At 44.3% G+C, this 144,179-nt stretch overlaps 1 protein-coding gene across 1 annotated transcript; it reads right to left on the reverse strand.

The window, feature by feature from the left end:
* Positions 1–5,236: 5,236 nt before the first annotated feature.
* On the reverse strand, positions 5,237–102,654 carry LOC137431638 (integrin beta-3). Its single transcript, XM_068123182.2, has 15 exons — positions 102,368–102,654; positions 94,000–94,088; positions 83,483–83,675; positions 78,648–78,897; positions 77,422–77,590; positions 68,952–69,113; positions 66,695–66,790; positions 63,479–63,568; positions 58,391–58,525; positions 53,263–53,707; positions 37,937–38,159; positions 33,148–33,248; positions 5,943–6,065; positions 5,620–5,786; positions 5,237–5,496 (listed from the first exon to the last, which is right to left on the reverse strand). The coding sequence occupies exons 1-15, from the start codon at positions 102,432–102,434 to the stop codon at positions 5,422–5,424; spliced, it is 2,385 nt and encodes a 794-aa protein (XP_067979283.2). The 5' UTR covers positions 102,435–102,654; the 3' UTR covers positions 5,237–5,421.
* Positions 102,655–144,179: the final 41,525 nt, after the last annotated feature.

Consider the following 144,179-nt stretch of genomic DNA (forward strand, 5'->3'; position numbering starts at 1 on the left):
TCATTTTAAAACTGACTAACCCAGTAAAGGAGGAATCGGGGGTCTTCTGTATGCGAACCTGGGCCAGTTCAGCGACTCCCCTATCCTTGGTCCACCTTCACCCCGCTGTAGGGTTGGTGGAGATTCAGCTTCACTTCTTATATCATACCGTGAGGTATCATTTGCTGAACTCCCTCTACTCGTTGAATGTACTTGTCGGATATTGCACTGCTGCTGTCTCTGAAGCAACTTCAAAGCTTGCCTATCCTCGCTAACACATTGACGAGAAGACAGCTTGCTTGTTCCTCCACTCTTCTTCTTCAAGTAACACTTTGTCCTTTACGGATTGGAGTTCCCGTCCACATCTCTCACACAACTTGACCTGTGGACTTGGGTTCTTCTCCATACTTCGGTGATACAAGGCTTTCACCTTCTGAAGACTCTTAAGACGTGACTTGCCTGTCGGCTTCATCCTATGCACACTCTTTGGAATAGATATTTTGGAATGTGCTCACCACCAACCCTTCACCCATTATAACCCGCTGTGGTTTACTGTACAAATTGCTTGTTTGAGCTAAGTCGCCATATTATAGTCGTACTACGTCCGTTTGCCATATTGTGATTCGTGCGTTAACTTACAACTGCATTGTTGTCTGTGACGTTTGTATTTATTTAATTTGGGGATTCTAGGGGAAGTCATTAAGTGTTACATTCAATTAGTATTGTTGTGTTTAAGGTAGACAATATGGATTTAAAAAAGTTATCCTTCTGTCCCTTGTCGTATGTAGGTTTCGTCCAAAAAACAACACCAAGGGCACAATAGTGTCTTTAATTATAGATTTTCTGCCGTGACATCCTCCGGGTTACCGTTACACTGGCTGTGGTGCTTCGAGGTGGACGTGGAACACCTGTTTACTTTTGAAAATAAAAATGGAAAAATATATACATGTCCAGTGGTGCTTTATCACGTGGTTCTTTATAATTTGGTGTGCTGCACATGGCTATGGGTTTGCATAATTGTTGGGAGGATTGTTCTGCTGTGCATGCAGTGAGTGCTCTTCTAGGTTAGAACAATAATTCTGGAATTCGGTCAGGATATCTATCTATAATTCCAGTAATCTCTGTGTGTTTGTTTGTTTGTACGTTTGTACGTTTGTCTGTGACCGCTGTTTCTCGACAACCACGGGTCCGATATACTTTAAACTTGCCAGGTATATTGCTGGGGACCCGAGGATGTGCCTTTTCAAGGTTTCATATTAATCGGACAATTACTTACCGAGCTATGTCCAAAAAACGATTCAACCAATCAGAGAGCAGCGAGCTATCGTGTGTGCCAAACGTGGCGGACACACTCTGCCTCGGATGGCACATTTGAGAGCGTATTCATTTATTTCACGTTTGCAAACTATGTTGGCGCTATGTTGGCGTTAAACTATGTTTTAAAACTAATAAAAACCCCGGGGGGATTGTCACTGTACTCGCAAGCCGTTCGCCGTTCGCTTTGGCGTTGCGAATGGACCAAAACATTTCATGCACCAAACCATTTCATGTAAAGCGTTCGCCGTTCGCTTTGGCGTTGCGAATGAACCAAAACATTTCATGGACCAAACCATTTCATGTAAATAGAGGGGGGGATATAATTTTAGATATAGATATAGTACGGGCATGCCCTAGTATATATAATTTGCCTAGTCTTCAAGAAAGACAATGTAGGAAGTTTAACACCTACAAATCTGTGCTGACAGGTCAGTCCTCCTTTAGATTACACACACACACACACACACACACACACACACACACACACACACACACACACACGTAGTGAGTGTGCACCTTCCTCTCCTCCTCTAGTTGAGGAAGACCATTAATTGGACGAAAGCTGGTCCAAATATAGATCTTCCTCAAGCTACGTCCATAACTCATTTAATTTCGTCTGATTTTTCACATTTTGTTGTGTTACAGCCTGAATTTTAAATGGATTAAATAGAGATTTTTGTAACTGATATACACAAAATACCAAATAATGTCAAAGTGCAATACTTTTTTTTAGAAATCTTTACAAAATAATTAAAAATGAAATCCAGAAATATCTAATTTCCATAAATATTCAACCCCCTGAGTCAATTCTTCGTGGAACTGCATTTGGCAGCGATTACAGCTTCAAGTCTTCTTGGGTATGTTTGCATCAGTTTTTTACATCTGGATTTGGGGAGTTTCTCCCATTCTTCCTTCCAGATTGCTCAAGCTCTGTCAAGTTGGATGGGTAGCGTTGATGAACAGCAATCTCCAAGTCTTTCCACAGATTCTCAATGGGATTCAAGTCTGGGCTTTGGCTGGACCATTCAAGGACTTTCACGTTCTGGAGCCATTCCAATGTTGCTTTGGCTGTATACTGGGGGTCATTGTCCTGTTGGAACGAAAATCTTTGTCACAGTCCAAGGTCTTTTGCACTTTGAAGCAGGTTCTACTGAACGCACAGTCCATCAGAACGCACGGTAATCAAGCATTACATTGTGTAAATTACTTTTAAAAATAGCGTTATGTAATTTTGGAATGGCCCAGTGACGTCCGCTGATGACGTCATTGCAGAACCGACGTTAGTTGGTAGCTAACAGCGTTTAATGTTACGGTTTAATAAATATAGTGCTCAGACACACGCATACACCCACAGGTTAATGAGTTGTGGACGCACGCACAGTTAACGAGTTAATTGTTCAGCTCGTGTGAAGAGCGGAAGGAGTTTCTAAAAACGGAAGTGGACGCAGCAGAAGCGTGGTGCATGCGATTGTTTTCAACTCCTTTCGGCTGCGATTTCGAGGACCCATGGTGTTTCCCGGATCTTAATGAATGGAGCTGTAGCAAAGTCCTCCAAGCCGTCGAAGCTTCGCAGCTTAGAACGTGCGGTGTTGATAAAGGAACAAACGACCTGTTTCTTGTCTGCTCTGGAAATAAAAGCTTCTGTATTCAACCCATGATCCGTCATCCTCTTTCGTCGAAACCTGCGAAAATCCCCACAGTGGCATATGCCTAGCTGCGGTCACAGGCCCCATACAGGGGTTATGCAATCCGTGACTGTGTGACAAATTAGCTCATTCTGATATAACCGTGGGGAGGGTGACATGGATAAGAGGTTTTGAGTTAATCTTTGAATAGCTCATTAAATATGTGTGTCCCAATCGTGCTGTTCATCTTTTACGATGCTTTAAGTGTGCTTTTCCCAATCGGCCCATTACCGGATTCACAATACGGTCATTCTTGTTTTCTCTAGACTGCAAAGGGTAAGGTGTTCTATGAACTCTCTAGTTTCAAATGCAGACAACTCTATCATACCGAGGCCATATTTATTCTAATCCTCATCTTAAAATTGTAGTCCAGACTCGCTGCTAAACCAATACCTCAAAACCTCCCTTTTTCTCTAATGAGGTGAAATAATATCTTTCAATGTATTTGATTGACTCCTATATCTATCTATAATTCCATTAATCTCTGTGTGTATGTGTGTATGTGTGTTTGTATGTGTGTATGTGTGTATGTGTGTATGTTTGTCTGTGACCGCTGTTTCTCGACAACTACCGGTCCGATATACTTGAAACTTGCCAGGTATATTGCTGGGGACCCGAGGATGTGCCTTTTCAAGGTTTGAAATTAATCGGACAAGTAGTTACCGAGCTATGGCGATTTCTTTACCAAACACCGCAAGCCGTTCGCTTTGGACCAAACCATTTCATGTAAATAGAGGGGGGGGTTCTGTGGTCGTTGCGAATGGACCAAACCATTCATGTAAATAGAGGGGGGGGGGTTCTGTGGTCGTTACTGCCACGTGGTTTCAAAGTTTTTTTTTGTTGTTGTTTGCACGCATGTTTTTTTGCACCCACGTACGGGCACGCCCTAGGATGTTTACACACACACACCCCTACACAAATTTTTTTTTTTTTTTTTTTTTGGCAAGGAACGGGCACCCACGTACGGGCACGTCCTAGCTTATATATAGTACGGGCATGCCCTAGTCCTTTCAAAAGAAGACACAAGCATTTTCAGTAATCCTTTTAGACTATAATCAGAGCCAAGAGGAGCAAACCTTAAAACAGTCAGGTTACTCTTTCTTAAACTCTTGTCAATACTTAATACTTATGTGTGTTTCCTGTAATATGATTCGTACACTTGCCTGATTTAAAACATTATTGATGATTCATATTTAACCATAAAGTTATCTTCTCTCTCGTGGATTAAAAAGTTGTATTTTTTTTTTTGTGGCAATGTGGAAAATTGCAACATTTTCAGAAGTGCTGTTACAATTTCTCCTTGTATTGTTTTCGAGAACATCAATAATAAACAACTGCTATGTTACATTGTAATAAATTCTAGAAAAGATTACAAAAACACCCAGATATAGTGGATTTAATTGACAATTGTCATAAAGTGTGTGTGTGTGTGTGTGTGTGTGTGTGTGTGTGGTTTTATTCAATGTATGAATATGTATACATTATACTGTTGTGTGTATGCAAGGAAAATGAATAAGACAATCAATATTCTTATCAAGTACATACTACATACACTACATGACCAAAAAAGTATGTGGACACCTGAACATCACACATCTCATTCCAAAATCATGGGCATTAACATGGAGTTGGTACCCCCCCCCCCCCGCCCCCCATTTCTGCTATAACAGCCTCCACTCTTCTGGGAAGGCTTTCCACGAGATGTTGGAAAATTGCTGTGGGGATTTGCTTACATTCAGCAACAAGAGCATTAGTGAGATTTTTGGTCATGTAGTGCTGGTCCAGACTAGTTGCTCGTGGGTAGGCAAGAGGGGAAGGAGATGGTGAACCCAAGTCGGGTGAGAGAGGGGAGTCCCCAGATGGAGGGGAGAGGGAGGGTGATGGGGCAGTCAAATTTGAGGAGGGGAGTTTCGTTTCTTTGGTGTAACGACATTGTTTTGAATCAACAAGTAAGCCGTCCTTTGCAGTGCATGTTAACCTGGCAGACTTATCTGCTCACATTACCTTGTGGAGGTAAAAAAAAAATCCCAGGGTACTTTTCCTAAAATTAGGCAATTGTGTGTCAATTTCCTGGTCAAATTCGATATTCCACCTGTGGTCGAGGGCTATTTCAGTAGCACCTTGCCATGGAGTCAGGAGTGACCTGTGCAGGGGTAAATTCTCAGCTATAAAAACAGTCACAGTTACTTTGACACTCTCAGGAGGGATAATGGAGCAACAATGACAACACATGTAAAAACACAAGTTCATACCTCTTTCAGGATGAAACATTCCATTTAATGGTACACACGAGTTGGCAAACTTACAAAATATCTAATATACAAACTGGTCCAAAAATATCTCACCAAAAAATATTTAGATATAGATCTCTCAGTGGCTTTCAAACGTTTTTGGCAACCTTGGACATCTGTGCTCTGATATCATCGCCAGTCCTTGAGGGTTACTCTGTACTCCCTGACTTGTAGGTTACGTTCTTAAATGTTGACACAGTCTGTTTGTAGAGTGGATTCATGCCCTGCATATGAAAAATAATAAAATAATGATGTGATGTTTGCCAAACTGGGAAAAAAACCCACAAGGTCAAAAAATAAGGAATGATATTTTCAAGTGAAGAAAATGCCCGAGTGAGCATACACACCGATTCCCAGTGCGGACGAGAACACTCTTCGGTGAAGCGGGCATACTCGCGTCGGTCATGCGTGCACACGAGTATCTTCCACACGAGGAGCAGCCCTAAGCCCACGAGGAGGATTCCACCCACTACGCTGAGGACAACTGCGAGGATGTCCGGTCCCTCGGGGCATTCTGAAGAGGCAGTCGAGGCTATTACCACTCGATGAATGCAAAATTTCTCACTTTTCATTTTAAACACAATGATTTGACGGCAGAGAAGATGCTTCTCAATAAGGTCATTATGTACAAGGATGGGTACCACTTCCAAAAGTGATGTGATTGCTTTACCTGGCTTTTTGAGTGCAGCCATAGTGGCAGATCCAAACGCATCTTCCTTGTAAGTAAATCGCATCACACAGTCATTTTCATCTTTGTATGTACACACCTGTACCATGTCATTGATGGGTTCCTCTGTAAGACATGAAAGCACCAGATAATAATAATAATAATAATACTGCTAATAATGATGGTAATAGCCTGTACCATACTGCCATTCCTGCAAAATATTACAACACTATCGGTGGTAGTCTTGATACTCACACATTTCAGTTAAATAATTGAAAATGTCAAAAGGCGTTGTGGAATATCGAGATTCGTCAGCTCGTCCCAGAGGTACACACACTCGCCTCAAGCTGTCTAGCCTGGGGTCTCTCATCATGTCTCTCACGTGTTTTGCAGCTGTAGGGGAACGCAGTAGAGTTTGAAATAGCAAAAAGGGCTTACCTTGTGTAGCTTTTCACGATTGCTTCTCGTAGCTTTGCGAGAAGACCATAGGAGGAGTCCATTTATTTATAGGCCGAGCCACCTGAGGTAATTAATTATGTGAGAGCCGATTGGTTATTCCCTCCAATTACAGGTGAGAGATGTTATTGGGTCTTGTTTTCATATACATGTTAACTGCTATCGCCATTGGGTATGGTACATTGGTACATGCTTGGGTGTCTTGGCCGGTGGTGCACGTTTCTCTATACAATGTCGCTGTATACTCGCCACAAGGCGATGAAACAAGTCCGGCGGCTGGTCCGGCAGTCTAGCATTGTGATTCTCATGTATGTACTACTTGTGAATGTTTTGCAGCTGCAGAGGAACTCTGGTAGAGTTTGAAACAGCAAAGGGGTTACCTTGAATATATATTGTTACGTTTGAATTATAGGGCTTAAAGATTAATTCCCCAGTGTGTAATTTGCCTCCTGTGGTCTTCCTTTCGGTTTTATTACATTCGACCCGCCAGGAAATTGAGGGATCAGTAAAACCACGACAGCGATGTAATGGGCTCATTCGCTCACCATGCCACCAGGTACGACAGAAACAGCATTTGCCGATCGGCAAGGGAATGACGTCATTTTAACATTCCCAAACAGAGATTAGACTCCTCCCCCCGAAGACTCGTAATGAAAAGGCCACGCCCCGACCTTCGTGATTGGTGGAGGCATGATGGATGATGAAATAGTGCTCAGTGATTGGACAGAGTGTGACATCAGCAGTCAAACATTTGAGAGCTGAAGGAAAAAGGAGCTGTCTCTCCATTTTGATCTTTCGTCTATTTTTGTGCTGGCTCTCAACGAGGATGGCTGCGTGCCTTTTGCTTCTTTTCTTTTCTTTTCTTCTCTTCTCTTCTCTTCTCTTCTCTTCTCTTCTCTTCTCTTTCTCTCTTTCTCTTTCTCTTTCTCTTTCTCTTTCTGTGTGTGTGTTTGTGCTGGCGGTTGTTGGAGGCGGTCGAATTCCTTCGTGTGGTCCTGGCATTTGTTGGAGGCAGTCACATTTTCTCTTTGTTCGGGCATGGTCGCGGGCAGTGGCGCATCTTTGGCTTGTGCGCTTGTGGAAAGAGACTGAACAAGAGAGGTTCGGGGTAGTCGGCATCGCGAGAAGCACCTCACGTTGGGACGTCGAGGAGCGTGACTCCACGCCATTTTGTGCACTTCCCGTGCGGTGGTTTGGAGGCGACAAACGACCAGCAAGCCTTACCAGCCATTTGCGGACGCAAAGCTGAGTGCCGAACGCTTACCAAATCATTTTATTTCTCCCTGTATCTGTAATTGAGTCCGTATGGAGGGTCCCTCACCTTAGCATATTACTATTAGTTTTTACCTCAACTTTTTTTATTGTGCTTGCATTATTTTCATTGAATAATTAGTTGTTGAATTTCAATTTATTGTCTTCTTTTGTCTCTTTGTTTGTGGATTCGGATTAACCCAGTGTCGGCTGTCCGATCAGGCAAGACTTCGAACCTTCCCGCGCAAGTGAAAAGATAATCCCGCCAAGTTTGAAGAACCCCTTGGAGTTAAAGCTCGTTTTGGTCATTCGTCCTCTTGGGGTGTTAACCCCGAGGACGCGACAAAATAAATATATAAGTATATACCGTGGGACCTCGCTATTCTAGTCCGGTTCACTATGTTCAGAGTTTGGCAGTCGTTCAGTTTTTTTTGGAGATTTTCAAACCTATATATTTTTGGAAGCGACAGAGCCGAACCAACAAAAAAAACAATGTTTCCATTTTCTCGGAAGTATATATGGCGGCCATCTTGGATTTTGAAAAATGACCTCCCGCAAAGGCAATTTTCTCAATCTTTCAGCTTCTAAACCACCCAGGGTCTTCATTTGAACGGCTAAACATACTGTTGCGGAGATGAGGACTGTATATTTTTTGATTGTGTGCTGTATTATTATTATTATTATTGTTTATTCTGCGCCCCCCTACCTCCGGAGCTGTGTAAAGGTGAAAGGGCATCCCATAATTAGTCCACAAGCATACACGTCAGCCAAATAATAGAATACCCCTGTTGATAGTTATCTCTTATTCTGTGTTTTAGAGTAAGGCTGTGTCTCCCATTAATTGAAGTACTCCATTGCACCAGTGAAAGAGAATAGATCCCCTTTCCTTCCCATCCCCAAAATCTCCATTTCCTTTTACATCCCCTTCCGTCATTGCCGAGCCTCGATTGCCCATATTACATCCCCTCCAAAACCACCATTGACCATGTGCTCGAGTCGGGGAAGAAAGGCGTGTCTCCACCTCGTCATAGAGGGGAAGAGGGGCGTGCCCGCCCGTCGTCATCAAGGGCGGAGCCAGAGGGTCGCGCGACCAACCGGGGCCGAGGTGAGCACCCCGATAGGCGTGTCCAAAAGGCCGGCGGCTTAATCACCGGAGGCGTTATAAAGGCGCGCACGCAGGAAGCAAGTGAGTTGGTCGCCAAGAGAGTCGTGAGGAGTCAGGCAGTGGAGTCGGTGGTCAGTTGGTTGTGTTGGTTGCGGTGAGGAGTCGGTGGTGGTGGTCAGTTGGTTGCGGTGAGGAGTCGGTGGTAAAGAGTGAGTGGACCAAGAACGAGTGGAGGGTTTGGACCAGACGCGTCCGACGAGGCCTGGCAAAGCACGCGACGTCCACAGCAGCCAAAACAGCAGCGTGGGGCCTGAACGGCGGCTGCTAAACACGCCGGTTGTGCTGCGGGACCCCCTTGGACCTCCCTCTCCCTCCAGCCATCCACCTCCTGCCTTTCCACCCTTCTTGTGGACGTGAGTTTGTTCTGTTTGTTCTGTCCTGGGAATAAGTTAAGTCTGTAGATAAGCTAGTATTTGCACTGTGTCACCTGCGTCTTATGTGTTGTAAATAAACCTTGATTGCTCCTTTTTGCTTGTGTAAATAATAAATCCCATTACTCGTCTGTACGTCTTCTCGTTTTATTCCTTCTTCTTCTTCACATCCGTGTCGCCTTTGTCTTTTCCCTATTGACTAGCTGCGGTGCGATCCGGCCAACGTTTGGGTGAAATCGGGTTCTAAGCGGGGAGTAACTGTTCGGACGCGGTAATACCAAACCGCTCGGTAAAATAACATCTAAAACCGCGTCTGCAACAATTGGTTGTCAGGAGTTGGATTCGGACCTGGGACTAAATTTGTTAGGCCCAAATTTTGGAACACCAATTGTGTTATATCTGCAACAATTGGTGTCTGGGAGTGAGATTCGGGGCCCGAACCAAATTTTTAAAACATCTAGAAAAAATTTGGTCAAAATTTGGAGCGGCCGAAATTTGTTTTGTTTTATAAAACCCGAATTTTGAAATCGCGCCATGGCTGGTCAAGGCGATCGAATGCCGGTGGGTGAGCTAGAAGAGGGGTTAGGAATAACCCAGGATCAAATGGAGGGGAGCAATGAGGAGGCGGTTGAGGGGGTATCAGGCGCACATAATGGCGCCCTCGCGCACGAGGTTACGGGCGCGCAAAATGGCGCCTCGCACATGGCCACGACGCCCGCGACCGTAGCAGCGCCGCTGGTGGATTCGAACATTTTTTTCCTGCAAATGAGGGCCCTTATGGGACAAATGGGAGACCAAATTGGAGGTTTGAAAAACAGTATAGAAGCTCAGAGTGAGCAAATGGGGGCAATGAGGGACGAAAGGAGGGCTAACAGTGAGCGATTGTTAAACAAAATTGAAGCAACAACGAACGGAATGAGGGCCGATAGAGAGGCAAGGGAGCAGAGGGACAGAGACCGCAAGTTGGGCGAAAGGGTCCCAGGGGTGCACGATGAGGTAACGCGGGTCGAAAAGCGCTGGTTGAGCGAAGCGGAGGAAAGCGCGGGTACAATGACGGGGGTAGAAAGCGCGACACGGGGTTTGAAAAAGCCGGCGACCGATGAGGTAGAGGGAATTTTATTAAAGCCAACGGTCGTCGAGGTGAGTAAAGAAAAAGCGGAAGTGGGCATTGAAATTGAAGAGATGACGGAGGTAGCCCGGGAATTGCAGGGAGAAATGGAATATGTGCAAAGTCCCTGCTCACATCACGATGCTGTGCTTAACCCGAATGGAAGTTTGCAGGTTTTGGTGCAGGGAGGAAGAAGAACCCCGAAGGTGAGACGTGCTGTTGTGTATTGTGCGGGGAGATTTTGTAAGAGGATGTTTAGCGACAAAAGAATTTTCGCGCGCTTGGGATCGAGGAAGCATCCGGGCGTTGGTGAAGGGTCCCGTGTGAGTGGAAATGGCACGCGTGGGAGGAAAAAGTGTGCGTCGGCGAGTGGGTGTGTTATAAAGTGTGGGAGTGAAACCGAGTGCGAGCGAGAATGCACGTCGGGGTGTACGGAGTGTGACACGAATAGTGAGTTGGTGATGGCGCAGGTGCGAGAGGGCACATCGGAGCGCGAGTGTGAAACCGAGTGCGAGCGAGAATGCACGTCGGGGTGTACGAAGTGTGACACGGAGAGTAAGGTGGTGGTGGAACGTGTGCGAGAAAGCACACCTGAATTGGTCATGGCGCGAGTGTGGGAGAGCCCATCCGAGCGCGTTAGTGGGTGGATGCAAGAGTGCACGCCCATGGTGAGTGTTACGGAGGACGTAACGGAGGAGAGGTGTGGACCAAAGTGTGCGCAAGAGTGTGCGCGAGAAGTGTGGTGTGTAACAGGGAGAGCGTTGGTGGAATGTACGGACGGCGTTGGAACGCCAGGTTTTGTGAGGGTGAAAGGGGTAGCGTATGCTTGTAAGCATGCAAGTGAAGCATCGACGGTAACCGGGTTAGCGGTTAGGGCGACGGATAGCCGATGCGAGCACTCGGTGCGAGGGGTGCTTTGTTGGGTGCGAGGCCCGGCGCGGGTCGATGCTGCGTCGCTTCTCTTCGAAGCGTCGTTGCCGATTCGGGCTTGGCCCCGCCCCGCACGGTCGAGTCCGGGCTTTGTCGGGCGAGGCAACCAGTCCGGTTCAAGGGCGAGTGGGAGGAGGCGGAACGGTGCCCCCTCATGGGGATGGGGTTCCGACCGGGGGAGATTGAGCCATCGGGCCCGGGACCGCAAGGTGCCGCGCCGAGATGGTGCGTGGAGCCTCGGTCCAACCAAACCACCTCCCTTGAACCGAAAGCCGGACGGATTCAACCTGCAGGCGACCAAACCACCCGAATTCATTGCTCGGCTTTACGAACCGAGTTTAATGATGTCACGACGCACCGAGGCTAGGATATAGTGGACTGTGATGATGATAGTAGTGATTTGATACGAAATTTATAATAGTGGGTAGAATTGGCAGTAAATGGAAAATTTTTGATTTGTGGAATTTGGATGTGCAAAATTGATAGTGGGACCTCCCCGATGTGGAGGGATGGCGAATCCACCATCCCTCACAGTAAGGTGGGGCAAATGCGCTATAGCTTATGGGGTTGATGGCAGTGAAAACTAGCCCGGGTGGGTTAGGTTATATCGTGTGTAGGGATCTAGCGAAGATGACATTAGGTAACGTTAAGTTTAGTTAGTGACTGATACCTGTAGTGGGGACGCAGGTAGTTTAGTGTGGATGATAATGACGTGGGAGCGCAATAGTTTAAAGGGACGACTGGGAAGCGCAAGTTTCAGAGGGGAGTAGTTAGCTGAGATGATGCCGTGTGTTTGAGGATTGAACAGGTGTGATTGCACAGGTGTGCAACTGAACAGGTGTGTGGAGCAGTGTATGAGTGAGTAATGGTGAGGTGTGTTGTGTTGACCAAATGGTCCAGGAAGAGGAGGAGGGTGCAGGTGGCACCAGGTGTGATTGCACAGGTGTGCAACAACAGGTGAATGGAGAATGGTTGTGTGAAATAAATGGTTGTATGGAATAAATGGTATGGAGTATTGGAATGGATGGTCGTGGAGTGAGTATGGTGGAAATTGTGGAGTGGAGTGGATGGTGCGAAGGTGTGAATGGGGGAAGAGTGGACCCCCATCACGGATACCCGGGGCGGGTAGTGTAAGTGTTAGGTAGAGGGTACAGGTAAATTGTGGTTGGATATTGGCATCTGTGGTGCGAGTGAAAGAATGGTCTGTGGATGGGTGCATTAGTGTTGTGGAAATGGCTGGGCGTGTAGCCTGTTAGTGTGTGTAGTTGGTTGGGCGCTCCACCACTGTGAGGATGTCGGCCAGGTGAGGCCGCAGGTGGGCTCTGGGAGCCGGTAGTAGTTGTTGTGGATGGGGCCCGAGGATCCGGAGGACGGACCCGGGTAGCCCAGTGCCAGAGGGCACCAAGGGGTGACAGAGCCAGGAGAGGGCCTTCCCCAGTTAGTTAGGTTAGGGTGAGGAGCTAGGTAAGCTCGGGTGGCAACTGCAGTGGTGGAGGTGTGCAGGTGGGTAGACCTGCTGGGAGAGCTACACGTCGCAGCCCAGAAATTGTGCGAGGGCACCGGGAGATGAATCGGGGGCGTGAGACCCCAAATTGAGAAGCACCACAGTTTGGTCAATGGGAATTGGTTTTTAGAACCCATAGTGTAAGTTGGCCAATGGATTGGCAGGGAGAGACCCCGGGTAGTGTAAAGTGTGTTAAAGTCATTTAGAGGATAGTTAGGAAGAAGGATCTCCTCGCACCATCTGCATCCACTCACCTGAGGTGACAGGTACTCCGCACCATGCCATGTTTTGTTATTTTTATGATGCAAATGTTTGGATTGTGAGACGCATCATGACGTGGGTGTGACATTGTGCTTTGATGTTCCATCTCTTCCTCCTTATGAGGATTGATGATGAATTTGGTGATGGCAAATTTTGAAGTAGAGGGATTGTGGAGACGAATTTGGTATAGGGGAAATATGGGGAAGAAGTGACAGTAGTGACGAATTTGTAAATGTGTAGATTTTTGTACATATGGGGTAAGGGCAAGGGTAGGGTAGGTGACAGGGGGGTGACGTACGGTAGGGACGAGCTTTCTCACTTCGCCCTCCATACGCATTTCGCCTTGCATTGCCTTATTGATGTGTACCCTTGTGACCTTACCCCTCGCTCAATTGTCTTTCCCCTTTTGTCTCCCACATGACCTGTGCGCCACTGGGTGCCGAGGGGAGCGTGCGTGGGTCGGCCATTGTGCGCCCGAAATTCCCAGAACCAGCTGTCTGCATCGATGCACCACATTATGGACCACATGTCTGTGGCCGAGCACCACTTATGGACCCCATGGGTTGGGGCATGGCCCCTCTGCTGGAACCGGCCATGAGGGCCCGAAATCTTGCTGGCGGACCTTGGCCACAGGGCACCGATGCCCCACAGGTGAACCACACTAGTCGGCCCTGTGGGCTATAAATAAAATCAAATAAAAAGGACACATTGGGTGCATTTTTCAGTTCAAATAGGCCGCCAGTAAGAAAATGAAGGAAAAGACAACTGGAAGAAATAATAATAACCAGCAGAGGGAGCCGAAGAGCAAGAGATCACCTGCAGGGTTAGGGGTTGTTGATTTTATTTTGATTGAACACTGATGAACTATGGTGACTGCACCGATTGGTGCTTGAGGGTGCTTGTATTGGTGCGTTTTTGGGTGCTTTCATGGTGCGTCGATGCAGAGCAGACTGTCTCCTACCCCCCCCCCCCCCCCCCCAGAAAGAACAATTACAGGTCCTGGGTTAGTTTTGTAAATAAAAATAGCGTCATTGTAAATAATGCTTCCCACCGTCAGTGTATAGTTTGAAGACCATTCCGCAATTCGGTTAACTGTGGGCGTAAGTCTGTTAGGCAGGGTGCAATGGAGCAGCGGGACACATTTATTTATGTTTTAAAAAAAAACTGTCGCACTCAGGGTCAGGTTAAAAGTAGAGGGAACTACACCTACGTGTCACACTAAAAATAAAAGTTGTAGGCCCGGGACGTGCCTAAGAGGAGGAGGGTGCAGTGTTGCGGAGATGAGGACTGTATATTTTTTGATTGTGTGCTGTATTATTATTATTATTGTTTATTCTGCGCCCCCCTACCTCCGGAGCTGTGTAAAGGTGAAAGGGCATCCCATAATTAGTCCACAAGCATACACGTCAGCCAAATAATAGAATACCCCTGTTGATAGTTATCTCTTATTCTGTGTTTTAGAGTAAGGCTGTGTCTCCCATTAATTGAAGTACTCCATTGCACCAGTGAAAGAGAATAGATCCCCTTTCCTTCCCATCCCCAAAATCTCCATTTCCTTTTACATCCCCTTCCGTCATTGCCGAGCCTCGATTGCCCATATTACATCCCCTCCAAAACCACCATTGACCATGTGCTCGAGTCGGGGAAGAAAGGCGTGTCTCCACCTCGTCATAGAGGGGAAGAGGGGCGTGCCCGCCCGTCGTCATCAAGGGTGGAGCCAGAGGGTCGCGCGACCAACCGGGGCCGAGGTGAGCACCCCGATAGGCGTGTCCAAAAGGCCGGCGGCTTAATCGCCGGAGGCGTTATAAAGGCGCGCACGCAGGAAGCAAGTGAGTTGGTCGCCAAGAGAGTCGTGAGGAGTCAGGCAGTGGAGTCGGTGGTCAGTTGGTTGTGTTGGTTGCGGTGAGGAGTCGGTGGTGGTGGTCAGTTGGTTGCATTGGTTGCGGTGAGGAGTCAGTGGTAAAGAGTGAGTGGACCAAGAACGAGTGGAGGGTTTGGACCAGACGCGTCCGACGAGGCCTGGCAAAGCACGCGACGTCCACAGCAGCCAAAACAGCAGCGTGGGGCCTGAACGACGGCTGCTAAACGCGCCGGTTGTGCTGCGGGACCCCCTTGGACCTCCCTCTCCCTCCAGCCATCCACCTCCTGCCTTTCCACCCTTCTTGTGGATGTGAGTTTGTTCTGTTTGTTCTGTCCTGGGAATACGTTAAGTCTGTAGATAAGCTAGTATTTGCACTGTGTCACCTGCGTCTTATGTGTTGTAAATAAACCTTGATTGCTCCTTTTTGCTTGTGTAAATAATAAATCCCATTACTCGTCTGTACGTCTTCTCGTTTTATTCCTTCTTCTTCTTCACATCCGTGTCGCCTTTGTCTTTTCCCTATTGACTAGCTGCGGTGCGATCCGGCCAACGTTTGGGTGAAATCGGGTTCTAAGCGGGGAGTAACTGTTCCTTTGTCAAGCTATTTTCCGCTGCATTTTATGGGATTAATGTGTACAACACATACTGACATGTGTCAATATGTGAACTGTGTCAATACTGTGATGGTGGTGGCTGTGTTTATAGGTGGTGGTTTCATTTGCTGTATTTGCAGATTCCAGTAGGTATATATCATGAGTGAGATACCTAGCCTTTGTCAAGGGACGCATCAAACCCAGGAATCCACGAACTGGAAGCTGTGTGTGCTGTGCCAATCTGATGATGCGAAGAAAGGCTCACTTGTACAACAACCCAGAATCGACTCCTATCAAAATCTGTTGGCAACTGTTGAAGAGAGAGCCAGTTTGTTTGATGGCAACTATGTAAAAGTTCAAAATCGACTGCAAGACTGCACGAAAGAACAACTCTCCATAGAGAACGCTATATGGCACCGGACTTGCTACTCCAATGCAACTAGCAAGGACCAGATACAGCGTGCCAGAGAACGCAGAACCCATGCATTATGAACAACATCCTACACTGCAAAAAAAACGTGGACAGAAGAGTGGAAGCACCAAAAGAGATGATTCTGGTCCATCTACCACTTCATCTTCACTGCCGTTCACATGGTCGTGTACAGTGCCACTGAACAAGGATCGGTGTTTCTTCTGCCAGAAGGATGATGACCAGCAGTTGTACACAGTCAGGACAGAAAACGCTGGTAAAGATCTCAGACGCTGTAGAGATGTCACATGATGCCTCATTCAACACGAGATTGAGCACATGTATATCACCGGGTGACGCACACGCAATTGATGTTAGGTACCACAAACTGTGTTGGACTAAACACGTGTTCCATGTTTTGCGAGACAGAAGCAGTAGAGGTGCACACAAAGAGAATATGCTACAAAGGGCCTGTCTGATTGAACGGATCAACCTCATTGATGTGCAAACTAAGAACCAAGCTTACCTCTCAATAGATGACATCAAAACCACATATGTCAACATGCTCGGTGCATGTGGCTTGAAAAACCATTCACCTGCATTCAGTAGACAGTGGCTGAAAGACAGGATCCTCACTGAGATACCAAGTGTTTCGTCTGTTCTACAAAAGAACCGAAGGAAACCAGCTGGCCTCTACTCTCCAGCTGCATGTGAGGAAGACCTGGTGCATTCTGCTATCACAAGTGAGGGTGATGACATGACCAACACGAAGGCCATCTACAAAGTAGCACTGGTGATACATAAATGCATTGCTGATTTCACCAAAGAGAATCCCGCCAATTCTATACACGTGTCTAGCAGCATTGACGAAGTTCCGGCTGAACTGTTCACCCTGATTCGCTGGATCATGATAGGGCCTGTGGACGAGTTAGAAACCGAAAAAAGGACCAGTGTTGTCAACAGGACAGCCCTCACGGTGAGCCAAAACATCATGTTTGGATTTAAGTCCAACAGACAGGTGAAGTACTGTAAGGTATCTCGACAAACTACGATTGATTGCAGCACACGTTTATACAGGCCCGATTACCTGCAGCGCCATCCGAGCTGGGGCGTATGGATACAATGCGGTCACGGTGTAGGGATACAACGGTGAATATTTCCTGCTTCATACATGACATCCACCTCTTTAAGACCAAAATTACCAAGAGCAATACGTGCTAGATTTCCAGAATTGACATTTCAAAAGCAATATTTCCAAAACATGTGAAAATATGTGTGCAAACGATTATGAGAATAATGAAAATACGTGAAAATAGAACATGTGTGAACGTGAAAATAGGACGTGTGTCATCGTGAAAATAGGACGTGTGTCATCGTGAAAATAGAACATGTGTCAACGTGAAAATAGAACGTGTGTCAACGTGAAAATAGAACATGTGTCATCGTGAAAATAGAACATGTGTCAACGTGAAAATAGAACATGTGTCAACGTGAAAATAGGACGTGTGTCATCGTGAAAATAGGACGTGTGTCATCGTGAAAATAGGACGTGTGTCATCGTGAAAATAGAACATGTGTCAACGTGAAAATAAAACATGTGTCAACGTGAAAATAGGATGTGTGTCAACGTGAAAATAGGACGTGTGTCATCGTGAAAATAGGACGTGTGTCAACGTGAAAATAGGACGTGTGTCATCGTGAAAATAGGACGTGTGTCATCGTGAAAATAGGACGTGTGTCATCGTGAAAATAGAACATGTGTCAACGTGAAAATAGAACGTGTGTCAACGTGAAAATAGGACGTGTGTCATCGTGAAAATAGGACGTGTGTCATCGTGAAAATAGAACATGTGTCAATGTTAAAATAGAACATGTGTCAACGTGAAAATAGAACATGTGTCAACGTGAAAATAGAACGTGTGTCAACGTGAAAATAGGACGTGTGTCAACGTGAAAATAGGACGTGTGTCATCGTGAAAATAGGACGTGTGTCATCGTGAAAATAGAACATGTGTCAATGTTAAAATAGAACATGTGTCAACGTGAAAATAGAACATGTGTCAACGTGAAAATAGAACATGTGTCAACGTGAAAATAGAACATGTGTCAATGTTAAAATAGAACATGTGTCAACGTGAAAATAGGGCGTGTGTCATCGTGAAAATAGGACGTGTGTCATCGTGAAAATAGAACATGTGTCAATGTTAAAATAGAACATGTGTCAACGTGAAAATAGAACATGTGTCAACGTGAAAATAGGACGTGTGTCATCGTGAAAATAGGACGTGTGTCAACGTGAAAATAGAACATGTGTCAACGTAAAAATAGAACATGTGTCAACGTGAAAATAGAACATGTGTCAACGTGAAAATAGGACGTGTGTCAACGTGAAAATAGAACATGTGTCAACGTGAAAATAGGACGTGTGTCATCGTGAAAATAGGATGTGTGTCAACGAGAAAATAGAACATGTGTCAACGTGAAAATAGAACATGTGTCAACGTGAAAATAGAACATGTGTCAACGTGAAAATAGGACGTGTGTCATCGTGAAAATAGGACGTGTGTCAACGTGAAAATAGAACATGTGTCAACATGAAAATAGAACATGTGTCAATGTTAAAATAGAACATGTGGCAACGTGAAAATAGAACATGTGTCAATGTTAAAATATAACATGTGTCAACGTGAAAATAAAACATGTGTCAACGTGAAAATAGAACATGTGTCAATGTTAAAATAGAACATGTGTCAACGTGAAAATAGAACATGTGTCAACGTGAAAATAGAACATGTGTCAACGTGAAAATAGAACATGTGTCAACGTGAAAATAGAACATGTGTCAACGTGAAAATAGAACATGTGTCAACGTGAAAAAAAAAACATCTTCAAAGATTCAACCGGTCGGGTGCTTTTCTCTCACGCATTGAGCATCGCGGTGTACCAGTGGATACAGAGTCCGAGGCGATTCCTTTGGGTGGCAGTGTACCAGTGGATACAGAGTCCGAGGTGATCCCGTCGGGTGGCGGTGCACCAGTGGATACAGAGTCTGAGGTGATTCCTTTGGTCTCCACGAAGGGTGTAGCGTTCGCAGAGGTTTTCGGGGCATCCGAGCCGGCTGGAGCGGCAACGACGATCTCCGGCAGTGGCGGGTCGAACTGTTGTTTTGACTGTGACGATGCTGCAGGCTCTATCGACTCACAGTGACGGTAGGTTATGTGGTCTTGATGTCGACGAATTTCGCGGCCGTCCTGCAGGCGAATCACGCAGGACAGTGGACCTGGCTTCTCGATGATGTCCCCCGGTAGCCACGTCGCACCTGCACCAAAATTTCGGGCAAACACTGGATCTCGTGCCACTGGATCTCCAATGTTGATACAGCGACTGGTGGACGTCTTATCGTGCACCAACTTTTGATTAAGCTGGCTCTGATAAACGTTTGATGATATGTCTGGTTTGAGATTGTCAAGTGTCGATCTCAGGTGTCGTTTCATCAATAACTCAGACGGAGCTGCACCGGTTGTTGATTGTGGCGTGATGCGGTATTTGAACAGGAGACGAGACAGCTTTGTTTCCAGGGTTCCCTCCTGAAGTTTCTGCAATCCGGATTTGATGATTCCCACGGATCGTTCGGCCAAGCCATTTGAAGCCTGGTGATGTGGGCTGACAAACTTATGTTTGATGCCGTTCCGACGTGTGAACTCGGCAAACTCGGGACTGGAAAAACACGAACCGTTATCACTCACGATCATCCTGGGGAGACCATGAGTGGCGAAACAGCGTCTGAGTCTTTCGATGACAATGGCTGACGTAGTACCACGCGTCACATAGACATCAATCCATTTTGTGTGCGCGTCCGTAATTATTAGAATCATGCTGCCGTTAATAAGCCCGGCATAATCGAGATGTAGGCGATGCCACGGTTCGCTGGGCCATTCCCAGGGATGCAGTGGCGCTTTCGCAGGTGTATTCCGGGTGCTCTGGCAGGGGTAACAATGTCGAACATGATGTTCGATATCAGCATCAAGATTCGGCTACAACACATAGTTTCTAGCGAGTGACTTCATCTTCACAATCCCGGGATGACAGTCATGGATTTCATCCATGACCCTGGAACGCAGATTTTCCGAGATCACGACACGACATCCCCAGAGTAGGCAACCATTTTCCACGCTGAGTTCGTTTTTACGTGCTTTAAAAGCCGCAAAATCTGGGTCACCCTCAGGCAGCAAATGCCATCCAAGCTGTACAGCCTGGACAGTTCTGGACAGAACGGGGTCTCGTCAAGTATGAGTGCGGATCTGGCCGGAATCGACAGCACAATCTTCCAGATGATCCATCAGTGCGATAATGGATCCTGGTGTAGGCGAATCATCAATGGATTCTGGAAGAGGTAACCGACTCATGGCATCTGCATTTGTGATAGACGAATCGGGCTTATAACGTATGGTGTAGTCATAAGCAGCGCGAAACAGGGACCAGCGGGTGACCCTGGGCGGTAGTGTGTCAGATGTCGCCTTAGTTGGACCAAACAGACTGATCAGCGGCTTGTGATCAGTGTGAATCGTGAAATGATGTCCAAGAATATACTGGCGAAATTTGCTGATGCCGAAAACGATTCCCAATCCTTCCTTGTCAAGTTGGGAATAGTTGCCTCCCCGGCCGGGGAGGCAACGTTCTGGATGCAAATGCAACAGGTCTTTCCGTACCATCAGGCATCACGTGTGGTAATACACTCCCCACTCCATACCGACAGGCATCGCATGTCAGTACAAGATCCTTCTCTGGATCAAAATGAACGAGAACATTGGACGATTTGAGCAGATCCTTAGAGGTCTGGAATGCTGATTGTTCAGTAGACCCCCAGCTCCAGGAGACTCCTTTCCTCAAAAGCCGATAAAGGGGGCCCAAAACGTCGGTCACATTCGGGATGTAACGATAATAGAACTGAAGCAAACCGAGGTATGACTTCAATTCGGTCACGTCTCGTGGAGAAGGAGCATCCTTGATAGCTCGGACTTTCTCATCTGTCGGGTGTCGACCCTCGGCATCAATCGTATGACCCAGGTACCTGACTGATGGCACCATAAACTTGCACTTGTCTCGACACAAACGTAGGCTGGAGTCCGAAATCTTCTTCAGAACTCTATCCAGGTTTTGTAGATGTTCAGCATCCGTATGACCAGTAACCAGAATATCATCCTGGTAACAAACGATGTTGCGTTCGGCGGCAAACAAACTGTCCATGACACGCTGATAAATTCCAGGTGCAGATTTCACTCCAAAACTGAGTCGGTGGTACCTGTACAACCTACGATGAGTGTTGATGGTAAGATACTGTTTCGAATTCTCGTCCAAGCGGAGCTGTAGATAGGCGGATTTGAGATCAAGTTTCGTAAAAGTCTTGCCTCCCGTGAGACGAGCATAGAGGTCTTCGATCCTCGGGATTGGATATTTATCCAATGAAGAACACTTGTTCACGGTCATTTTATAATCTCCACATATGCGGATGGACTGGTCTGATTTTATGACCGGAACGATGGGCGCCGCCCATTCGGCATACTGGATTTGCTCGATGATGCCCAGATTTTCAAGATGATCCAGTTCCTTGTCAATCCGCTCCCGCAGGGCGAAAGGGACTGGGCGAGCTCTGCAAAATATAGGATTGGCATCCCGGTCAACACTGAGTTTAACCGTATGTCCTTTCAAGGTTCCAAGCTCATCCTTGAAGACATCCGGGTACTTATCCAGCACATTTTTGAGTGTGTATGCTGCGATAGGAGAAACGTTGGCTGCCCGGAGTTGATGAATGTTTTTCCACTTCAGTCGAATTATGCTCAACCAGTCCCTGCCGAGTAAGGAAGGGCCCTTTCCAGGAATGACGATCAGGGGTCGGTGAAACTCACGGTTATCGTAGCCCACCATGACGTCACATGTACCGCAGGGAACAATAAAATCACCTGTATAGGTGGAGAGTCCATAGGTAGTAGGTTTCAGATTGGGTCGGTCAGCATCACTCCACAGGTTTGTGAAAACAGCATGGCTGATGAGTGAGACGGCCGCACCAGTGTCGACCTCCATTTGCAATGGTCGATTGTTGACGACAACAGTGGCACGAAGAGGGTCCCGCTTATGGTGAGAATCAATAAGAAGCAGGTCATACGATTCTGAGTTGTCAGAAACACAGCTCACCTGGTCAAACTAGGGGTTCCTCCGAACCGATAAACTGATGAATCTTCTTGTCAGCAGCTTTCCCTTTTCCCGATTTGCGAGTGATGCAAGCTGGAGTAATATGGCCAGTTTTCGAACAGAAATGGCAGGTTGCATCTTTGAACCGAACCGTCTCCGGAGGGTGCTTTCCGTTGCACCGAAAACATTTGTTGTGTGTTTGAGACTGCACTGGCTTCTGACGAGGAGACTTGTTCCGACGTTTTGGCTGAACATGACCCAACCGATTCAGAGCAGGGCTGGTACCAGACGAGTGAGTGGCACCGATGCTTGTAGCGTTGCGTTCAGCACTTTCCATGGAAATGGCGGTGTCTCTGGCATTTTGGAACGTCAGTCTTCTCTCAGCAAGCAGGCATCTAAGAGTGCGGTCATCGGACATGCCAACCACCAGCAAATCACGGAGCATGTCATCAATCGTGTCCCCAAACTCACACAGATCTGACAGTTTTTTGAGGTGTGCAATGAAGTCTGCGATCGACTGACCTTGCTGCTGTCTGCACATGTAAAAATTAAACCGACACAGGATGACTGAAGGAGATGGATTACAATGTTCCTTCAAAGCGGCCTTGAGCTCTGCATATGTGAGCTCCTGGATTGTTCGAGCCTGAATCAGGTTTTTAACGAGTGTGAACATCTCCCCCCTGCAAACGGACAGGAAGACGGCCTTCATCCGGGCTTCGGTCGTGATGCCGTTCGCCTCGAAGTAGAAAGACAACCGCTCAGAATATGTGTCAAAATCTCCCTCAGGAGGGTCGAATTCATCCATATGGCCGAAAGAAGTCATGGTCGAGATGTTTATCCTCGTCGCCATGTAAGGTATCTCGACAAACTACGATTGATTGCAGCACACGTTTATTGACTCTGCCGATACAGGCCCGATTAACTGCAGCACCATCCGAGCTGGGGCGTAGGGATACAATGCGGTCATGGTGTAGGGATACAACAACAACAACATGCATTTTAAGGCCATTTTCCCTGCTAGAGCGGGGGTTAGCTTTGCGGTCCCCATGACAATCTTCTCCATTTTGCCCTATTTTCTGCATCTCTCCTTGTTAACCCCCTTGCCCGCATTTCTTCTTCCACCATCTTTAGCCAAGTCTTTTTCGGTCTTCCCCGTCCTCTACTTCCTTCTACATTCATTTCCATCACTCTTCTCAACCAGTCACTTTCATCCTTCCTCAACGCATGACCAAACCATCTCAACCTGTTCCTCTTCACAGCATCAATCACAGGCTCTAATCCCATCATCTTTCGCAATTCATCATTTGTCTTTCTCTCTCTCAACGACACTCCGCACATCCACTGAACCATTCGCATTTCCACCCTTTCCAGCCTTCGTTGCAGCTCTACATTCATGACCCATGTCTCGCTCCCATAAATCATAACACTTCTCACACATGCAGCATACACCTTTCCCTTCAGCTTCAACGACACTCCCCTCCTCATCAGCACAACACTCAGTTCCCGAAACTTCTTCCATGCACATCTCACTCTCGCAACCGTTGCCGAGTCTGATCCACCTTCTCCATTCAGCATGTCTCCGAGGTAGCAAAATGTTTTCACACCTTCCAGCTTCATGCCGTCTCCAAGATCCAACTCAACATTTCCTCCATCTGCAGCTCCCTCTGTGCACACCTTACATTTGAATGTAGCTGCCACACTGGTTAATGACCCTCTCAGACCACTACATTTTTGATGAACCCACTCAGCGCACATTGTACATTGAATGGAGTTCACTCCGACACCCTTCCTGCACACAGCACATGGCCACTTCCCAGTGCTTGCCACCTCACCACATGCTTTTCCACTTGCCATCACCATCGTCTTTCCTATATTCACCTTCAGACCTTTTGTCTCCATACATTCCTTCCACTTGTTCATCTTTTCCTTCAGTCCATCCATACTTTCCGCAATCAACACCAGATCATCTGCATACAACAACTCCCACGGTAAACCCTCCTTTACGGTGTGAGCCAGCACCTCCATCACAGCTACAAATAGTAGTGGACTTAGTACCGACCCCTGATGCACTCCCACCTTCACCTCAAACTCACCACTGTTCCCGTCCTAAGTCCATACAGCTGTGCGCGCTCTTTTGTACATTGCCATCACTACTCTGATCAACCATTCCTCCACTTCTAACTTCCTCAATGCCCATGTCAATACTTCGCGTGGAACCCTATCGAATGCTTTCTCCAGATCAACAAACCCAAGAAACAACTTCTTCCTCTTCTTCATGTACTTCTCCTGCAACTGCCTCACAATAAAGACCGCGTCTGTCGTTCCTCTTCCTGGCATAAATCCAAACTGCATTTCGTCGATCTTCACCTTCTTCCTTATCCTCCACTCCAACACCCTTTCCAATACCTTCATTCCATGCTCCAATAACTTTATCGCTCGGTAGGAGCCACACTCCAGAGGGTCACCTTTTCCCTTGTATAGCGGGAAGAGGGTACTCAGTTCCCAATCCACTGGAATGCGACCTTCTTTCACCACCAGATTACAGATCTCTGCGATTCTCTTCACACCCCAACTTCCTGCTGCCTTCAACATATCTCCCACAACTCCCGTCGGCCCTCCTGCTTTTCTCCTCTTCTTTGCTTTTATCACTTCCTCAACTTCCTTCTCAGTTATCTTCTCTGCCGGTCCTAAAACTGGGTTACTCTCTATGTTGCCATCCCATGCATTCTCTGTATTCAACAGCATTTCCATATATCTTTTCCATCTTCCTTTAATTCCATCTGGGTCCACAATGATTTGTCCCACTTCATCCTTCAAGCAATTCACCCCCATCACATCACACCTCTCTTTCGCTATCTGCTTTGCAATCCTGAATACCGCTCTCTGACCCTCTTCCGAATCCAAGTGTTCTCCGAACATTTTCCTACATGTCTCCTGCGCCTTTGCTACCTCTTTCTTTGCAGCCTTCGTGGCTGCCTTATAACTTTCATGCTCTGCTTTTTCTGCTCCCGTACCCTTCGCCTTCTGCCACTCCTTGAACTTCTTCCTCTTCTCGTCAATCCTCTTTCCAACTTCATCATCCCACCACCATGTTTCCGAGTGCCTCGGTGGTCCTTTTGTCCATCCACATACCTCACCAATGGCTCCCAACAGACTATCTTTCATTGACATCCAACCACGTTCAAGCTCAACCACATCATCCTCTACCCTACTCAGCCTCTCTTTTAATGCCTCCCTTACTGTCACCTTTTTCAACCTCCACACCTTCATTCTCGGTTGGTACTTCACCCGCCGAGCTCTCCTCGCACCTTTCACCCTTATGTCGCAGACAACCAAGTGGTGCTGTGAAGCAGCCTCCTCCCCCGGGATCACCTTTGTGTCCCGGAGGTGCCCCCTATCTCGCCTATGCACCATCAGGTAGTCAACAGTTGTCATCGACCCACCTGACGTGTATGTAAAAAGCTTATTATCCCCTTTCTGGAACTGAGTATTACAAAACAACAAATCAGCTCCATCAGCAAACTCCAAAATCCTTTCACCTTCTCCATTTCTCACACCATATCCATAACCCTCATGAACTCCCTCAAAACCGTCCATACTCCTTCCCACATGTCCATTTAGGTCTCCTCCTACCACAGCAACTTCCTCATCTTTCACGTTTTCCATCAGCTTCTCTATCGCACGCCATAACTTGTCCTTCTCTTCATCGCTCCGACCAACCTGCGGAGCATATCCTGGGATGACGTTCACCAAGAGCTTTCCAATCATCATTTTCACCATCATCAACCTTTCACTCACTCTAGTCACACTCACCACACTGTCTACAAACTCCTCAGAAAACAGGACACCAACACCATTCACGCCCTCCGGGCACCCTTGCCACACAAACTTGTATTTCTGTCCGTGCCTACCCTTCACCATTCTCACACCACTTCCCTTCCATCTCGTCTCTTGCACACAACATATGTCCACTCTTCTTCTGATCAATACTTCCACCACTTCTCCTGATCTCCCTGTCATTGTCCCTACATTCCATGTCCCAAACCTCAGAAACCGATCTCCACTTCGGGCTGTACCCTGCCCATATGTAGTTGTGATTGTCATGGTTCTCTTTTTGAGGCAATGTTTTTATGGCTGGATGCCCTTCCTGACGCCAACCCTCTTAGTCGCCTCTTACGACACGCAGGGATACGGTGTACCTATTCTAACCAGGGTACACACCGTACACACCGTAGGGATACAACGGTGAATATTTGCAGCTTCATACATGACAAGTACAAACCTAGCAGCGATTCAGCAACCTTTAGGCAACACCGTGCAAGAGAAAAGCCTCAAGTCCTGGGACTGGCTCTAGCTGTTCATCATGACACAAGAAACAACAGGCTTATGAGTCTTCTCAATGCTCAGGGTTACTGTGTCTCACATACCCGCACCCTGCTACTAGAAACAGGCCTTGCCAATGCTGTCGTTGAAAACACCAGACTGTTCCAAGGTCTCTATGTGCCACCCTTCCTAAAGAGGGCAGTTACGTGTTCTTTGCTTCAGACAACACAGACTTTGCCGAAGACACTGCTGATGGTAAAGGAAAAACTAATGGTACAATCACTGCAGTGTACCAGAAAGCTGATGCTCCTAGAGAACCGATTGCACCACCTCTTACAATAGGTGATGCACAAAGCCTATCGGTCAGTTCATACCATGTAGATGTGCTGCACTGTGACAAGCCCAAACCAAAACCAGTGAACAGAACAGAACAGTTTGTCGTCAACAAAACGGGAGTCTCAGAATCATATCAGCTGTCACAGCTTGGATGGGTTGTCACTTCTGCTCAATCCAGAATGATAGGAGATTCCAGCACAATTCCAGGTTGGGCAGGTTACAACTCACTGTTGTCTGCAAGCCAGTCTGTCACTCAAGTTGGAGCCTTACCACTACTCCCAGAGGTGGCACATGAGTGGTCGACCCTCCTGACAGTCATAAATCAAGCAAGCCAGCTGAGGCAGTTGGCAGTTGGCGAAGATCAGCCAACTGTCATTTCCTTTGACATGGCCCTCTACGAGAAAGTGGTGCAACTCATAGAAGCCCGACCTGATATGAAACGCACTGTTGTCCCCAGGCTAGGCGAGCTACATGTTGTCATGATTGCTTTAAGAGCTCTTGGTACCTCAATTGAAAACTCGGGCAAAGACGATGCCTGGATTGAAGCTGATGTGTACGGTCCTGCCACGACGAGGCAAATCCTGAAATGTACACACTACAAACGCTCTCTCCGTGCCGACATCTATTCATATGCAGCATTTTATGAAATGGCTCTCGAGGAATTCTTCAAGGACAACGCCCAGCTTAAAGACGTTTGCTTGGAGGCAACCCAGGGAGTTGAAGCTGCCTGCTCAGAGGGAAAAAAGAGTGCAAAGGCTGAATCTGTGAAACAAGCCAACACCTCCCGACTTCAAACCTTGACTACTGCTGACTTTCTGAAGAAATTCCAAGAATGGGAGACAGAGAGATCCAAGAATGCCATGTTCAAATCAATGATGAACTACCTACACCGTGTGGAGGCAGGCCTATTCTTTGTGGCAGCATCTCGAAATGCTGATCTGATGCTCCATCTTACAGCTGGAGAAGCACTGGGCAAGCTGTTCTTTGCAATGGACTGGATCAAGTACAAGTGACTCTGGCCCCGATATATCAGCGATATGTATGACCTGAGAACCAACCACCCTGAGACCTGGAGTGAACTTGGAGCAGGCAACATATCAGTCACCAAGAATGACATTCCTTTTGTATCTATTGGTGCAGACCATGCATGCGAACATCTGAACAGGTTAATGAAGGTTCACTCTGGGCTCGTTGGCATCTCCAACAACGCCAATGCCAGACAGAGATTCTTCATGGCCACACCGGAGCTCTCAAGCTTGTCTAGAGAGTTTAAGAGTCATTTCGGCAGTGTAGATGGCAAGATCACAGAGCATCATGACCTTGGATCAAGTACAGTCAAGAGGGAGCATGACACAGTTGATAAAATTAAGACAGCCATACTTTGATGATGATGATGATTGATTTTTCACAGTAAACGATTTTGCCTAATATTGTGTTCTGTTATGCAATGATATTGAAGCTGATTGTCTTTCCTTTAAGGCCATTTAGATGTAGTTATTCATAAATGTTGCCTAAGTATTATCCCAAACTTAGGCGTTCAGCTAATCAGTTACATGACCTAAATTAACTTAACAATTGGCATAATAATTTGCTCTGTGGTCACGGGGAATATTGCACTTGGGTTCCTTTGGATTCATTGACCTTAAAATAGAGGTTTGGCTGTTATAACCAGGACCCCATGTGGCTTAGAAGCTGAAATATTGACAAAAATGCCTGCGTGGGTGGTCATTTTTGAAAATCCAAGATGGCCGCCATACACACTTCCGAGAAAATGGAAACATTAGTTTTCTGGTTGCTTATACTCTGTAGTTTCCAAATATGTATAGGTTTGCAAATCACCAAAAAAATCTGAACGAAATTACACAACCTGGATTATTCGCGGGAGTTACGTTCCTGGAAAATCCCGCGTATATAAATTATACATATCACAGAGTGATCAGCTCGGTGTTGCCATTCGGTATCCCAATCCATAGTGGAATTCACCTTTTGGGTGAATCTTGTATATATATACTGGGTTACTCTCTATGTTGCCATCCCATGCATTCTCTGTATTCAACAGCATTTCCATATATCTTTTCCATCTTCCTTTAATTCCATCTGGGTCCACAATGATTTGTCCCACTTCATCCTTCAAGCAATTCACCCCCATCACATCACACCTCTCTTTCGCTATCTGCTTTGCAATCCTGAATACCGCTCTGACCCTCTTCCGAATCCAAGCGTTCTCCGAACATTTTCCTACATGTCTCCTGCGCCTTTGCTACCTCTTCTTTGCAGCCTTCGTGGCGTGTGGGGGTGCCCGGGGGAAGAAGGGCCCCTCCCCCCTCCCCCTTCCCTCCCCCTCCCCCCCTTCACCTCTCCCTCCCCCCCTTCCCCCTCTTCCCCCTCCCCCCTCCCCCTCCTCCCCCCCTTCCCCCTCCTCCCCGTTCCCCTCCCCTCCTCTTCCCCCTCCCCTCCTCCTCCCCCTTAACACCAGGGGGGTTGACTCAGCTTGTCCATCCTACCGAGGTCGGCACAATTGAGTACCAGTTCACTGGTAATTCCCTGTGTGCCGCAAGAGGCGCCTAACAGGGTTGGCGCACGAACCCGGAAGTCGGAACTCATTGTCGTCAAATAAATGTAGCATGTATGTTTCACTCTCTGTCACATGCCGTTGGTCCCATGTCAATCGGATGAAGTTGAAAAATTAACATTACGAAGTTTCTCTGGGACGTACTGATTCCGAATAATGAAGTTGAAAAACTAACGTTCCGAAATACGCTAATTACGCTAAGAGAAGCGCTGGCACTGCGAAGCGCTAGAGGGAGCGCTGCGCTCCCTCCCTTCGATTCCCTCCCTCTTCTGCCAGCGCTTCTGCGCTAATACGCTAATTTTAAAACCCGAAGTTTTTTAAAATTTAAGGTGTGCTGTAGTTGCTCTGAGACGTACTGATTCCGAATATGCCTTTGGTTTTTCTCTGCGATGAGTAGTTCTCGAGTTATAAGAGGACAAACAAACAAACATACTTTACTGCTTCTATATATATAAAGTAGAGTTGGCCTCTGTGTCTGTATCCTGATCTATCTACGATCTCTAAGATCTCGAGAACCCGTGGACGGATTTGCGAGCGGAAAGTACTGTTCGACTCGGGATGGTCCCAGGAATGTCACGGAGACATAAACATTTAAAAAATTTCGGGTTTTAAAATTAGCGTATTATTAGCACTAGCAGAAGAGAGAGGGATTCGAAGGGAGGGAGCGCAGCGCTTCTAGCGCTTCTGACTACAGCACACCTTAAAATTAAAAAAACTTCGGGTTTTAAAATTAGTGTGTTACGCGTAATTAGCGCTAGCAGAAGAGGGAGGGAATCTAAGGGAGGGAGCGCAGTGCTCCCTCCAGCGCTTCTGTTAGCGTAATTAGCGTATTTCGGAACGTTAATTTTTCAACTTCATTATTCGGAATCAGTACGTCCCAGAGAACCTTCGTAACGTTAATTTTTCAACTTCATCCGATTGACATGGGACCAACGGCATGTGACAAAGAGTGAAACATACAGGCTACATTTATTTGACGACAATGAGTTCCGACTTCCGACCTCGGTGGGATGACAGGCTGAGTCAACCCCCCTGGTGTGAAGGGGGAGGAGGAGGGGAGGGGGAAGAGAAGGGGAGGGGAACGAGGGGGAAGGGGATGGGAGGGGGGAGGGGGAGGGGGAAGGGGGAGGGGGAGGGGGAAGGGGGAGGGGAGGGGGGGAGGGGAAAGGGGGGGAGGGGGAGGGGAGGGGCCCTTCTTCCCCTGGGCACCCCCGCACCCTTCCCTCCCCCCTTCCCCTCCCCCCTCCCCCCCCTTCCCCCTCCCCCCCCATTCCCCTCCCCTCCTCTTCCCCCTCCCCTCCTCCTCCCCCGCTTCCCCCTCCCCCCTCCCCCCCGTTCCCCTCCCCTCCTCTTCCCCCTCCCCTCCTCCTCCCACTCCCGTGCAAAGCCGGGTACCTCTGCTAGTTATATATATAGATAGATATTATATTATATATATATAATTTTTATATACTGTTATGGATTCGTCACTTCCGTCTTTGTGGTTGTCATCCACTTGAAGCATTTTTAGTTTCATGTACTATTATTGTTTACAGTTTGAGTGTGAAATGGAGATAACTGTCTTCAAAGGTAAAAATAATGTCTCAGAAGGAAAACGAGATAGGTGAGGGCAAAACTGGAAGAAGAAGAAGCGGCGGTGAGCGGATAGAGTGAGATCGGGAAAGGAAGGCCTATCTGCTTCGAGAGGTCGAGCGGACGCTGGTGGACATTGGTCACGAGCAAATATTGGTTTCCCCCGGAAAGGGATTCATTCCTGTGACAGTGTCGTTATTGCTGTGGCAGATAAACCTGCGTGACGGGTTTTGCTTTTGGTTCCGAAAGTGAATCATCGCTGGAGAGCAAGTACGCCTCCATTACCGACCCGTCCGCCATTTCACCTCGCACCAGACGTTAGCCTGGTTCTCGTGTGTGTCGTGGATTTCGCTTGGGAATTCGCGGTTCTCCGCTTGGAAGCCACTGATCGTTCATGTCAGCGTCATTGTCTGGTGAACCGAAGGTGTGAATTCCCATTCACCTTTTGGGTGAACTTTTACCGGACGGACGTCGGCCCGACACCTCACCAAGTGGCTCTTCTGCAACGTCGACTGTTAGCCGTTCTGAGTTCAGGTCTCAGTACGACCTTTTCTTGTGATCGCGAGAGCCAAGGGGATCGACTTTGGCCTGGTATCGTGGCACAGTGACTTTGGGGGATGTTACTGATTGCTCACGTGGGAATACCGTGAGTTATTGATTCAGGAAATTGGTGGTACCATCATAGAAATTATATGGTGTTTGCTTGGCAAGTGAGGTTTTCTTGTACGTGCGTTACTTCTTATTATTGTGTGGTTTTAATACAATACATGGTTTTTGTAACAACTGATTGGTGTGGTTTCACCATTGGTCATTGACACACATAATAGCACATGTTTCTGCCGTGACTCCTTTCAGGGCTCGGAGGTACACCGTGGCCGGGGTTTGGGGAGGAGCATGTAATAATACGTATATATGTATATATACATATACATATACATATATATGGGATGTTTGGCGTCACTTTTTCACATTTTGTTATGTTGCAGCCTTATGCTGAAATCGTTTAAATTCATTTTTCCCCTCATCAATCTACACTCAATACCCCAAAATGACAAAGAGAAAACAGGAATTTAGAAAGTTTTGCAAATTTATTAAAAATAAAAAACTGAAATATCACATTGACATTAGTATTCATACCCTTTGCTATGACACTTGAAATTTAGCCCAGGTGCCTCCCATTTCTCTTGATCATCTTTGAGATGTTTCTCCACCTTGATTGGAGTCCACCTGCGGTAAATTCAATTGATTGGACATGATTTGGAAAGGCACACACCTGTCTATATAAGGTCTCACAGCTGACAATGCATATCAGAGCAAAAACCAAGCCATGAGGTCGAAGGAACTGACTGCAGAGCTCAGACAGGATTGTGTCGAGGCACAGATCTGGGGAAGCCTACAAAAAAATTTCTGCTGCATTGAACGTTCCCAAGAGCACAGAGGCCTCCATAATTCTTAAATGGAAGAAGTTTGGAACAACCAGGACTCTTCCTAGAGCTGGCCGCCCGACCAAACTGAGCAATCGGGGGAGAAGGGCCATGGTGAGAGAGCTGACCAAGAACCCGATGGTCACTCTGGCTGAGCTCCAGAGATTCTGTGTGGAGATGGGAGAAACTTCCAGAAGGACAACCATCACTGCAACACTCCACCGATCTGGGCTTTATGGCAGAGTGGCCAGACGGAAGCCTCTCCTCAGTGAAAGACACATGAAAACCCACAGAATCTTGTTTCTCACAGTCTGAGAGTCTTTGAGGTGCTTTTTTGCAAACTCCAAGGGGGCTTCCGTCTGGCCACCCAAGCCCTCTCCCTCCCACAGATCTCCCGATGTCCCTGCTCTCAAATGTTGTGCTTGTGTGATTCCCTCTCTCTCCCCATCTTGTCTCCCGCTCTCTTTATCATATGTTTTATGTGTCAGTTTGTCTTTTTGTGATTAATGTTAGCTCTTACACGAGCCTCGATCTAAGGAAAAAAATAAAAATAGAGAACGGCTTATTTCTAAAAATAATTGTATGCAAGTATTCACGAGTGCAAGTTAAAGATCCCACAAAGGTCTTCAAAAACAGTTCCCCATCGTGCTGAAACCCTATCCAAATGCCTACCCGTAGATACACCGTCTCAGTGGTGCCAGCGGGTCGAATTCCCGATTCAATCAGTTCAAAATATGCATTCGCTCAATCACTTTATAAGGGAGTTCAATATGAAGCCAACGTGATGACATCCGAATGCTCTTTATCTCCCTCTTTGGGAGAACCTGCTTCAATGTTGCCCTGACACATTGGGATACGATCATGCTGAGAACAACACACTCACCAATGGAATCCACACGCTCAATTAGGTCCTTGCAATATCTTGAGCAAAGTGATTCGTTGGAAAGCCTCCCGGTGTGGAAGAGCTGGCACTCTACGCAGTCCCTGCAAAGCATGGCAAGGCGTTTTGAAGGATTTGCATCAATTGCATCGCCATGAGAACATTTCTAGGTAGTATATAGTCATTCGATTGTTCCGTGTGCCCGGTACCCCTTTGCCATTCTGTTGCTGCATTGCAAACATTAATGGCACTTAGCATTCTATCCCAATCCATAGTGGAATGCACATAAAGCTTGTTATCACATCTGCCGATAATTTTGATCGGGAATAATTAAAGCGGCAACAACGTTGGTTACAAAATGTGAACCAGGTGGGAGCGTCGGTTCCGTAATCTAGATGTCTTGGTGTTGTCCGAGCGAACTTCTTTATTCGAGTTGTTGTCCAGCAATGAGTAGCAGGTTCGGACAAGTGCTCTTGCATTTAAAGCAGCCAATCTGGACCTTGCTGATTGGCTGGTTGGTAATGACGTAAAACCATGAATGGGTTTTCGTCCCAATTGTTTCTTCTTCTTCTTCTTCCTCATCTTTTTCTTCTTCTTCTTCCCTACGCAGCACGTGGCTGTTGGGATAATCATTGTTCGAGGGCATGGCTGCGTTGCTGCTGCAGTGCCCCCTGTAGGTTACAGCATGAATTTGTAATATTTTCAGGGTGCTGGTGATAACTCTCACGTACTCTTCGCTAAAGACACCATGGGATGTTTAACGTTCACCAACTGAAGCTGGCACATGGGGCACGCCGTTTAGCGTCCATTCAACCCAGGTATCCAGGTATCAAGCCAACCTTCCGGCCCAGGTATCCCGACTGCTTACCTTGAGGCACACCTCTTCACATACTTCTCTCAATGTAATTAAATGTTCTGTTCTATGACACACCTTGTAGGTTTGCATGAATAATACAAACTTGTTTGATGTTGCCTTTTTCACACGTTTTCCCCAAGACATTGCTGTAGATCCCGATTAAACGAGTCTGCAAAGACCGGCACCTGGCCAAGGCCGTTTAAGGTCTTTAGCGCTCTTTTCGTAATGCTGCGGCTGTTGGTGGAGCGGCGACTGCTCGGCCTATGACATGCGGGTGCATCATGTATGACTTGCCTGAACAAATCCCAAAACTAACTTCCTCAATGTGAATTGCTTTTGACATCTTTTGTGCAAAGGTTATTTATTGTAGTGTTTGTGCAACATGTAAATTCCATCGAGCGGAGAGCTCATTAGCGGAGAAATCTTTCAAAATCCAAGGTGTAATTGAGTATTGATAGCTGAAAACCACAGAGTATTACACTAATAAGGGTTGGAATGCTGAAGTACAGTGGTCCAAATGACGGGAGATTTTGCACCGAATACTCAAGTTATTGGAGAAGTTTTGTGTTGAGTTGTTGACGAGCCAATAACACACTGAGAGAAAAACAGGCCATTTGATTCATCACCAATCACAAATTTGTCTCATTACGGCCATTTACGTACAAAAGCATCGTGTGTCACTGACAACACAAACACCATGCCAGGGGTAACACACAAACACCATGCCAGGGGTAACACACAAACACCATGCCAGGGGTAACACACAAACACCATGCCAGGGGTAACACACAAACAGCATGCCAGGGGTAACACACAAACACCATGCCAGGGGTAACACACAAACACCATGCCAGGGGTAACACACAAACACCATGCCAGGGGTAACACACAAACACCATGCCAGGGGTAACACACAAACACCATGCCAGGGGTAACACACAAACACCATGCCAGGGGTAACACACAAACACCATGCCAGGGGTAACACACAAACACCATGCCAGGGGTAACACACAAACACCATGCCAGGGGTAACACACAAACACCATGCCAGGGGTAACACACAAACACCATGCCAGGGGTAACACACAAACACCATGCCAGGGGTAACACACAAACACCATGCCAGGGGTAACACACAAACAGCATGCCAGGGGTAACACACAAACACCATGCCAGGGGTAACACACAAACACCATGCCAGGGGTAAAACACAAACACCATGCCAGTGGTAACACACAAACACCATGCCAGGGGTAACACACAAACACCATGCCAGGGGTAACACACAAACAGCATGCCACTGGTCACACACAAACAGCATGCCAGGGGTAACACACAAACCCCATGCCAGGGGTAACACACAAACACCATGCCAGGGGTAACACACAAACAGCATGCCAGTGATAACACACAAACACCATGCCAGGGGTAACACACAAACACCATGCCAGTGGTAACACACAAACACCATGCCAGGGGTAACACACAAACAGCATGCCAGGGGTAACACACAAACACCATGCCACTGGTCACACACAAACAGCATGCCAGGGGTAACACACAAACCCCATGCCAGGGGTAACACACAAACACCATGCCAGGGGTAACACACAAACAGCATGCCAGTGATAACACACAAACACCATGCCAGGGGTAACACACAAACACCATGCCAGGGGTAACAAACAAACACCATGCCAGGGGTAACACACAAACACCATGCCAGGGGTAACAAACAAACACCATGCCAGGGGTAACACACAAACACCATGCCAGGGGTAACACACAAACACCATGCCAGGGGTAACACACAAACACCATGCCAGGGGTAACACACAAACACCATGCCAGGGGTAACACACAAACAGCATGCCAGGGGTAACACACAAACAGCATGCCAGGGGTAACACACAAACACCATGCCAGGGGTAACACACAAACACCATGCCAGGGGTAAAACACAAACACCATGCCAGTGGTAACACACAAACACCATGCCAGGGGTAACACACAAACACCATGCGAGGGGTAACACACAAACAGCATGCCACTGGTCACACACAAACAGCATGCCAGGGGTAACACACAAACCCCATGCCAGGGGTAACACACAAACACCATGCCAGGGGTAACACACAAACAGCATGCCACTGGTCACACACAAACAGCATGCCAGGGGTAACACACAAACCCCATGCCAGGGGTAACACACAAACACCATGCCAGGGGTAACACACAAACAGCATGCCAGTGATAACACACAAACACCATGCCAGGGGTAACACACAAACACCATGCCAGTGGTAACACAAACACCATGCCAGGGGTAACAAACAAACACCATGCCAGGGGTAACACACAAACAGCATGCCAGTGGTAGCACACAAATAGCATGCCAGGGGTAACACACAAACAGCATGCCAGGGGTAACACACAAACACCATGCCAGGGGTAACACACAAACACCATGCCAGGGGTAACACACAAACACTATGCCAGGGGTAACACACAAACAGCATGCTAGTGGTAACACACAAACCCCATGCCAGGGGTAACACACAAACCCCATGCCAGGGGTAACACACAAACCCCATGCCAGGGGTAACACACAAACAGCATGCTAGTGGTAACACACAAACAGCATGCTAGTGGTAACACACAAACAGCATGCTAGTGGTAACACACAAACAGCATGCTAGTGGTAACACACAAACAGCATGCTAGTGGTAACACACAAACAGCATGCTAGTGGTAACACACAAACAGCATGCTAGTGGTAACACACAAACAGCATGCTAGTGGTAACACACAAACAGCATGCTAGTGGTAACACACAAACAGCATGCTAGTGGTAACACACAAACAGCATGCTAGTGGTAACACACAAACCCCATGCCAGTGGTAACACACAAACAGCATGCCAGGGGTAACACACAAACCCCATGCCAGGGGTAACACACAAACAGCATGCTAGTGGTATCACACAAACCCCATGCCAGGGGTAACACACAAACCCCATGCCAGGGGTAACACACAAACCCCATGCCAGGGGTAACACACAAACAGCATGCTAGTGGTAACACACAAACAGCATGCTAGTGGTAACACACAAACCTCATGCCAGGGGTAACACACAAACCCCATGCCAGGGGTAACACACAAACCCCATGCCAGGGGTAACACACAAACAGCATGCTAGTGGTAACACACAAACCCCATGCCAGGGGTAACACACAAACCCCATGCCAGGGGTAACACACAAACCCCATGCCAGGGGTAACACACAAACCCCATGCCAGGGGTAACACACAAACAGCATGCCAGGGGTAACACACAAACAGCATGCCAGGGGTAACACACAAACAGCATGCCAGGGGTAACACACAAACACCATGCCAAGGGGTAACACACAAACAGCATGCCAGGGGTAACACACAAACACCATGCCAAGGGGTAACACACAAACAGCATGCCAGGGGTAACACACAACCAGCATGCCAGTTAGCAGGGGAGGAACATGTCAGAATCGCGCACTTTGTGACACCTTTTAAAAATTTGGCACGATGTTTGGGCCGGGCACGGGATTTTCAAAAACCACTGGCTACAAGTTGGCGCACCCCCCTGGTGGCCGGTAGCTGCAAACTTCAAAATGGCCGCCAATAGGTATGAAACGGACACTATCTCAGCTTCTACTGATCGTATTATCTAAGTGTATAATTTTATTCTACGGTACTAATTTTACCCCAATAACATGCTGCTGGAGAGATCGAAAGAAGCCTTTGCTCCCACATTTTAAATGACTCATGGGGTCCAGATGCAAGAAAACAGTTTGAAACCTCAAGGGTGTCCATTCTGCGCATGCGCAGGCATAAACACCATCCATGAAATAACAGCACGACGTTCATGTTGGAGTCCAGCAGTGTGAGTAAATACCTGCGTGCCATGCAGAAGTCAGAGCAGGTTGGACAGCGTTCACACGTTTTCCCTGAACTTCCAGGTGTAGTACATTCGCATTGTCCGCACACACATTGTCCTCGGTCACTGCACATGCGTCCATCCGGGGATTCACATGCGTACGTCTGCATCGTGCAGTTACACACATCTCCGGCCCAGCCATTGTGGCAGCGGCATATTCCACAATGGCAATCCCCATGTCCTGTGAGAGGAATTATGAAACTGAATGAGGTAACTTTTCCGAGACTATTAAAAAAAAAACCTACATTTTTTTTTAGTTGTACGAGTGGGTGAACTATGGTGCGTTGTGATATGGGTTCCATTACACATTATCCGCCAGCACTTGCTGGTCGATGGACCTTAAATATCCTATGGTATGGTTCGTGAAAAGTAGGTGAGATGCTCCGGCACACTGACCCAAACTGCAAATTCCTGCCCCTTTCCGTCGAGCATCTGCAACCAGAGTGGTGGCCTATTCCAAATTTGAACTAGTCCTAAAACCTCTCGCGTCTTGTCCTAATCATTCCCAAGCTCCGTCAACGGTATCGGTATGGCCCTCAATCATTATTAGTCGTATAATAATTTATCGTCAAATTATACATCAATTCAGAATTTAACTACCAGATCAAATACACAAGCAACACTTCTGCAACTGGGTAAGATCACGGTTTGGGAGGCATAACATACCTGCCAGGTAACAGGACGAGCTGTTAGGTGGAAACCGGTTAAAAATCCACAACCAAATTTATTAAATCTGGGATGTTATTGGACCCAATAACACCCCTCCTGGCATATCCTTCCCCCCCTCTCCAAAAACAACCTCCTGTAAAATGAGGTAATATACAGACTTGGCATTTAATATGGAATATTTTTTTGTGGGGGTGAACTTACTTTTCAAGATGTCTTAGAACCAAATGTTCATTGGAATTATGTTGAAATTATTCTAGATTTTGTTAATGTGACCTTTAAAAGAAACAAAAACCACATTTGACATTTCGAAACAAAAAAATTGATCCTTGAAAGTGATGTAAACTGATATCGAACTCAATTCACGGACAGTACTGTGTTAAACTTCTGTACGTTTTCCAGAAGTATCTCTTTATTTTGCACATTAGCCAAAAAATTTTTATAACAAAAACAAAAGTTAAATTACGACTGGGATTACGGACAGTAAAATTACAGTTCAGTACTTCATGTAACCCCCACGAGCATTCAGGAGAGCACGTACACGTCAAGGCATGCTGTTCACGAGATTTGCCAAGGTTTGGACAGGAATCGCTTGCCATGCAGTGACAATAGCCTGCTGCAATTCACACACAGAGGTCGGCTGCTGGTCCAAGTGGTCGATTTGACGCGTTAATTCTGCCCACAAGTTCTCTATCGGATTCATATCCGGGGACATGGCAGGCCACTCCATATGCTCTACACCACGGTCAGCAAGAAAGTGTTGGATCATGCGAGCACGATGAGGCCGTGCATTGTCATCTTGGAAGACAAAGTTTCCTCGAAAGGCTGCACGAGCAAATGGAAGCAATGTTTCTTCCAGAATGGCCCTGTGCTTGAACTGGTTCAGGTTTGCATTCAGAACAACCAGGTCAGTTTTGCCCCCTGCATGAAAAGCAGCCCAAACGGTCACCCCACCACCTCCAGCTTAGACTCTTGGCACTATACAATCTTTGTTGTAGGCTTCATGCACTTGTCTGCACACTCGGACGCGACCATCTTGACGACAGACCAGAAATCTAGACTCGTCACTGAAGATCACGTGATTCCAGTGTCCTAGCTGCCATTGACGGTGCTCTCTGGCCCACTGCAATCGGCGCTGGCGGTGTTGTCTGGTCAGGCGTGGCTTTCTCAGGGGACGCCTGGCACGATAGCCTGCTTGAACCAGTCGTTGGTTGACTAGCCTTCTGGATACAGGCACATTTGTCAGTTGCTGCCACTCAGCCCTAAGCCGATAAGCTGACTTGGTACGGCCATTGCGGACTAACCGGTGCAGCTGGCGATCATCCCTCCTTGTGGTTTTGCGGAGACGTCCTGGCCTCGGTATTGGAGTAGGGACACCCCTCTGAGCATTTCGTTTCAGGATCTTTGACACCTGACCTTGAGTGATGCCATACTGCCGAGCAATAGCACGCTCTTTCATGCCGTAATTTCGTAAAGCCACCACTCCATGACAAACAGCATTGTCGAGTTGACGGACCATCTCCAGAGGAAGCGGCAATAACTTTTGGAGACGTGCAGCAGTTGTTTTCCACTAATACAGAACGCAACAACCCTTGTATACCCGACTGTGAAGCCAATCATCAAATGCACCTGTCCGTACACTTTGCCACGCCACCTGTGATATAATCCTGTTGTTGACATCTTGCTGCGACAGACAATCAGTGACATGGTTCTTTTAACAAATAAATCACCAAAGTGTAAAATAAACTCACCAGATTGATATACTGAGTTAAGAAAGTAAACCTAAGTCAAGAAAAAAAAAATTCCATATTAAATGCTAAGTCTGTATAATACTAGCAGGGACTACTGTGGTGAAATATGTTGTTATGTCTCGAACTGAGTGAAAAGACGACCTTGAGGGAGCTTATATAAAGTGTGTCCATTCAGTGCGCAAGGGGTGGCATACTGTGTCCCAGCGCCGTAGACTACTGATATTAACAGGTGTGTAATTACTTGCTTGCAGGAAACTATAAAGAGATGTATGCTTTGATTGCCTTATATGGAACTAATAATCTGTATTCTTGTGTTGTAGGAATGGTATGAGAAATAGTTCAATAAAGCCTCATTTCTTACAAGAGGTCTGAGTTTGATTCCACAACAACTACCTTGAGGGGGCAACATCCGGCTGTGGCAACTTTCCCTGGCGGTGATTTCAGGATATAGTGGACATTCAAAAGATTGTGGTGGACATTAAAAAGATGGAGTTATCGGCCTCATGGTGGTTATACCTTTTGCGGGTGGCAGCACTGCCTGACCCCACATCTGCAACACTTTATAGCGGTCTTTGGTGGCCTAAAACGAACACCAATGCCAACATGTGGTTGCTTGAGATCGTGCCCAAATTCTGAAGTACATACACCCAAATTTGGGGCCTCTAGTTGCTACGGTTCGGCCTTGAAAGAATAACGCACAAACACAAATACCTGAAAATATTTATAAGATTTGCTGCATTTATGTATGCCGTACTTCAAAGCGCAAACCAACATATCATTATTACATTCAACAATTGTTTTTGCATTTGAATAGGATTTGTTGTCAATTGACATTCTGCCAAAGGTCAAGCTAGGTATCATGCGGAGATGAAAAATGGTAAGGGAGTGGAATATGTAAAATGGGTGAAATGGAAGAATCCAAACCATGTGATATTTTTACCCCCCAAAAATCATCATTTATATGTCATTATCGATCGATAATGTCTATTTATCGATCTATCGTATATCGATCGATCGATATACGATCTATCGATATACGATCTATCGATAATATCGATCTATCGTCATTTATAAGGCATGACGTTACAAATCGCCATGGCAACAAGACAATGAAATTGATCCAGGTTACCCATTGTGTGATGTACCCCGCATCACCAGGTGAGGCAGAAAGTGTAAGCTAAAGAAAAGGTGCAATTTTTATTCTGAAAAAGGCATATTGTTCATATTTTAACAAAATATTGATTTTCTAATACAGAAGGTCCTTATATTCACAGAAACAAAAGCATAATGTGGAGAACCCTATCGCCTGCTCAATCAGGTCCTGTATTACATCACATGAGTGAACTAGAACGGCACTCAGTAGAGAGCATACCTCCACCTGGTTGGCCATATCAATCAATGGTGAAGAATCACTTAAAAAAAAAAATTCTCATATCCGAATCCATATTCAGATCTTCACCAAAATTGAATCGATTCTTCCTTGTCACACACACACAACCTCTCCACCAAGTTTCGGCCACATCCATCCATAACTTTTTGAGCTATCATACTATATGTTTGTTATATCCCTATCACTCAATGGTGAAGAATCACTTAAAAAAATTAAATAATTCTCATGTCCGAATCCATATTCAGATCTTCACCAAAATTGAATGGATTCGTCCTTGTCACACACACAACCTGTCCACCAAGTTTCGTCCAAATCCATCCATAACTGTTTGAGTTATCATACTATATGTTTGTTATATCCCTACACTCAATGGTGAAGAATCACTTGAAAAAAATTAAATAATTCTCATATCCGAATCCATATTCAGATCTTCACCAAAATTGAATCGATTCTTCCTTGTCACACACACAACCTGTCCAATAACCTTCGTCCAAATTCATCCACAACTTTTTGAGATATCCTGCTATGTATCGTTTTTGGCCCTATCTCTCAATGGTGAAGAATCACTTAGAAAATAAAATAATTCTCATTTCCGAATCCATATTCAGATCTTCACCAAAATCGAATCGATTCGTCCTTGTCAAACACACAATCTGTCCACCAAGTTTCATCCAAATCCGTCCACAACTTTTTGAGATATCCTGCTATGTATCGTTTTCACCTGATCTCCCAATGGTGAAGAATCACTTAAAAAATTAAATAACTCCAGTATCCGAATTCAAATATTCAGATCTTCACCAAAATAAGGTGGTGGCAGAGGTAATAACACTGCCATCCTGGGTGTTTCACATGCAGATCATGAAGGTGTGCAAGGTTCATCAGAAGGAAGTTCAGTTGGAGGACATGTGCTAGCATTAGTTGGTGGACGTTAAAGATCCCACAATGTCTTTCACAAAGCGTGGTTGAGTTATCTCCGGCATCCTGAACAAATTACAAATTCCTGCCATGACTAACTGCTTGGAAGGCAATGGCAAACCACCCAGCATAACCCCTACCAGGAGACTGCTTGGGCAGCACCAACGCTCTGGAGAGTGAATCGCACATGCATGATGATGATGATGATGATGATGATGATGATTCATTCATTATGCAGCATGTGGCTGCTGGTTGCATCATTGCTGTGGGCGTGGCTGTGTCATTGATGGAATGCCCTCTGTAGGTTAGGGCATGAATTTGGAACTTGTTTAGGGTGCCAGCAATAGGTCACCTTATCTTTGCGAAGGACACCGTGGGGTCTTCAACGTCCACCAACAGACGAGACACCCAATTTAACAGTTGATACCTAGGTCGGGATTCAAACCCAGGCTAGACATCTTAGAAGCGTGTGTGCATACCTCTAGGGCCTAGGCAATCCTGCCAGGGAAATGTTAATGGTTAATACACGCAATTCACCTGACTACTGTGACGTGCACCTCCCCGACCCCCTGGTCACGGTGTACCTCCGAGCCCCGAGAGGAGTCACGGCAGAAAAATGTGTTATCCTGTATGTCAAAGATCAATGGTGAAGCCACACCAATTGTTACTCACAAACCAAAATTGTATTAAGATCACACAAGAATAACAGTACAACAACAACATGAATCAAAAGTACAATCAATATCCTATGATGGTACCACCAGTTTTGTAATATATAACTCACTGCGCTCCAAGTGTGTGATCCAAGAACATTCCCAATGTCTCTTATTCCCGGCTTCAAGCCCAAAGTTGCTTCGCTCCAGCGATCGCCAGAACGAGGTCCAATCAGACCAGAATCCCATGCGGATGGCACGTACAGGCACACAGCCGAAGCTGTACAAAGGCGCCCTCAAGGCGACTGGGAAATCCAAAGGCGCTCTACAGGCGACTGAGAGATCACACCCTCGGGTATGGACGAAGTAACCTTCAAAAAGCCATGTCACACACATGCCCCAGATCGACGTCTGAATGCGGAGAATATGGTCGAAAAGAGACGAAACCGTGAGCGAAGCACAAGTCCTGCGCGAGTCAAAATGGCCGACGGCCCGGTCTCGTGGCGCAACAGCACGGCGATGATTCTCTCCTGAATCGATAGCAAAACCTGACACGCAGGTTGATCGGTCACAGTGATGACAAATTTGTCATAGGAATCCCTTTCCCGGAAACCCGAAAGTTCGCTAGTGACTCTTGCTCGCCAACGTTCGCTCCAGACCAAGAAGCAGCTATGCTTTTTGTCCGACTCCACTTGCTCCGCTCTTCTTCCTCCTCGTCCTCCGGTTCCCAATCCGGTTTCCTGTTTCTTTTAACATTAACTTTTTTACCTTTTGAAAACAGCCCATGGACAATAAACCTTTTGGAAGCAATAATAGTATATGGAAACAGAAATATTTACAGTGGATGCAAACCACCACAACAGAAGTGACGAATCCGTAACACTTCCCCCCCTCAATAAAGAAAGTTTGAACACAGCGAAAACTTTCTTTGTAGGCAAACTCTGTAAACAAAAAAGTAAACTCACAACCCAAATCATCAATTCCCGTGAGCCACGATAATCAATATTTCCCAAAAATAAAGCAACAAAACTTCAAACAACCCACAGAGATTTCCAAAGTTAGTTCACTCTGGACAAAGCATCAGCAACGACATTCTCCCTGCCCTTTACATGCTCAATCTCCAAGCCGAACTTCTGCAAAGCCAAACTCCATCTCCTCAACCTCTGATTTTTTATTTTTTCATTTTTGGAATGAAGGTTAAGGGGTTGTGATTTAAAATCCAAAGTCAAGCAAATCTACAGCACTTTTTAGGGAGGCCGAGCTGAGAGCCAGGTTTCATGGTGGTTGGGTGGTGAGGCCTGGAAGTATTCACCATGGACGCCTTTAGGAACGTGGAGTTCACGGTTAATCAGTGTAGGAATCTTGGCTCGGCTGCTCCGCAGCATTCAGTGCTTCAAACTCTTCCTAACTTTCATAATAATCACGGTTGGAGCGCTCGTCGCTGTAGTCATGGGAATAGCGGTCTCCTTCTCGGCCACTACCCTGATAATCATCCCTTCGGGAGCTGCCGTAACTCTGGGAGCCTCCATAGTAATCTCGACTGCGACCACCACCAAAACTACTACTCCCACCCCGGGAGCCATAGCCACCCCTGAAACTACCTCCCCGTTTTCTTCCTCCGTAGCCCCTTCGACGCCCGTGGCCTGCCTTCTCTACTGTTATGGTCCGACCATCCAAATCCTTGCCATTCAAATCCTTTTCTGCATCTTTGGCGTCCTTTGTGTTTTCAAACGTGACAAAGCCAAACCCTCTCGACTTTTGCGTCTCCCTGTCTTTTATCAGCCGCACTTCCGAGAGTGGTCCATATTTGCGGAAGACAGAGTCCAGAACATCTTCCTTTGTTTTGAAGTTCAGTCCACCTACAAAGAGTTTGCCAACATTGCCTCCATCCCTGACTTGTGTGTGCCGACACTTTGTTTCAGGGTACTTGACAAGAAGTGTCTGTGCAAAGCGTGACGTCAGTACCTTCCTCTTCTCTTCAGAGCGCTTCCTACCCATAGCACGAGTCACAGTAAAGGATGGAAAGATACCCGGAATCTCCTGCTCTACCTGTGCGGTGTTATTTTCCATACTTGGCTTTTCAACAAACATCGGGTGACCAGAAACTTGACCACCGGCCAAATCATTCCCGATAACAAAAGATATTCCCTCTACAGGTAGAGTGGCTTGTAAACCTACGGTGACCGGTCCTGACACCAAATCAGACTTTAACTGGATGACATGAAGTGGAGCTTTAACACAGCCACCAAACCCCTGTAAAAGAACATTAACACCAGTTGCCATATTCTCTGACAATGGCAAAATGCCTTCAAGCATCAAAGATTGATGTGCTCCTGTGTCCCTCAATACCCTAACAGGTCTCTGGTTAGTCAAGTCTCCACCCAGTGACACAACCCCTCTGAAATAAAAGGTTTGTAACCCTCTTCAACAAGGTCGTTCTGTGATGCCGTAACTTTGACATGGGAACCTTCACAAGGCACTGTCCTCCAAGGACGATTTCTCGCATTTGCCGATGCATTCGGAATTGTACTAGTCTGACTCCGCTCCTGATTTTTCCTTTTCAGGGCGTAACATTGGGACATCAAATGTCCAGGTTTCTTGCAAAAAGCGCAAGTAGGCCCGGAGGAAAAACTCGTGGTCTGCCTCGAGCCCCCCGAAAGATAAGTCTGTCTTGGAACTGTAGTCTTCTGATCCCTAAAAGTCACGGTATCAGATTTGCCCCCATAGTCATTTCTAGGCCACCTCCACGAATATTTGTTCTCCGCCCCTGATTTACCATAACTCCCCTGGCTAACTCTAGGCGGGAAGTTATGTTTGTGGAACCCCATCCTGTGTGTCAAGGCATAGTCATCTGCCATGGTTGATGCCTCATACAACTCTGGTACTTTCTTTTCCTCCAGATGTACTTTAATGTCTGCGTGGACACACTGTTTGAATTCCTCCACCAAGATCAATTGTCGCAACAGGTTGAAGTCTTTCCCAACCCCCTTCGAATCACACCACCGATCAAACATGGTTTCCTTCATTCTGGCCAACTCCACATGGGTCTCACTCTCGCTCTTCCTGGCATTCCGGAATTTTTGCCGGTAAGCTTCAGGGACCAATTCATAGGCTTTGAGAATGGTTTTCTTCACTATCTCATTAATCTACACATTGGTCAATCGGTAAAGCCGAAAATATATCTTGAGCTTTACCCACCAAAACACTTTGCACTAACATAGACCAGGACCCCACAGGCCATTTTAGCATTTGAGCCACTTTCTCAAAGTGTAAAAAAAAACTTGGCTACCTCCTTTTCATTGAAGGGTGGAACCAGCCTCACATGCCTACCAACATCCCAGGTGTTCTGACTAGTTGTCGAACCAGCCGACATGGATACGACTTCTCCCCGTTTTCCCATTAATTCCAGCTCCTCGAGTTTAAGTTCCCTCTGATAAATCCACGTCCCGTTCCTTTAACTCCCTTTCAGCTCTCCTTTCCTCTGCTCTTTCCCCTGCTCTTCTTTCTTCTTCAGCTCTCCTTTCCTCTGCTCTTCTCTCCTCTGCTTTCCTTTCCTCTGCTTTTACCCTTTCCTCTGCTTTCCTTTCCTCTGCTTTTACCCTTTCCTGGCTCTGCAGTTGCATCTCCAATTTCCGGAGCTCCACATTTTCTTTTTCCTCGGGTAACCAATCCAAGGCTACCTCTGCCCATGTTCCTTGTCCCGCCAGAGATTCTACCACCAATGTCTGCATCTCTGCTTTCTTCATATGAGCTCGGACCTCCAAGTTAAAATGTCTGGCCAATATCAAGAGTTCCGATTTTTTTAACGCTTGGAACTGTGCCTCATTAGGGGACGCCGCAAACTTTTCTGCATCAAACACCATGGTGACTATCAGTTAACACCTGTTAACCTTCACACAAAAATTTCCAAATTTTTTGAAAAATTTGGGAATGTTAGAAAAATTCCAAATTTGGGAATTTTGGGAATGTTCGGGAATTCTATCCCGGACGAATGTTATTAGGGAATTTAATCCCGGATGAAGACCCAATTTCGAGTCCCCGAGACAATTGGACGAGCCCCCAATTTCTGTTACGTGCTCCTCCCCGACCCCCTGGTCACGGTGTACCTCCGAGCCCCGAGAGGAGTCACGGCAGAAAAATGTGTTATCCTGTATGTCAAAGATCAATGGTGAAGCCACACCAATTGTTACTCACAAACCAATATTGTATTAAGATCACACAAGAATAACAGTACAACAACAACATGAATCAAAAGTACAATCAATATGCTATGATGATACCACCAGTTTTGTAATATATAACTCACTGCGCTCCAAATGAGTGATCCAAGAACATTCCCCAATGCCTCTTATTCCCGGCTTCAAGCCGAAAGTTGATTCGCTCCAGCGATCGCCAGAACGAGGTCCAATCGAGACCAGAATCCCGTGCGGATGGCATGTACAGTCACACAGCCGAAGCTGTACAAAGGCGCCCTCAAGGCGACTGGGAAATCCAAAGGCGCCCTACAGGCGACTGAGAGATCACACCCTCAGGTATGGACGAAATAACCTTCAAAAAGCCACGCCACACACACGCCCCAGATCGACGTCTGAATGCGAAGAATATGGTCGAAAAGAGACGAAACCGCGAGCGAAGCACAAGTCCTGCGCGAGTCAAAATGGCTGACGGCCCGGTCTCGTGGCGCAACAGCACGGCGATGATTCTCTCCTGAATCGATAGCAAAACCTGACACGCAGGTTGATCGGTCACAGCGATGACAACTCTGTCGTAGGAATCCCTTTCCCGGAAACCCGAAAGTTCGCTAGTGACTCTTGCTCGCCAACGTTCGCTCCAGACCAAGAAGCAGCTATGCTTCTTGTCCGACTCCACCGTCCACTTGCTCCGCTCTTCTTCCTCCTCGTCCTCCGGTTCCCGATCCGGTTTCCTGTTTCTTTTATCATTAACTTTTTTACCTTTTGAAAACAGCCCATTGACAATAAACCTTTTGAAAGCAATAATAGTATATGGAATCAGAAATATTTACAGTGGATGCAAACCACCACAACGGAAGTGACGAAACCGTAACACTACATACAAGGGGCAATGAATGGAAACATTCTACAAACAAGATTCTCAAAATAGTCCTAGACACACAAATGTTTTTTTTTTTGTTTCTTACTTTTCATATACTGTACGTACAAGTGTAACAAAGAAAAACTAGTAGCCGGATCCGAATCCGGATCTTCACTAAAATCGAATCATTTCGTACTTGTCACGCTATCATATCATATACGCTACATCTCTGCCAAATTTTGTCCGAATCTGTCCACAACTTTTTGAGATATCTAGTTCACAAACAGACAAACAAACAGACAGACAGACAGCCAGGGGTGAAATGAAAACATAACCTCCATCCGCCTTTGGTGACGGAGGTAATCAATGCTTTTGTGACTTATCTTGGGCTATTGTGACTGTCTCGTTCATGAAACTTTTTGAACTCCTCATGTATAACCAAGAATGGTAATAAAAGTGGTTTTTCATGTAAGTGTCAATAATAATTTTAAAAGTGCTCTTTTAGAAATACATTATGCCTTTAATGCTTCTAAGTGCTTTTTCTTCCCATGAAAAAGTCACTGTAAAAGGTACAATAAACAGACGACATATTTTCCTGACAGGCATTGTTTCAAATATTTTTCTTCTCACTTCTACGAAAACAGACTTCAGAAACATTCCTGTGGCTGTTCAGCAAGGTTCTACTTCTGCAGCTCAAACAAATTCTAACTGGAGCGAAGTTGATGGCACGCCATCTCAAATCCCCACGCTTCCCACCTACAGCAAAGTTGAAAGACGGTAAAAGGTTCAACCAAGAATGCCCTAATTTAAATTTTGAGTTAAAAAAAAAAAATCTTCTATTTTGACCCCTATGATCCCAAGTCAGCATGCCCTGGAGCATGAACCGGGGTAAAATCCAAAAAGTCGATACATATTTCATGTGTCCACCAATGTTTATTGCATATGCAGACTTACATTAAAAACTAGAGCAATGCGACTGTGTCGGTAATATGCCTCCGCATAGTCCCACAATGGGTAGATGCCCTCATTCACTGTCCTAAAAATAAAGAAGTTTGATTTAAATCCCTTCAGCTGTTTTCAAGTATCACATTTTCACCAGCCCGGACCAGGTTTCACCAGGTTTCACATAGATCGGTGAAGCTGTTTCAGAGAAGGGATTTTTTTTAATTATCGGCTTTCAAGCTAATATGGCTGCCACACCACGTGACATGACCTTAAATAATGCCTCCAGGCACCTTCCGAGCGGAAGCAGAAAAATTTACACTCTGCATATGTATGTGTAGGGGATCACGTTTGTGAAGTTTCGTGTTGATTGGATAAGGTTGATTTTCCTCTCCAAGATGGCTGCCAAACCACGTGACCTACGACATCATCATTTTCAAACTATATGCAACAATGGTGTTAGGTGCTTATTGTAAAATTTCGCATCGATAAGGTAAGCAGTTTCAGAGATATAATTATTTAATATTGTCCTTCAATCCAATATGGCTGCCACACCAAGTGACCTATGATGCTTTCTTGTTAATTTTTTAATCGCTATGCCTAGTCAATGAGTCAATGACACACGTAAAGTTTCGAGTCAATCGATTTGGTGGTTTGGGAGAAGATGCTTTTTTAAGGTTTTAGATTAAATCCAATATGGCTGCCAAACCATGTGACCTTTGATGTCATAAATTTAATATTTCAATACAAATGGGTCACAGATCATGTGCATGCAATTTCAGATTTTTAGGATAAGGAATTCGATTAAAACATTTTTGGCTGGTATACCCACTTCACCTATGATGTCATCATTATCATGCTTTTGTTCCCCATTGGAAGTACTTGACAATGTTCCAAGTTTCAAATTTTTCCATTCTGCAGTTTCCGAGAAATATTTTTATTGTTATTTTCGTTTAATCCAAGATTGCTCCCATACCACGTGACCTATGACATCCCAATTGTCATAAAAAACATTCTGCGTCAACTAGACGAGAGACTGGAAGCCGGTTCATCCATCACATTTGACCTTGGGAAAAAAATCATCAGAAGTTGGGTTGATACCTGGTATATTACCTTTAATCCATGCAAGTTTCACATTTTAATCTGGAATCTCAGGAGGGGCCATTCTGCGAATCCTCCCCTCCACTTTTGGGATCAAACTGGAAAAAGTTCAGTCCCTCAAACCCATGGGCCTCACCATCAGCCATGACCTCTTTTTCGCAAACTACATTTCCAAACTGGTTTCCCGAGCCAGGCACAAATTGCCCATTCTCCATCAGACTTGGTGCTTCTTCAGCATCTCTCAATTTCTTAAAATAATTAATACAATAAGCCTAGTATTTGGCTTAATGGTTAAGGTTGCTGACTTGAGATCTTTGAGTCCAGAGGTCAAGCCCCCGCCAGCCACAGAATTAATACCAGAGGGGTTGGCTCAGCCCGTCATCCTTCAGAAGCCGGCAAAATGAGTACCAGCTTATTGGTAATGGGAAAAAAATTGCATCACCTGCTGTCACGCCCCCAGAAAATGATGCAACCAGCAGCCACAGGCTGCACAAGAACCACCAGTAATACAATATAAAATTGCTCTCCTGTGGGCACGCGCCCTCACATCCCACTCCCCACCACTGAATGCGATATATTCCGCAGCACTAAAAACCTGACAGCATCGATCATCAAGCGGCTGAGGTACAGGTACCTTCTGCTCTCTTAACATAGAGAGCCTGATGGGCTATCAGTTATCTATCACATCTCATCTGCTGTTACTCCCTCTGTCCTTTCAGCTATTGAACCCTCCCAAGCATAATTACTTCGTGCAAATGGAAAGGCATACCAGTGGGACATTTGTGTAAGTGCCAAAGTCGTGTGATCAACTACTTCAATAACCAAGGAAGTGTTGCTCCAATGCAAGCAATCAAAGCAATATGGCATCATCATAGCAGATTGTATCTGAAATACATCTGGATTCACCATATAATTGCTGCTTCCTTTTTGCTGTGTAATTGTCCTGCAAATATGGGCCTTCTCTCAATGCTGTGGATAAGTGCAATTCCAAGTAAAGAAGTCATTTCTTTCCATTATCATTATTGTTCACTCAGTGACATGACCAACAACTCTCACTTTCAAAGCAAGTACCTGCAAGTGTTTTCTTTCATGTGAGCGTTTCATGAAAACCCTTCTGTATTATTGTTATTTTAAACATTTAAATATGGCTCAGTGGAGGCTGCACAAAAATCTCATGCAGGATAAAGACATTTGTAATTGTCAGTGACTTTTACACACATTACAAGGCCACTAGTAGACACCGGACAAACACGGATCTGAACGGAATTATGAATTATGAACGAATTATGAATATGGGATTTGAACCTGGGCTTCCCATTTAACGATTTAGGATTTCAAATGAGAGTTTTTATGAAACAGGCAATCCCAAACTTACACCATGTGGAGAGTATTCATTTAACAATTCGAGTTACAGTTTTGGGACACCATTTAAACTACAATGACTATAACATACAACAACAACAACAACAACAGGCATTTTAAGGCCATTTTCCCTGCTAGAGCGGGGGTTAGCCTTGCAGACCCCATGATGGCATGACAATCTTCTCCATTTTGCCCTATTTTCTACATCTCCCCTTGTTAACCCCCTTGCCCACATTTCTTCTTCCACCACCTTTGGCCAAGTCTTTCTCGGTCTTCCCCGTCCTCTACTTCCTTCTACATTCATTTCCATCACTCTTCTCAACCAGTCAATTTCATCCTTCCTCAACACATGACCAAACCATCTCAACCTGTTCCTCTTCACAGCATCCATCACAGGCTCTATTCCCATCATCTTTCACAATTCATAATTTGTCTTCCTCTCTCTCAACGATACTCCGCACATCCACCGAACCATTCGCATTTCCACCCTTTCCAGCCTTCGTTGCTGCTCTACGTTCATTACCCATGTCTCACTCCCATAAATCATAACACTTCTCACACATGCAGCATACACCTTCCCTTCAGCTTCAACGACACTCCCCTCCTCATCAGCACGCCACTCAGTTCCCGAAACTTCTTCCATGCACATCTCACTCTAGCAACCGTTGCCGAGTCTGATCCACCTTCTCCATTCAGCATGTCTCCGAGGTAACAAAATGTTTTCAAACCTTTCAGCTTCACGCCATCTCCAAGATCCAACTCAACATTTCCTCCATCTGCAGGTCCCTCTGTGCACACCTTACACTTGAGTGTAGCTGCCACACTGGTTAATGACCCTCTCAGACCACTACATTTTTGATGAACCCACTCAGCGCACATTGTACATTGAATGGAGTTCACTCCGACACCCTTCCTGCACACAGCACACGGCCACTTCCCAGTTCTTTCCACCTCACCACATGCTTTACCACTCGCCATCACCTTCGTCTTTCCTATATTCACCTTCAGACCTTTTGTCTCCATACATTCCTTCCACTTGTTCATCTTCTCCTTCAGTCCATCCATACTCTCCCCAATCAACACCAGATCATCTGCATAAAACAACTCCCATGGTAAACCGTCCTTTACGTTCCGAGCCAGCACCTCCATCACAGCTACAAATAGTAGTGGACTTAGTACTGACCCCAGATGCACTCCCACCTTCACCTCAAACTCACCAATGTTCCCGTCCTTTGTCCTTACAGCTGTGCGCGCTCTCGTACATTGCCACCACTACTCTGATCAACCATTCCTCCACTCCTAACTTCCTCAATGCCCATGTCAATACTTCACATGGAATGACTATAATATAAACACAATAATTGGCTTTCCATTACTTAGCACTGTTGTTACTTGAAAAATCCCCATAAAACTATGTTGCTAATATTTTTCTATGATTATGAAGGACCTCACCAGCACATAGCTGATCGGAGTGTCGAGCACAGGAGAAGTCGTCACATTCGCAGAATTTTCCAGAGACTAGGCCGTAAGGGCTGGAGTGGCACATACATGTCCCGCAGACACAGTCGCCTCGTGCACTGCAAACTGGCTGCCCAGGGCCTGCAGCAGAGCATGCTGATTGATCAAGCTGAATACCAGGCCCAACGTCAGAGCTATTGCACCTGCAGGTTTCACCGAGCCAGCCTTGATTGCAATGACACATGCCACACTCAAATGAGCCATGCTCATTGCAGTGAACACTGTTGTTTAAGGCATCCTTCTCACAGGAACAGCCACAAGCAAGTTTCACGCGCAAATGCAGGGTATCGGGGAAGCCGATGGGTGTCAGCTGCAAGGTTTGCTCAACAGTTGGTCCGACAGGGCAAGTATGTGACTCCACCGTCACTTCAAAACTCACCTGAAAAAAAGAAAAAATATTATTTTTATTTCTGGAAACATCCGACATTCTCGTGACATTTAAAAAATGGTCACAGGTTAGCATATTCGTTTTCTAATCGGAAACCTGGCCTGGTTAATGACGTGGAAAACATAGGTTCGAATCCCCTATGGGTTTGCATATTCTATACTATAAAAGGAACCATGTGTGTGTCTATCTGTCTGTTCGTGTATGCATGCGAGTTGCACCCACAAGTCACCTGAGCCAAGTCTCAAGTCAAGTCTCAAGTCACCATAGTATTACTTCAACTTGCAGCAAGCCCCACATTTACTTGTAAACCTAGTTGGAGTGAAAGCTATCATGGAATTACGACATGGGGATTAATTCACTGCAATGTATGTTCTGAAAAGCTGTTTGACTCAAGTTTTTATTTTTCAACTTTATACAGTGGACATTTTTTGCTTTGGTCTCAGCAAAAATATATTTGTTAAATTTACTTCTCATATATGGTGTACCTCCTTGAACATATGTACATGAGACTAGTCAGTAACCTCAGCTTATGTTTAAATTGTTTACACGTAGAACCAAAGCATTCAATGTGGAATGGGAAAGGAGATTTTATTAATTCACTTGTACTGTATATTTATTATGAACTTCAAATTAAACATATAATCAGGCGAATTAGGAAGGGGGCGGGACACTGCGTCAGCAGAAAGAGGGAGGGACATTGGGGAAAATGAGACGTACAACTTATTAACTTCAATTGTTGTCGTGATATATTTTACAATTATTGACAAAATCATGATATAACTAGTCCGTGGTAAAAATACCATGACAGAAGAGCCTTAGCATATTAATCAATAGAAGGAGAAAAGATCGGACACTGCCTCCCCAGAGAAGCAAAGTCCGCTACGACATTGCACACTTTTGCTCAGCACACTAATGGGGTGTGAAGATTGCGTGATACAAATGGATGGCCTGGCATGGGTAATGTGAACGCAGTCGCGCTCCCTCCCCCTGGAGAAGCAAAGTTGGCATTCTTAGCGATGTGGATTCATCTTAGCGATGCATAAAGCAACCACTTCCCACTATGGGGTTAGCAGGGGTGGGACTGTTGGGGAAAAATGCCTTTAGCTCCATAAGGATAGACCCCCCCCCCTCCCCTACCCCTTGATGTCTTACCATATTATTATATAGATTTACAATTATTGACAAAGTTTAAATATAATCCAAGTCAAATGACATTTTTTTCATCACAAAATCATTTTATTGGCTCGTGAAGCACACAGGGCCAAGTTTCCCAGATTCGCCATGAATGTCGATGATATGGTTTGAATAAAGCTGCACATCCTAGGTTGGTAAGATTGCTGCTTGCCATTTGGACATGGTGTGCTCTTTGCTGTCTGAAGAGTGGACAATCCCTTAAACGTTAATGGAAAATTGCATGCGACCTGGCGGCTGTGAGCTCTGGTGTGCTGCACAGGTGTACAAGGTATATTTCATCATTGACAGAACCGCGCACGCCGACGACTGAAAATCATTTCCCATTTATTATTAATTCAATGTTTATTCAATGATTATTTTTTGAACATTGTGAACAAGTCTTTAGAAACTGAAGTAGCATTTAAGTTGCAAGCCCCCAGACACAAAGTCCCAAGTCCGAGCGTCAAGTCAATTTTGGCAAGTCTGAGTCAAGTCGCAAAATTTTGTGACTCGAATGCAACTCGAGTCCGAGTCCCTGACTCGAGTCCCCAACTCTGGTATCGACTTATCCTGTTTGGGTTTTGGTCAAATAGTGCTTCTGGGGTTAATTAGTCCAAGTGTTTGGTTCACTCGGCCAATTGCCATCCTATGAGCAGCTGTCGGAACAGTTCCACATCTGCTGCAGTCTTCCCACAAGTACAGTAAACCGACACTGGGCGCGAAGATCCTGCCAGAAGCGAGTACTGTGGAACCCCAACACTTGAGACCACATGCATTCATGGTTCATAAAATGTGACCTGCTTATACATTTTGCAACCCTGTGCTTCACATATTCATGTGTCTTTCACTGAGGCGAGGCTTCCGTCTGGCCACTTTGCCATAAAGCCCAGATCGGTGGAGTGTTGCAGTGATGGTTGTCCTTCTGGAAGTTTCTCCCATCTCCACACAGGATCTCTGGAGCTCAGCCAGAGTGACCATCGGGTTCTTGGTCACCTCTATTTCCAAGACCATTCTCCCCCGATTGCTCAGTTTGGCCAGGCAGCCAGCTCTAGGAAGAGTCCTGGTTGTTTCAAACTTCTTCCATTTAAGAATTATGGAGGCCACTGTGCTCTTGGGAACCTTCAATGCAGTATAAATTTTTTTGTAGGCTTCCCCAAATCAGTGCCTCATCACAATCCTGTCTCTGAGCTCTGCAGGCAGTTCCTTCGACCTCATGGCTTGGTTTTTGGTCTGATATGCATTGTCAGCTGTGAGACCTGATATAGACAGGTGTGTGCTTTTTCAAGTCATGTCCAATCAATTGAATTTACCACAGGTGGACTCCAATCAAGGTGTGGAAACATCTCAAAGATGATCAAGAGAAATGGGAGGCACCTGAGCTAAATTTTAAGTGTCATAGCAAAGGGTCTGAATACTTATGTCAATGTGATATTTCAGTTTTTTCTTTTTAATAAATTTGCAAAACTTTCTGAAATCCTGTTTTCTCTTTGTCATTATGGGGTATTGAGTGTAGATTGTTAAAGGAAAGAATGAATTTAAACGATTCCAGCATAGGGCTGCAACATAACAAAATGTGAAAAAATTGAAGGGGTCTGAATACTTTCTGAATGCACTGTATATACACTACATGACCGAAAGTATGCGGACACCGCTTCTAATTAGTGAATTCGGCTGTTTCAGCCACAGTTATTGCTGACAGGTATATACAGTATAATCAAGCACACAGCCATGCAATCTCAAGAGACAAACATTGGCAGGAGAATGGGCTGTACTGAAGAGCTCAGTGACTTTCAACGTGGCACCGTCATAGGATTCCACCTTTCCAACAAGTCAGTTCGTCAAATTTCTGCCCTGCTAGAGCTGCCCCGGTCAACTGTAAGTGCTGCTATTGTGAAGTGGAAACGTCTAGGAGCAACAACAGCTCAGCCACGAAGTGGTAGGCCACATAAGCTCACAGAACGGGACTGCCGAGTGCTGAAGTGCGTCGTGCGTAAAAATCGTCTATCCTTGGTTGCAACACTCATGTCCGTCTAGAACAGTTTTTGTCCATCTGTATGTATGTATGTATGTATGTGTGTATGTATGTATGTATGTACATATGTATGTACAGTATATGTATGTATGTATGTCCCCTCAAACGTATACCAATCAGAGCTTAGCATCTGGTCACATGACAGTGTGATGTGATTATGTCTGATGTCATTACGGTGGTGATATGGCGGATGACTCGCCACACACCGCCATTTTGATTTATATGCCGTTCATGCCGAACATATCATCGCACCTGTCATATATCACAATCGCCATGCTCTACCTTTAAGTTTTTCATTCAGTGTGAAACAAAAACAAACCGATTGTTAAAATGACCATCAAATATCAAAAGCATCGACGTTACGTCTCTTCCAACAAAACGGTACGTACCCAACCCTTGTGGGGTATAATCTAGATTACAGTAAATCTTCCATCAGTTCTGTAAGTAAAACTTACCTCACGGATGTCAGGATTCCTCCAAATTTCTTTGTTTAATGTTATAAACAGCATTAGCGGCTGTTTAAAAAGCTAATCATGTGTGTTTGTGGTTTATAATATTTTACAAGCCCGGCTACGCCCGTTAGACTTTCGGTCTTGTTTTATATATGCTTCAAAAACTAAAAAAAATACGGAACCAAATCCAACAAAATTTTACATGTTGCCTAAGGGTAGCCCAAATATGGTTTCTGTCGTGGTAGCATATATGGGGAAGGTGGTTCAAGGTGAGAGGCAGACCCCCAATTCTTTCTATGTAAAGGTGTATCGCATAGCACCCCCAGTGGTAGCCAGTATTACAAATAATCTTCTTCACATGTCAATTTGGACGGACAATGAATCATAATAAATGACTAAGGCCAAGGACACTACACCAACAGGTTAAAAAAGATGGCAAGACTGAGTCAATCGGACAAGTGTAGATTCTGCAAGGTATAAAAAGAAAACATGAGTCACCTCCTATCAGGATGTAAAACAACTCATGTCAGAGCAGCTGTACATCCAAAGGCACAACAAGGTAAGTAGAGTAATCCACTGGTGCATCGGCAGAAATTTCAATATCCCAGTTCCTCAAAACTCGTGGAAACATGAACCAAAAGCCATCATTGAACACAAGGACAATGCCCACGTACGACCTGATGATCCCATCCAGCGTGAACATAGAAAACAAAGCACTGCGACCGGACATCGTACTGGTCTGGTCTGCTGGAGCTCTAACGTCTGGTCTAATTTGGACAGTCTGGTCTGCTCTAATGTTATTTGGAAAGAAGTGTGAGGTACGACACAAACAAATAACCTTTATTACATGTCTCCAAGTGTTATTACACATCTTCAAGGTCATTATGGTGTGCAAAGCATGAAACGTATTTAAATGTATGCCTATTTATAGAATTGTTCTCAGATGCTCTAAAGTTTTAACTCATCTGCATGTCACACTAACATGACATAGAAGGGGCTTGGGTGGGATGTACTCACCGTGTCTCCAATTGTGACGTCAGTGCACTTTCTTTCACCAGGCCGCACCTCACCATCCTGACAGGTGGCTGTGAAGGATACAGAAAGATCTTCAGGCTGGTCTCTTACCTCGAGTTCCACCTTGGAGCGAATGCTCTGATAGACATTGATAGAGACATGACAGGAAGATGTGAGCAGTGTAAGTGGATAAAAAGGTAGTAGGGGGGGGGGGGCATTAGCAGGATAACAAAAATTGCATAATAAAATATTTATTCAACTGAATTACATTCAAAATCATTAATTTAAAGGACAAATAATTGTTTTTGTACATTTTCATACATTAAATCATAAAATGCTCAAATGTTGGTGTAAGTGCAATGTAACTTCCATTTGAATGAGCAAATACAGTACATTGACCAGGCGTAACAGTTTACGTTTTGTATCCCACTGATTGTCCGAAACAGATCCGACCTATTGTCTTTGTCACACACAAAATCAAAATGGCTTGTTCTTGTCACCTCCCCAACTCATCCACAACTTTTTTAGATATCGTGCTATATATCGTCTCTCAAAGGTGAAGAATCACTTAAAAATAAATTCCGGACACAAGAATTATCCGGATCCAGATATGAGAAAGCACTGAAGTTGTGAACCTGATATTTGATCCGTGTCCTTGACCTACTTCCTTCAGAATGTGACCGAATTACCAAAAAACATCTTTTTCATCGTAACTTGAATAGTTTTCCTCCGATTTTCATGATGTCGAGTTTTTTGGATAGATTGTAGATGTGGGTCTAGACTCTATCCATTTTCTTAATCTAAACTCCATCAATAAATGTTGAAGGTCAAGGTCATATGATGGTCCGAAGAGAAAACGTGGCCATCATTGGATTGCGGGCCAAGGTTAGGTCGCGGGCGATCGCTAAGGGTAATCCTCCCCTGAATCCTCTCCCGGCCCTTTCCCTCTTGTCGCTCTTTTCCTCTCTCTCTTTCTCCCTCCCTCTAACTGTCGTGGCCCTGACTTTGTGAATGCGGGGGTACACCATCCGAGATGTCGGGGATCTCTGGGTCACTCCTGGGAGATCGATCGGTTGTCTCCCTGCCGTGGGCTTGTTCGAGAGAACTGACTGAGGCTATACAACAACAACAACAACAACCCCCTATAAGTTCACATCGCCATATATAATATTTATACACAGGACTCCAAGAGGTTAATTAAAAGACTCAAGTCTGCCCATGAGGCCATTCTTCCCCGCAGAGCAGGGGTTGGCCTTTTTCGGGCACCATGGTCCCCTTTTTTTTTAGGCAATGTTTTACAGCCGGATGCCCTTCCTGCCGCCAACCCTGTTAGTCACCTCTTGCGACACGCAGGGAATTACCAGTCAACTGGTACTCAATTTGTAGACCTCGGAAGGATGACAGGCTGAGTCAACCCCCCTGGCGTTAGTTCAGCGATCGACCGGGAATCGAACCCAGGATGCTAGGATCCCAAGCCGGCACCCTAACCGCTAAGCCAACACCAGGCTGCCTGCCTATGATGATATAATGTATTTGAAACCATCTTAACCCCCTCTCCTATGCTTCCACACTGGTACCACTCAGACTTCCTCAGGCTGTAACTTTCATAGTTTGGTGAGGGTTCTTATCCTGTATTTGTACAAACGCCTCGATTAGCCTTTTAGTTGTAAAATAAATAAGTAAAATAAATGCATATTATCCCATTGTTCTTTTCAAAATCGTATTAACCTTAGCGAATGGCATGCCAAAGTAGCAATCATCTTTTCAAATTAATCTCATGGATTATTCCTCTTACCAAATCTACGGATTTAACAAAGTTGTTGATTTTACAAGCACAAGTTATTTTGAAGATTTACACCTGAACAAGTCATTCTCTGCAAGTGAGTGACTCATTTCATCTCTCAGCGAGGTGAGATTTCACACATTTTGGATGCATTATTTTGTAATTTCTCACATAATTAGTAATTACTATTACATACCACTTGGATACTCCTCGTTCTTGATTATAAATATTCAATTTTGTCGCTCCATGCATAATGACTGGGTGGTGCCCTACAGCCAAGATTAGCTTAATGATGTGCAATGTCACATATTTGACAAATATTACTGAAGATTTTATACCTTGGATACTTTCTTGGCCTAAACACCAAAAGTAAATGTATTTTTCGTGTTCTGTGAGGTACAGTCACGTGAAAAAGTTATAGAAAGTAAAGTTTTGACCATGTAAAGTAAACCCCATGTAAAGTTTTGACTTTTTCAACATATTTCAACATACAGCTATTTGATCTTCATTTCAACAATATTGATAGATAAAGGTGATATAATATAACAAATATCATGAAACATTTACATTTTGTAGTCCATTGTATAATTTAAATAAACATAAATGCAAATTTCGCATGTGGAAAAAGTAAGTACACCCTTGGCTCTAATAGGTGGTATTGCCCCCTTTGGCAGAAACAACCTCAAGTAGGCGTTTCTTATAACTGTCTACGAGTCTCTGACATCGACTGGGAGAAATGTTTGCCCACTCCTCCATGCAGAATTCTTTCAGCTGTGCGATGTTTGAGGGGTTTCTTGCATGCACAGCTCGTTTCAAATCCCCCCACAACATCTCGATGGGATTTAGATCCGGGCTTTGACTTGGCCATTCCAGAACCCTCCATTTCTTTCTTTTCAGCCATTCCTTGGTGGATTTACTGGTATGTTTAGGGTCATTGTCATGTTGCAAGGTCCACCTTCGGCTGAGCTTCAACTTTCCGACAGATGGCCTCACATTGTCCTCAAGCACCCTCTGGTGCAATGAAGAATTCATAGTGGATTATATGATGGTGAGCTGCCCAGGCCCTGATGCAGCATTGAAGCTGCCCCAAAACATAATATTTCCACCACCATGCTTTACAGTTGGTATCAGGTTCTTGTGGTCAAATGCTGTCTTTGGTTTTCGCCAAACATGTCTTCTGGTACTGTGGCCAAATAGCTCTACCTTTGACTCATCTGTCCAGGGCACATTGTTCCAGCAGTATTGGTCTTTGCCTAGGTGTTCATTGGCAAACTTTAGTCTGGCCCTGATGTTCTTTCTGGACAGCAAAGGTTTCGTCCTGGCACACCTCCCATGTAGATCAAATTTGTGCAGCCTCTTTCTAATGGTAGACTCGTGCACTTTGACATCAACAGGCAGTAGCAATAGCTACCTGTAGGTCCCGTGATGACATTCTGGGGTTCTTAGAGACTTCTTTCAGCATCTTGCGGTCTGCTCTCGGGCTGAACTTGCTTGGGCGGCCTGGCCTGAACAAGTTGGCAGTTGTTTGGAATCTTCTCCACTTGTAGATGACCTTCTGGACAGTCGAATGATTGATTTCAAATTGTTTGGAGATCTTTTTAGATCCCTTCCCAGACGTAGGCATCTATAACCTTCTTTCTGAAAGCATCAGAGAGCTCTTTTGATCTAAGCATGGTGACGCCGCACACTTCAACAACAAAGAGCAAACCAAACTAAATGTCTGAGGTTTAAATAAGACAGGTTCCTCCAAGATCCTCTCTAACGATGTTCTAATCATTTGCACCTGAGCTGGTGCACCTGATTCTAATTTTAGGTATTTGAAGTCGTGATAAATGTTGGGGTGTACTTACTTTTTCCACATGCGAAATTTGCATTTATGTTTATTTAAATTATACAATGGACTACAAAATGTAAATGTTTCATGATATTTGTTATATTATATCACCTTTATCTATCAATATTGTTGAAATGAAGATCAAATAGCTGTGTGTTGAAATATGTTGAAAAAGTCAAAACTTTACATGGGGTGTACTTACTTTTTCACGTGACTGTATTTAATCCCAAACTCAGTTCTTACACGTGCTTTATAATGAGGTGTGCGTTGCGCCCCCATTAAAGAACAATGCAGGTTTCATCTTGCTAATCTTGGCTTTGTGACTACAATTTCCATTCGAATTATGTTGATTACTTTTTTTCCTCTAATAATTATATAATAATTTATGTCTTGAGGTGTTTATTACTCATGTGGGCACTATAGGCTGGGCGTGTCTGGTCCGTGTCTTTGTTTGTCGGCAGGATAACAGGACAAGATGGTAGGGAGGATCACCAAATTTGGCACAGTTTCATATTATGAATGTCTCAAACGAGTTCAACATTGAGTTCACAAGGAAAAATATGAAATGAAATTAGTACAGAACTATATTTTCTAACACCAAGGCCACCCAACAGTATAGATTAGTGCTCTCTGAGGCGTTAGTGCCCTCTGGGGTGTTAGTGCCCTCTGGGGTGTTAGTGCCCTCTGATGCGTTACTGCCATTTGGGGACGTTAGTGCCATTTGGGGATGTTAGCGCCATCTGGTAGGTGTTAGTGCCCTCTGATGCGTTACTGCCCTCTGAGGTGTTAATGCCCTCTGATGAGTTAGTGCCCTCTGATGAGTTAGTGCCCTCTGATGCGTTACTGCCCTCTGATGCGTTACTGCCCTCTGATGCGTTACTGCCCTCTGAGGTGTTTGTGCCCTCTGATGCGTTAGTGCCCTCTGATGCGTTAGTGCCCTCTGAGACGCTATACTGCACGAAGAGAAAACAACGACACGAGTCAGCACGTGCATTGAGTTTGTTGTAGTTTAACTTTTGTTTCCCTACTCGTATAGTGGAGTTCAGTAATGTTTTTCCTACTATTGCGGAGGATTTGAGGCAATTATATGTTGTTGTTTTTTTGTTCTGCCTCTATTAAGTGTTCTTTCCAAGTTGCTTCAAGGGCATTAGGAGTTAACAATATGAAGTGGGGACTGGCAACTTGTGGACTTGTAGAGCAAGTCACAATGTATGCAACATGCCCAGATGCCAAACACAGGGTTTTGGCAATGACCCAAAAGCATATTATGGGCAGGTGATTGCACCCTGTATGGTGATGATATGACGTCATCACATTGTGTAACAGAGCCAATGACAGGATGAAAGGGGAAATGATAAGGGGAAATTCCTTTTTAAAAGGGGAAATGATACATGGTGTGCATGTTTCACGGAATTGATCTTATTTGTTTAAAAAAATAAAAACATTACAAAATGATGGAATAAAAAGCACCTACTTTGTACGACTTGATGATCAGTTGGAGTACGTTGGTGGAATCACTGTTCAAGGTCCCGACAGATGAACCAGGAATAATTTCTTCATATTTCTAGGCCCAAGCACATTGGCAGTTACCATATTCAAAGAGCAGGAAAGCTAACCATGTTTATTAATTACATTTCAACATAGAAGGTTACTTATCATGTTTATTAATTACTATGCATTATACACACATTACATCATTAGTGAAGTAATCATTCAGTAAAGCACCCATTTGGGGGCAATTGCTGGCAAGGCCTTATTAGGGTTCTATAATCCAGTACAATGATTTTAATGATGCATCTTAATCTACAAGGGCCTAAATATCCTTCTGGCTTTAAAGAGTACGAATTAGAAGGAGTTTTCGTTTTTACGCTTGGGAGCCCCAGACTCCGCATGCACAGCGTTGCTGAACCGATCCTTGATTTGTTCGTGCGTTGATTTAATAAGCGGGGAATGGGGAGGGGAGTTGGCTACCTCCAGGACGTGTCCACGTATTGCCTGGGGAGTAATGTGATTGGGTGTTATCAGCACCTTCAGCCTATCCCCCCCTTCCCACGCCTCCTGCCCCCAAGCCCTCTCCCTCCCACACTTCTCCCTGCTCTCAAATGTTGTGTTTGTGTGCTTCCCCTTCTCTCCCCATCTTGTCTTCCGCTCCCTCTTTTTGTATATTTTGTTTGTCTGGTCGATTTGTTTGTGAAATAAATGTTAGCTCTTTCACGAGCCTCGATTCAGTATACAAAAAAAAAAAAGGAAAAAGAAAAACTGAAGACATTTACAATTATTCATCCAAAATCATGACAATTTAAACCTTTCTGGAATCCTTCATATGAGGCAGCAGCACCCAAGCTCTGTTGGGAATATATGGAGCAGGAATAAAATAAATAAAAGCGTAAGCACCAGCTAAAGTGGTTCGATGGAAGGTTGGTTATTAAGGGTGTAGTACAGGTGAACAGGTGATTTTTTTTTTTTTTTTTTTTTTTTTTATAGCTGAACAGTTTCCTTATAGTCTTATAAACAAGAACCATGCTATTAGAGGTCATAGAAGTACCCCTAATTATTGTTATCTTTACACGCAATTTACAAGAAATATAATATTTTGCATGAAATTTGTTATAACTTTAAATTTGCATCATTCTTTTGGGCTGAAATTTGGACAGGATATTCAGAGTATCACTTCCTTTAAAATGATGAAGGCTTTTGTTTATAGGAGTAGCCATTGTGGATTTATTGAAGGACAACCAAGTTTTATCTGGTAATTGGCATAATTAGCTAATTAGTGAACATTTGACATAATTTCACAAAATCCTCTCATCAGGTAGTAGAGTAACACATGTATAATACATGTACCAAGTTTTGTGTGAAAAGAACGATAGGTGACATCGAAGATAGAAGTAGAAATGTGTTCTTTGTTTTTCCTTGTTTTTTATTGACGGTCTAATTTATGCAAATTATATGCATGTAATATGACAAAGAAGCGTTGAAACTGGTCTGAGTTAAAGCCAACATTATATCTTTCAAGAAAAACTGAAAATTAGATATTAACTTGACTTTGTTTTTGTGTAAAGGCCTCTCCAAGGTACCTATGTAGTTTTCTCAATTTTTCACAAGTACTACACCCTTAAGTGCTAAGAAGCTCGAATATACAACAGCAGATAAGTAGCACAGCAGGCCACAACTGCCAGCGCAGACATGCTGTGACTGTGAAGTTGGGATGAAATGAATGCCAACAAAATGTATGCCGTTCTTAGATGGGCGAGACCCAAAGATTGGACCTCGTGAAGCATGTTATCACAACTGTTACAGATCGGTGCCATCACAAACCACTGGGAAATCAATCGTTTTATTTGAGTTTTTTAAAATCTCAATAAAATGGCGACCACATCATTGCAATCAACTATTCACGTTCCATGACATGTTGGGATGAGGCACCGCCGAATGAGTGATAACCTGTCATCCGAGTGTTTCACGGGCAGGGTGATTCCCCAATGAGTGTGCCGGCCATCGGATGGACGTTAAACTGCGTGTCCCGTCTGCCGGCATTAGTTGGTGGACGTTAAAGATCCCACGGTGTCCTTAGCAAAGAGTAGGGGAGCTATCGCTGGCACTCTGAACAAATCACTAATTCCTGTCCGAACCTACAGAGGGCACTGCATCAATGGCCCTTGTTCTCTACTGTTGTTGTGATTCCCCCTCTCTCTCTCCCCCCTCTTGTCTCCCGCTCCCTTTATTACATGTTAGGTTTTCTGTTTGTGTCTTTGTGTGTTTATGTGTTGCTCTTACACAAGCCTCGACTTTGTATACAAAAAACCCCAAAAAACAAACCTATTTCCTTGTCTGATCCCCTTCCCCTCTACCCTGGTATTCATTTCTCTTCTCTGCTGCCAGACCCACATCATCTCAGCCTTCTCCATACTAATTTTCAGCCCATGTTTCTCAAATTCCTCCTTCCACTCCCACAGTACTTCCTGCATTTCCCGCCCACTCTCCACCACAACAACCAGATCGTCCGCATACAATAAACTCCCCAGAATACCCTCAAGTTTACCTTCCTGCGTACCAGCTCCATCACCATGATAAACAGGAGGGGGCTGAGAGCGCTGCCCTGCCTCAAACCGACGTTCACACTGAACTCCTCAGACACCTCACGACCAATCAAAACTCTTCCCTTCGTTCCCTTGTACATCCCTTCCAGTAACCTAACTTCTGCCTCCGGCACACAAATCCATCTCAGTGTCGCCATCACCATCTCTCTCGTCACACTGTCATAGGCCTTCTCCAGGTCCACAACTCCCAATGCCATTTCACCTTGCACCTCCAACCTCCTCTCCACCAGCCGTCTCGGCACGAACATCTCATCTGTCGTTCCCCTACCCTTTATAAACCCCTACTGCTCTTCACCGATCTCCCTATGCACAGTCTACCTTATCCTCCCATCCAGAATCCTCTGCAGCAACTTCATGACATGACTTGGTCGCGTAATACCCCTGTACTTCCCCGGATATTAAACATCACCCTTCCCCTTCCATATCAGCACATTTAACCCCGTCCTCCAATCCTCCAGAAAAGAACCCTCTCTCATACATACTGTACATTCAACAACCCCTTCGTCCAACTGAATCGGACTTCTCCCGCTGCAATAAACTCGGCTTATGTACATATATACTGTACATACATGTGTATACATTCCACATACCTTATATTGTTCTTCATATTTATTTGTCACAGCAAAAATGATGTTGATGTTATTGAAGGACAGTTTTTCAATGAGCTGGGCTATGGAAGGGTAGTCCTGGAATTGAAACAAAACAAATGAATTAAAGGAAAGACCTTAAAAGCAACAAAGAGAAGTAAGATAAATAAGAGCATAAATACAGCATTGATAATGGGCAATCTACATATTAGGTACAAAGAAATGTCGAGAGTTTTGACCCTCTCCCTTCCCTCTGTAGCTTGTGTACATGTTTGCGTCCAATGAAGTCAAAGAGGTGTCCCGGGATGAAGCATCGGTACTTAACCTACTTGCATGTTCGAACTTCACATCCAACCCATCCAGAGAAGCAAGGTAGATTTCTTGGACAGAGTGGATATAGTAAATGTTTGATAGGAAGGCGAAGAGGTAGCACGGTTATATTTAAGGTGTCTGGGTCTGCATCTTGGCCTTTGAATTTTGGCATTAGCAGGTGGATGTTAAAGATCCCTCCGTGTATTTTGTGAAGAGCGAGCGAGTTATCGCCGGAACCCTGAATAAATTACAAATTCTTACATAAATCAGCTCCAGTCGAACGTCAGGCCTGGACAGCCAGTTCGTGAAAAACTTTCTGCCAAAAACATTACACAGCCGGCCCCACAAGAAGATGGGAATAATTGGCGTAGTAGTAGTAGTAGTAGTAGTAGTAGTAGTAGTAGTAGTAGTAGTAGTAGTAGTGGTGGTGGTGGTGGTGGTGGTGGTGCCGCCAGACCAGTCTTCTAGAAGAAGCATCCACTACTGAGATATGAGAGACCCTTTTGGAAGACACTCGAGAAATCGACAAGCAGGGAACCAATGGGAAAAGGCCATGAGTGGGTGAGAGCAGCCTCAGGAGCATCTTCGCCACACCCCACGCCAAGCCCAAAAATAGGCTGGAAAAGCGAGCAATCGAGGGAAGCCGCTGTAGGAAGAGAAAGCCACGATGAACAATAAGAGCCGTTTGGGAGCATCCACCTGCGCTCTCACCTGTACGAGCCATCTTTGCCATGAGCAATTGCCTTCACGAGCATGCTCCATCTATCTGCTTTCCCGGATGAGTGATGGCGCGCCTGTCTTATGTCTATCGAAATAAGTAAGATTGTGTAAGGGCTTACGTGCTCAGGGTAACTACTTTTCTCTCATCCCTCTGCCTGCCTGTAAATGCTTGATTATTGCTTTTGTACATGCATACTTGTAAATATGTGCTTGTTTTTGGTAAACCACCTTCCAACCTGCCCGGTTGTCTTTTTCGTTCAATTGTCTGACATAGTGTGTACGTAATAAATAGACTGGGACGTCGTACCACAGCGATTCGCTCTCGTGAATAGCCGACTCCCACCCACGGTTTCGCTCGGCCACCCACGCTTTTCGCTATGTATTAAGCGGGCAGGGTGTGGAGTCGAGAGCACGGTTCCACAGTCGGAGTAATTAAATCATAGAGTAAGGTAACGCGACGGAAGGCATGAGGACCCTGCTATATTGAATAATATTGAATGCTTAGCAACCTGTCGGGTCCCGGAGTTATCCATGGCTTGCGGCTCCACGGTCTGAGGTTGAGCAGCTGGTCCGAGAAATCCCCTCATACACCCCGGCTCGCTTGCTCCGAAACCCATAACAATATAATCATTGCTTTGCCAAAAAGGAAGATTTTATGATCGCAAAGCCATGAAGTAACACGAGAGTTTTTGTCTTGCCTTCCAATGTTGTCGATGAAACATCGTTAAAAACAATGCCATCCCCTTCTTCTCTCCCTAGTTTCTGTCAGAAATACTTTACACACAATGGAAAATGCATTCTCTTCTTCATTCCACTTCTTGATTCCTCTTCTTGATTCCTCTTCTTGATTCCTCTTCTTGATTCCTCTTCTTGATTCCTCTTCTTGATTCATCTTGTTTATTCGAGATTATAGCCACAGCTGATATGTGACAAAAAGTGGCTAATTTCCAGGAAACAAGTGTATTTGATCTTTAATACATAAATGTTTTGCTCTATTCTTGCTGCATCGGCTCAGACACATACTGTACTTTGTACTACAAACAGGAATTTACATCCGATGTCCTGCCCTATCCTTACAAACCCCTTTTCCTTTTCTCAACCATTCTCCTGATCTCTCTAGTTTACCATATCCTCCTTCCGTTTTTTTTTTCACTTCACCATCAAGTAAGTTATATAAAAAGGTGTAGTATAGCAGGCAAGGTGTTCTTGTAGCTCTTGAAGAGCTCACCTGTTTGTCTGTGCCATCGTACAGATTCTGCGCGTTCAAGTGACAAAGGCCATCGTTGGGCTTCAGGAGGCCTGCAAGTCTGCCATCCAGAGCAAAGTGTGAATCCGCATCGGTAGCAAACACCAGCAGGTGTGACGCATCCTTTCGCCAACCTATCTCTTTCTGCAACAGAGGCCACAACACACAATTAGAGAATTGTATGACTGATCTTGTCCAACTAGATCTGTCACTGGAGCCTCATTGGTCGAGCATTATGGACCCTAGGAATGTTCATAATGAACAAAGATGGTCAAACTCATATACAACCCATGCAGGAAATTTGGCATTTCACCAAAATGTGAGCCCTAAAACCAGCTCTCATAAAAGAGATGGGATCATGCAAATCCGCATTGCAGACGAGAGCAGCCAGCTTAACATGCTTTGTAAAGAATGGTAACCTTCAATGGAGGACAGCGATGTAACAAAGAACAACACATGATGTGAGACTTCATTATTAATTTTTACAGAGATCTGAATTTACCAAACTAATTGAATGTGTTCCTTTTAGCAATTAGTCAGGATTCATGGACTCCACACCAGATGCAAGTCATAACTGGTGCAAGCAATATAAAAACACAACTGGCTCAATAGGATACCTGCCGAGCACACCTGGGGTGTGTTCCATTACCAATCAGCTTGCTCTCGCTTGCCAAGCCAGCCGTTCCTTATCACCCATTCTGTTGGAGCGTTTCCTCGAGTGATTAAAATCAAGCGAGCCACTTAACGAGCGTTCTACATGCTGATTGGTGATGGAACACATCCCTGTCTCATCTGCACTTTGTGGGTGACTCGAAGCCTTCAGGGCGACCGTGGATGGGCTTGTAATGTTCCCTATGAAAAGTGAATTCCCACCCAAAACATTCCTAAGTGAAAAAATAAGGAAAATAAAAGCATAAAACTGTAACATTAAAAGCACGTGTAATAAAAAACACAACAATGTTGTTCTCGCAGACTCAGTTAGAGCGTCCACAGTGAGTCTGGTCGTCGTTCAAACCCTGACTGAGTCATACCATGGATTTAAAATGGTACATGCTGCTTCCTTGCTATAAGCTTGGCATTTAAAAAGGACAGAGCACAGACAAACAACCATAGGTTGGCAACCATTGCACAGGCTTTCATGGTCTACTCCTGCATTGAAGTGCCTTGTAAGAAAAGTCGTATTAAATAAAATAAAAAGTAATACAGTACTGTATGTTATAAAATAATGAACATTTTTTGTTGAAGAAATACCATTACAAACTAAATTTCTAAGCTAGGCATGGGGAACTTGCAGCCCACAGAACCAGATCCGGCCCGGGAGAACTTTTGATCCGGCCCAAGTGGTGATATTTTGTTCAGTATTTGGGAAAGAAACCCCTTTTTTTTCATTCAGATTGAGGAGCCAGATCCAAGTTCAGTATTCAGGAACCAGATCTGGCCCAGGACACGTTTTGATCCAGCCCTTGGATCTCGCGAGATCACGGTGAGGTCACGTCTTTTCGAAGCTGCTCCATGCGCTCACGCTTTCGAACCTAAGTGATCCTTCTCAATTGTGTTTTTGTCGAGACTGTATCTATCTTTCGGTGTATGTACCTATAGCGTATCTTTTGGAAAATTTTCGGGGCTAATTTTTCGTACATGTATACACAATCGTCGGTTAATGCGTATCGAGTATTCTGCGGCCTAGTACTCGTAGGCTTGGCTACCGTACCATCTCCGACCTTGTGGTTTTGTTTTTCTCTCAGCGATTCGTCGAATGCGCTGAAATTATTTTCGTTCTCTGGTTCGTCCCAGTCGTTCACCCCATACCTCCTTGTTTAATATTTTTTAATTAAAAAAAAAAAAACCCCCAAAAATATTTCCTTCCCAGGTCTTATTCGTTTATTTGTTGTTCTTTTTTGTTCGTTCGTTCTTCGTTCGCGATCACGCGATCACGTGATTAGAAATGTATAATCTCTCCCCTGAACAACTATTTTCTCTCATATATTATAACACCCTTTTCTTCTTTTCCTACAAAAGGATGCTTTCGTCTTGCTCACCAAATCTATTCATTCCAAAAAATATATATAATACCATCTCTTACAGTTCCTCCTTTCTACATTCCCTAAACTATCCAGAACTCCACCCCTCCTTCAGTGTTCTCAAACATATTTTTGACTCGAAGGTCTCAAACTCATTTTGCAAAAAATGTTCGTTTCCCATGAATCGTACACTTTTCAAAATCCAATCTCACCCCTCCCCTCCAAATCCTCCCCATCACCCATCCCTTTCAAATCTCCCCCCTTGCCCCTTCCCTCCCTCCTAAACTCCCCCCACATCCCTCCCCTCCGAGACTCTCCCTCGCTCCTCCCCTCCTAGACTCCCCTCTCACCCCTCCTCCTCAAAGCATCCTCCCTGCTTCTTCCCCCTTCCAACTTTCACCTTCATCTCCCCCAACCTTCTGCCTCAATCTTCCTCCTCCTCAAATAACACCTCACTGTGCCTCACCCAATCTCCATCAAACCTTTTGTCCGCCCCATTCTTCCCTTTCTCCAAGCTATTCTGAAATCTCTGAAATCTCTGACACACCTTCAACAGCTCTCCCTACCTCTTCCTCCTCTTCCACATCTTACCCTACCCCTCCCCCCCCTGTTCTGGACCCGATGCTCCCCCTTCCTCTTCATTAACGGTATGGACCTCAAACATCCGGGGCCTTCGCTCAAACTTGACTGATCTCTCCATACAGGTTGCTTCTGACAAACCAGATGTGATCTGCTTAACAGAAACTTTCCTCCTTCATGATGTCTCTGATGCCTTGGTATCTCTCCCAGGTTACTCCCTCTTCTGGTATGATAGACCTGAGCCTCGTCCTGGAGGTGGGGTTGCTATCTTTATAAAAAACTCTCTTCCTCACTCGCCCTCCACTGCCCTCTCTCCACCTCACCCCCAGGAATACCTTTGGCTACGGCTTCCCCTTCGCTCCCACCTTTTGTTCATATGTGTGTTGTACCGTCCACCAAACAGCGATGACTCCATCTACATCTCGCTGTCTGATAATATGGACCAACTTCTATCTACCCATCCCAACTCTCTCTTCCTCATATGTGGTGATTTCAAATGTCACCATGCCAGTTGGCTGGGTGTGGGTACCTCTCTCACCAGCCATGGCTCTTCAGCAAAGGACTTCTGCGACTCACTGGGACTGACACAATCTGTCAATTTCCCGACCCGGATCTCAGTCAACGGAGCATCTTCTCTTCTGGATTTGGTTATGACAAACTTCCCTGAAAATGTCTGCTGCTCTTCTTCTGCTCCAATCGGCTCATCTGATCATGTGCTTGTCAAAGTGGACATCTCTCTGACCATTTTCAGAGAGCCTCCTCAGCGTCGACGAGTCTGGCATTTCACTCAGGCCAACTGGCACGGTCTTCAAGCAGCCATCAATCATCTGGACTGGTCTCCCATCTCTACCGCCTCTGACATCAACTCATCCTGGCAATTCTTTCAAAGTAAATTGCTCTCTCTCATGCACAGATTTATCCCATCTCGTCTTCAGTTGTCATCATCATCATCATCATCATCACATCACATCACATCATCATCCCTTCCTCCCGTCCATGGTACACGGAATCTTGTGGTGAGGCTGTTGCCCTGAAACAACTTGCTTTCGTCTCCTGGAAAGCAAATCCAACGGAAGGAAATCTCATTTCCTTTCACAAAGCCCGAAACAAGTGTGTGTCCACCCTCAGGAGAGCCAGGAAACAATATCTCACCGTTCTCAAGACCGAACTCTCTTATCTGTCTCCCTCTTCCAAATCCTGGTGGCGTCTGGTCAAATCTGTTTCTGGTGTTTGTTCCCCCTCCATCCCCTCCCTCACCTCAAACGGCTTAACGGCTGACTCCGCACGTGAAAAAGCTGAATGCCTCAACTCTGTGTTTGCCTCTAAATCTTGTGTCCCAAACCCATCCCTCTCTGTACCCACCGTACCCAGTCGTACCCAGCTGCTCCTGGACTCTGTGTCCTTTCCTCCTGACAAGGTGGAAAAGTTTCTGTCAACCCTCGACTCTGATTCTGCAACTGGTCCTGACGGCATCAGCCCACGGGTCCTAAAATCATGTGCTTCCGCTCTTTCACTCCCTCTTTCTGTTCTCTTCACCCTCTCCTTTGCTCAAGGTCATCTGCCATCTGCTTGGAAATCAGCCAACATCACCGCTTTGCACAAAAAAGGTGCAAAAACAGATCCCAGCAACTACAGACCAATCAGCCTTCTCCCAATTATCAGCAAAGTCATGGAATCCATCATTGCTTCAGATATGAAATCTTTCCTCTTCTCCAATGGCTTGATCTCTGATCATCAATTTGGTTTCAGACCTGGTCACTCTACTCTGGACATGCTGCTTCTGCTTTCTCAACAATGGATGGAGGTCCTCAACGCCAAACAGGAAATTAGAGCCGTCTCCCTTGACATTTCACGTGCCTTCGATACGGTCTGGCACACTGCTCTGCTCACCAAACTCTCCTCCTTTGGTATCCATGGAAAGCTCCACGCATGGCTGGCGGACTTCCTCTCTGGTCGTAGTCAACGTGTGGCCCTGAATGGGTTTCTCTCATCTCCTCTTCCTGTTCAGGCTGGAGTTCCCCAAGGTAGTGTTCTGGGCCCTGTGCTTTTTCTGGTCTTCATCAATGATCTCTCTGACTCTCTTGAAAATCCTCTCTATCTCTTTGCTGACAACTCTACTCTCTGTCGCTCCATTCCTCATCCCTCAGATCGGCAGTCTGCAGCCTCCTCACTCTCTGCAGACCTGGACAAAATCACAGACTGGGCAAACAAATGGAACATGTCTTTCAATCCTGATAAATCTGACACTCTTACGACGTCTCTCCGAAAAGACCGACTGGAAAACCCTCCCATCCACTTTCTGAATAATCCTCTCCAAGAAGTTCTGTCACTCAAGCTTTTGGGTCTCACTATTTGCCATGATCTTTCCTGGGAAAACCACATTTCAAATCTGGCCTCCAAAGCCAGTCGCCGACTGGGCATCCTCCGTCGTGCGAAGTCCTTCCTTGGCACACCTGAGCTCCTCACCACATACAAGGCTTTCATCCGCAGCTCTATGGAATACTGCTCTCCCCTCTGGTCTGGTGCTCCTGCCTCACACCTAGCCCGTCTTCACGCTGTTGAAACCAAAGCGTTCAGAATCATTGGAATCTCCCACGATGAAGCTAACTCCAAGGGCCTTTCACTCACTCACCGCAGGCAGGTTGGTGGTCTTTCCGTCTTCTACCGACTCCTCTCTGGCCTTGCCCCCCCAGCCCTCTCTGGCTTCTGTCCCCCAAATATTCCTACAGGTCGCACAAGATCTGCCTGCAACCCTCTTATGGTTAAACTGCCAAAATCAAGACTTTCTGCTCACCTTCACTCCTTCATTCCTCTTTTCTCCCGCCTCTGGAACAAACTCCCTCACTCTCTTCAATCCCACTCCACCCTCCAGGTCTTTAAAACAGCTGTTCACCACCATCTCTTATCCTCCCCCATCCAAAACCTTGATCTTTTCTACCCCCGCTAATTTCGGTCCCCTTGTGTTTTATACTTCTCCCACCCCCCCCCCCTTCCCACGCCTGCTGCCCCCAAGCCCTCTCCCTCCCACACTTCTCCCTGCTGTCAAATGTTGTGGTTGTGTGCTTCCCCTTCTCTCCCCATCTTGTCTTCCGCTCCCTCTTTTTGTATATTTTGTTTGTCTGGTTGATTTGTTTGTGAAATAAATGTTAGCTCTTTCACGAGCCTCGATTCAGTATACAAAAAAAAAAAAAAAAAAAAAAAATCCCAGGACACGTTTTGATCCAGCCAATGTGGTGATATTTTGTTCAGTATTTGGGAAAGAAAACCCTTTTTTTTCATTCAGATTGAGGAGCCAGATCCAAGTTCAGTATTCAGGAACCAGATCCGGCCCGGGGCATGTTTTGATCTGGCCCATGTGGTGATATTTTGTCCAGTATTTGGGAAAGAAAACCCTTTTTTTTCATTCAGATTGAGGAGCCAGATCCAAGTTCAGTATTCAGGAGCCAGATCTGGCCCAGGACACGTTTTGGTCCAGCCCAGGACACGTTTTGATCCAGCCCAAGTGGTGATATTTTGTTAAGTATTTGGGAAAGAAAACCCTTTTTTTTCAGTTCAGTATTCAGGAGCCAGATCCAAGTTCAGTATTCAGGAATCAGATCCGGCCTGGGACATGTTTTGATCTGGCCCAAGTGGTGATATTTTGTGAAGTATTTGGGAAAGAAAACCCTTTTTTTTCAGTTCAGTATTCAGGAGCCAGATCCAAGTTCAGTATTCAGGAATCAGATCCGGCCTGGGACATGTTTTGATCTGGCCCAAGTGGTGATATTTTGTTCAGTATTTGGGACAAAAAACCCTTTTTTTCAGTTCAGTATTCAGGAGCCAGATCCAAGTTCAGTATTCAGGAACCAGATCCGGCCCGGGAAATGTGTTGATCTGGCCCAATTGGTGATATTTTGTTCAGTATTTGGGAAAGAAAACCCAAAAAAATTTCAGTTCAGTATTCAGGAGCCAGATCCAAGTTCAGTATTCAGAGACCAGATCCGGCCCGGGACAAGTTTTGATCCAGCCCAAGTGGTGATATTTTGTTCAGTATTTGGGAAAGAAAACCCAATTTTTTTCATTCAGTATTCAGGAGCCAGATCCAAGTTCAGTATTCAGGAACCAGATCTGGCCCGGGACATGTTTTGATCTGGCCCAAGTGGTGATATTTTGTTCAGTATTTGGGAAAGAAAACCCCCAAAAAAATTCAGTTCAGTATTCAGGAACCAGATCCCAGTTCAGTATTTAGAAACCAGATTCGGCCCAGGACATGTTTTAATCCGGCTCGGGACATGTTTTGATCTGGCCCATGTGGTGATATTTTGTTCAGTATTTGGGAAAGAAAACCCCCAAAAAAATTCAGTTCAGTATTCAGAAACCAGATCAGGCCCGGGACATGTTTTGATCTGGCCCAAGTGGTGATATTTTGTTCAGTATTTGGGAAAGAAAACCCCCAAAAAAATTTCAGTTCAGTATTCAAGAACCAGGTCCAAGTTCAGGATTCAGGAACCAGATCAGGCCCGGGACATGTTTTGATCTGGCCCAAGTGGTGATATTTTGTTCAGTATTTGGGAAAGAAAACCCCCAAAAAAATTCAGTTCAGTATTCAGAAACCAGATCAGGCCCAGGACATGTTTTGATCTGGCCCAAGTGGTGATATTTTGTTCAGTATTTGGGAAAGAAAACCCCCAAAAAAATTCAGTTCAGTATTCAGAAACCAGATCAGGCCCGGGACATGTTTTGATCTGGCCCAAGTGGTGATATTTTGTTCAGTATTTTATGTGTTATTATCACTTCAATCAAAAACAACTTAAGTGTAAACATTGAAGGTTAATGAGTGAAAACTATCTGGGGAAATGGGGGAGAAACACGTGGTCGAAGAACGAACGAACGAATAAGAATGAATAAACGAATGAGAACAGAGAAGGAAATGTTTTTTTTTTTGTTTTTTTTTTTTTTGAGTTGAGATTTACACAAGGAAGTAGGCTATGGGTGAAAAGACTGGGAAAAGACATCCGGGGCCTTCGTTCAAACTTAACTGGAAACTTTGTCCTTCCCCCTCTCTCCCCATCTTGTCTACCGCTCCCTATGTTATATGTTTTATGTGTCGGTTTGTCTTTCTGTGTGATTAATGTTCGCTCTTTCACGAGCCTCGATCTTGTATACAAAAAAAAAAAAAAAAAAAAAAAATAGCAACAAGTATTTCCCCCAACATTATCATCAAATGGAAGCAATCTCTGAAGTCATTTAGGTAGGTTACTTTAAAATTGTTATGTGTTATGACTACATATTATGTATTATTAAATGTACATGATTTCCTATATTACCTTTTTGTTCATATCAAGAATCAGGATGTTTAGTTACATGCAATCATTTTTATGTGTGCAGTACCAACAGTAGAACGATTACGTAGTTATATTACATACAAGTATCTTCTGCACGTGCACTGCATAAATTATTAACACATCACCAGGCATATATCCGGCCCACAGCAAGTTTAACAATAGCTGTTATGGCCTCTGACTAGGAAAGGCTCCCCCCACCTCTCTAAGTGGTGAAAACTTCAATGTGATAAAACTGCACACACAGTCATGCTGCCGCCTCCGTGAGTTGCACAAGACATCCCAATCACCTCTAAGCAATGCGTGTCAGACATTGCAGAAAACTCTTACAGCCCTCCACATCCGGACTTCAGGTGTGGCAAAGCGCACACAAAATGCTCCAGGTGAAAGTGAAATTACAAGCTTATGAGTGAAAAGCAATGTTCTCCAGCACCTCCAAACATTATATTAAAAATTGTTTTTTACAGATATCGTCGGAATTTCATTGACCGATAAGCGTTATGAACATTCCACCGCAGCACGTTTCCTTACCGTGCACACGCTGACTTGAAGGATAGCGTCGGGACCGCCCTCGGGTGAATCTCTGTTGCGCGAAAGAGATTGCAGCTGTACCTGTTCATTAAAATGGTCCACTTTGTCAGTTAGTGAGAGCACGTTTTTGAACCCAAAGGTCGGTGTACATTTTCTGTTGCTATGTGACCTGCAAACACACATCACAAGACACCTTCTGGGCATGATCGTTTTGCCATCGCGAGATCACAAAAATTTGTCAGTGCAACACCGAAAACTAATTCACCACAATATTTGTTTACCCAGTTGTTTGTTTAATGATTACAACCACACAACATGTCGGAATGAAGGCTGGCTTGATATAAAAAAAAAAAAGTAGTTACAAAGATATAACGCTCAACTCGCCATCAGATTCAAACTACTCAGCTCGCATTTAAATAACTAAGATTCTGAAAACTTTCGATCATTTTCTCAATTCATTAAACATTAAGTGGTCAAACTTCATGGAGGTGTGGCATAGCTATTTTTTTCTCTCTCTCTCAAAATTTTTTTATTTTAAAAACAACTTTTTGTAATTAAAAAATAAATTTTAAACAGTTTTTCTCAATTCTGTAAACAGTCCATGGACTGGACATGCGACTCAACAAACTTCCTCCTCAAATCATCCGAGTTATGTTCCTCTGAGTTATGACTGCAGATTAATTTTGATACAACACATTTACAGTGTCTATCGAAAGTCTACACCCCCATGCAAATTTTTCACCTTTCGTTGCCTTATAGACTGGAATTAAAATGCATTAAATCAGACTTTTTCCACCTTTATTTACACATCGTAACCCACAACTTCCAAGTGAAAAACAAATTCTAGAAATTTCGTTAAATTAATTAACAATACAAAACTAGATTATCTTGGTTGGATAACAAGCTGTATGTATGTAAGTATTTTTTGTTTCTGACATGGTTTGTATGTAGATCTATGTAAATATCTCTATCTCAACCTTTTTTGCTTGTCCCTATGTGATTTGATGCAGGAATGCAATCCAGCCATTATGTTGAAGAAATTCCCACAACAGTAATTGAAAAGTATTTGGAGAAAACAATTCTCAATTAATGAGAAAATTTTCACAAAAATTCAAATCAGGTTCTTGAAGAAGTTGATCAAATTACAGCAAGCAAGCAAAACTTTAGGCCTTAAGGAACAACAATGTTTTCATGCAACTTAATTAATAGTGTGTTTTTCAACATACCCCACACAGGGATCGTCACTAGGTCGGTCATAGGTGTAGGAGAAAGGTGAGATTGGCTTGTCCACAAAGGTGCCGAAACCAAGGCGGAAATTACTGGTGAGAATGGTCATCTCCTGGGCGAGTTTGGTGCCCAGTTGTTGGATCGCATACAGATTCATCTTCATTGAACGTGAGAGGTCCATCAGGTAATACACGTCCACGGGGTAATCCTCCACTTGTCTAACTTTCACCTTGAACTTTGCTGCCGCTCCTGCAACACGAAGTATGAACTATCATTAACCATTTGCGATGCATTGCACATTGATTATTGTACACCCGGAACAAAGCTGTAGTACCTCAAGCCTAAATGCAAAAGGGAATTATTAAAGGTAAACCAAAAACAAATTTCAAAAACTATAGGTCTTTGCAATCACTTTCAATAAGATAATGACCAAAAAATAAAAATTATTCAGAAAAGCAAACACAAGTTATTCAAAGAACAGAATGATGCCATAGAAGCTTGTAAGGCAACACACAACCTCATTCCACATCCAGAAATTTAAGAAGCCAAGCAACTAGTTTTTACCTTTTTGGCATCGACCAAAATGAGGAGAAATTTTTCAGAAAGGAAAAAAACCTACAGCAAATACAAATAATAACGAGAAAGCATCTCAAAATGCAAAGCCCGTCAGCGTCCGTTTGTATTCAGACATATTATTCAATATGCTCAAATAACAAAAACAGTTTTAAAAAAATACAAAATGAAAATTTATGATTTTATGCAACCTTGACATTTGAGCTTTAGATCTAAAAATAATCAGCGTCAGGCTTTTAATTGGTGAACAAATTTATTGACCCAATATGCAAATTCTTAAAATTTCGGGACAATCGGGTGAAAATTGGTGATTTTACGCAACCTTAACCTTTGACCTTTTGATCTAAAAACAAATCAGCTTCTAGCTTTTGATTGGTGAACCAATTCAGTGACCCAATATGCAAATTCTTTAACTTTCAGGCCAATCGGATGAAAATTGGTGATTTTACACAACCTTAACTTTTGACCTTTTGATCTAAAAACAAATCAGCTTCTAGCTTTTAATTGGTGAACAAATTCATTGACCCAATATGCAAATTCTTAAAATTTCAGGTCAATCGGGTGAAAATTGGTGATTTTACGCAACCATAACCTTTGACCTTTTGATCTAAAAATAATCAGCTTCAGGCTTTTAATTGGTGAACAAATTCATTGACCCAATATGCAAATTCTTAAAATTTCAGGTCAATCGGGTGAAAATTGGTGATTTTACACAACCTTAACCTTTGACCTTTTGATCTAAAAATAATCAGCTTCAGGCTTTTAATTGGTGAACAAATTCATTGACCCAATATGCAAATTGTTAAAATTTCAGGTCAATCGGGTGAAAATTGGTGATTTTACGCAACCTTAACCTTTGGATCTACAAACAAATCAGCTTCTAACTTTTGATTGGTGAACCAATTCAGTGACCCAATATGCAAATTCTTTAACTTTCAGGCCAATCGGATGAAAATTGGTGATTTTACGCAACCTTAACCTTTGACCTTTTGATCTAAAAACAAATCAGCTTCAATTTTTTGATTTGTGAACCAATTCAGTGACCCAATATGCAAATTCTTTAAATTTCAGGCCAATCGGATGAAAATGGACGATTTTATGTGACGCTGATCTTTGACCTTTTGACAACATTTTTAATGTGCCTTGTCCATATTCTCATAATAAAACTTTGGTGAAAATATGATGATAAAACTCAAATGGTAAATTGAAATTTCAGGTCATTTGGATGAAAATTGATGATTTTATGTGACGCTGATCTTTGATCTTTTGACAAAATTAGTAATTTGCTTTCTCCATATTACCATAATAAAGTTTGGTGAAAATTTGATGACAATAGCTCAAATGGTCAGTAAATAAACACGGAAGGGATTACAAAAACTCTGTTTTGCACAGCTCAGTGGCGGACGGTCTAATAAGGCCTATTCATACACACTCTGACTTTGACATTTTGACCCAATTATTTAGTCTTCTCCATGCGTAGAATTGGTTCACCAATCAAATAAGGGTTTATTGAAAATTTTATGACAAAAGCTTATATGGTAAAAAAAAAAAATTCTGCTCCAGACACACACAGGCATGGACACATGCCGGCATGCACGCACGCACACACACACACACACACACACACACACACACACACACACACACACACACACACACACACACACAAAACCCTGTCTCCCGCAAAGTAGAAACAGATTCGGAAGACTGTGCGGCCTTCGCTTCATGAAGAGGAGACCACAACATCTTAGATGTGAGGGCTATTTGGGTCGCTCGAGTCATTCCGTGCCACGGGCCTATTCAAGCAAAACAGACTGCGGTTAATCAACAACTAGTACGTGACAAACTGCTCCGAGATAGCTGCACGTATTATACTATTATAGGAACGTACTTTTATTTTTTTTATCATCAGCATGGATTCCAAGTAGAATGAACCCACAGATTTTCAAAGCCAACATGTGTCTAATGTTCCAGCGACTGATGACAGCGACATGATAGTTCAGAGGTCGTTTACTTGTCTGAGTATCCTGCCTCCGAACTATCATGGTAAGAAATTAGATTTTACCTTAGAGATTCTCAATATTGGTTTGGAAGTATCAGGTTGCATTTTCCCACCACTACCCCTTCCCCACCACTACCCCATCTCAACATAGCGAAAATTAACCTCCAACCCCCTGACTTAATTTATTGGATCTATACTTCATTATACGCATATATCATGTGTGGTGCTCAAACATAAAAGGCCCCTTTTGATATGGTTCATTGTTTTGTCATGTATATACAGACTTGGCATTTAATATGGAATATTTTTTTTTGTGGGGGTGAACTTACTTTTCAAGATGTCTTAGAACCAAAAGTTCATTGGAATTATGTTGAAATTATTCTAGATTTTGTTAATGTGACCTTTAAAACAAACAAAAACCACATTTGACATTTCGAAACAAATAAATTGATCCTTGAAAGTGATGTAAACTGATATCGAACTCAATTCATGGACAGTACTGTGTTAAACTTCTGTACGTTTTCCAGAAGTATCTCTTTATTTTGCACATTAGCCAAATTTTTTGTTAACAAAAACAAAAGTTAAATGACGACCGGGATTACGGACAGTAAAATTACAGTTCAGTACTTCGTGTAACCCCCACGAGCATTCAGGAGAGCACGTACACGTTGAGGCATGCTGTTCACGAGATTTGACAAGGTTTGGACAGGAATCGCTTGCCATGCAGTTACAATAGCCTACTGCAATTCATGCACAGAGGCAGGCTGCTGGTCCAAGTGGTCGATTTGACATGTTAATTCTGCCCACAAGTTCTCTATCGGATTCATATCCGGGGACATGGCAGGCCACTCCATATGCTCTACACCACGGTCAGCAAGAAAGTGTTGGATCATGCGAGCACGATGAGGCCGTGCATTGTCATCTTGGAAGACAAAGTTTCCTCGAAAGGCTGCACGAACAAATGGAAGCAATGTTTCTTCCAGAATGGCCCTGTGCTTGAACTGGTTCAGGTTTCCATTCAGAACAACCAGGTCAGTTTTGCCCTCTGCATGAAAAGCAGCCCAAACGGTCACCCACAACCTCCAGCTTGGACTCTTGGCACTATACAATCTTTGTTGTAGGCTTCATGCACTTGTCTGTGCACTCGGGCACGGCCATCTTGACGATAGACCAGAAATCTAGACTCGTCACTGAAGATCACGTGATTCCAGTGTCCTGGCTGCCATTGACGGTGCTCTCTGGCCCACTGCAATCGGCGCTGGCGGTGTTGTCTTGTCAGGCATGGCTTTCTCAGGGGACGCCTGGCACGATAGCCTGCTTGAACCAGTCGTTGGTTGACTAGCCTTCTGGATACAGGCACATTTGTCAGTTGCTGCCACGCAGCCCTAAGCCGATTAGCTGACTTGGTACGGCCATTGCAGACTAACCGGTGCAGCTGGCGATCATCTCTCCTTGTGGTTCTGTGTGGACGTCCTGGCCTCGGTATTGGAGTAGGGACACCCCTCTGAGCATTTCGTTTCAGGATCTTTGACACCTGACCTTGAGTGATGCCATACTGCCGAGCAAAAGCACGCTGTTTCATGCCGTAATTTCGTAAAGCCACCACTCCATGACAAACAGCATTGTCGAGTTGATGGACCATCTCCAGAGGAAGCGGCAATAACTTTTGGAGACGTGCAGCAGTTGTTTTCCACTAATACAGAAGGCAACAACCCTTGTATATCCGACTGTGAAGCCAATCATCAAATGCACCTGTCCGTACATTTTGCCACGCCACCTGTGATATAATCCTGTTGTTCACTTCTTGCTGTGACAGACAATCAGTGACATGGTTCTTTCAACAAATAAATCACCAATGTGTAAAAGAAACTCACCAGATTGATATACTGAGTTAAGAAAGTAAACCCAAGTCAAGAAAAAAAAATATTCCATATTAAATGCCAAGTCTGTATTATGGAATATTAAATAATTGTTGTACACTTAATGATTCCCATGTAAATGTTTGTTGGTAGGAGAAGCAAAAAATAGGGGTTCATGATGTAGTCACCAAATAAATATAAAAAAGCAGATTGGATGGGAAATGTATCGCAACATGAAGGTTATTGTGTGAATATTGGACCAATGGTTTTACAAATGCACTTGAATAACATATGAAGTTGTTCGCTTTTACAATATCGATTGTCTATATAATATCCATGAAGACGAGCACCTAACAGGAAACTTAAAACGGTTTTGTATGGCTAAGTATTGAAGCCTTACCAGGCATAATTGTAGCAAACACCTCTTGTGGGCTGAGCTGGACAAATGGTTCTCCAACTGAAGCAGAACTCTTGCTGCTGAGTTTCTCATCTTTGTCGATACGCACAATGCTTGTTGACTTCTCCACTGCCTCAGGCCTACAACCGTGCTGGAGTAGCATTGTCGGCGTGTCACAGCGAGAGCTCTCAAATTCCTGTGGGAAAGGTGGCAGATGGGCAAGGAGGAACAGGAATTTGCTCCCCACGCACATTGTTTGGCCAAGTCTCCTAATATTTTGTCCTTCAACTCCACTGTTTGGGTCTCCTCTTCTCTACTGTACCTTTTGGCCTGTTGCGTCCTGATCTGTTCAGTGTTCTACCTCTTCCACGAGTCTTGAATCTATATATTTTTAAAAGGAGACGCAGGAATTTACATTTTTCTACATTATCACATGGTGGACCCAAGTGGGAGGGGGGCCTGAGATTTGGCGGATTTATAAGGAGCTGACAGAGTAACTTAAAGATATACACATTCTCTTTTGGTGTGTCTGACTGGAATCAACATTGAACCTGCTCCAAACTGTCATGCTGGTGTTTCATGTGCAGGGTGAAACATCAATGTGTGCGTCGTCCATTGGAAGACTTTAGGTCGGAGGGTCTATGCTTCAGCACTGTGTGTTGATGTACATTAATGATCCTACGATGCCTTTCTCAAAGATGAGGTGAGTTATCGCCAGCACCCTGAACAATTTTTTTAAATCCTTCACTTTCATTTGAGTATGCTGCAACAGAGTGGAGATCTACCCAATATTGGTTCTAGCCCAGAAACGTTTCTCAACTTGTCTGGAATGCCCCAAAACTATGTCAACAGTATGAGCCTCCATTATTATATTAATGATTAAAAGAACATTTCATGTATGTATGGTGGGGTACAAAAGTCTGAGTCCACTCGGAAATGTATTAAATTAGATGTGATAAAATTAATTGTTTTAATATGGAACCAAAAGGACTTTTTAAGGATTTCCATGAACTCTTAATGAAATGATAACACTTGTTACAACAGGAAAAATCAAATCTGTCATTAACTGTATTCAATGAGCCTGGTGTTGGCTTAACGGTTAAGGGGGCTGGCTTGAGATATTAAGGTCCTGAGGTTGAGCCCCTATCGTGCCATTGAAATAACACCAGGTGGGTTGACAACCAATCATCCTGCTGAGGTCGACAAAATGAGTACCAACTTACTGAGAATGGGGGGCACTGTATCAGCGGCACAGCCGTGCCTCCAGAAAATGATGCAGCCAAGCATCTGCAGGCAGCATATGAACCACCACCACCACCACCACCACCTATATTCAATAATTAGTATGACCCCCTTTTACCTGAGAAAGACCTAAACTCAACTTGGCAATCATTAAATTAGTTTAGAGTTATGGTTGAGACAATTTTCCCCACCAGTATATTTTAATGAACTCCACAGCATAAGCAGACTGCTCACACAAACTTTATGCTCTCTCCTTCAAATGCATTAACCCCATATTTATTCTAATAAGACCAAGTTTCAGTCAATAGTAATGACTAATGATAGTAAATGAAAAGATGAATAAAGTTGTCTCAACAATGGATGGAGGCCCCCAATGCCAAACAGGAAATCAGAGCGGTCTCCCTTGACATAATTATCTCGTGCCTTCGATACGGTCTGGCACCCCGCCCTGCTCACCAAACTCTCCTCGTATGGTATACATGGACACCTCCATGCATGGCTTGCAGACTTCCTTTCTGGTTGCAGTCAATGTGTGGCCCTGAATGGAATTCTCTCATCTCCCCTTCCTGTTCTGGCTGGAGTTCCTCAAGGCAGTGTTCTGGGCCCTGTGCTTTTTCTGGTCTTCATCAATGATCTCTCCGAATCTCTGGAAAATCCTCTCTATCTCTTTGCTGATGACTCCACTCTCTGCCACTTCATATCCCAACCCTCAGATCGGCAGTCTGCAGCCTCCTCACTCTCTGCAGACCTGGACAATATCACAGACTGGTCAAACAAGTGGAACATGTCTTTCAATCCTGACAGCTCTCATACTCTCACTTTGTCTCTCCGGAAAGACCGTCTGGACAACCCTCCCATCTACTTTCTGAACAATCCTCTTGAAGAAGTTCTGTCACTCAACCTTTTCGGTCTCATTATCTGCCATGATCTTTCCTGGGAAAACCACATTTCCAAGCTGGGATGCCACTGGGCATCCTCCGTCATGCGAAGTCCTTCCTTGGCACACCTGATCTCCTCAACACATACAAGGCTTTCATCCACAGTTCAATGGAATACTGCTCTCCCCTCTGGGCTGGTGCTTCTGCCTCACACCTAGCTCAGCTTCACGCGGTTCAAAACCAAGGCATTCAGAATCATTGGAATCTCCCGCGATGAAGCCGATTCCGAGGGCCTTTCTCTCTCTCACCACAGGCAGGTCGGTGGTCTTTCTGTCTTCTACCGACTCCTCTCTGGCCTTGCTCCCTCTGTTCTGTCTGTGATCTGTCCCCCAAATATTCCTGCAGGACGCACAAGATCTGCCAGCAACCCTCTTCTGGTGAAACTGCCAAAATCAAGACTCTCTGCTCACCTTCACTCCTTCAATTCCTCTTTTCTTCCACCTCTGGAACAAACTCCCACACTCTCTTCAATCGCTCTCCTCCCTCCAGGTCTTTAAAACAGCTGTTCACCACCATGTCTTATCTTCCCCCATCGAAAACCTTGATCTTTTCTACCCCCGTTAAAACATCCCAAATCTGCCTCTTTAAATCCCCAACTTCTTTCCTGAAATTCCTAGAAGTGTTCGTTTGCTTTATACCGTGTACCCTTCCCTCCTTCCCCAGCCCTCCCCCTTCCACAGATCTATCGATGTCCCTGTTCTCTTCTGTTGTTGTGCTTATGTGCTTCCCTCTCTCCACCTCTTGTCTCCCGCTCCCTTCATTGCATGGTTTATGTGTCTGTGCATATTTTCATGTTCAATATGTTAGCTCTTATACGAGCCTCGATTCTGTATTTTTTAAAAAAATCATGCATAGTATGACAAATTCATATTCCATGCTTGAAATTTGATTTTTGTGACAAATTAATGTATGAAATTCAAGAAATCTTGGCATTCATTGATTTAAATGAACTCAGGCTTCTGTAGCCCACCGTATATTACATATACTGTATATTACTATCCTTTTTACATTAATGGTTGAACCGGCAAGTCATTGTGTATTTTGGTCTGCCATTCGCTCCGAAGACCGGTCTAAACGGTGGTATTCGCTCCGAAGAACTTTCATTGTAATTTTGCACTTGATCATTTCTTTGTAGGTATAATGTAATAATAAAGCTTTCTGTGAATGAAAAAGTCTGTAATAATATAATGCAGGTATCCAAAAAGATACTACACAATGAACAGAGCACCAAATAAATTATTTTCCATGATTGTCGCGTGTTCTTATCATTTCAGATAACAATTCTAAAGTTCCTAATGCTTTGCATTTTATACATGACATTCTAGAAGATATGTGGTGTGGAAAATGTAAAAAAAAGAATGTTAAAAACGACTATCTTTGTTTTCTCAATTGTGATTTACTTTGGCACAAGCTGCTCTTGGTGACTCATTTGCAAGTTTACATTCAAACTTCAATGAAGTGATAAATTGGTGCATGAAAAGGCCAAAAATGCTCAAATAATTGTTTTTATACAGGAGCGAGACTCATGGAAAAGTAAGATAGAACTGAGAGTGGGATAAACATCAAGAGAATGAGCGAATATGAAAAGGGGAGAGGGAGGTGGGGAGTAAAATGAAATGAGCAAGTAAAATGGTTGAGTTAGGAAGGATTAATGGTGGTAATAAAGATAATGGGTCGGGGTGGGTGATTAAACGAGGTGGTGGTGCAAAGTTGTTTTTTTGTTTTTTTTTGTATACTGAATCGAGGCTCGTGAAAGAGCTAACATTTATTTCACAAACAAAATTCAACTAGACAAACAAAATATATAAAAAGAGGGAGCGGAAGACAAGATGGGGAGAGAAGGGGAAGCACAAACATAACATTTGAGAGCAGGGAGATGTGTGGGAGGGAGAGGGCTTGGGGGGAGGAGGCGTGGGAAAGGGGGGGGGGGGAAGTATAAAACACAAGGACACCAAGGACTTCCAGGACAGAAGTTGGTATTTCAAAAAAGTGGATTTGGGGTGAAATTAGCGGGGGTAGAAAAGATCAAGGTTTTGGATGGGGGAAGATAAGAGATGGTGGTGAACAGCTGTTTTAAAGACCTGGAGGGTGGAGTGGGATTGAAGAGAGTGAGGGAGTTTGTTCCAGAGGCGGGAGAAAAGAGGAATGAAGGGGTGAAGGTGAGCAGAGAGTCTTGATTTTGGCAGTTTAACCATAAAAGGGTTGCAGGCAGATCTTGTGCGACCTGTAGGAATATTTGGGGGACAGAGCCCAGAGAGAGCTGGGGGGGCAAGGCCAGAGAGGAGTCGGTAGAAGACGGAAACACCACCAACCTGCCTGTGGTGAGTGAGTGAAAGGCCCTTGGAGTTAGCTTCATCGCGGGAGATTCCAATGATTCTGAACGCTTTGGTTTCAACAGCATGAAGCCGAGCTAGGTGTGAGGCAGGAGCACCAGCCGAGAGGGGAGAGCAGTATTCCATTGAGCTGCGGATGAAAGCCTTGTATGTGGTGAGGAGCTCACGTGTGCCAAGGAAGGACTTCGCACGACGGAGAATGCCCAGTCGGCGACTGGCTTTGGAGGCCAGATTTGAAATGTGGTTTTTCCAGGAAAGATCATGGCAGATAGTGAGACCCAAAAGCTTGAGTGACAGAACTTCTTGGAGAGGATTATTCAGAAAGTGGATGGGAGGGTTGTCCAGTTGGTCTTTTCGGAGAGACATCGTAATAGTGTGAGATTTGTCAGGATTGAGAGACATGTTCCACTTGTTTGCCCAGTCTGTGATTTTGTCCAGGTCTGCAGAGAGTGAGGAGGCTGCAGACTGCCGATCTGAGGGATGAGGAATGGAGCGACAGAGAGTAGAGTCATCAGCAAAGAGATAGGGAGGATTTACAAGAGAGACAGAGAGATCATTGATGAAGACCAGAAAAAGCACAGGGCCCAGAACACTGCCTTGGGAAACTCCAGCCTGAACAGGAAGAGGAAATGAGAGAAACCCATTCAGGGCCACACGTTGACTACGACTAGAGAGGAAGTCCGCCAGCCATGCGTGGAGATTACCATGGATACCAAAGGAGGAGAGTTTGGTGAACAGAGCGGGGTGCCAGACCGTATCGAAGGCACGTGATATGTCAAGAGAGACTGCTCTAATTTCCTGTTTGGCATTGAGGACCTCCATCCATTGTTGAGCAAGCAGAAGCAGCATGTCCAGAGTAGAGTGACCAGGTCTGAAACCAAATTGATGATCAGAGGTCAAGCCATTGGAGAAGAGGAAAGATTTCATATCTGAAGCAATGATGGATTCCATGACTTTGCTGATAATTGGGAGAAGGCTGATTGGTCTGTAGTTGCTAGGATCTGTTTTTGCACCTTTCTTGTGCAAAGCTGTGATGTTGGCTGATTTCCAAGCAGATGGCAGATGACCTTGAGCAAAAGAGAGGGTGATGATAACAGAGAGAGGGAGTGAAAGAGCGGAAGAACTGGATTTTAGGACCCGTGGGCTGATGTCGTCAGGTCCAGTTGCAGAATCAGAGTCGAGGGTTGACAGAAACTTTTCCACCTTGTCAGGAGGAAAGGACACAGAGTCCAGGAGCAGCTGGGTACGACTGGGTACGGTGGGTACAGAGAGGGATGGGTTTGGGACACAAGATTTAGAGGCAAACACAGAGTTGAGGCATTCAGCTTTTTCACGTGCGGAGTCAGCCGTGTAGCCATTTGAGGTGAGGGAGGGGACAGAGGGGGAACAAACACCAGAAACAGATTTGACCAGACACCACCAGGATTTGGAAGAGGGAGACAGATAAGAGAGTTCAGGCTTGAGAACAGAGAGATATTGTTTCCTGGCTCTCCTGAGGGTGGACACACACTTATTTCGGGCTTTGTGAAAGGAAATGAGATTTCATTCCGTTGGATTTGCTTTCCATGAGACGAAAGCAAGTTGTTTCTGGGCCACAGCCTCACCGCAAGATTCCGTGTACCATGGACGGGAGGAAGGGTATGACAACTGAAGACGAGATGGGATAAATCTGTGCATGAGAGAGAGCAATTTACTTTGGAAGAATTCCCAGGATGAGTTGATGTCAGAGGTGGTAGAGATGGGAGACCAGTCCAGATGATTGATGGCTTCTTGAAGACCATGCCAGTTGGCCTGAGTGAAATGCCAGACTCGTCGACGCTGAGGAGGCTCTCTGAGAATGGTCAGAGAGATGTCCACTTTGACAAGCACATGATCAAATGAGCCGATTGGAGCAGAAGAAGAGCAGCAGATATTTTCAGGGAAGAGAAGATCCTCCATTGACTGAGATCCGGGTCGGGAAATTGACAGATTATGTCAGTCCCAGTGAGTCGCAGAAGTCCTTTGCTGAAGAGCCATGGCTGGTGAAAGAGGTACCAACTTGAAGTCTTGAAGTTTGCTTGAAGTCCTTGAGGGAATAGTAAGAAAGAAGAACCTCTGGAAGGTGAGGAATAAAAGAGTTGAGGTGTGCAGTTAGCCTGGATTTTGGAAGGGAGTTACTGCAAGTATGCGTGAATCCTGGATTTGCTGGCGAGGGTTGGATGCCTGAGAAAGCAGAGGGGACAATGTCGGAGAATAGATGGTAAAAAAAACAGGCCACTGACCTGCTATGTCAGAGCAACGGACCTTGTGCTTTGGCTTCATCATATGAGATTTTAATAATTTGAACGCTTTAGATTCCACAGAATCCAGGATCCACAGATGTGATGCTGGAGCACCAACCCATAGCAAAGAGCGGTATTCCATTGAGCTATGGGCATAGGCCTTGGAGACTGCGAGGATCTCTGATTTCCAAGGAAGTAATTTAATAATTGGATCTAAACATGCTCCGGGATGCCTAGTTTGTGGCTGGCTTTGGAAAGCAGCTTTGCTGTGGTCAGCCCAAGAAAGGTCATGGCTGATGTTGAGGCCTGGAAGTTCAAGAGTCAACCTCTTCCAATACATGAGCAAGAAATAGGTGGGTTTGTTTAATAAATCATTCTGAAGCGATAGGGTAAGATTGAGATTTTCCATGATTGAAGGACATGTTCCATTTATCAGAGCACAATCTAATCATTTCCAGATCAGCAGAGTGAGATTAAGCTATCGTCTGTCGAGCAGAGGGATTAAGTACTGTATGACACAACATACAGTACTTAATCCAACAACTGTATGACAACTGTATGACCAACAGCCTGGTGTTGGCTTAGTGGTTAGGGTGCCGGCTTGGGATCCTAGGATCCTGGGTTCGAATCCCGGTCAATCGCTGAATTAACGCCAGGGTGGTTGACTCAGCCTGTCATCCTTCCGAGGTCGGCAAATTGAGTACCAGCTTTCTGGGATGAATGATCCCGGTGTGTACCCTGATTTAGAATAGGTACACCATATCCCTGCGCATCGTAAGAGCATGACCAAGGGTTGGCGTCAGGAAGGGCATCCGGCCATAAAAACATTGCCTCAAGCAGGGAACCATGATTGTCATGGGGCCCGCAAGGCTAACCCCTGCTCTAGCGGGGAAAAATGGCCTTAAAACGATCATTCATTCATTCATTCATGACACAATGTGAAGTCATCTGCAAAAAGGAAAAAAGAGTTTTCTGGAACACCAGATAGGTAATTTATATAGATGAGGTACAAGACCAGACCCAATACACAGCCACGAGGAATTCCAGCCTCCACTTAGAGAGAGAACCAGAGCGTTCCATTTATAGCAACACGTTGACTGGGTGAGTGGAGGAAGTCAGAAATCCAGCAATGAAGGTGGCCTTGTATGCCACAGACAGAGACCTTGGGCAAGTAAAACAGGAAGACAGATTGTGTTGAATGTCTGAGATATGTCTACGTAGAGGATTTTAACCTCTTGTTTGATATTGAAGGCCCCCAGCCATTGCTGAGAGAGGAGCAGAAGCATATCCAATTGAGTGTTTCGGACGGAATCCAAAATGATGGGCGGAATTAGGCTGTTTGAGAACAGGAAAGAGTTGACATCGGAAGCAATGTATTAAAGTGGTATTTTCTCTTGAGATTTAAAATAGAGTGCACTCTGCAGTTTTCTTGTATACCATTTCCTGAAAGGTGTATATGTTGTGATCGCTATAACATTTGTATCACATCAATGAATGAAAAAAAAAGAATGATCGTTTTAAGGCCATTTTCCCCGCCAGAGCGGGGGTTAGCCTTGCGGGCCCCATGACAATCACGGTTCCCTGTTTGAGGCAATGTTTTTATGGCCGGATGCCCTTCCTGACGCCAACCCTTGGTCACGCGCTTACGATGCGCAGGGATACGGAGAAACCAAAATACAAGGATTACAATATGAAACAAGAAAGAGCAATCAGAGATTGCAGACCATTGCCAGGATGTGGTGATTTCAGTGGTTTTTGAGGCTTTTGCGTTAAAACAAATATGGCGGCCGAACCACGTGACCGATGACATCATCATTCTTTTTTTTTTCTCCACCATTTTATGCCAACATGACGCTCAAGAAATTTCATCTTGATCGGATGAAGTTTTGTACTAGTCGAATTATGACGTCATAATGGAGGCACCCATGACATCATCATTAACAGATGTTATTCCACCTGGAGAGTTCTTTACAATGAGCTATGTCTCAATTTTTTCTATGCAGTGCTTTCGGAGATATAGAGGTGAAAGATTTTTCGGTTTTTCCAAGATGGCGGCCGAACCACGTGACCTATGACGTCATAATTATCATTTTACAATTCTACAGGTGGAGTTGCACCTATGGTGAAAACTTCCTGTCAATCGGACCAACGGTTGCAGAGAAAATCATATTTATTCTGTGCGGACGGACAAACAAACAGACAGACAGACAAACCAACAGACAAACAAACGGACTCAAATGCAATACCCTCTCCTCTGGCGAGGGTAACTAGAATGGCACTTGGTAGAGTGCACACCTCCGCCAGGCTGAACAGTTTATATTTTGCATCCCACCGATAGGCCGGATCTGCATGCGGACCTTCATCAAAATCTAATTGGTTTGTTCTTGTCACCTACCTAACTCATCCACCAAGTTTTGTCAGAGTTCGTCCACAAGGTTTTGAAATATCATGATATACAGTATATCGCCTTTGGCCCCATCACTGAAAAAAATTCTCGTATCTGGATCCGAATCTTCAACAAAATCAAATATATTCATCCTTATCACAGATCCAACCTGGCCAACAAGTTTCGCCCGAATCGATCAGTCCATAACTTTTTGAGATATCCTCCTCACAGACAAACAGACAAACAGACAAACAGACAAACAGATGCAAACAAACAGGGGTGAAAACGCAACCTACGTCCATCCAGATTAAACCTGGAGGTAATAAAACAGGACATCTAGATTAAATGAGGAGTAGTATTTCTTTAAATAAAAGGAGCTTATGCATTTTATGAGTTAGTAGGATAGCTCGAAGGTAGCACACCCACCTGTGAACTGTCTAGTCCAGGTTGAAATCCTGATCTGTCTATAAACTATCGGTTTCACTGGCAGGGTGTTGCATCACAAATCGTCCCTTGGATGGGACGGTAATCTGGGGACCCGTCTGCCATAATTGGTTGGTTCACTACTGGTGGACATTAAAGAACCCACGGTGACTTTTGCCAATAATTATTGGAATCTCTCGCTATGAAGCTGAGTCCATCGGCCGATCACATCGCCATCGCCGATAGGTCGGTGGTATTCTTCCTTTCTGGTCTTGCACACCCTGCCCTCGATTTGCTTTGTGTCCTCCCTCTCCCCCAGGTATCTGCAGAACACACGTGCTTCCACCAACAACCCCTCCCAGTGAAACTTCCAAAATGCAAAACCACTGCTCACCTCCACTCATCTTATCCTCATTTTCCTGCCTGTGCATCTAACTTCCACTCTCTCTTCAATCTCAGTCTTCCCTCCAGGTCGTTTACCCCAATCTAAAATTATCCCCCAACCCAAACCATGATCCTTTCTACACCCGTTAACCCACTCCCCATCCTCCAGAAATTTTACTTCTGTATCCATCTTGTCCACCCCTTGCGTTCTCCCCTATCCCTCATCGTTACCCGCATCCCTTATTTTTCCGTCTATTTTCTTCCTTGGCATTACTCTTGGCATTTTCTGCTTCTCCTTCTGTTGTTCCTTTTCTTATGTTGCATCCTGATCTGTTCTGTGTTCTAGCCATTCAACAAGCCTTGTCTATGTATACCAAAAAAAAATCATCTAATCCGAACAGAACTCAAACCATCTTCCAATATTAAAAGTTACAACTTTAGTTTCACATTGTTTCAACAAACCACCAAACAGTCACACGTACTGTATTTTGCCGGACTGTTAAAAGCTGTTTCTGGCTTTTGTGTAAATGTGAACGGAACCTGCGGCACTCACTTTCTGACCACACCAGGCACAGTCGGGGTGTATGAGCAGGCATCCCCGGCACGAGAAGACATTACTCAGCAGGCACCTGTTGGCAAAAACTTTGCAGAAAAAAATATTAAAAAATGAGAATATTAGTCTTGAACAATTTATTGCAGCACTACAATAACATTTTCTTTTTCCTAATACACTGCGTAATTGCGATTAAAAACCATCATTCGTTAACATGCGCATTAACACTGAGCATATTTTAAATACTATAGGGTTATTATGTAATCATATATTATTCATATAGAGGTATATACCTGTGCATACATTTATTTGTACATGGGTGATGAAACAGTTGAAAAGTTGAAAACCTCTTAATATGTGTCCCATAAAACATTGTTTTTTAAATGCTTAGGACTTTTGGGATTTTAGTCTTATATGGTTATGCCACTGACATCATTGGAAAGGGCAACTCAAAAGGGTTCTGGTTATATATCTTACTATAATTCATCAAATGTCTGTCCGTCTGTCCATCTGTTCCCGGGTACCGCAAAAACCGCTGAACCGATCACAACGAAATTTTGGGTGGGTAATCCTGGGCCCCCCTGGAGTAAAATTTCTCCAAATTTTTTTTCCAATTTTCCAATTTCCAATTTTTACAGTTTTTCCAAACACGATGGAATAATATTTACCGATATGAACAGTGATGTGGCTTTTATTGAAATTCTACAAATACTGTTTAGATTTTGCTGATTTGCGTGTGATATGATTCAACGGATGTTTATTTGAATCGTTCAAAATAAAAAAAACCTTCAATTTCTGGTATTTCGACTATTCATTTGGGCCTCCCAATTGAAGCCCCGCCCATAGGGGGGGTACCCTTGCTAGTATATTGGTTCACGAGTTATCAAGTGAACACTATATTCGTCATGTGCGTATGAACACTATATTCGTCTGTGTGTGTGTCTGTGTGTGTGTCTGTCTGTCCGCAGCATAACTACCCGATGATATCATCCGATCTTGATGAAACTTGGGTGGGAGGTTGATATCATGATCTAGTTGCGTCCTGCCTAGAGTGGGCGTATTGCGCCCATTGTGGGCGGAGCGACGCCCAAAAAAGATGTCTTTTTAGGGGGTAATCGAGTTCAAGCTACATCTTCTGCGAGGGAGTTGGTGGAATCTGACAGGGGTTTCGATATTTGGTTCGGCCAATGTCATGTGTCTAGCCCCACGGAGCTCGATTTCTTTCTTTTTTTCATTTCATTTTTCACCGAATTTTTGGTATTGTGTAGCTAACTAACCTCATAACTGATTATACATTATTTTCTATCTCATTTCAAGGTCAGTAACCTTCGTTTTGACATTTCCGGGCCTGGCCTGGCTTTTTTCAACTGAGTACCTCTATAAAGTATGTACTGGTATAATGTGAGTACGTCTATAAAGTACGGCATCGACAGTGCAATTAGAATGCGAGTATGTGTATAAAATAGGTACTATAAAACCACACTAAACAAGTACTGGTGACAGTCTGCAATCAATGATGCAGCGCATGGAATTTTTTTAAACTCGTTGCAGTCCATGGGATTTTTAACATTCGGCTCGAACACCGGATTTCAAAACTGGCAATGTTCTTTCTTTCTTTTTCTCTGCCTAACCTATGTATTACGTATGCAACAAAACGTGGATATAAATAAATTTCTGTATTACGTGTGCAAAAATAACTAGGATTTTGACTGATCAACCCATAACCAGGCCATGGCCACCTCCACCGGGCTAAACGGTTTACATTTTTCATCCCACTGATAGGTCGGATCTGGATCCGGACATGAACCAAAAGCTAATCAGCTTGTTATTGTTGCCTAAATAACTCATCCACCAAGTTTTGTCATACGTCGTCCACCACTTTTTGAAATATCATGCTGCATATCGTTTTTGGCTGTATCACTCAATGGTGAAGAATCACTGATGAATTTTTAACATTCTTGTATCTGGATCCGGATTCGGATCTTCACAAAAATCTAATCATTTCGTCCTTGTCACGTACCCAACCTGTCCACCAAATTTCATTTGAATCTGTCCACAACTTTTAGAGATATCCTGTTCACAAACAAACAAACAGACAGACAGGGGTGAAAACATAACCTCCATCTACCTTCAGCCACGGAGGTAATGTTGGTTCCAAAAATAATATGTAATACTGTACTATACTATTCTCTCTCATAAAATAAATAATTGCCAAAATTCAGGGGGAAAAGAACGTGTGTCCCATGGCTTTTACTTTCAATCTTCAAAATAATTTGACTTTCCTCATGCCAAGATATATGCTTTTGCCGAATATGAACGAAATGAGTCCAGTCATTTTTGAGTAGAGGTCCTGGAAGAATGGGTAGAATGAAAGACAGACGGATGGACGGATGGAATGATGGACGAAGTATGAACGGAATAACGGATGGATGAAATGATGGACGGTCGGAATGACAGATGGAGTATGAATGGATGGATGGAAAGACAAACGGACCGATGGAATGACGGACAGAGTTATGGATGGAGTGACGAAATGACGAATGGACGGACGGAATGACAGTAGGATGAAATGATGGACAGACAGAATGACAGACAGGAGGAATGATAAAAGGACGGACAACCGAATGACCAATGGACAGCATCCAACCTGCAGTCACGTGAAAAAGTAAGTACACCCCATGTAAAGTTTTGACCTTTTCAACATATTTCAACATACAGCTATTTGATCTTCATTTCAACAATATTGATAGATAAAGGTGATATAATATAACAAATATCATGAAACATTTACATTTTGTAGTCCATTGTATAATTTAAATAAACATAAATGCAAATTTCGCATGTGGAAAAAGTAAGTACACCCTTGGCTCTAATAGGTGGTATTGCCCCCTTTGGCAGAAACAACCTCAAGTAGGCGTTTCTTATAACTGTCTACGAGTCTCTGGCATCGACTGAGAGAAATTTCTGCCCACTCCTCCATGCAGAATTCCTTCAGCTGTGCGATGTTTGAGGGGTTTCTTGCATGCACAGCTCGTTTCAAATCCCCCCACAACATCTCGATGGGATTTAGATCCGGGCTTTGACTTGGCCATTCCAGAACCCTCCATTACTTTCTTTTCAGCCATTCCTTGGTGTATTTACTGGTTTGTTTAGGGTCATTGTTATGTTGCAAGGTCCACCTTCAGTCGAGCTTCAACTTTCCGACAGATGGCCTCACATTATCCTCAAGCACGCTCTGGTACAATAAAGCATTCATAATGGATTCTATGATGGTGAGCTGCCCAGGCCCTGATGCAGCAAAGCTGCCCCAAACCATAATATTTCCACCACCATGCTTTACAGTTGGTATCAGGTTCTTGTGGTCAAATGCTGTCTTTGGTTTTCACCAAACATGTGTTCTGGTACTGTGGCCAAATAGCTCTACCTTTGACTCATCTGTCCAGAACACATTGTTCCAGAAGTGCTGGTCTTTGCCTAGGTGTTCATTGACAAACTTTAGTGTTGCCCTGATGTTCTTTCTGGACAGCAAAGGTTTCCTCCTGGCACACCTCCCATGTAGATCAAATTTGTGCAGCCTCTTTCTAATGGTAGACTCGTGCACTTTGACATCAACAGTGGCAAGAGCTACCTGTAGGTCCCGTGATGACATTCTGGGGTTCTTAGAGACTTCTTTCAGTATCTTGCGGTCTGCTCTCGGGCTGACCTTGCTGGGGCGGCCTGGCCTGAACAAGTTGGCAGTTGTTTGGAATCTTCTCCACTTGTAGATGATCTTCCGGACAGTCGAATGATTGATTTCAAATTGTTTGGAGATCTTTTTAAATCCCTTCCCAGACTCGTAGGCATCTATAACCTTCTTTCTGAAGGCCTCAGAGAGCTCTTTTGATCTAGGCATGGTGACACCGCATACTTCAACAACAAAGAGCAAACCAAACTAAATGTCTGAGGTTTAAATAAGACAGGTTCCTCCAAGATCCTCTCTAACGATGTTCTAATCATTTGCACCTGAGCTGGGGCACCTGATTCTAATTTTAGGTATTGGAAGTAGTGATAAATGACGGGGTGTACTTACTTTTTCCACATGCGAAATTTGCATTTATGTTTATTTAAATTATACAATGGACTACAAAATGTAAATGTTTCATGATATTTGTTATATTATATCATTATTGAAATGAAGATCAAATAGCTGTATGTTGAAATATGTTGAAAAATTCAAAACTTTAGATGGGGTTTACTTACTTTTTCACGTGACTGTATAAGCCACCAAACTGGCAGATTTCCGGTTGGAAGCCAATCACAATAAGAAGAAAGAGCAATCAGCGATTGCAAACCCTCACCAGGTCATGTTTATGTGGTGTATTTTGTGTGGCGTTTTTTTGTGTTGTTTCGGGTAAAATTGGTTTTTATGTCTAAAAAGGCTGCCAAACCATTTGACCTATGATGTCACCATTTTCACACTATATGCAGCAATGGTGTGAGATGACACTTGTAAAACTGTGCATTGATCGGGTAAGCGCTTTCAGAGAGACTATTTATAAATATTTTTCTTAAATCCAATATGGCTGCAAAACCAGTTTTTATGTCTAAAAAGGCTGCCAAACCATTTGACCTATGATGTCACCATTTTCACACTATATGCAGCAATGGTGTGAGATGACACTTGTAAAACTGTGCATTGATCGGGTAAGCGCTTTCAGAGAAACTATTTATAAATATTTTTCTTAAATCCAATATGGCTGCAAAACCATGTGACCAATGATGGGCTTTTTCAACATTATATCCCCATGGCTAGTCGAACATATGGTTAAAATTTTGCAGTGATCCGTTCAGTGCTTTCAGAAAAGAACAATAATTTCATTTCTGCAGTTTTTACATAAAATCCAATATGGCTGCCAGACCATGTGACCTATGACTTAATCATTTTCAAAATTTATTCCCCAAGGCTAGTAGATCATGTGTGTGGAGTTTCCCATCGATCTCGTAAGCTGTTCTGGAAAAGCTTACGAGATTTTTGAAGGTTTAAATTTTCAATCCAATATGGCTGCCAAATCAAATGACCAATGGCATCATCAATTTAATTCTCATATACAATGTTTATGTAGATCCCGCTCCAAAAATTTCAAACCTATAGGAACAAGCGTTCTACTTGTCTAATTATGACGTCATAATGAAGGCACTGATGATAACATTATGAATACTAGGGCATGCCCGTACTATATCTATATCTAAAATTATATCCCCCCCCTCTATTTACATGAAATGGTTTGGTCCAAAGCGAACGGCTTGCGAGTACGGTGACAATCCCCCCCCTCTATTTACATGAAATGGTTTGGTCCATTCGCAAAGCCAAAGCGAACGGCAGTTACGAATCGCAGTTACGATGAATCGCAAAGTAGTTTTAATTAGTTTTAAAACATAGTTTAACGGCAACATAGTTTGCCGACGGGAAATAAATGAATACGCTCTCAAATGTGCCATCCGAGGCAGAGTCTGTTCGCCACGTTCGGCACACGTGATAGCTCGCTGCTCTCTGATTGGTTGAATCGTTTTTTGGACATAGCTCGGTAACTACTTCTGCGATTAATTTAAAACCTTGAAAAGGCACATCCTCGGGTCCCCAGCAATATACCTGGCAAGTTTCAAGTATATCGGACCGGTAGTTGTCGAGAAACAGCGGTCACAGACAAACATACAAACATACAAACAAACATACACACAGAGATTAGTGGAATTATAGATAGATACAGTATATTGCTCCCCTTGGAGAGTAATTGACAATGAGCCATGCTTCATTTTTTTTCTATGGAGTGGTGTGGGAGATATAGAGGTACAGTCTTTTGGTTTTTCCAAGATGGCACCCATACCACGTGACCTATGAAGTCATAATTAGCATTTAAAAATTTCACAGGAGGAGGCGCTCCAATGGTGAAAATTTTGTGTCAATTGGACCAACGGTTACAGAGAAAAGCATACTCACGTTCTGTGCAGACAGACAGATAGACAGACAGATTGTGGTCTATGCTGGCACATTATATGCGGACAAACAAACGGACACAAATGAAATACCCCCTCCTCTGGCGAGGATGACTAGAAAGCATCTGAAAATGCAAAGCTTCTCCGCGTCCGCTTTGTATTCAGACTTCTTCGTCTGTATGAGAAACGTGACAAAAACAGCTAAAAAATACAAAAAAAAATTGACGATTTTAGGTGATCTTGACCTTTTAACCTCAAAGGAAATATGCTCCTGTGACCCAATATGCAAATCCTGCTCAAATTTCAAATCGGATGGAAATTGATGATTTTATGCAACCTTGACTTTTGACCTGTTGATGTAAAAAACAACAACCAGACTCTACCTTTTGATTGGTGAACCAACTCAATGACCCAATATGCAAATTCTTAAAATTTCAGGTCAATCGGATGAGAATTGACTATTTTATGTGACGATGATCTTTTGACCAAAATATGAATTTGGCTTCTCCGTATCTTCTTATTATAATAGAGCAAACGTATGTGGTTATGTATGTTTATATGCGACCAAAACGTCTTCTTCTTCTTCTTCAAATAAAATTAACACCCAAAACAGTCCGTGAACTCTTAATTACGTTTAGACTGCTGAGACCCCTCAGAACTTTGACGACCCTTTAAGACCCTCAAGACCCTTAAGACAACCAAGACCTCTGAAGACGCAAAATACCCTTAAAGACCCAAAATACCCTGAAGACCCAAAATACCTCGAAGACCCAGAAGACCCCGAAGACCCAAAATACCCGGAAGACCTAAAATACCCGGAAGACCCAAAATACCCGAAAGACCCAAAAGCCCCTGAAGACCAAAAGACCCCAAAGACCCTTAAAGGCCCAGAGGATCCAAAAGACCCTGAAGACCCAAAACACCATGAAGACCCAAAAGACACCGAAATGGTCAAAGATGCCTATCCCTCTGAAAGAACGTGTGGTGAGGCGCGCGGAGCGCACTGAGTCACGATAGTTATCATAATAAAGCTTTGGTGAAAGTTTGATGACAAAAGCTCAAATGGTAAAAAGGTTACGGCCCGACCGACCCCGACCCCGACCCCTGCTGGATACTGCAACCCTTTGGTATTACGCATGACGTATTAGGTAACCCTGTTTCCGTTTCTGGGTAGGCGGACTCAGTTGCTCGATGATGGCCTAAGGCTTGCGTGTTTGGTCACCGTGTAGTTTGAATAAACTCACATGTTCATTTCTGCCTCCTTGAACTTTTAACAACCCCGACCCCGACCCCGACACACACACACACACACACACACACACACACACACACACACACACACACACACACACACACACACACACACACACACACACACACACACACACACAAAACACACACAAAAAAAAACACAGACAAAAAACACAGACAAAAAACACACATAGACAAAAAACACACAGACAAAAAACACAGACAAAAAACACACACAAACAAAAAACACAAACACACAAAAACACACACACACAAAAAACACACAAACACACACAGACAAAAACACACAAACACACAAAAAAAAAACCACACACACAAAAAAACAGACAAACACACACACACGATTGTAAACCCCATATCCCACTGAGCGGGAGTCGAGCTAATAGTAACAAGCGTTACGCCTAGGTCCCCCGTCGGTGAAGTGATGTGAGTTGACAAAGTGGAAGACGCAGAAAACATGCTATGATATGATATTTCGCTCACAAGGTTCAGACATACATGGAGGCGGCCATCTTGGAATTTGACGTGGCGACCCAATTTTAAACAGCGTTCTTCCTTGTGCCTAGATACACCCACACACCAGATTAGAAGTTGGTACTTCACTTATTTTTCGAGATATTTCACTCATAAGGTTCAGACATATATATGGTGGCGGCCATCTTGGATTTTGACGTGGCGACCCAATTTTCAATAGCTTTCTTCCTTATGCCTAGATACACCCACACCCCAGATTAGAAGTTGGTACTTCGCTTATTTTTCAAGATATTCATCTCATAAGGTTCAGACATACATGGCATCAGACATACATGGCGGCGGCCATCTTGGATTTTGACGTGGGTTGCACCCACACACCAAATTGTAATGCGGTCCTTCGCTTACGGGCTTCGCGGGGGTCGAGCTAATAGTAATAATGATAACGTAAACCTACACAAGTAATAATTGCTCCATTAATCGCCACCATCAGGTTCTGGGGGATTATAATATTGAGGGCGTCCGCCAACATCGGGATCAATCCTTCCGGCCAAACTAGATGAACGGTTTTCAAGCATCCAATAAATGACATCATTTCTGGAGTTCACCAAACATGGTCGATGATGATATGAATGGTTTTCCTCTTCCGTACCTTGTTTGACGACAACAAGCAGAATCGTAGCAAGGATTGGGATGCACGACACGTGTTTATGCTTCATCCCGAGATTCAATGTGATTTCTGAAGAAGTTGTCCGGTGGTGTCACAGACGGTGATTAACTTTGATCAAGGGGACTCGGATGAGATCAAACGCCAATAACTGATCACACGGAGACACAGAGCGAGGGCTGCACACACTCTGGGAGGACCCTCCCTGCACGAACAGTCGTCGGCGTGTGCGAGGTTCGAACCTTGCCTTCCAAGCGCGCACACAAAGGGGCGGGGAAAGCCGTGTGGGAGGAGCTTGGACTTGGTGGTGAAGTTTCCCCGAGACGAAAAGAGAGGAGGGTATGGACGTGGTGAGTCGTGTCCGTGCGACGTGAAGCGAGGAAGAAGGTACAATCTGGGCAGACGGATGAAACTTCTTCAAGATGTAAGATACTCTCACTGTGATCTACATGATCATTTATTGGACTCCAGCAGGGCAGGTTGGGGTACCTGACATTACCTGGCGCTATTCCAAATCATGTTGGCATTTTGAATAAATCAATTTATTTTTTCTATTTTTATTTGTGGGGGGCGAAAGCACTTCCCTACATCTACTAAGGAATGGGATCGAGGATCATTTAATATTACCTTTCACACAGCTACAAACGCTCAGCGCAATAGAGCGATTATTTAAAAAAGAACAATTCATTTTTTTCTTTCCCAAAACACTCCCCGACACTCACTGATGAACCTCATGGCGACACGCACATACACACACAATGACACACATACACGCACAGTGACACATATACACACAGTGACACACATACACATACACGCACACATACATGCACAGTGACACACACATACACGCACACACATAGACATACACGCACAGTGACACACAGTGACACACATATACACACAGTGACACACATACACATACAGTGACACACATACACGCACACATACATGCACAGTGACACACACATACATGCACACACATACACACATACACATACACGCACAGTGACACACATATACACACAGTGACACACATACACATACACATACACGCACACACATACACATACGTGCACACACAGTGACACTCATACACATACACACATACATGCACAGTGACACACACACATACACACACACACACACACACGCACAGTGACACACACATATACACGCACAGTGACACACACAAACATACACAGTGACACACATACACATACACACATACACGTGCACACACAGTGACACACACACAGACACATGCATGCACGGACACACACACATGCATGCACAGACATACGCATGCACGGACACACACACATGCATGCACAGACATACGCATGCATGGACACACACACATGCATGCACAGACATACGCACATGCATGGACACACACACACAAACACACACATTCATGCACGGACACACACGGACACACACACACACACAACTCTTGCACTGCGCTCGCGAGGCGAAAAGTGAGGTTGAACGATCAGGTGAATATGTGCGTACGTTCGTGCGTACCCGCATTTAAGAAAATTATTTTCTCGGCAACCGTTGGTCCGATTGACACGCAATTTTCACGATAGTATGCATCGACTCATGTAGAATTTTATAGTGATTATTATGACGTCATATGTCAAATAGTACAGACGCCATCTTGGAAAAGCGTTGTGCTTCTATATCTCTGAAACCACTCAATGTAAAAATAAATTTAAACATAGCTCATTGTGAAGTACTCCCCGTGGGGAATAAGATATGTTTATGATGATGTCATCAGTGCCTTCATTATGACGTCATAATTCAACAAGTACAACACTTGATCCGATATCAGTATGAAATTCTCTCTGCAACTGTTAGTCCGATGGACACAAAATCTTCACCAACTTTTTTCAAAATTTTAATGAATTATGACGTCATAGGTCACGTGTTACAGGCATCATCTTGGAAAAACCGAAAAACGTTGCACCTCTATATCTCCTATAATCGCTCAATGGGAAAAATTGAAACGTGGCTCATTGTAAAGAACTCTGCATGGGGGATGTATTGTTGATGATGGCGTCATTGGTGCCTTAATTATGACGTCATAAATCGACAAGTACAACATTTAGTCTGATCAGTTTGAAATTTATTGAGCGTGATCTATGCAGCATTTATATTGGAGAATGTAAATTTATGATGTCATCGGTCACGTGGTCTGGCAGGTATATTGGATCGAAGTGAAAATATTGTATTGTAAATATTTCTTCCCCCTCCTCAAATAACACCTCACTGTGCCTCACCCAATCTCCATCAAACCTTTTGTCCGCCCCATTCTTCCCTTTCTCCAAGCTATTCTGAAATCTCTGAAATCTCTGACACACCTTCAACAGCTCTCCCTTCCTCTTCCTCCTCTTCCACATCTTACCCAACCCCTCCCCCCCCTGTTCTGGACCCGATGCTCCCCCTTCCTCTTCATTAACGGTATGGACCTCAAACATCCGGGGCCTTCGCTCAAACTTGACTGATCTCTCCATACAGGGTGCTTCTGACAAACCAGATGTGATCTGCTTAACAGAAACTTTCCTCCTTCATGATGTCTCTGATGCCTTGGTATCTCTCCCAGGTTACTCCCTCCTACGGTATGATAGACCTGAGCCTCGTCCTGGAGGTGGGGTTGCTATCTTTATAAAAAACTCTCTTCCTCACTCGCCCTCCACTGCCCTCTCTCCACCTCACCCCCAGAAATACCTTTGGCTACGGCTTCCCCTTCGCTCCCACCTTTTGTTCATATGTGTGTTGTACCGTCCACCAAACCGCGATGACTCCATCTACATCTCGCTGTCTGATAATATGGACCAACTTCTATCTACCCATCCCAACTCTCTCTTCCTCATATGTGGTGATTTCAATTGTCACCATGCCAGTTGGCTGGGTGTGGGTACCTCTCTCACCAGCCATGGCTCTTCAGCAAAGGACTTCTGCGACTCACTGGGACTGACACAATCTGTCAATTTCCCGACCCGGATCTCAGTCAACGGAGCATCTTCTCTTCTGGATTTGGTTATGACAAACTTCCCTGAAAATGTCTGCTTCTCTTCTTCTGCTCCAATCGGCTCATCTGATCATGTGCTTGTCAAAGTGGACATCTCTCTGACCATTCTCAGAGAGCCTCCTCAGCGCCGACGAGTCTGGCATTTCACTCAGGCCAACTGGCACGGTCTTCAAGCAGCCATCAATCATCTGGACTGGTCTCCCATCTCTACCGCCTCTGACATCAACTCATCCTGGGAATTCTTTCAAAGTAAATTGCTCTCTCTCATGCACAGATTTATCCCATCTCGTCTTCAGTTGTCATACCCTTCCTCCCGTCCATGGTACACGGCATCTTGTGGTGAGGCTGTTGCCCTGAAACAACTTGCTTTCGTCTCCTGGAAAGCAAATCCAACGGAAGGAAATCTCATTTCCTTTCACAAAGCCCGAAACAAGTGTGTGTCCACCCTCAGGAGAGCCAGGAAACAATATCTCACCGTTCTCAAGACCGAACTCTCTTATCTGTCTCCCTCTTCCAAATCCTGGTGGCGTCTGGTCAAATCTGTTTCTGGTGTTTGTTCCCCCTCCATCCCCTCCCTCACCTTAAATGGCTTAACGGCTGACTCCGCACGTGAAAAAGCTGAATGCCTCAACTCTGTGTTTGCCTCTAAATCTTGTGTCCCAAACCCATCCCTCTCTGTACCCACCGTACCCAGTCGTACCCAGCTGCTCCTGGACTCTGTGTCCTTTCCTCCTGACAAGGTGGAAAAGTTTCTGTCAACCCTCGACTCTGATTCTGCAAATGGTCCTGACGGCATCAGCCCACGGGTCCTAAAATCATGTGCTTCCGCTCTTTCACTCCCTCTTTCTGTTCTCTTCACCCTCTCTTTTGCTCAAGGTCATCTGCCATCTGCTTGGAAATCAGCCAACATCACCGCTTTGCACAAAAAAGGTGCAAAAACAGATCCCAGCAACTACAGACCAATCAGCCTTCTCCCAATTATCAGCAAAGTCATGGAATCCATCATTGCTTCAGATATGAAATCTTTCCTCTTCTCCAATGGCTTGATCTCTGATCATCAATTTGGTTTCAGACCTGGTCACTCTACTCTGGACATGCTGCTTCTGCTTTCTCAACAATGGATGGAGGTCCTCAACGCCAAACAGGAAATTAGAGCCGTCTCCCTTGACATTTCACGTGCCTTCGATACGGTCTGGCACCCTGCTCTGCTCACCAAACTCTCCTCCTTTGGTATCCATGGAAATCTCCACGCATGGCTGGCGGACTTCCTCTCTGGTCGTAGTCAACGTGTGGCCCTGAATGGGTTTCTCTCATCTCCTCTACCTGTTCAGGCTGGAGTTCCCCAAGGTAGTGTTCTGGGCCCTGTGCTTTTTCTGGTCTTCATCAATGATCTCTCTGACTCTCTTGAAAATCCTCTCTATCTCTTTGCTGACGACTCTACTCTCTGTCGCTCCATTCCTCATCCCTCAGATCGGCAGTCTGCAGCCTCCTCACTCTCTGCAGACCTGGACAAAATCACAGACTGGGCAAACAAATGGAACATGTCTTTCAATCCTGATAATCTCACACTCTTACGATGTCTCTCCGAAAAGACCGACTGGAAAACCCTCCCATCCACTTTCTGAATAATCCTCTCCAAGAAGTTCTGTCACTCAAGCTTTTGGGTCTCACTATTTGCCATGATCTTTCCTGGGAAAACCACATTTCAAATCTGGCCTCCAAAGCCAGTCGCCGACTGGGCATCCTCCGTCGTGCGAAGTCCTTCCTTGGCACACCTGAGCTCCTCACCACCTACAAGGCTTTCATCCGCAGCTCTATGGAATACTGCTCTCCCCTCTGGTCTGGTGCTCCTGCCTCACACCTAGCCCGTCTTCACGCTGTTGAAACCAAAGCGTTCAGAATCATTGGAATCTCCCGCGATGAAGCTAACTCCAAGGGCCTTTCACTCACTCACCGCAGGCAGGTTGGTGGTCTTTCCGTCTTCTACCGACTCCTCTCTGGCCTTGCCCCCCCAGCCCTCTCTGGGCTCTGTCCCCCAAATATTCCTCCAGGTCGCACATGATCTGCCTGCAACCCTCTTATGGTTAAACTGCCAAAATCAAGACTTTCTGCTCACCTTCACTCCTCTTTTCTCCCGCCTCTGGAACAAACTCCCTCACTCTCTTCAATCCCACTCCACCCTCCAGGTCTTTAAAACAGCTGTTCACCACCATCTCTTATCCTCCCCCATCCAAAACCTTGATCTTTTCTACCCCCGCTAATTTCGGTCGCCTTGTGTTTTATACTTCTCCCACCCCTCCCCCCCCTTCCCACGCCTCCTGCCCCCAAGCCCTCTCCCTCCCACACTTCTCCCTGCTCTCAAATGTTGTGGTTGTGTGCTTCCCCTTCTCTCCCCATCTTGTCTTCCGCTCCCTCTTTTTGTATATTTTGTTTGTCTGGTTGATTTGTTTGTGAAATAAATGTTAGCTCTTTCACGAGCCTCGATTCAGTATACAACAACAACGAAAAAAAAAAAAAAAATTTTTTTTGAAAATCTTCCTTGAAACTGCTTAACTGATCAATGCGAAATTTTAACTAATTGATCAACTACCCATGGGAAACATGGTTTTATATAGATGGCGTCACCCATCACGTGGACTGGCAGCCATATTGGTTCAAGGAAAAAAACCTTTAAAAACAGAAGAGTTCGTTTGCACCAAGTGCTCCTCAAGACTGCACTGGGTAAGTATTCTATGAATACCATCTATAGTCTATACATGGTCTCAGTTCGAGGAAGAGCTAGGACACAGAACAGATCAGGAAACAACATAACAGATGAACAACAGGAGAAAGGGGAAACGCTAACAGCAGGGAGGAGGGACAAGGTAGACGCAGAGGGACAAACAAGGGATGAAGTTAACGATGAGCCATGAGGGGCAGTGGAGAAGGCAAGGGGTGGACACGATGGATACGTAAGCAAAAGTTTGGGGAGGGGTGAAGTAGAGGATGTGGTTTAACAGGTGTAGCAAATATCATGATTTTGCATGGTGAATGACCTCTTGGAGTGAAGTTTAAAACTATTTCATACAGGCCTATATATATAAAATATACATTATATATAATATTTGCTATTCCCTATATTTCTATAAATACTGTTGACCACTCTATGGATTGGTGCGATTGTGTAACACCTGAGGTGTGCACACACGATATCCTAAATTAGCTGTCTCGTCTCGGTTCGAATGCCAACACTTCCCCCCCCATGGAACTGGGTGGTTCCCAGGGATGAGAGCTGCAGATATCCTTCGGATCCCCCTGGAGTTCCGGGGATTCTACTGGAGAGTAATCACCCGAATCCAATCTGTCCCTAACGGACATGTACAGTTCTATCAGCGATCAAGACCACCCCAAATTGACTCAGAGACCATGAACTCTCACCCTGGTGTTTCGCAGGAAGGGCGATTCATCAAGATGTCCACAGACCCTGAGATGGGCGTTAAACCGAGTGTTCAATTCTCTAACTGACATCAACTGTTGGGAAGGCAATGGCAAACCACCTAGCATATACGCTCTGCAAAGTGGACAGTACATTGATGATGATGCTCAACTCCCAGATGAATAAGATCAGTGTCCTTTTGACCCCCAGAATTACCAAAACATAAGTGAAGAAATAACAAACAATGAAGAATAGTGAACGAGGACAAATAGGTTAACACGACAGACGACCTTGACGAGTCCATAATGAGACAGAGGACGATGCAACACAGAGTACAAAGAGTACATTTTTCCCCTTAAACGCCACAGACACTTCATTTGCACTGCTTGTGGTTTCCTGGCGTTTCAGATGTGATTCATGAAGCTCATGCTTGGGAACCACCCAGTTCCGTTGGCCCAAAGATGTTTACATGTGTTTTACATGAAGCTAAACACTCCATTTTTCTTTCCTTGTTACCATGTATGGCCGAAGCCTGGTGTTGGCTTAACGGTTAAGGTGACTGGCTTAAGATTTTTGGGTTTTGGGTTCAAGCTTCCAGCCACTGAATTAACACCAGGCGGGTCGACTCAGCCTGTCACCTTCTGAGGTTGGCAAAATGAGTACCAGCTAGTTAGTAAGGGCGCATTGCATCAGCGACACAGCCACGCCCCCAGAAAATGATGCAGGCAAGCACCCACAGGATGCATACAAATAAATATAACAAGAAGTATGTCATGCATAGCACGATACTTGCAAAATCCCTGAAAGAGTTTTTTTTTTCTGTGTATACAAGATCGAGGCTCGTGAAAGAGCTAACATTAATCACACAAAAAGTCAAACCGACACATAAAACACAAAATAAGGGGAGCGGTAGACAATATGGGGAGAGAGGGGGAAGGACACAAACACAACATTTGAGAGCAGGGACATCGGGACAACTGTGGGAGGGAGAGGGCTTGGGGGGAGGTGGGAGAGGTATAAAACATATGGACACTGCAAGGACTTCCAGGAAAGAAGTTGGAATTTCAAAAATGTTTATCTGGGGTGAATTAGCGGGGGTAGAAAAGATCAAGGTTTTGGATGGGGGAAGATAAGAGATGGTGGTGAACAGCTGTTTTAAAGACCTGGAGGGTGGAGTGGGATTGAAGGGAGTGGGGGAGTTTGTTCCAGAGGTGGGAAAAAAGAGGAATGAAGATGGAGTGAAGGTGAATAGAGCATCTTGATTTTGGCAGTTTAACCATAACAGGGTTGCTGGCAGATCTTGTGCGACCTGTAGGAATATTTGGGGGACAGAGCACAGAGAGAGCTGGGGGGGGGGGGGGGCAAGGCCGGAGAGGAGTCGGTGGAAGACAGAAAGACCACCAACCTGCCTGCGGTGAGTGAGTGAAAGGCCCTCAGAATCAGCTTCATCACGGAAGATTCCAATGATTCTGAAAGCTTTGGTTTCAACAGCGTGAAGCCGAGCTAGGTGTGAGGCAGGAGCACCGGCCCAGAGGGGGGAACAGTATTCCATTGAGCTGCGGATGAAAGCCTTGTATAAGTTGACCTTTGGCCTATGTTGACCGTTTGGCCAATGCTGATCTCAAAAATAATTGGTGGTTGAATTCAGTGACCAGATATGCAAATTGTCTTCAAATTTCAAGTCAATCAGATGAAAATTGAGGATTTTAGAAATTTTACAAAGTTGTTGACCTTTGGCCTATGTTGACCTTTTGACCTCAAAATTAATAGGCTTCTTCCTTATGGTCAACTCCACTATTTGGTGAAGTTTCATAAATATTGGTTTAAAACTGTGACCTGTAGGCCATTGATATGCAAACAAGACAAACAGACAGACAGACAATAACGCACAAGACGAACCAATATACGGTACTTAAAAAATCTTCCATTCTCACAAGTAAAAATGTATCCCTCTTCAACACAAATACATCTTCATCATTTATACATCTTCATCATTTATACATCTTCATCATTTATACATCTTCATCATTTATACATCTTCAACACAAATTGTATAGAATAAACTTTGAAAATAAATCGCTGTCTCTAATACTAAATTCACCCCTTAATTTTGGAGTAGTCTTGTCAGGTTAAAGATCATGGGAAAACGTTTTTTTAATCGACAAATCACTGCAGAATGCGCTTTGTTTCCTTGAGATGGAGCATTCCCTTTGCACTGTGTTTATCACCGCTCAAGTTGATATCGTATGTCGGCAAAATGAGACCCCACCCTCGGGGGCCGTCTCGAAAGATTGTGGACCACGATTGGTCAGGTGTGGTCCCCGAGATATTGGGGGGGCGGGGGGGGAGGCTTGTAATCTGGGGGCCCCGTGCAATTGCACAAGATGCACACCGCCCAACACCGCCGCTGCCTACGTAAACCCGACACATCTGGCCAAGCAGAGGCTAACCGGCATAACAAAATGGGAGGGTACAGGAGGAATATTGTGTTACACATTTCATAATATTTTAAACGCTTGTCTGTCCGTCTGTGTGTAACATCCCGTTCCATCCATTGGTTGGTCAGCGTGCCTGACTCCACCCACAATTTCACCTGATCAAAAATTATATGGCCGCCTTGTTGGTGTTTACTGCTATGTGAAGCCAAAGACATCTTCGGAGCTGTCATGTCACATTCGCCATGCCTTCCCTACAAGTTTTCCCTTCGATGTAAAACAACCAAGGTAACAGTTAAAAGGATGTGGATAGTTGTCATGGGCCTTGCAAAGATGGGCCTCAGTGATCGAGGCAGCAGTCTGCTGCCTTATACATGCACCACCCAAATAACTGTGGCATTCTCTCACGTAGGGTTTAAACCCATGTCATTGTAAAAGGTCTTTGTCCGAGGTTATTACCCTGTGCTCGGGATGCGAAAAGCGGGGTTAAGCAATCGTTTGCATACTGTCGTGTGATTCCCCAGATGAACACCACAGGGATCACGAATAGCCAAAGCAAGCTTTAACTCCGAGGCGCTGATCAAATGCGGATTTTATATATGCGGGGGAAGAAAGGGGAGGGGAAGATGAAGCTTACCTGTTGTCCACCGGCAGTCCCAAAGCCTGCAAAGAAAATAACTCAAACAAAACGGGTTCAAATGTATAAAAATAAACAGGTTTATTAAAACGGAATGCCGGGACAAAGAAAAGCGCGACGGTAAAACTAAGTTCCTAAACGGGACGTCCCCACACCAGACACAAATCACAAACGAAGGGAAGAAAAAAATGAAAATATATGTGTGGTTTATCCTGCACTTAGCTCCGATCACTGCTGAGACCTCGTCAGGGTCTGTCAACGGGTCCGGAGGTCCGTGCGCAGGAACATGCCCAGTAGGCCTCGATGCGCCTTTTCACGCTGGAGCGCTCATACACATATTGTTCACACGGAGAACCGCAGTTCCTGCAGCCTCTGTACATCTCTGATGGCGTCTCTGAACACGGTCAGTCTGATCGCTTCCTGGAGCCCTTTGTCCACGCACAACCGTCTTCCACCAGAGTCCGGAACCAAGAGGAGAGAGTCGATGGCAGAGGAAGGCGTGAGGGGAAAGCGAGAGAGAAGGCAAGAGGAAGGCAAGAGAGGCAAGATAGAATGTCGGTCCGAGAGTTCTTTTATTGACTGTCTCGTGACGTCTTCTGTGCCATTCCATCAATGCCCGCAGGCCACCACTGCATACTCAGCTCTCCACCAATCCACACGCAGTCCACTTCTGATGTCATCAGTCAAACCTTGCCAATCAGCACGCTGCTTCCTCCTCGTCCTTCCTTCACCAATCAGCGAGTCCCTTCCTACCCCGGCCTTCCCATTGGTCAACTCCCGCCTAATCACTGTCCTTCTGGGCGTGGCTCTCGGCCTGCCTGAGCTATTTGTGCCTGCCAAGTCGGGGTTGTCAGCCCTTGTGGTTGATGCCTGGCTTCCGGTTTGTTACCCTCGCCTGAGGAGAGGGTATTGCATTTGAGTCCGTTTGTCTGCTTGTCTGTTTGTTTGTTTGTTTGTCCACACAGAATAAATATGATTTTCTCTGCAACCGTTGGTCCGATTCACAGGAAATTTTCACCATAGGTGCAACTCCACCTGTAGAATTTTTTTATGATAATTATGATGTCATAGGCCACGTGGTTCGGTCGCCATTTGGAAAAACCGAAAAACTTTGCACCTCAAAATCCCCGAAAGCGCTGAATAGAAAAAATTCTGGCACCCTCTGGTACAATAAATAATTCATAGTGGATTCCATGATGGTGAGCTGCCCAGGCCCTGATGCAGCAAAGCTGCCCCAAACCATAATATTTCCACCACCATGCTTTACAGTTGGTATCAGGTTCTTGTGGTCAAATGCTGTCTTTGGTTTTCGCCAAACATGTCTTCTGGTACTGTGGCCAAATAGCTCTACCTTTGACTCATCTATCCAGAGCAAATTGTTCCAGAAGTGCTCGTCTTTGCCTTGGTGTTCATTGGCTAACTATAGTGTTGCCCTGATGTTCTTTCTGGACAGCAACGGTTTCCTCCTGGCACACCTCCCATGTAGATCAAATATGTGCAGCCTCTTTCTAATGGTAGAATCGTGCAATTTGACATCAACAGTCGCAAGAGCTACCTGTAGGTCCCGTGATGACATTCTGGGGTTCATAGAGACTTCTTTCTGCATCTTGCGGTCTGCTCTCGGACTGAACTTGCTGGGGCGGCCTGGCCTGAACAAGTTGGCAGTTGTTTGGAATCTTCTCCACTTGTAGATGATCATCTGGACAGTCGAATGATTGATTTCAAATTGTTTGGAGATCTTTTTAAATCCCTTCCCAGACTCGTAGGCATCTATAACCTTCTTTCTGAAGGCCTCAGAGAGCTCTTTTGATATAGGCATGGTGATGCCGCACACTTCAACAAAAAAGATCAAACCAAACTAAATGTCTGAGGTTTAAATAAGACAGGTTCCTCCAAGATCCTCTCTAACGATGTTCTAATCATTTGCACCTGAGCTGGTGCACCTGATTGTAATTTTAGGTATTTGAAGTAGCGATAAATGTAGGGGTGTACTTACTTTTTCCACATGTGAAATTTGCATTTATGTTTATTTAAATTATACAATGGACTACAAAATGTAAATGTTTCATGATATTTGTTATATTATATCACATTTATCTATCCATATTGTTGAAATGAAGATCAAATAGCTGTATGTTGAAATATGTTGAAAAAGTCAAAACTTTACATGGGGTGTACTTACTTTTTCACGTGACTGTATATACCCCACAAGGGTTGGGCATGTACCGTTTTGTTGGAAGAGACATAACGCCGATGCTTTCGATATTTGATGGTCATTATAACAATTGGTTTGTTTGTGTTTCACACTGAATGAAAACCGTAAAGGTAGAGCATGGCGATTGTGATATATGTCAGGTTCGAAGATATGTTCGGCATGAACAGTATATAAATCAAAATGGCGGTGTGTCGAGAGTCAGCCGCCGTACCGCCGTAATGACATCAGACGTAATCACATCACCCTGTCATGTGACCAGATCCTCAGCTCTTATTGGTATACGTTTGAGGGGACATACATACATACATACATACATACATACATACAGACGGACAAACACTGTTCTATACGGCTTTGCCCTATGGGCTACGCCGTAAAAAAAATAACGTGCTAGCCCAATGACCTAATGGATAAAGCATCAGCCTCCCAAGCTGCGAATTGTGGGTTCCAATCCCATCTGGGTTGAATAATTTTTTCCCCTTACTTTTTCAAGTCTTTTATATCATCTTGAAGAAAGTCTTGAATAAAGAACAAATGCATTTTGTTCGTTTTTAAAATGTATCTTGGGAAAAATGCCAGGGGCATAGAAAAGGCCCCCATATATAGCACTAGCAGGAGTACCCGGTGTTGCCATGGGGGAGGGGGAGACAGGGAGGAGAGGGAGTGGTGAGGAAGGGAGCGGGGGACTGGAAGGGGGAGGGGAGGGGGAGAGGAGAGGGAGTGGAAAGATATACTACATATACATCTTTTGGGAGGGGGGTGGGGGGATTGCTTTGACAGGCCCCTCCGTTTTGGGAAAGAGGGGGTGGAAGGGAAGGAGGAAAAATATACCCGTGCAAAAAGGTGCTTCACCCGCAGTGTTGCCCAGATAAAAAGGAAATTGTAATACCTTCTGCCACCAACACCGGGTAGCGTTACACGGTACACATTTACATACATAATTTACACCCCCTCTCCCGGTCCCCCACACCCCCGCATGAGGCTGCGGCCACATAGCCTATTTTGCCCCCCAGACAAAGTCGTATTTGTACCCCGAGTAAAGAATAAAAGCGTTTATAGCTGGAATACCCGGTGTTGCTGAAGTGAAAAAGAAGCATTAGCATATTGAAATGAGGGCAAATATAATAGAAAAGCAATTACGTGCAAATCAGAATCCATCACAAATGTAAAATCAGCATTTTACCATTTCATTGAATATATGCTGGTGAATGTGCCGTTCATCACGTTTCTGAGTTAAGTGTGATGACGTTCAGGAAAAAGAAGAAGACTTACCACCAACTTTGAACGCTTCCGGAATTGTTTGATTATTTGTGTTCAAATGTCTGGTAATTGTTTTGTATTTATTTATGCGAACTTCGAAATTTATACGTTGAGGTACCGACTTTTTACCTGGAAGTCCGAGCTGTGTCCATGTGTTTTTTTTACCTCTCCCATCCCCACCACCCCTCCCAAGCCTCCTCCCCCGAAGCCCTCTCCTTCCCACAGATCTCCTGATGTCCCTGCTCTCAAATGTTGTACTTGTGTGGTTCCCCCTCTCTCCCCATCTTGTCTCCCGCTCCATTTATTTCGTCTTATGTGTCCGTTTGTTTTTTTTTGTCATTACTTTTAGCTCTTACATGAGCCTCGATCTTGTATACAAAAAAAAAGGAGGAAAAAAGAAAGAATATGCACTTGTATACAACTGTCTGTAATCAAAAAGCCTTAGGCACGAAAGAGCGAATTTTTTAAAATCCAAAAAAATGAACTTTTTTTTTTGTCTAAAACACTCCCAAGCAGTCACTGATAAACCTCTTGACGAATATCCGTTCAGCCATCTCTGAGAAAAATTGCGGCACACAAACAAATGGCTCTCTTATATAGTAGATGTGCCATGTGGCAAACCTCAGAAAACAAGGGACATTCTTGGGGAAAATGCCAGGGCCATGGAAAAGGCCCCTTTATATGGTATGTGCCATGTGGAAAAGTATAGAAAAGAAGGGACATTCCATAGCTTATAGAAAATGCCCAACAACAACAACAACAACAGGCATTTTAAGGCCATTCTCCCTGCTCGAGCGGGGGTTAGCCTTACGGTCCCCATGACAATCTTGTCCATTTTGCCCTATTTTCTGCATCTCCCCTTGTTAAACCCCTTGCCGCATTTCTTCTTCCACCACCTTTAGCCAAGTCTTTCTCGGTCTTCCCCATCCTCTACTTCCTTCTACATTCATTTCCATCACTCTTCTCAGCCAGTCACTTTCATCCTTCCTCAACACATGACCAAACCATCTCAACCTGTTCCTCTTCACAGCATCAATCACAGGCTCTGTTCCCACCATCTTTCGCAATTAATCATTTGTCTTCCTCTCTCTCTCTCAACGATACTCCGCACATCCACCGAACAATTCACATATCCACCCATTCCAGCCTTCGTTGCTGCTCTACGTTCATTACCCATGTCTCTCTCCCATAAATCATAACACTTCTCACACATGCAGCATACACCTTTCCCTTCAACTTCAACAACACTCCCCTCCTCGTGAGCACGCCACTCAGTTCCTGAAACTTCTTCCATGCACATCTCATTCTATCAACCGTTGCCGAGTCTGATCCACCTTCTCCATTCAGCATGTCTCCGAGGTAGCAAAATGTTTTCACACCATCCAGCTTCACGCCATCTCCAAGATCCAACTCAACATTTCCTCCATCTGCAGCTCCCTCTGTGCACACCTTACATTTGAATGTAGCTGCCACACTGGTTAATGACCCTCTCAGACCACTACATTTTTGATGAACCCACTCAGCGCACATTGCACATTGAATGGAGTTCACTCCGCCGCCCTTCCTGCACACAGCACACGGCCACTTCCCAGTTCTTTCCACCTCATCACATGCTTTACCACAACTCCCACGGTAAACCCTCCTTCACATTCCGAGCCAGCACCTCCATCACAGCTACAAATAGTAGTGGACTTAGACCGACCCCTGATACACTCCCACCTTCACCTTAAACTCACCACCGTTCCCGTCCTTCGTCCTTACAACTGTGCGCGCTCTCTCGTACATTGCCATCACAACTCTGATCAACCATTCCTCCACTCCTAACTTCCTCAATGCCCATGTCAATACTTTGCGTGGAACCCTATCGAATGCTTTCTCCAGATCAACAAACCCAAGAAACAATTTCTTCCTCTTCTCCATGTATTTCTCCTGCAACTGCCTTACAATAATAAGCAAGGCTGGCATCCTCTTCCTGGCATAAATCCAAACTGCATTTCGTCAATCTTCATTTTCTTCCTGATCCTCCTCTCCAACACCCTTTCCAATACCTTCATTCCATGCTCCAATAACTTTATCGCTCGATGCGAGCCACAGTCCAGAGGGTCACCTTTCCCCTTGTAGTCAGGTTCACTTTGTCAATAAATTATATTTCGTTCAAAATCATGGTAGATTAGCAAACCTATACATTTTTGGAAAGGTTATAGCATAAGGAAACTAAAATTCAATGTTTACATTTGGAAAGATACCTGTATGGCGGCCATTTTGGATTTTCAAAATGGCCACTGTAAAATAAATATTTTGTTCTATTTCTGCCTCTAATTACCCTAAAATCTTTTTAAAATATACTAAACCTATATTTTCAGGGACAAGGAATCCAATGAAAGTATCAAATTAGTGCTATGGGGAATGGTAAGACACGAATCAAAGGTTTTGAATTGCAAAATACTGTCTTTATATTCGCGAAAAGTTGCATAATCAAATACATGTTATCATTTTGTACAGGCAGTTAATAACATCAAAATGTGTCACAATAATTCATATCACCAAACATACACAGGCAGTCAGCAAAATCATATATACACATGCAGTCAGTATAACTTCACATCTACACAGGCAGTCAATGACAAAATATACACAGGCAGTCAATGGCTTCAAACATACACGATTACAGAATATGCCATTTAGAGTTCGTCATCACTGTCCTGTGTGTCGTATCCGACAATATAGTCCGCATCGTTTTCACAGTCCGTTCCACACAAGCAAAGGTCGGTCAAATTGATTGGCAAATCGAATTGGTCGAATGGTCGATCGAATCGAATTCGATCGAATGGTCGATCGAAGCGATTGGTCGAATGGTCGAATCGAATTGGTCGAATCGAATTGATCGGAATTGGCAAATGTAAACATTGATTTTCAGATTTTCCATTTTAATAACGTTTCCAAAAATGTATAGGTTTGCTAATCTACCATGATTTTGAACGAAAAAACATTGTGAACCTGACTATTGTATAGAGGGACGAGGGTACTCTGTTCCCAAGCCACTGGAATGCGGCCTTCTTTCGCCACCAGATTACAGATCTCTGTCATTCTCTTCACACCCCAACTTCCTGCTGCCTTCAACATATCTCCCACAACTCCCGTCGGCCCTCCCGCTTTTCTACTCTTCCTTGCTTTTATCGCTTCCTCAACTTCCTTCTCAGTTATCTTCTCTGCCGGTCCCAAAACTGGGTTACTCTCCATGTTGCCATCCCATTCATTCTCTGTATTCAACAGCATTTCCATATATCTCTTCCATCTTCCTATAGTTCCATCTGGGTCCACAACGATTTATCCCACTTCATCCTTCAAGCAACACACCCCCATCACATCACACCTCTCTTTCGCTATCTGCTTTGCAATCCTGAATACCGCTCTCTGACCCTCTTCCGAATCCAAGCGTTCTGTGAACATTTTCCTACATGCCTCCTGCGCCTTTGCTACCTCTTTCTTTGCAGCCTTCTTGGCTGCCTTATAACTTTCATGCTCTGCCTTTTCTGCCCCCGTACCATTCGCCTTCTGCCACTCCTTGAACTTCTTCCTCTTCTTGTCAATCCTCTTTCCAACTTCATCATCCCACCGCCATGTTTCCGAGTGCCTCAGTGGTCCTTTAGTCCATCCACATACCTCACCAACGGCTCCCAACAGACTATCTTTCTTTGACATCCAACCACTTTCAAGCTCAACCACATCATCCTCTAACCTACGCAGCCTCTCTTTTAATGCCTCTCTCACTGTCACCTCTTTCAACCTCCACACCTTCATTCTCTGTTGGTACTTCACCCACCGAGCTCTCCTCGCACCTTTCACCCTTATGTCGCAGACAACCAAGTGGTTTCTGTGAAACAGCCTCCTCCCCCAGGATCACCTTTGTGTCCCGGAGGTGCCCCCTATCTCGCCTACGCACCATCAGGTAGTCAACGGTTGTCGTCGACCCACCTGACATGTATGTAACAAGCTTATTATCCTCTTTCTGGAACTGAGTATTACAAATCAACAAACCAGCCCCATCAGCAAACTCCAAAATCCTTTCACCTTCTCCATTCCTCACACCATATCGGTAACCCCCATGAACTCCCTCAAACCCGTCCATACTCCTTCCCACATGTCCATTTAGGTCTCCTCCTACAACAACTTCCTCATCTTTCACGTTTTCCATCAGCTTCTCTATCGCACACCAGAACTTGTCCTTCTCTTCATCGCTCCGACCAACCTGCGGAGCATATCCCGAGATGACGTTCACCAAGAGCTTTGCAATCATCATTTTCACCATCATCAACCTTTCACTCACTCTCGTCACACTCGCCACACTGTCTACAAACTCCTCAGAAAACCAACACCATGCACGCCTTCCGGGCACCGTTGCCACACAAACTTGTATTTCTGTTCCTGCCTACCCTTCACCATTCTCACACCACTTCCCTTCCATCTCGTCTCCTGCACACAACATATGTCCACTCTTCTTCTGACCAATATTTCCACCACTTCTCCTGATCTCCCTGTCAAACTGTCAAAGAAAATGCCAAACAATAGAAAATAATTGGGACATTCAAAAATCTTGTGTGCATGCTGGATTACCCTTGTGTTCTTAGGAGGAACCAAGTAATGCTCTAGAAAAGTTCATATAAAGGGGCGCCAATTTGATTCATACAGCGGCATGAAGAAGTAACTGTATTTTATTTGCCAGATGTAGGGCACCCCTTTATTTAAGTCCCTAAACTAACACTCCACCAATCAGCGCCCCTCCCTTATATATGGAGTATGGGAATCTTTGACCTTTTGATTTGGACTTAGGTCTGAACCTCCTGAAAGAGGATGGCTCCACCTATTAGGCATGAGCTTACCAGAGCTACAGCCCCTACATCTCCATGAGATTGTACAGCGGCCATTACCTGGAAGGGAATCTGATTCTCCATTTCAGAGACCGGTCCACCCTGGAGAAGGATCGTACCACTCGTGAAAAGCCAATTGTTTGACGGTTCGCTCGGCCAATTCTGTCAGTCAAATCTGCCACGGTCGTGTGTCCGAGACTCTAATTCACACCAAATTACTCGGGCGGACGCAGAGACCTTCTCGACCCCTATCTGGCCTTGCGGCACGACGGTCTTGATGACCGCGACTGTTACCATATGCAGTATTTGATGAAGTCTATTGTGAAAGAGCTTTATATTTTTGATAAAATGGATTGTACTTGGATTTTTCAAGCAGCTAAATAAGTTAAGTAAATTATAGCTAGTTACTTTATGTAAAAAGGTAAAAAGTTACAACATAAAATATTGTGTATATTCTAATGGGCTGCTCTGCAACAATTCCCCAGTAAATTTAAGTTGGCAAACTGATAGATCGATCTTATGCGATGTGTCAAATTAATAAACTGCAATGAGTCGTGTGTAACACGTACTACACCTGTATTATCCATCACCTTTTCTCAAAATGGCATATTGTCATCAAAAGGTCTTGTTCTAGATATTTAGGCAGCACCAAGCCATGAGAGACCCCACAGTCATTATATCTCGATATTTCACATATTCCGTGGCGTTTGAGTGAGCGCCCCCTTGTGGCCAATATCTGTAAAACGAGAGAGCATCTGAAAACGCAAAGCCCGTCTGCATCCGTTTGTATTCAGACGTATTCTTCTTTCCTGTGCTCAAAATAACGAAAACAGTGAAAAATCTAGAACGCCACTCAGTAGAGCGCATACTCCCGCCGTGGGTTTAGTTGGAATAATACGTTTTGTTTAACATCCCCTCTCCCCAAAACAATAAATGAAAAAGAAAGTAGGCCCTAACTGTCATAGAATTAATTTTGATATATCTCGGAATTGGAGGAGAAAAACATCATTTAAGAATAAGAATAAAAGCTTTAATGCAGTAAAACAGAAAAAATCTTTCTCAAAAAAAATCCTGGATCCGGAATAATATCCTGAGCTTCACCAAAAACGAATCAATTCTTCCTTATCCCAAGGGAAATCCCACCAACTTTCATCCAAACCCCACCAACTTTCATCCAAATCCGTTCAGAACTTTTCCAGATATCTTGTTCACAAACACACGAACATACGAACACACACACACACGGATGGACACGATCGAATGCATTACGGGAGTAATAAACCTGAAAATCACAGAGCCAGAACCAGAATTATTTATTTGGTCTGGGAAGCCCATACGGGGTTTCTTCCTCTTCAGCCTCTCACAACCCTGGGTGAATATGCGATCTTTTAAAAAAAAAGTTGGAATTTTGCCAAATCTGTTTTATTCGTTTGTTAATATACCTCAGCCATTGACAAATCTGGAACTAAGTCTTTATAAGTTCATGAAATACGGACACCGCGAATGACATTCGCTGAGCTAAATGTTGATATCTCTTCTGAGGTAAAAAAACAAAACAAACAAAAAAAAAAACAGTTTTAAAGCATTATACGTATCAAACGATACATTTTATTAAACGGGGAAACCTAATACACACTTTCGTCGTTTTAAAATGACAGAATATGTCTTTATTAGAAAAAAATGAACATTGAAGACGACGCTGCTAACAAAATACACCGCTCTAACGCATAACCACGAGTTTAAACTACATTTACAACAAATATGAAAACTATTTTCATATCACAATGTTAAAAATAGAATATATAGAAGATAATGTTAAAAACAAATGAGCCCTATCTTCCAATGGTAAAAAAATCCTTCAAAAAATTCCTGGATCGGGAATAATATCCTGAGCTTCACCAAAAACTAATCAATTCTTCCTTATCCCAAGGGCAATCATCCCACCAACTTTCATCCAAATCCGTTCAGAACCTTTCCAGATATCTTGTTCACAAACACATGAACACACACACACACGGACACGATCGAAAGGAAAGAGCAGAAGAAGAAAGGAAAGCAGAAAAGGAAAGAGCAGAAGAAGAAAGGAAAGCAGAAGAGAGGAGAGAAGAGAAACAAGCAGAGGAAAGGAGAGTGGAACGAGAACTCCAGGAAAGGTTAGAAGGGAGAAAAGCAGAGGAGAGGAGAGCTGCCAGGGAACTCGAAGCAGAGGAGAGAAAAGCCGAAAGGGAGTTGAAGGAAGGTGATCTGGTGCTTCAGCAAGAAATTAAATTCAAGGAGCTGGATTTAATGAGAGAACGGGGAGAGGTACCACCCTTGCTGACGGGGTCGACACCTAGCCAGAACACCTGGGAGGTGGGCAGACATGTGAGGCTGGTTCCACCCTTCAGTGAAAAGGAGGTCACTCAATTTTTTCCACACTTTGAGAAAGTGGCTCGACAGTTAAACTGGCCGGAGGAGGCCTGGACCATACTAGTGCAAAGTGTGCTGGTGGGTAAAGCTCAAGAGATTTATTCGGCGCTACCAATGGACCAATGTGCAGATTATGAGGTATTGAAGAAGCACATCCTCAAAGCCTATGAGTTGGTTCCTGAAGCTTACCGGCAAAAATTCAGGAATGCCAGGAAGAGGGAGAGTGAGACCCATGTGGAGTTTGCCAGAGTGAAAGAAAACATGTTTGATCGGTGGTGTGAGTCGAAAGGAGTCGGGAACGACTTCGAAGCATTGCGTGACCTGATGCTGGTGGAGGAATTTCAACAGTGTGTCCACGAGGACATCAAAGTGTACCTGCAGGAAAAGAAAGTACCAAAGTTGTGGGACGCAGCCACCATGGCAGATGATTATGCCTTAACACACCGGATAGGGGTCCACACACCTAGCTCCTCGCCTAGACTTCAGCAGGGGAGTTATGGAACACCCGGTGCGGAGAACGACAATACATGGCGGCGGCCTCGAGAGGATTATGGGGACAACGCGGATGCCCCAACTGTTCGAAATCAGAGGGCTACGGGCCCAAGACAAACTTATTTCCCGGGGGGCCCGAGGCAGACCACGAGTTTTTCCTCCGGGCCTACTTGCGCCTTTTGCAAAAAGCCTGGACACGATGTCCAGTTGTTACCTCATGAAAAGGGACAACCCAGAGCGGAGTCCGACTATTACAACTCCGAATGCGATGGCTAGCGTAAGAAATCGCCCACAGAAGAGTTACCAACCATTTATTTATGAGGGGTTTGTCTCACTCGAGGGAGACTTGACTAACCCAAGACCTGTTAGGGTATTGAGGGACACAGGAGCCCATCAATCCTTAATGCTTGAAGGCATTTTGCCATTGTCAAAGAGTACCGCAACTGGTGATAGTGTTCGGTTACAAGGGATCGGTGGCTGTGTTAGTGCCCCACTTCATGTCATCCATTTGGAATCCGATTTGGTGTCAGGACCGGTCACCGTCGGTTTACAAGCCACGCTTCCTGTAGAGGGGGTATCTGTGATTATCGGGAATGATTTGGCCGGGGGGCAAATTTATGGTAACCCGAGGGTGGGTAAAGAGCCCCGCAGGGGAAATAACACCACCCCAGCTCGGGATGGCGACAAAAGTTCCAAGTTATTCGTAGGGGGACTGAACTTCAACACAGAGGAAGAAGTTCTGACCTCTGTCTTCAACAGATATGGGCCGCTGGTGGAAGTGCGGGTGGTAGAAGACAGGGAAACGCAACGGTCAAGAGGGTTCGGCTTTGTCACGTTTGCAAGCACAAGAGACGCCAGGGAGGCAGAGAAGAATTGGAATGGTAAGGATTTGGAGGGTCGGACCATAACAGTAGGGAAGGCATTTCGTAGGCGTCGAAAGGTCTACAGAAGAGGACCACTTGGCGGTAGTTTTGGTGTTGGCAGCAGCCGATATTACTATGGAGGCTCCCAGAGTTACGGCATCTCCCGAAAGAATGATTGGCAGAGGACTGGCCGAGAAGGAGACCGCCAGTCAGGGGACTGCTGGGACAAGGGGTCCCACCGTAACTGTTAGGAGTCCGGAGAAGTTGAAGCACTCTATATACGGCGGAGCCGCCGAGCCTGGGCTCCTACACGGGCTAACCGTGAACGCCACGTTCTTAAAAGGCGTCCCGGTAGGGAACGTTCCTACACTGACTAACCGTGAACTCCACGTTCTTAAAGGCGTCCATGTAATGAACCTTCCTCCCCGGACTAACCGTGAACCCCACATTCCTTAAGGTGTCCATGTAGTGAGTACTCAGCTGGGCCTCCATCCAAGAGCAACTAGAAGTGGTTGACGCTTGGTCTAGAGGGAATTACCTTGGAATCTGGGGGGTTTTGGTGAAAGTTTGTTGCTTTATTTTTGAGATGCGATAATTGTGCCCGGGGGGAACTGATGATTTGGGGTATCGGGTTGGTTTATCATAGTTGGCCGGCACAGAAAGTTTTCGCGGGGTTCAAACTTTCTTTCTTGAAGGGGGGGAGTGTTACGGATCCCGGATTTAGAGGAGTTACTATTCATGTCATTGCTTATTAATGTTTATTCTATTAAAGGTTGTTGTGGTTAAAGGGTTAGAGAGGCTCCGGAGAACAGGAGACCGGAAACGGGATAGTGAACCGGAAGAAGAAAAAGACACGAGGTCCGGGAGAAGCGGCGATCTTCTTCTTCCTCGCCCAGCTCCGACGCGAGCGGTGTCGATATTGAGCAGCGTGGGGGACGCTGCGTTTGAAAGCCCGTCTGGCGAAAGGAGTTACCTGCGCGGGGTAATTACCGATTACACGTCAAGTTGCCGTGGGTTCGTGCACGGAACCAAGCGTCCGGCACAGTTCACCTCAACGTCTACAAGGACGCGTACGGGTCGCACCTTGGGCCTCGCGCGCTTTGCTTTGCCCGCTTTGCTTTGCAAGGAGGTGTGCGCTGCAGCAGCTGTCCCCGGTACGCGACGTGCACGTTTGGAACACGTCAGCCAGGGGTTCGTTCAACCGCCCGTGTGCGGAGAAGTCGACCTTCACCTTGGTCTGGAGGGGCCCAGAGACATTGTGAGGGACAGTGACCATTGAGGGGTCGTGAGTGGGGAAAGGGGGGAAATTTATGAGATGGCCATCTTAGTAAGATTGTTGATGGATTGTTGATTGCTGATGATGGATGGAGAATATATTATTAAGTAATCCGGATCCTTGGTGTGGGGTTTCTTATTGACTTGAATTATTGTGTCTTTCATATTGATTGCGCTACGAAAGCGTATAAATCAGATATCTTTCTGGCGGGGTCCTCCCACGGTCCGGGGGTCACCAAGACCAGATAGTTACCGGGAGGACCACGTAACACTGGTAAGACTTGGTAAAAGAGAAGAGCAGACAGTCCTCCCCAATACCTACATACAATAAATGTCACAAGAAGCTTAAGAAAGTAACTATACGATGTGCTAGCTTAGGGCCTATTTTAAGAACTTTTAACTGGGCTTAACATACGTTTTCACAGTATGTGTGTAGTCTTCTAACTCCAGTCGCTGTCAGGACTGGTTCTCTCCGGGCACTGCGGCTTCCTCCACCAGAAGAAGTTAGCTTGCAGTAAGACCAGTGCCTACAGATCAGACGAGAGCGCCGTTTCAATGGCAAATGTGTGACTGTCGACGTCGTTAATCAAACCGAGCTTTCTTTCTTTATGTAAACCGCTTATACCGTATTTCTGGCCGTGAAAAACTATTCCCTACGGCCGCGAGATTTCAAAAAAATAATTCTTCGTCAATTTTAGAATATTTGACGCCGTTTTCAGCGTCCGAAACGCGTAATAAGCTTTAAAAAAATATTTTTCAAATGCTCGAATCTCATTGGTTCCGGTATTTGGTGACGATTTTCGTTGAAGATAACGAGATTGGTCTTAACGTATTTTAATTACAAATTAGAGGTGCATTAGATTGTGAATCAAACAAAGACGGGTGAAACAAACTCCTATTGAACTTTTCCGCAATTGTTTTATGCAAACTTCCGCATCCGGTCGATGGCGGCCTCCATTGCGTGATTTGGTTTTCGAAATATTTTTTCAAATGCTCGAATCTCATTGGTTCCGGTGTTTGGTGACGCTTTTCGTTGAAGATAACCAGGCCCGTGCGGGCCGAGGTTGGTCTTAAAGTATTTTAATAATAAATTGGAGGTGCATAAGATTGTGAATCAAACAAAGACGGGTGAAAGAAACTCCTATTGAACGTTTTTCAATTTGTTATGCATACTTCCGCATCCGCAAGATGGCGGCCTCCATTGAGCTTCGGAATTCTCAAGCCAAGGCATAATCTGGTTTTCGACATAATACGTAAGCGTTTATTGACAACACCGGCTTCGCCGGCTACTAGTGCCCGACTGCAAAGCCGCAATGAGCCGGCGAGGCCAAAGCCTCTTGCCACTATTTTACCCATCACTATGGCATCAGTAGGTTAGGTAGTTGATGGTAGGTCGGTGTAGGTACCGTACCTGGTAAGACTTGGTAAAAGAGAAGAGCAGACAGTCCTCCCCAATACCTACATACAATAAATGTCACAAGAAGCTTAAGGAAGTAACTATAGGATGTGCTAGCTTAAGGCCTATTTTAAGAAATTTTAACTGGGCTTAATATACGTTTTCACAGTATGTGTGTCGTCTTCTAACTTCAGTCGCTGTCAGGGCTGGTTCTCTCCGGGCATTGCGGCTTCCTCCACCAGAAGAAGTTAGCTTGCAGTAAGATCAGTGCCGACAGATCAGACGATAGCGCCATTGCAACGGCAATGTGTGACTGTCGTTAATCAAACCGAGCTTTCTTTCTTTATGTAAACCGCTTATACTGTATTTCTGGCCGTGAAAAACTATCCCCTACGGCCGCGAGATTTCTAAAAAATAGTTCTTCGTCAATTTTAGAATATATGACGCCGTTTTCAGTGTCCGAAACACGTAATAAGCTTTAAAAAAATATTTTTCAAATGCTCGAATCTCATTGGTTCCGGTGTTTGGTGACGATTTTCGTTGAAGATAACGAGGTTGGTTTTAACGTATTTTAATTACAAATTAGAGGTGCATTAGATTGTGAATCAAAGAAAGACGGGTGAAACAAACTCCTATTGAACTTTTTTGCAATTGTTTTATGCAAACTTCCGCATCCGGTCGATGGCGGCCTCCATTGTGTGATTTGGTTTTAGAAATATTTTTTCAAATGCTCGAATCTCATTGGTTCCGGTGTTTGGTGACGCTTTTCGTTGAAGATAACCAGGCCCGTGCGGGCCGAGGTTGGTCTTAAAGTATTTTAATAATAAATTGAAGGTGCATAAGATTGTGAATCAAACAAAGACGGGTGAAACAAACTCCTATTGAACGTTTTTCAATTTGTTATGCATACTTCCGCATCCGCAAGATGGCGGCCTCCATTGAGCTTCGGAATTCTCAAGCCAAGGCATAATCTGGTTTTCAACATAATACGTATGCGTTTATTGACAACACCGGCTTCGCCGGCTACTAGTACCCGACTGCAAAGCCGCAATGAGCCGGCGAAGCCAAAGCCTCTTGCTACTATTTTACCCATCACTGTGGCATCAGTAGGTTAGGTAGTTGGTAGTAGGTAGGTGTAGTAGGTACCGTCGGTGTAGTAGGTGCCGTCGGTGTAGTAGGTGTAGTAGGTACCATTTGCATTCTGGGTGAGATTAAAATTGATAAAATTTACTTCTTGATTAATTCGGTGAATTCCGTCTCAACTTCGGATATTTCCGGCCGTGAAAAACTATCCCCGACGGCCGCGAGATTTCTAAAAAATAATTCTTCGTCAATTTTAGAATATTTGACGCCGTTTTCACCCTCCGAAACGCGTAATAAGCTTTTTAAAAATATTTTTCAAATGCTCGAATCTCATTGGTTCCGGTGTTTGGTGACGATTTTCGTTGAAGATAACGAGGTTGGTCTTAACGTATTTTAATTACAAATTAGAGGTGCATTAGATTGTGAATCAAACAAAGACGGGTGAAACAAACTCCTATTGAACTTTTTCGCAATTGTTTTATGCAAACGTCTGCATCCGGTCGATGGCAGCCTCCATTGAGTGATTTGGTTTTAGAAATATTTTTTCAAATGCTCGAATCTCATTGGTTCCGGTGTTTGGTGACGCTTTTCGTTGAAGATAACCAGGCCTGTGCGGGCCGAGGTTGGTTTTAAAGTATTTTAATTATCAATTAGAGGTGCATAAGATTGTGAATCAAACAAAGACGGTTGAAAGAAACTCCTATTGAACGTTTTTCAATTTGTTATGCATACTTCCGCATCCGCAAGATGGCGGCCTCCATTAAGCTTCGGAATTCTCAAGCCAAGGGATAATCTGGTTTTCGACATAATACGTACGCGTTTATTGACAACACCGGCTTCGCCAGCTATTAATCGTAAATTAAGCTATTTTGGAATAGACGGGGCTTGTGTTTCTGAATGAAAATGTCACACACATTGTGATGTCACACACACCCATCATGTGGGGATATGGTGACGTCATGGTGTATGTTCATGAGGGCCAGAGAGCCATCCAACTTTCTCCCATGGAATATCTTGGGTAGGTCTTCAGACGACGCAGGTAGAAAATGAGCGTTCGGCCTCACAGGAGCCTACAGGGAGGGTGCATCCAATATGGAGTAGGACTTTGATGGATGGAAATTCGTCTCCATCTACTGCGCAGAAACAATCCATGAATGTGTTTGGAAGCGTGTTGTTGGGCTTCCTTCTCCAAAACATCTGCCAGTATCTAAGCTCATTTTTCAGAAACAATCCATGAATGTGTTTGGAAGCGTGTTGTTGGGCTTCCTTCTCCAAAACATCTGCCAGTATCTAAGCTCATTTATCAGAAACAATCCATGAATGTGTTTGGAAGCGTGTTGTTGGGCTTCCTTCTCCAAAACATCTGCCAGTCTCTAAGCTCATTTATCAGAAACAATCCATGAATGTGCTTGGAAGCGTGTTGTTGGGCTTCCTTCTCCAAAACATCTGCCAGTCTCTAAGCTCATTTATCAGAAACAATCCATGAATGTGCTTGGAAGCATGTTGTTGGGCTTCCTTCTCCAAAACATCTGCCAGTCTCTAAGCTCATTTATCAGTCCTGCTGGATGCTCCATGTCGTTTTTCCAACGCAACAGCTTCTGATGTAGGGCTGGAATGTCGCAGGTATCGGCGATTATTGCAGATGGCATCACCACAAACAGATCACTACCTCCCTGATTTTCAGCACAGAATCGGGTGTCCATTTCCTGGCTGAGGTGGTCGAGAAATGGAATGCACATGTTTCTGAGGTAGAAGGGCAAGGGAGTATTGGCGGCAGTGTTTGGACGATGGATTTGTCGTTTTACAATTCTCGGCATTGTGACATCACCAACTACAGATTATATCATGGCCTTAGCGTGATCTAACCAAAGAGACAATTCAGTTTCTGCATTTGACCGTAGTTGAGTGAGCGCGTCCTTCTTGCCTCCAGCACATCCATGCCGTTGCGTTGCAGCTTGATTTGAGTTGCAATCAACAGTGATTTAAAACCTCTGAGCGTTGGTAAGCCGCCTGAAACGTTCCTTGTTCAAAATATGGACACGCGGGCTGTTCCAGGATATTCAGAGCTTATAATTTATAAAAAATCCGGAGGGTGGGGGGGGGGGGGGGGTGCGCAGTCCAAGACTGGTAAAGCAGAAGCAATGTCACCGACAGGTGATGCTCTTCATTTCCATTTGATGCGAGTACACTATCAAGCCATGGTACGGAGAAATGCTCATTGTGCCATACCTGACCTTCCTGCACCCGTGTAAATGGGATGGAAACATGGTGATTCAGGACTAGAGCCTATTCTGATGTCACTGAGTCCAATCCCAGAAAGTTGCCTCGAGATGATTTGTTGTGCATGCCAGAAGCAATGCAAGACTCGACGCTGCAAATGTCGCTATTCAGAGGTGAGGTGCACATCAATGTGTGCCTGGCAGCAACAGAGTGATGTTCAGACCCCTTGTATGAATTTGATATAGTTTGGCAAAACAACATGTGTGACATTCCTGAATGTTTGTGCTTCATGGCCATGTATATTTAATTTTAGAATAAATGATTGTATGAAACATTGTCTTATTAAAACCATTTCCCATTTTAGTGTCCAATTTCAATATCAGTTTGAATGTCTCCTTCAACATGTCGCCAACCATAATACTGTATAGACTAGATGGATTTATGAAAAAAGTCTAAGCTTCTCGGTGCATTTTGGAGTAAAAGTTGTAAAGTTAAAGTAAAAGAGCTGCGTGTATATATACATGATATATAAATGCTTGTTCAAAGAAATTGCAAGATTTATAGGAGATTTATAGGAGAGTAGGAAGGTAGAGGAGTATGGGAATCTAGCAAAGAGGAGGGAATAAAAGGGTTTGGAGGAGACAGGAGTAACGAGGGAGGAAAAAGCGCCATACATGGAGAATATGGACCAGTTGGGGGTGAGAAGTCAAAATGTTGTCTTGAACACACGTAATAAAAAGTTGAGCCTGAAATGGACACGAAAGAGGCTTTCCAACGTCTAAACATTTGGAACGGTCACCACAATTGGGCTTGACCCGTACATATGTCTCAGTCTAGCCCCACAACATCTCGAGTCCAAGTTAGGATCCAGCACAAATGGAACTGGAATTTGTTTTGGAATCACTTCCTCCGGCTTCAATGCCCGTTATTGTCCAGCAGTGGATCCAGCTGAAAAGGTGTGTGAGAGGTCGCACGACGACGAAAACGGTATAATTTTACTTATCTTTGGCAAAGGGTTCAGCTCGGTGCGCCGTGGTTGCCATTGCAGGAAAATCCAGGTTAATTGTGGTTTTTGACCGTGGGCCCCACGAGGTTCGGCAGTCATCATCTCGATGCGCGGAAAGACTGCGATGAGTGATGAGCAGAACAGTGACATTTCGACCGAACCGGATTGCACAGTGAAACACTCCATTTGCCACATTCTCATCCGCAAAACCTTGCATGTGGCATTGAAAGAGGGCTTCGATACCAATACCAAAACAGGGCCAAACTTTGCAGCCTTTACATCTCGTATACATAGTTATTGTTACAAATAATGTGTTCTAGTGATGAATTTAGTACAGGGCACATCTTGGGAGAACATAATGCTCCAGTGATACCTCATACCTGTATTTATGAAGAGATGAATGAATTCACTGGAAAGTTCTGGATTATTGTGGAATTTTTAAGGTTCTGCATTTGATGTTATGAGCTGGTACTGGGTTGCCCTGGGGTGAATGTGTTGTGTTCCTGTATCAACTCAAACAGAATGTACAAATAACACAGCAGCCCTTGAATGGCCTTTACGAGGCATCTCAGTGATAGGTAGGCTATTGGGCAAGTTCCTGGGTGGAAAATGCTGGAAATTCCAGTCCAATGTGGCAAGGTTTGAGGACCGACACATTTTCCAAAAAAAACCTAGGATTTTGGCAATCTTTCATAAAGACCCAATTTTCTTTGACAATCAGTTTGATGGAGTACTTCTCTCCCCTTTGACTTGGTTCCCCTGCCTCACACCTTCTTGCACTTATTAATAACGTGGGAGCTAAGGTGGTCAAAACCTCTGGATTCTCCTGCGATGAAGCTGAATCTCTTGGCCTGTTACTCTTGCATTGCAGACAGGTCAGCGGTCTCTGTCGTCAACCGCTTTCTCATTTTGCATCGACTGCCCTTTATGTGCTCTGCCCTTCCACCCCACACTCCCTCATCCAATGTGTACACCACTATGCAGGTAACCCACTTCTAGTGAAACTCTCAAAATCCAGCCTCACTGAGCACCTCAACTAATTTGTTCCTCTTTTCTGTTCAATTCCACTCTTTAGTCCATAGCTTCAAGATGGCTGTTAACCACCTCCACCGCTCAACCCCCCTACCATAGTAATGTTTATTAACCCGCCTGAAGCTCATTCCATCCTTTCCAGGTTGTTGTGTTTTCGCCACTTTCCCTCCACCCTCCTGCATTTTCGAGGCTTTGTTCTGTTACTGTTTCATCTCCTGTTTCCCCTTCCCATTCCAGCCATGTTTGAGCTTGCATTCAGCTTATTCAGCTCCGGCGTCCTCTTCCACCTCTCACTCCCTAACTAGATTCTGTCACTCACCCATTCTTCCTCCAAGTGTCCCTCCAGTATGAAATGCTGTGTTTGCCTGATTTCCACTGTGTTGTCGCTGTTGTGTTCGAGCTCTTCCATGAGCCTCGACTTTGTATAAAATCGACAGGGTGAAATCATCAGTCTTGCCAATGACGTTGCTACAAGGAATTTGCACATGGCCCACATAAACTTCATTTGGTAGAATTGCCGAGGGCCTTGCTGAACCATTCGCAAGTTGGTTCAGCAACTTGATCTGAATTTCGATTTGTGGTTGCAACTCGTTTATTTGCATAAATTCCACCCTTCTGTCACATCCCATCAATCATTGTGAAAATAGGTTCCAAAACTATGTTTATGTGCCGAAAACCTGTCTACAATCTCACCCTCTCTGTGGACCACTATTAAGGGTTAGGCGTTAGGGGAATTATATGGCGCTTACAAAACAAAAACCATACAAGATTAATAAATGTGGTTCCAACTGAAATGTACTAATGAAGCAACAAAACATAAATAACACATCAGATGGGAAAGTTTCATTTGAAAACTTCCCCATCCAGGATTTCATCCCATTAAACTCAGCATCTGAATGATCAACAGGTCTTGGCTGTGGAATGAGTTTCCCTTTTCTGTTAAATCAATCTTCCCCCTAGAATCCTTCGATATTGCACATTCAAGCTCAAGCAAATGCATATTTGGATTCAATTATGATCCTCATCGGGTCTTAACGGCACTTGGTAGAGGGCATACCTCCGCCAGGCTGAACAATTTACGTTTTGACTCCCACTGATGGGCCGGATCTGGATTCGGAACTGAACCAAAATCTAATCGGCTCGTTCTTGTCGCTTAACCAACTCATCCACAGTTTTGCCACAAGTCGTCCATAACTTTTTGAACCATTTTTGGCCCTTTCACTCAATGGTGAGGAATCACTTAAAAGATTTCAAAAAATTCTCGCATCCGGATCTGGATCTTGACCAAAATCTGAGGCAATTTGGCGGCCTTGTCACACCTAACCTCCACCAAATTTCGTCCAAATCCATCCTCAGCTTTTTGAGATATCCTGCTCACAAACAAACAAGACCTGCATGACAATTGCAAATTCCACCCCCTCTCTCCCAAAAAACGTTGCCATGGATACATCAAATTGTCCATTTCATTAAGATTAAAATTGAACTCAAGATCAAGATTGATCTTCATCAAAGCTCGGGTCAATCGGATGAAAAATTGATTTTATAAGTTTGACCTCCATTTTACCTTTGACCTTTTGACCCCAAAAAGTTGGTTTCCCAATTCAGTGATGCACTATGCAATTGCTGTTTGATTCAAAAGTTAATAGGATGAAAATTGATTATTTTAGAATTTTAATGTTAAGTTGACCTTTTGACCTCAACAATAGTTGGTTTACAAATTAAGTGAAGCACTATGCAATTACTGTTTAATTTTCAAGTCAATCAGATGAAAAATGACGATTCTAGAAATTTGAGCTCAAAATCAATAGGCTTCTCATTTGAGACTACCTCTACAACTTGGTAAAGTTTCATGACTATCGGTTTAGAATTGTGACCTGCAGGCGAGTGACAAACAAGAAAAGCGTTGTGCAGAGGAGGATACTTGCAAAATCCACCCTCCCCCCCCCCCCCCCTCCCAAAAGTTGCCGTGGATAGATTCTTCAACTTGTCAATTTCATTCTGATTAAAATTAACGATATAAATCAATGCTCAGGTCAATCAGATGAAAAATGCTTTTTTTCAGATGACAATTGATCATTTTAGAAGTTTGACATTGAGTTGATCTTTGATCTTTTGACCTCAAAAATAGTTGTTTTCCCAATTTAGTGACTCAATTTACCAATGCTGTTCAACTTTCAAGTCTATCGGATGAAAAATGACAATTTTAGAAATTTGACCTCAAGATGACCTTTGACCTCAAATTCAATAGGCTTCTTCCTTATGACCAACTTTACCGCTTTGACAGACATTTGACAGCTTTGACAGGCGATTGACAGACAGACAGAAACAAACAGGTAGACAGAATAATGCACAAGACCAACATATATACTTGAAAAATCTTCAATTTTGCAAGTAACAAACAAGACAGACGGGTGAAGTCCACCTTCGGTGTCGGAGGTACACCACATGATCAAAAGTATGCAGACACCCCTTCTAATTAGTGGATTCGGCTGTTTCAGCCACACCCATTGTTCCAGGTATATAAAATCAAGCACACAGCCATGCAATCTCCACAGACAAACATTGGCAGTAGAATTGGCCGTACTGAAGAGCTCAGTGACTTTCAACGTGGCACCGTCATAGGATGACACCTTTCCAACAAGTCAGTTCATCAAATTTCTGCCCTGCTAGAGCTGCCCCGGTCAACTGTAAGTGCTGTTATTGTGAAGTGAAAACGTCTAGGAGCAACAACAGCTCAGCCGTAAAGTGGTAGGCCACAAATGCTCACAGAACGGGACCGCCGAGTGCTGAAACGCGTAAAAATCGTCTGTCCTCGGTTGCAACATTCACGACCGAGTTCCAAAATGCTTCTGGAAGCAACGTCAGCACAACAACTTTTCGTCGGGAGCTTCATGAAATGGGTTTGTATGGCCGAGCAACCGCACACAAATCCAAGATCACCATGTGCAATGCCAAGCGTCGATTGGAGTGGTGTAAAGCTCGCCGCCATTGGACTCTGGAGCAGTGGAAACACGTTCTCTGGAGTGATGAATCACGCTTCACCATCTAGCAGTCCGAAGGACAAATCTGGGTTTGGCGGATGCCAGGATAACGCTACTTGCCCGAATGCGTAGTGCCAGCTGCAAAGTTTGTTGGAGGAGGAATAATGGTCTGGGGCTGTTTTTCATGGTTCGGGCTAGGCCACTTAGTTCCAGTGAAGGGAAATCTTAACGCTGCAGCATACAATGACATTCTCGACGATTGTGTGCGTCCAACTTTGTGGCAACAGTTTGGGGAAGCCCCTTTCCTGTTTCAGCATGACAATGGCCCCGTGCACAAAGCGAGGTCCATACAGAAATGGTTTGTCGAGATCGGTGTGGAAGAACTTCACTGGCCTGCACAGAGCCCTGACCTCAACCCCATCGAACACCGTTGGGATGAGTTGGAACGCCGACTGCGAGCCAGGCCTAATCGCCCAACATCAGTGCCCGACCTCACGAATGCTCTTTTGGCTGAATGGAAGCAAATCCCTGCAATTTTTCAACATCTAGTGGATAGCCTTCCCAGAAGAGTGGAGGCTGTTAATCAGCAAAGGGGGGCGACCAACTCCATATTAATGCCCATGATTTTGGAATGAGATGTTCGATGTTCGGGTGTCCACATACTTTTGGTCATGTAGTGTAATTACTATAGGCACAGGCTACTCTCCAGCACAGCAGTGAACTCTTTGAAAAGAACCACCCATCACCACCATTTACCTAGTTCTTCATTGTACACCTTTCCTTGTGAGGCCTTTTTGACTTTTGACAATTAATTTTGATTATTTGACAATCATAACTGTCTAATAATATTCAAGAGAATAAGAAATTCAACAATTTGTCTTAAACTAGCATTTAGTCTCAAAAAAGAGAGTAAAACAAAATAAGAACGAGCAGTTTTAGCTGAAAATGCAGAAAAGAAAACATATGAATCATAGATTGGCAGATTCGATTATACCACAGATTAATGGCAAATAGAGACAGGTAAAGTAAAACAGAATGAAAAACTAGTATTACCCCTGAAGGCCAGAATGAAAGTTCACCAAATAATTTGGTATAATACCACTTCAAAAGTAGGATTGGGAAATTAGAAACAAGCTAAAAGGTAGGTAGCTCATTCATTGCGACCGAGATGACGGACAGTACCTGCAGATTTCAAAAGGCCATTGTGCACTCCCCATCAATCATTTATTACCCCACCCCGCCCCTCCTTCCCCCCATGGATGTTGCTCATTGACTGACATGGGTTGTCAGATTAGAGATTAAAGAAAAGGGAAGCGACACCTTTATGATAAGTTCGCTTACTTGAAACAAGTCCAGAGTTCAGCAGGATGCCGTCACACAACAATTACACTTTTTTTACACCACAATCCAAAGTTTGTGAAAGTATGTTTGTGTCCATTGAGGCTACCTTGAATAGCTAGATGTTCACCACAGTCAAACCTGGTGCATGTACAATGATGTAAAGTAAACGGTTTCGATTATGGGGGCAAGAGGTCAAAGGTCATGCCAGGTAAAAATAGAATCCTTGAGAACAGTTGAATGGATTTAGATCAAACTTGGTGCAAGTATTATAATGATGTAATAATGTGGATGGAGACCTATTGGTTGACATCGCGACGGCGAAGAGGAACATTCCAGTTTTTATATGAACTCCAAACATCGTGCATGCACACTCACAGTCGGGTTTGCGTGCAAAACGAGTGAACACTGTACCTACAAACAAGTTACGATATCATATATGCACCATACAAGTTACGATATCATATATGCACCATACAAGTTACGATATAATATATGCACCATACAAGTTACGATTTCATATATGCACCATACAAGTTACGATATCATATATGCAGCATACAAGTTACGATATCATATATGCACCATACAAGTTATGATATCATATATGCACCATACAAGTTACGATATCATATATGCACCATACAAGTTACAATAACATATATGCACCATACAAGTTACGATATAATATATGCACCATACAAGTTACGATATCATATATCACCCCTGTCCTTTACAAGCTTCACTGGCTCCCCATCCCCCAGAGAATCCAGTACAAAATCCTCCTCTTGACATACAAAGCCCTCCATAACCTGGCCCCATCCTACCTGGCTGACCTCCTCTCCAGACACACTCCCACCCGCAACCTCCGCTCTGCTGGTACCAACCTCCTGACCCCCTCCATCCGGACCAAATTCAGATCCTGGGGGGACAGGGCCTTCTCCATCGCTGCTCCCACCCTCTGGAACTCACTACCTCACACCATCAGAGACTCCTCCTCACTCACCACATTCAAAACATCACTAAAGACCCACCTGTTCAACACTGCATTCAACATTCAACCCACAGCATTTAACCCCTGACTATCTCTTCTCCTTCTCCCTCCTTTTGCTTTAAATATTTCCCTATTGATTCTTGTCTTTTTGCAATTGTTGTTTTCATGTATTGTTATGCATTATGTTTTCCACTCTGTCAAAGCGCCTTTGGGCTTCTGGAAAAGCGCTATACAAAATAAATGAATTATTATTATTATATATGCACCATACAAGTTACGATATCCTATATGCACCATACAAGTTACGATATCCTATATGCACCATACAAGTTACGATATCCTATATGCACCATACAAGTTACGATATAATATATGCACCATACAAGTTACGATATCGTATATGCACCATACAAGTTACGATATCATATATGCACCATACAAGTTACGATATCATATATGCACCATACAAGTTACGATATAATATATGCACCATACAAGTTACGATATCCTATATGCACCATACAAGTTACGATATCCTATATGCACCATACAAGTTACGATATCATATATGCACCATACAAGTTACGATATCGTATATGCACCATACAAGTTACGATATCATATGTGCACCATACAAGTTACGATATCATATATGCACCATACAAGTTACGATATCGTATATGCACCATACAAGTTACGATATCATACATGCACCATACAAGTTACGATATCGTATATGCACCATACAAGTTACGATATCCTATATGCACCATACAAGTTACGATATCATACATGCACCATACAAGTTACGATATCGTATATGCATCATACAAGTTACGATATCATATGTGCACCATTCAAGTTACGATATCATATATGCACCATACAAGTAACGATATCATATATGCACCATACAAGTTACGATATCATATATGCACCATACAAGTTACGATATCATATATGCACCATACAAGTTACGATATCATAGATGCACCATACCAGTTACGATATCGTTTATCCACCATACGAGTTGCGATATCATATATGCACCATACAAGTTACGATATCCTATATGCACCATACAAGTTACGATATCCTATGTGCACCATACAAGTTACGATATCCTATATGCACCATACAAGTTACGATATCATATATGCACCATACAAGTTGCGATATCATATATGCACCATACAAGTTGCGATATCATATATGCACCATACAAGTTACGATATCATATGTGCACCATTCAAGTTACGATATCATATATGCACCATACAAGTTACGATATCGTATATGCACCATACAAGTTACGATATCATATATGCACCATACAAGTTACGATATCCTATATGCACCATACAAGTTACGATATCATATATGCACCATACAAGTTACGATATCATATATGCACCATACAAGTTACGATATCATATATGCACCATACAAGTTGCGATATCATATATGCACCATACAAGTTACGATATCCTATATGCACCATACAAGTTACGATATCCTTTATGCACCATACAAGTTACGATATCATATATGCACCATACAAGTTACGATATCGTATATGCACCATACAAGTTACGATATCATATATGCACCATACAAGTTACGATACCATATGTGCACCATACAAGTTACGTTATCATATGTGTACCATACAAGTTACGTTATCATATGTGTACCATACAAGTTACGTTATCATACGTGCACCATACACGTTACGATATCATATGTGCACCATCCAAGTTACGATATCGTATGTGCACCATCCAAGTTACGATATCGTATGTGCACCATACAAGTTACGATATTGTATATGCACCATACAAGTTACGATATCGTAAATGCACCATACAAGTTACGATATCGTATATGCACCATACAAGTTACGATATCATATGTGCACCATACAAGTTACGATACCATATGTGTACCATACAAGTTACGTTATCATATGTGTACCATACAAGTTACGTTATCATATGTGCACCATACAAGTTACGATATCATATGTGCACCATACAAGTTACGATATCATATGTGCACCATCCAAGTTACGATATCGTATGTGCACCATACAAGTTACGATATCGTATATGCACCATACAAGTTACGATATCGTAAATGCACCATACAAGTTACGATATCGTATATGCACCATACAAGTTACGATATCATATGTGCACCATACAAGTTACGATATCATATGTGCACCATACAAGTTACGATATCATAGATGCACCACACAAGTTACGATATCAGATATGCACCATACAAGTTACGATATCATATATGCACCATACAAGTTACAATATCGTATATGCACCATACAAGTTACGGTATCGTATATGCACCATACAAGTTACGATATCATATGTGCACCATACAAGTTACGATATCATATACAGTCACGTGAAAAAGTAAGTACACCCCATGTAAAGTTTTGACTTTTTCAACATATTTCAACATACAGCTATTTGATCTTCATTTCAACAATATTGATCGATAAAGGTGAAAAAAATATAACAAATATCATGAAACATTTACATTTTGTAGTCCATTGTATAATTTAAATAAACATAAATGCAAATTTCGCATGAGGAAAAAGTAAATACAGTTGTTGAGGATCTTTGACACCTGGATCTTTCCATATATATTGTTACGGTACGCGGTTAAGGATGTTATATTTGCCGAGCGAAGGCTCCGCGACCGAAGAGTTGTTCCCCGACTAAACCCGATTCACCCAAACGTTGGCCGTATCGCGCCATAGATATTCAATGGGGAAAAGACTAAGACGACGAATGCAAAGAGGAAGAAGAAGACGAGAAAAGGGTTGAAAATACTACTAAATTTATTTACTACTAGGGCATGCCCGTACTATATCTATATCTAAAATTATATCCCCCCCCCTCTATTTACATGAAATGGTTTGGTCCAAAGCGAACGGCTTGCGAGTACGGTGACAATCCCCCCCCTCTATTTACATGAAATGGTTTGGTCCAAAGCGAACGGCTTCGGAGTTTGGTAAAGAAATCGCCATAGCGTGCCCAAACGCGCAGGAAAGCGAAAGAATCGCAAATTTAAGGAAATGCCCGTACTTCCGTAAGGAAGAGAAAAGAAATGAAAAGGAAAAACATTCCAAACCGCGAGGGAAAACAACACGGCACGTCGACACAACAACGTGTCCTGTGATTGGCCGTACGTCGCTGCCAGTAGCTGCCCCCAAAAAAAAGCTTTCACCGTCCGGCGACTGAATTTAAGGGGAAAAATAAAACGCTCTTCGCTTAAAACAACGCCCTTCGCTCTGACTGAATTGGGACAATGTTTTTATGTTTTTAATTGAATTACTATCCGTAATGGCGCACGCTCTCACGGGAGCTCCGGAAGGTCGTATATCGCAGTTACGATGAATCGCAAATTAGTTTTTATTAGTTTTAAAACATAGTTTAACGCCAACATAGCGCCAACATAGTTTGCAAACGTGAAATAAATGAATACGCTCTCAAATGTGCCGTCCGAGGCAGAGTCTGTTCGCCACGTTCGGCACACGTGATAGCTCGCTGCTCTCTGATTGGTTGAATCGTTTTTTGGACATAGCTCGGTAACTGCTTGTCCGATTAATTTCAAACCTTGAAAAGGCACATCCTCGGGTCCCCAGCAATATACCTGGCAAGTTTCAAGTATATCGGACCGGTAGTTGTCGAGAAACAGCGGTCACAGACAAACATACATACAAACATACAAACATACAAACATACACACAGAGATTGCTGGAATTATAGATAGATTTACAGGCTCAAAATAACCAAGGAGAAGGAAAGATAAGAAAATAATATACAGAAGCTTTTAGAGACACAGGGAAAATACTAGCTTATACAGACTTAATTACCTACCCAGGACAGAACAAACAAAGACGACTCACACAGGGAATGATGATAGGAATTGGCTGGAAGGAGAGGAAAGTCCAATTTGTTCGGCAACACGAATCGGCGCGTTCGGCAGCCGCCGTCCCTTCGCGGCCCTGCTCCAAACTGCCGTCCAGGCCCCAAACGGCTGTCGAGTCTTGTTGCTGCTGTAGACGCTGCTGCTGGCGAGCAAGGTGACGAATAGCAGGCTTTGTGCTTCCCTGGATGATCTTCTGCTTTTGGACCTCACGACTCAGCCCTGCTCTGACCACCCAGCTCTTTCCTGTCCACCTCACCACGCAGCTCAGCTCAGCCTTTCAGCTCATCTCTTGGACTCATCTGCTTGTCTGCTTGGGGAGCGTCCCGCGGCGGGTTATATAGGCCCCGCCCTTCACCCTTTGCGAACCTCCCCCAAGAATTCTCTCTCCGCCCTCTCAAGCCAAACCCCTCGTTCTGGGTTGGATGAGCGGGGCCGACTTACTCCTCCCCTCTATGACGAGGTGGAGACCCGCCTTTCTTCCCCAACCCTGCCTCGTGGTCAATGGCGGCTTTGGAGGGGATGTAATTGCCAATCGAGGCTTGGCAATGACGAAAGGGGGAAATGGAGGTTTTTGGGAATGGGAATGAAGGGAATCTATCTCTTTCACTTGGTGCAATGGAGTGTCATGTTAATGGACGACAAGGCCTTACCCTAAAACACATAATAAGGATATAAACTGCTGAACAAGGGTTTTATCGGGTCCTGCAATGTGGTGTTTCATGGAATAACTACCGGGACGCCCTTTTTAATTTTACACAACACTGGAGGCAGGAGGCGCAGAATAAACAATAATAATAATAAAGCACACAATAAAAAAAATACAGTCCTCATATCCGCAACAATATATATACAGACTTGGCATTTAATATGGAATTTTTTTTTTATTGCCTTGGGTTTACTTTCTGAACTCAGTATATCAATCTGGTGAGTTTCTTTTACCCTTCGGTGATGTCTTTGTTGAAAGAACCATGTCACTGATTGTCTGTCGCAGCAAGTAGTCAACAACAGGATTATATCACAGGTGGCGTGACAAAATGTAAGGACAGGTACATTTGACGATTGGCTTCACAATCGGGTATATAAGGGTTGTTGCGTTCTGTATTAGTGGAAAACAACTGCTGCACGTCTACAAAAGTTATTGCCGCTTCCTCTGGAGATAGTCCGTCAACTTGACAATGCTGTTTGTCATGGAGTGGTGGCTTTATGAAATTCTGGCATGAAACAGCGTGCTATTGCTCGGCAGTATGGCATCACTCAAGGTCAGGTGTCAAAGATCCTGAAACGAAATGCTCAGAGGGGTGTCCCTTCTCCAATACCGAGGCCAGGACGTCCACGCAGAACCACAAGGCGAGATGATCGCCAGCTGCACCGGTTAGTCTGCAATGGCCATACCAAGTCAGCTAATCGGCTTAGGGCTGAGTGGCAGCAACTAACAAATGTGCCTGTATCCAGAAGGCTAGTCAACCAAAGACTGGTTCAAGCAGGCTATCGTGCCAGGCGTCCCCTGGGAAAGCCACGCCTGACAAGACAACACAGCCAGCGCCGATTGCAGTGGGCCAGAGAGCACCGTCAATGGCAGCCAGGACACTGGAATCACGTGACCTTCAGTGACGAGTCTAGATTTCTGGTCTATCGTCAAGATGGCCGCGTCTGAGTGCGCAGACAAGTGCATGAAGCCCACAACGAAGATTGTATAGTGCCAAGAGTCCAAGCTGGAGGTGGTGGGGTGACCGTTTGGGCTGCTTTCCATGCAGGGGGCAAAACTGACCTGGTTTATCTGAACGGAAACCTGAACCAGTTCAAGTACAGGGTCATTCTGGAAGAAATATTGCTTCCATTTGCTCGTGCAGCCTTTCGAGGAAACTTTGTCTTCCAAGATGACAATGCACGGCCTCATCGTGCTCGCATGATACAACACTTTCTTGCTGACCGTGGTGTAGAGCATATGGAGTGGCCTGCCATGTCCCCGGATATGAATCCGATAGAGAACTTGTGGGCAGAATTAACGCGTCAAATCGACAACTTGGACCAGCAGCCTACCTCTGTGCGTGAATTGCAGCAGACTATTGTCACTGCATGGCAAGCGATTCCTGTCCAAACCTTGGCAAATCTCGTGAACAGCATGCCTCGACGTGTGCGTGCTCTCCTGAATGCTCGTGGGGGTTACACGAAGTACTGAACTGTAATTTTACTGTCCGTAATCCCAGTCATAATTTAGCTTTTGTTTTTGTTGATTTTTTTTTTGGCTAATGTGCAAAATAAAGAGATACTTCAGGAAAACGTACAGAAGTTTTAACACAGTACTGTCCGTGAATTGAGTTCGATATCAGTTTACATCACTTTCAAGGATCAATTTATTTGCTTCGAAATGTCAAATGTGGTTTTTGTTTCTTTTAAAGGTCACATTAACAAAATCTAGAATAATTTCAACATAATTCCAATGAACTTTTGGTTCTAAATCATCTTGAAAAGTAAGTTCACCCCCACAAAAGAAATATTCCATATTAAATGCCAAGTCTGTGTGTGTGTGTGTATGTATATATATATATATATATATATATATATATATATATATATATATATATATATATATATATATATATATATATATATATATATATATATATATACATATATATATATACATATATATATATATATATACATATATATATATTTTTTTTGTTACGGACCGCGGATAAGGATGTTGGTTTGCCAAGCGGATGGCACCGAGGCCGAACAGTTACCCCGACTAACCCGATTCCCGAACGTTGGCCGGATCGCGCCACAGATATTCAATATGGAAAAGACAAAAGCGACACGGATGTGAAGGAGAAGAAGACGAAGACAAAAAGCTTGGAAATACTACTAAATTTATTCCTAC

Source organism: Myxine glutinosa, chromosome 7, assembly GCF_964187855.1.
Source record: "Myxine glutinosa chromosome 7, kmMyxGlut1.1, whole genome shotgun sequence".
Lineage (NCBI taxonomy): Eukaryota > Metazoa > Chordata > Myxini > Myxiniformes > Myxinidae > Myxine > Myxine glutinosa.

Bases quoted from the DNA above. Each gene is read 5' to 3' on its own strand.
- LOC137431638 (XM_068123182.2), bottom strand. From the start codon at position 102,434: ATGAAGCATAAACACGTGTCGTGCATCCCAATCCTTGCTACGATTCTG. The intron at 94,089-102,367 runs GTACGGAAGAGG...TTTTCTGCAAAG, and splicing joins GCTTGTTGTCGTCAAACAAG to TTTTTGCCAACAGGTGCCTG. The intron at 53,708-58,390 runs GTGAGTACATCC...TCTTTTTTTCAG, and splicing joins ACGTCACAATTGGAGACACG to GTGAGTTTTGAAGTGACGGT.